We start from the raw sequence: 127,745 nt of genomic DNA, 5'->3' as shown, positions 1-127,745 counted from the left end.
GTGCGGCCGCACTCTTGACGCTGCTGGCGTCCTTGAACTTCCTCTTCTTGCTATGCTTGGAAGCGTCCATGTTTTCAATCAGTCAACGTGACGGCGGATTGCAGCAAAGAAGAACTGAACTCTTTCCGGAGGTGAGCTGGCTGAGTCGTTGGCTGGCTGGCTGGCTGATTGAATGGTTAATTTGTCCGTCGATTACCCTCAATCGAAAGAAATTTGGTATTTAGGTGTGGCTTATCGCTTATCTCACGCTTATCTCTTATCTCCCGCTTTATCGCTTACCCTGCTAAATGGGTTAGTCATCGCTCTACTGCTATGACCCCAGAGATTTCATTTTCGGTACGCCAGCCAACATCGTCGTGTTTGTTGCGCAAGTTCACCACCCATTGGGGAGCTCAAGTTCACAATCGACCACGTGCCAGCGTCCTCTGCCGTGCCTTTCATCCTCTAACGTTGAGGGCTACTCTCGTCGCTCGCATACCTGGGTAGTAGGCACCTAGGTACAATCTCGCTCAGAGCCCCTATCTCGACGATCTCTGTCTCCCATCACTGGACCAGCGCGGGTATACTGCTGCTGACGAGTAGGAGCGGCGCCCGGCCGAGGTGGTGAGCGGTTTCGGTCAGAAAGTTCGTGCTGCAGGCGAACGATGCAGATCGCTGCCCTGAGCGAGCTAAAAATACCCATGCCGAACGCCGGGGTAGATCTCGGGGGGTGAGGATCTGCATGCCACGGATATCCTCCCCAACTTGCGTCCGTGTCGTCTCAACCAGCACGTCGCGTATTCCCACGTTTGGATGACATTTCTAGTCGTATGACTCGGGGCATTGCTGTCTGGCTCGCCGCGGTTCCGGCTAGTCCTGCCATCAAGCTTGATGAGCCCACCCTTCGTGCGCCGCATTACGTATTTCCGCTACTCCAATCTAGCATCTTCCCACGGACTGCTTGATAGACGAATGCCCTCGGGGTGGGATTCTGTCAGGTAGGCACCAGAGGCAGTCGAACCGTCTGCCCTCTACCGCTACCCCGGAATATGCATGCCTATGATACTCGGGGGTATGCAGGTTTGAACTCGAGTTGTTTATAGATACCTGCCTACCGGGGTGCGTCCGAAGTTCCCATCGCGCCCACCGATGGCAACACCAACCCACCGACAAGGAGTCATCGAGCAGGGGGGGGTTCAGCATCTGGAGGTGACGGCGGGTGATCCCTCCACCGCCTTCCCCCCCTCCCCCTTTTTAGACGCGGAGTGAGACCGGCTGGTTCTGCTCGCAGCCAACTCGTCCGCCGCGAACGGCACGCGCAACATGCCCTATCTTCTTCCTTCCTTGCTCCCGCGCTCTCTTGCGCCCACGCGGTCCTTCTAACCCCCTCACGCGACAGCCCCAGCGTGCTGGACCCTGCTGCGCCGGCGGGCGGGAAACGGAGCGCCGCGCACGCGTGCGTGTCTATGCGTTAATATAATCCACTCTATCCTATATTGTGGCATGGGCGCAGCGATTGATTAACTACTTAATTCTTCCGGGTTGCCGGGTTTTGCAGCACCCTCCCCCCATCTAACTCCCCTCCTCTTCCCCTGGTAAATGAAGCATTACCGCCGCCGCCCCTCCCCCATTCTTCTCTCTCCCTTCCTTCTCGTCCCCTTCTTTCCCCGTGGGGGGGGGGGGGGGGGGGGACGCAGGCAGGCCGGTCGAGCTCCACGGTAAGCAGATCGGCCTGGCAGGCCCGGACGGCGGCGACGATGCTACGGTGCCTGGGGATGTAAGCGGACAGGTAGGTAGCTAGGGGCTGGTGGGCAGGTATGTGGGCAGGTCGGCGATATATGTTGCCAGCGTGCTAGCAGAAGCAGGCGAGGTCGGTAAGGAGGTAGGCAACTCATCCACATCCGTTACAGCTGAGCGAGCTCCAGTACTTCCTTACGTACGTGCATGCATGCGCGTTGCATGGCGCACCCCCGCGATACGACGATCTGGGCATGGGAGGGGAGGCGGAGGCGATGGGGGCAGGCCGTCCAACCCCCGTCCGTCGCACCGCGGATAAATCCGCGGCTAAAGTCGTCCCGCGTTCTAGGTCGCGTCCGCAACCCCCGAGCCCAAACCTGCTCACGCGCGCCGCCGCCGCCGTCGTGCCCCTTTCCTCCTCTGCGCCCATCTCAAGTAGGCATGTGTCGCGTTCGTACGACTAGATGGATGGGTGGATGGATGTAGGAGGTAGGTAGGTAGACATTCACTGTTACATACATACTCCTCCTCCTCCTCCTCTTCCTTACCCTCATCTCATCCCAGGTCATAGCCCGCCGCGCGGTGTCGCCGCTGCGCTGCCCGTGGTAGCAGCGGCTGTATTATTAACGGCGATAACAACCGTCCTTCTATTTAAGGGGGGAGGAGGAGGAGGGGGGCAACTAAGGAGGTTTCTAAGAGCAGATGATCCATTCTCGAAGCAGGTAGACATGCGCGCGCGCTCGGGGTCTGGGTCACAGTCGTCTAGGCGGTCTGTCCTGCCCTGCGTCCCTACGTAAGCCGTAACCACGCAATCGTGCGCCGCCGTCCTGGCGACCAACTGCCGGCTCGGGGAGATAGGCCATGCGCCTCCCCCCCTCTCCCCTTTTCCTCCTCGTTGCCTCCTGGCTGTGTTTCCGAGCCTCTGCCCCCCTTAACTCCTCTCCTCGCGGTAAGCAGACAGGCAGGTAGGTAGGCAAGCTGGTAGGGCAGCGAGAGTCTCTCCATCCGGATCGCGAGCCGTTTCCCTCCCCCCTCCCATCTCCTCGTTGTCCGACCCTCCAGATCCCATTGGGCTTTGGAACCATTGCCACGTTACAGCGCGATGTGACACCGTTGCGAGAAGACGCCCTCTCGATCCGGTAGCTGTGCGCCCTTCTCTCTCCGTCTGTCTGTCTCGAGGAGTAAGCCCGAGTTTCCAAGCCATCATCATATGGCGCCGTATGCGATGTATGTGTGTGAGCATCGTATCACTGCCGACATTCGGGCCTGTCCGGGGCGCTCGCTTCCTCCTCCTCCTCCCCCCCTTTTGGAAGCAGCTTCTAGAAAACAGGCCCTCGCAAGGATGCTTCTGCATGACGACGCTGCAACGGCGGCTGAGGTTGCAGCTCGGCGCCTTACGAGCTGCTGAGCAAGCGTGGGCCATTGGACGGTGCTGGGGTTGGGGCTTCGCGAGGCTTCGTTAATGGCAGGAGGGTCCAGGGGGTGAGGGCGGCACATCCCACGCTGGCTCTCTCTCGACCGAGAGACGGGAGGCGGATATCGGGCGAGCTTGGGGGGAGGGGAGGTGGGTGAGCAGCGCGGTGATGGCCCGCGGGCTGAGCGCCGCGGTCGGGGTCTCGACCGCAAACCATCCCCTGGCTATCGGGTCGAGAACGTCTAACGTCTCCTCATCGGGCAGGTCCCAGGGGGGAGGAGTGCCAGGCAAGGTTGCCACATCCGTCCGACGCTCACGCCGTCAGCCCACGCTCGGCTGGCGACGACATGTGGGAGGGAGGGAGCGCAATATAAAAACGGCGCCCTCTCTTCTCCTCGAAGATAGGTCGGATCTCCTGCCCACCAGCCTATCCTGTCCACCAGCGCAGTCGTATCAGTGCCCCCCTAGCTCCTGTCGATCGCCCACTCCTCGCTCCGCGCTCCCCGTCACGCAATCCACCCACCTTATCCCTTCTCTCTGTACCTCTCCACCACCATGAAGTCGGCAGTATTCTTCCTCTCCTGGATAGCAGGCGCCCTGGGCGCCGCCGCCGTAGCAGACAGCCTGCGGGTGCCCGAGAGCGCCGCCATCGCAGTTACCACCGCCGCCCCGACCCTAGAAATCGACCGCGCCGGCCTCAAGGCGCTGCCGCAGCAGCCCGTCGGCCTGGACGCGAAGAGCATCGCGGGGCGGCGCCGCGCGCTGCGGCAGCTCCGGGGGCTGGAGAGCCCGCCGAGCGTGAGCGACTTTTACGAGTGTCGATCCTCGGTACGCCTACCCTCGCCCCCCTCCCCCTCTTCCCTCGCGTGCCTAACCTCAAACCCTCTCAACCCAACAGACTCCAGCGCCCACGGCGGCCGACTGCGGCCGCGTCGTCGACGAGGTGTACGGGCTGGGGGGGCAGGCGCTCATCGTGGCGCCGAAGGCGTGCCTCGTGTTCCAGTACGGGACGTGCTGGGGCTTCTTCTGCGCGCTGTGCGACGGCCGCCCGCTCAACACCGACACCGACTTCGTCGCCGCCCAGCTCGGCGTCGCCCAGGCCCTCTGCGTCGCCGGCACCAGCAACCAGGTCGGCACCGTCGTCGGCGACGGCGCCCCCCAGTGGCAGGCCGGCTTCGTCTACCGCGGCAGCGGCCTCCCCGACTACTACGACGTCTGCTAAGGCCCGCTCCCGCTCCCGTCTAGCCCTCGGAGCGCGAGGGGGGGAGGGGGAAGGGGAAGGCGGCGAAGGGAGAAGGAGCAGAAGGAGGAGGAGGAGGAGGAGGAGGAGGAGGAGAGCAAACCGGAACCGAGGCGAGTAGGTATGTGATGCTAGGTAGTGGTAGGTAGTTAGATGAGGGCGGTGACAAGTAAACGGAACACCATCTACAAAGTAGGGCTGGCTATAGGAGTGGGGGGCCAAATTTATATATATCTTAATCTCGCACGCACGTCTTCTTCGTACCGTCTTACGTAGGTTGCAGTGACGCGGCTAAGTGTCGGCTTATGTATGTATGTATGTATGCGGGCGCGTATGTCTGGCAGTCCGTCGTGTCGATCTCGCCCGTTCGGCCTGTCGCGTACGCTGGAATAAATTAGATGCGTCGTCAAGAAAGGGCTCGGTTAAATACGTGATCTTATGTGGGCTTTCGAAAGCCTCTGTGCTTGCGTCCCTCTCACCTCGTTCGGCGTATAGTTGTCGGGACATCCTAGAATTGCACCAATATTTCGGCCAAGGGTGAAAACGCGCTTTACATCAGTCTTATTTCTTTTCTCGCTATGTCCGTAGAACTGTAATCATCAGTTACTAACTTTTCTTGCGCCGTCGCCTGGGATCCCGCCGGAACCATATACACTCAGACCGTTTACATGCGGGAGTAACCCCCCTTTACCCTTAACCCCTCTATCGATATTAATATGCAGACGCCTTTTTACCCACAAAGCCGACCTGCCAAACCAATATGCACGACTCCCTGGTTCATGCGCCCACGGAGCTAGCTTGTTGGATCTTCTACGTAGATGAATGAAGTCCGACGTGGTTGGTTATACCCTTCATTACCCCCCCTTGTCTTCTTATGCCATACGCTGCTGGGTGCGGCAAGGGGCTCCCGTGGATTTGGTAAAACGAGCCGAGTTCCAATCCCCAGTTAGAACGGCTTGGTACCGAGGCGGGCCAACGTCGCTGCGTCAGTGGGTCGGCGGCGGCGCATACCCGAGATTCGCCTCTGGCACGGGATCCTCGTGCTTCGCGGTGCTGCCCTTCCCACGCCAGGTACTAACGGCAGGTATGTCGGCTTGATACCGCTCCTCGTCCGTGCCATAGGCGCGTGGGGTGAGCTTGATGAGGCAGTGCAGCGGGACGTTCATCCACGGACTACGCGCCTGGTCCTTCTTCATGAAGTAGGCATAGATACAGCGGAGGATGGCTTGGTGGGTGACGATCAGGATGTCCTCGGAGCGCTCCAGTTCCATGATGATGGGTTCGAGACGGATAACGACATCCCGATACGACTCGCCCCCGCGGTAGCGATAGTTGTACTTGTCCTCGTCACGCGCCACGAAATCTTCCGGGTAAACATCCTTGATCTCCTGGTACGTCATGCCGTCGCAGACGCCAGCATCAAGCTCGTCCAGCGCCTTCCACTGCAGCTGGTTGTAGTTCTCCGGGAGAAATCGGGCCGTCTGGATGGTGCGCTTCAGGGTCGAAGTCCATACTGTGAGGGGTCGGTCGTCCTATCCATGCACAGGCTGGTCAGAAACGGGTCACGGAGTGCGGGAATAATGGTTCGGGTGGGGGTCGACTTACACCGACTGACTGTCGGACGAGCTCAGGGAGCTTCCTCGCGTACTGGTGGCCCCGTTGCGACAGCTCCGCATCACCGCCAATTCGCCCATACAGATTGAACAGTGACTCTCCGTGCCGCGAGAGCCAGACGGACCTAGGACGGATGTGCAGGTTCATCAAGTAGTACACTACCCGGCTCTGCAGGTAGTCCTGTATCCGATTGATGATGACTTGGCTGCCCACGTCCATGATCTTGAGGTAGGTGTAGTGGTTTTCGTCGCCGTCGCCGTCGATCGTCTTGTAGACCTTCTCGTAGTTCCGTATCCGATTGCGAAAGTCGAGGGCGGCCATCTCCGGGTCCTGTCCCTTGTAGTCGGGGCTCGTCGTCTTAACGTCACGAATGTTACCCATTATGAGCTTCTCATCGTCGCACTTGGACTCGACAAACAACACTTCAATGCCCTGGCTGACGCACACGTCGTACACCCACTTTCGCCGCTCCTTGGTCGAATTGGTCGCGTCGAGGATGCCGATGACGCCCCCCTCGCGAAACCAGCTCAGCATATCGGCAATGGCAGTCTCCGCGGCGTCGCGACGCCGTCGCTCCCCCTCAACATTGTTAATATCAAAGAAGTCGGCCGAGGGCTGAGGAGCTTTGTGACGCCGATAATTGCCGACGTTGAAGGTCTTGGCATCGATGGACAGCCATTGGAGATACCTCTGGGCTTCATGGGGGGAAGAATCAAATCAGCATCCCAGAACCTTGGGAGGAAAGAAGAAAGAGACAGGTGACGGGATGGGGATGGGTACCTTTCTGTGCTATGTAGCTCTTCCCGCGTGCGGGCAAACCAACCATTACCACGCAGATCTTGGTGTCCTCGACCTGGACAGCACGCCCGTTAGTTCCAGGAGCCATGATATCCGACTGTCTGGTGTGGTAAGAGCTCGGATGGGCGGCGAAACCATGTGAGGCGGCAAGGTGGTGCGCGTGCGTGCGTAGTAAGGGGAGGTAAGCGAGGGAGAGGCAGCGGTTGGACTAGAGTAGGCAGAATAAGGCAGAGCAGAGTCGAGTAAAGTAGACGAGGCCAAAACAGCAGTAGAACGAGACAGCAGTGGAGGGATGCCTCCTTGAGATGGGGGCTCGAGATACTCAGCCGGGAAAAAAAGGGATTGGTCACAAGGGACGGGTACGGTGGTCAGGTGGCCTCAAAAATTAAGATAAAACAGGCGATATTAAGCCAGAGAGATGGCCCCAATATTGGCGCACGGCAATACGGCGAGTCGACGACGGGCAGCGCAGGCGATGCGTTGTCGTCGTGCTGGTGCATGCAGAAGGGGGAAGGGAGAGAGGAGCCAGAGGTGAGGACGGGGAGAGAGCAAGTAGACGGGACAGGCAGAAGGCGAAGTTGCGGTGATGCACGGTATTCCGTCACCATTGAATGAGGTAGGATCGGCTTAGGCACGGGTGCGACCACCCACGGGATTCTCAGGAACGAGAGACAGGGGCTTGGAGGTACCTCTCCCCGTACCCAACCACAGAGGGGGAGGGGGTGTCTGGGCTGGCGGTACCTAACGGCCACTGGCCAGCAAAGTATCGCGGGCGTCCGAGCTACCTCACCGCACCATCTGCCGGCCGCGGATACCCGAGGTACCAGCCCGCCGCCGGGTACGCTGCTACGTTGGTACCCCTGGGCTGGGGCACCGGCGCGAGGAAGATCTAGAAAGCAGCCGGGCCAACCACGAGTTCAGACCAGACCCGGAAACACCCCGCAGCCGTAGGGGGAATACCTGCAACAGGCCCCCGAAGCCCCGCTGGCCTTCCAGGGCCTCCAGGGGGAGGGGTCTCCAGCAAATAGGGCCCCGAGCGCGGGGGGCAGATGTCGGCTCCCGTTCGAGCGCTTCGGGGCAGCGGGGCACCCAAGAGGGCAGACAGCTCAGGACAGACTGCCTAGGACAGGGACAGGCGAGGACGTGACCGAGCCCATCAGGCATGCCGGCGTGACTTGGGCAGGCAGTCATCCTTCCACCGGTCCCAATTGAATACAGGTGCCAGGTGTGACGGGCAGAGAAGCCGACCCATCTGACGGCGTTGAGATCCCACCCCTGCGCTGCTCAGCAGCAGCAGCACCCCGGTCGGCTATTGGTCAATGGCGTCCTCTCTTTGTAGTGTAGCTCAGAGACTCTTCGCCCTTCTCTCCCTCCCCTTCTTTGCTTGACACGTCTGTCTCGGCTTTGTCTTCTCGCAAACTTTTACCACCAAAAGAGAAGCTTTCCCCTCTCTCGTCCTAGTCTAGTCTTCTCCCTCCTCGACGCTGGCCGGAGAGGTGGGATTGCCCCAAAGCTGGGAGAGGGTGCCGAGTGGAGGAGGAGGGCGGTGGAGGATGAAGGAGAACAAAGGCGGTGACCAATAAATCCCCCCCTCGCTCAAGGGGGCGGGCGCACGTGGTACAAAGCCCACACCGAAAGGATTCCAAAGCGGGAAACAAAGGAGAAAGCAGAGAACGCCGCTGGCTTCGCTCCCCTCCTAGGTATCGGGATCGGGATCGGGATCTGTCGCGAGCGAGCAGGTGGACACGCTCGCGGTCGTGCGAGTTGCCGTGGCATATATGTATGGCTTCGCGATGGGATCCCAGCTCCCCGTCACCCTGCCCATCCAAGCCAACAACCGCAGCCGGATCCTCCCGAGGGGGACCCGAAGGGCGGGTCTCGTACTCGAGAAGGGTGCCCGGCATCGCCAGCGGGCAGCACTACAACCGGCCTAGACGACCCAGCACGCCTGCGGGCCAATTGGGGGGGCGGCGCGCGCCACGAAAAAAAAAAAAAACAATATAGCCGGCCAACAATTCAGCTAGCGACGCCTGCTGCTCGCGGACGTGCAGCCGACGATGGTGCGATGGGAGGAGGAGAAAAGGCCCGCGAAACCCATCATTAGGACGCGGGCTTGGAGAGGCCGGTCCCGCGCTGGGGAAAGGCTAGGCACGCTGTGCATGCCGGTGGGCTCGTAAGGCGCGGCGGGAAATGCAGAGCATGCACGTCGAGGAGAAGACGCAAAAAGAAGCAATCTCACCTTGGAAAAGCTCCACGTGTCACCTCGATTCCGATGCGATCGGCCGCCGGCGATGACGCCCCTCATCGTGACACTTCGGCAAGCCCGGGCTCTTCGTCGCTGTCAGGCCTCCCGCGCGCGATAGGCTGCGCCCTTCTCCTCGCCGTCCTGCTCTTCCTTTCCTTCTTCCTCCTCCGCGCGGATTGACCTGGTCGGCAGCGTCGGTTGCGTTGCACATTCGCGACAACCGCCTCTTGCGGGATTTAAACGCCGAGAGGGATTTTAGCAAAGGGCGATGGGAGGGGGAGCGGATAAAAACGTCGCAATTCCAGAAGCGGCCGGCCAAAAATGCGAAGCCCGGCACCTCGATGTTAGCGAGCCTGGCCCGCGCAAATTTGCAGACCGATGTGAGGGCTAGCCGGAGGTGAGGAGGGAAGGGAGGTGTGTAGCCAATTCTCGAGGGGAGGGGTGCGAAGTCGGCCGGCCACCCTTCTTCCCCTGGGGCTCAGGCTTTATCGCGCGGGATGCCTGACGTACGACCGCGCAACTGCAACAGTAACACGTGCAGCGCCGGAACAGTAACTCCAAGTAGGGCTAAAAGTGAGACGAGAGGCGACCAGGATGCCAAGCGAAACAGGAGAGACGCTGCAGCCGGACGGTGTTCCGGATCCTGCGTGGGTATGCTTATGTAATGGTCTCCGGAGCGCTGCGCCTTGCTGCTATCGAAGTCTCAACACTGAGTTGCTTCGGGAGAGTTTTGCTTGTGGACGGAGTGGCAGTATCTACGTGGTAGGTTGCCACGCAAGGTTGCATCGCGAACCTTGCCATAGAGTCACGTCTGGCCACTCCCCAAGTTTAACTTTCTCGCCACATCCATTACACTCTACCTTAGACATCTACGGACTTTGAAGGTCGGAGTCCGTTAGGCTCAGGAGACATGGGGGGGGCGACACGCGGGGGGGTGAAGGATAGTTGGGTTATAAAGTGACTATTAGTATGTTAGTTGTCCTCTACCAGTCCCACGAAACCCTCTTATACCTATTACACCAAGGCTTTTTCCTTTGAGCACGTCAAGCCAGTCTCTCTTCTCTTCTACCCCTAATCTCTCCAGCCAAACATCATGGAACCAGCACAGAGTGCCGTAGCGAAGCCGCACCTACGGCGGCTTTCCTCGACGGACGGCGAGTCTCCGTTCCCCCTGGTGTCACTATCAGCGGATCTGGCAGTTCTGATCGCCGATTCATTCCTCGAGCCTGCATCGGCCGTGGCGCTCTCCCTCACTTGCAAAGACCTAAAATCCCTCCTCTTCGCCAGCTCGCTGCAAAGACTCCGGTTATTAGACCTAGAAGAATTGCTGCTCTTACTCGAGCGGGACTCGGCGGCTCCGTATCCGAAGTACTACTGCTACGACTGCACACGACTACATTCCTTCGATCCTGCCGACCGCCGCCCAGGTATTGTTCTGAATCCTGGTGCGACCCTGCAAGACACATGTGGTGGGAGAAATACGCGCTTCCCCGGGAGCCGGCTTATGATCAGCTACCGCCACGCTCGCCTCGTCATGAACCAGCACTTTTACGGCCCGCAAGGGGGGCTTCCCTCGAGCGTGTTCGACGTCGAGTACCGCGCGGGGTGCTCCGACCCGTGGACACAGAAATGGTCGGCTATGGTGGTAGACGACGAGCTGTTCTTATCCGCCACACACACCCTAGCTTTCACTGGCCACGATTTGGAGTTTCGAACTTATCTCAACCAACACACGCACCAGATCTGCGTCCACGTGGGGACGAACAAAGTCATCGCAAATCACCACTGGATGGACGTTCTGCAGCGTATGGCGACCTACACCCCTCGCAAGGCAAAATGTTTCTCCCGGAAGACCAGGTGGCCTAACAGTTACATCATAAACATCACCAACGGCGATGAATGTGCGCCCACCGTGGCAATGGAACCACCAAACCAGCGTTTGAAGTGTAGTTGGTACATCCCTGGGTCTTGCGGCTTCTGCGCCACCGATTACACGACGACGCTTGAGAGATTTAACCCCGAAAACTGGCACTCCCAGGAACAATGGCGGCTCACCATCGTCACCTACCATCAGTTAGGCAGCTGCCGGTCGCCATCTGATCCCGTATGGAAGGCATTTAACGGGACATACCACTCCCATCTAGCCCGATCTCAGTTAGAACCTAGAAGCGTGGAGGATAAGTGGTTTAGTACGGAAGCCCATATCTACACTAGGGAAAACCCCATTTTTGGAGGCGAACGCCCCATTTAATACACGATAAGGAAGCCTATAACCTCTCTACTATTAGTTACCACAGTTGAATCTGCTTCCACCATGTATTGTTAGCAACAAACCGGTGGAAATAGCTAGCGCATAAAAAACATGTCAAGGGTACGCCGATAGCATTGGGTGCAACCCGAACTCAGAATGTCGATCCCCTTTCCTCGCAACACGCATTCTCCAGGCGAACCTGAGAATCTGCGCCTGCCAAGTCTCAGTGAGTATCGTGGCTCCATAGGTTGATGTTGCCGGATCCGATGTCCATCTGTACCACAACGTTGGTGAGAAATGCTATGCCTAATATGTAGGGGCCGCTTCCTCCTGAGCCGATGCTTGTTTGGCACAGGCCGGTTTCCGGATCCTTCTCCTCCTGGTTCAACAGGTCTTCAGGATTTACCCAGAAAGTGGTACCGTTAATCCGAACTCCAAAGCTTGGCGGTACGGCGTCGCAATTGGCAAAGTACGAGTCGTAGTACCTGAGATACGTCGCCGGTGGGTCAAAATGGGCGTTGACAGATTGAGCTAGGGCTAATTCTGTACATCAGTTGCGGTCCACGACAAATCGACGGACAGTTTCATACCCGGGGGCAAGTATATCAAGGATGTCGCCGAATCCAATATAAATGGATATTGGCCTTTGGTGCGTGTGCTTCCGTATTCGATGCCATCAGGTATAAGAGTATAGAACGACGGCTTGTACGCAGTGATGTCCCGGTGGATGATGTCCGCCTGAATAGCTGATGAATATAGGAGCTCCACAAGGGATGCCAGAAACCTACAATGATAATAGGAGTTGATGCGTGTTCGCTCCCACCAAGGTCAACTGGCGGCATACCACCAACGCTGACCGTCCCTAGCGAAGAGTTTCTGTACACTATTGTTGCATTAGTTAGGTCGTAAATGTCCTTGCTGATATGTCTACCAGCGGGCTTCGAATTTCTAAGTGAGCCCTAAGGCGGAGGGGAAGTATAGATGAGCTGCAGACATACAGGCGAGAGACCAGTACGGCTCAACCAATCCATTGACAATCATCGAAGTGAAGAGAGGTGAGTACGGCGCAACCAGGTATTGGTTGTCGTTGTCGAGGTCGTCGCCCCAATAAGCACTGGTTAGTGACGGGTAGGCGAGCCCAAGAATTCCCGAAGTGACGCTATTGCCTGCATATCCCAGTTAATAGTGTCTACTTTATCTGTGGTGGCGCTTCACATGGTGATCCGAAAAAGGGGCGGGGTTGTAGGGATGGGGATAAAAGGGGGGCAGGCTACGCTAAGAAACGAAATGACACCTACCACGCCATGCGGCCTGGTTTACGATCGCCACTTCTTGATCAGGGACAGATACGCCGGCGAATTCGACATTCTAGACAATTGAGTAAAGCAGGTTAGCTACAGGCACTCTCATTTAGACCAACCGACATCGATGGGCCATCTGAGCTAGGGTATGGCATTATATGCGTGAGAGCTGCCTTCTAAAGGTATTCTAGCGTGGTAGGTCAGGGTACTCAATGGTACGTACGAGATATCCCAAACCTGCGGGAAGCGTTAGAATTTCACATAGTAAACACGGATACCTATGGCGAGGTGGGTGTCACTCACGGCCCTTGACACTTTCACCGTCTCCATACTTGATTACAAAGTGTTGGTCAGGTATTTGCTGCACCGAAAGGTTACCGACGGGGGAAGGGCCGAGTCCGCAGGCGTCCGCGGGTAGGGTGCTGTTGGAAAGGGGGTTGGAAGGGCTGAGACAGGCAAAGTTGGGTCCTCGAATCCCTGCAGCACGGAGGTTAGAAGGCGGAGACGGGGAGTCGAACGAGCGAAGAATATCAGCATACAGGTGTCAGCAGAACCCGAGTCGACGACAACGGTGGTTGGGACTCCGTTGAAAACAACCTCGGCCGCGTACTGAACGGCGTAGCGATCGACAGCAGTGACATTCTGGTAGGCGGCCCCGCCATTATCGCGTTGCACTTGTCTAAGGAGGGACACGGTAGAATGCTGAGCGTACGGTGCCCTGTCACGAGAAAGTCGTTTTAGACCGACGTAGTTCTGGACCTTCCTCTGGACGGGCTGGGCTCGGAAGGGCTCCGCGCGGCGAAACTGGAAGCCTGGCAGGGAGAGGGATTCGATGATCCCGCCGCGGACGGGCAAGCATCCGCCTAGACGAGCAGGCGGCTGGCGAGCTGCCGGAGCTGTGGGAGTCGCGATGGGGAAGACTGCCAACGCAGCAAGGCCGAGAAACTTGAGCGAGATCATCTCGAACGAGGCCCTCGCGGTTGGGTAAGGCAGGGAAGCGGGGAAGAGAGAGACAGCTGCGGTCTGGAGGGGAAAGGCGGAAGAGGCGAGGGAGGTTGGATAACAGAGAGGTTCGGGGAGGAGGGCGAGCCTTCTCTATGCTGGAGGAACGGGGAGACAAGAAGAGGCGAGGAGACGAAAGAAGAAGAAGGGAGGACGGCGGGTTATAACTAGCTTGGGGAGACGGGGAGAAGAGGTAATAATGTCATCCACATTCCGCTACTAGAGAGGCGTACGCAGCTAATATTCTGTACGGCGGCAGGGTGTGGGAGAATTCTGGTCTTCCCTGCGCCGTGGGCTGCTCTGTGGGAACGTCCGTCCCCGTGCAGTTACTCAAGGCAGGTAGCCTACAATACGACATGGGCGGCATCAGTCAACAGGATGGTTCAAGTGTCGAAGCAAACACCTCCATGCTCCCTGCCCCGGGTGTCTGCTGATATGCCGCCGTCTACCTAGCGTAACTAATACCTGCCTCCTACCTCTCGCGTTCCCGTCTCCTCATGATGGCCTCTTTTATCAGCTTACCTACCCCCTTGAGGCGGGCACACCTCTCCGCAGGCACCCCTTCTACGCATACCTCTGCCTTCACCTGAAGACGTCGGCGCGACTCGACGACGAGCGAACGACGAACGATGGCGGATGATACTGCCACTGCAGTGGTTTCGCTCGTTTTATAGGCAAGTAGCCAAGGTCATGTTGCTGACTCTACCGGACTGTCGTCTTGCCTGCCAGCGTTTTCAGCTCATCTCGGAGGCCGCTACCCCGCTAGTATCAATTTCCCTTATAAGACATGTAGGTAGGTATACACGGGACGCAGAACTCCTCGAATAACAGTACGCAGTATCACGGTGCCGTGCCGTGGGAACACACGGGAATAGCGTGGCACCATACATCTCCTCGGCCCCTTGGCGAGACTTCCTGTCGCGACTCGCCCCAGTTTGCTTGATCGGGCTACCCTTGGGTTTCATAGCTGCCGCCGACCCGTCCCGTCCTCCAGATTTCCTTCCGGCACCCGCGTGCGGGCTTCGAGTGGACTCTCTCCGCCATTGATCTCACTGATTGCTGACGTACCTAATATATCCGACTACGTCGATGTCTAGTGCGATCCCGTTTCTCACCTCCTGGGCCGATAATCCTCGACGTCGGAACTAGCAATCCGCCGTTGACCGCGAGGTCCGTGGCTAGCGGGAGATCCATTACGCCGAAGCCGGCTTGGCCAATGATCTCATAGGTATCTGCGATCTACCTAATCTAAGATATCCCCGTTACCCATCCTATTTTTAGACCACTAGAACCTATATCCTGGAGGGGTGTTGAGCCCCTGACTTCTCAACAAGTAAGGCGACACCGATTTAATTAGCCCTTCCGAGCTGATACGTACATCGCAATACCACGTCCCCTACGCATTCTATCGGATGTTTTGGTAATACCATATCTGCGCCGAACCCGTGTCTGAGGGTCCCTCCAATAACCGCTAGGAGAATAGCGATTCCAAGAGGGGGGGCAGAGAGGCAGGGGGTTTGGGAAGAGTAAGAAAGCTAACAAGGATAAAAATCGATGAAGCATAGTAGATGGGGCGGGTGGGAACAGAAGGGCGGGGTGCAAACTAAGTAAACTAGGCATTGGAAATCAGCGGGCAAAGGAGCCAGCCTCCATGCCACAGGATTACCGGCTATTATGCCGGCGCAGAGAAACCATATAATATAAGCCGACACAGCCAAAAAGTGCAGTGCACGCGTCTACCTTTCCACACAACAACAGGCTACCATACGTCGGCAACCGTATCCAATATACCCCGCTTTAGATGACTCTTGTTACTTGAGACTTGGATCGTACCCGAGCCCTAGTTGTCCTCCTTTGCCGATATGGAGGCGAATCCAGCAGTCACGGCAGCGGTTGGGCCGCTGTCTACGATGAAGAAGCTATCGCCGCTCGCGTATTTCTACGAACCCGACGAAGTTCGTCCCCGGGAGCCTGCCGCATCGACCGCCCCGAAGCTCATCATCCTCGCGTCGTGGATGGACGCGAGGGACGTACACATTGCTAAATACATCGCCGAGTACCAGAGCATCTATCCCTCGTCCATCATTTTACTGGTGAAATTCTCTTCGAGAGAATCAGGCTTGGTGTCGTCGAAGAACGAAACCGTCCAGCCGGCCTTCGCGTATATCTGGTCGAAAATCGACGCAGGGATTCTGTCGACCACGCCCGCGCGGCCCGAAATTCTCGTGGTACGTACGAAGGCCTCGCATGCTTCGCCGTAGTTGCCGGCTTGTGCAGAGGGGAACCGGTGATGATACCCAGACGCCAGAGTGCCGGGGCAATATTTCTCTACCCACTGTTGACCAAATTCACAGCACATATTCTCGAACGGCGGCTGTTCTACCATGCGGGCACTTTATCTGCTATTCCAGTCGCAATCTAGCTACACGTTTCCGGTGCATACGGCGGTTTATGACTCATGTCCCGGCCTTTTCTCGTTTTCCTCGCTGTATAACGTGATCATGGTCAACTTTCCCAAAGGCCCAGCACAGATAGTGGCGGCTCCCTTGGTCGCCGCCGCCGTTGTCTCGATCTGGGTTTGGTTCGATCTCTTGGGATTCCTAGCCGGCGAAGACCCTCTGTCGCTGAATTCGAGAGTCCATAACGACCGAAGTGCGGTTTCCCAAACCAACCGTACGTATATCTACGGCACGGCGGATGCTATGGTCCACTCGGCGCACATCGAGGCTCACGCCAAGGAGGCAGTCTCAAAAGGCTTCTTGGTGCGGGGAGAGGTCTTCGAAGATAGTCCGCACGTATCACACATGAAATCCGACAGCCAACGATACTGGAACATCGTCGTTGAGACCTGGAAAGCCGCACTCGGGTAATACTAGCAGAGATCCCTGCCAACTGGATGTCTCTTTACGGCTTACACGGGCGTACCCGACCCTGGTGGCTCCCGCGTAATATGTTTCATCTTGCTTCACCCAAGCGGGCGATCATGCACCTGTACTAATGTGGCAGACTTGTTGAATGCGACTTGACTGGTTGGGATAAGGGAGCACGGCAGAACACGTTGGCCAACACGAAGAACAGAAATCCGGATCTCGATTTGGCCAACGGCCTAACCGTATAAGTGACATTAGGGACGCGTACATGTGCGAGCTTGATTCACCGCAACGAGACACGATGCCAAATTTTCTCGCCTACGTTTTTTCACCGTTACCTATAAACAGAGACATCTAGAAATCGACGGGTCGACACCGGTGGAGAAACAGCATTATACATGGGCTTACACGTAGAAGTTAATAAACAATTCCCGTACTGGGTCTTTTGAATTTTTAAAGGCGTCGATCGATCGACGCCTAATATACAAACCAGCGAGGGGTCGAGCCAAGCTCCTTGGATGCACATCGGGGCAACTTCTGTGTGTAATATAGGTGCTTATCCTCTTTCTCCCAGCGAGACCGTCGCAGCGTCCGTTCGCCTCGACGCACCGAGGCGTCGTTCCCTCCCTCGTTCTCGGCCTCCTCTAAGCAGCCTAACCCTAATATGTACACGCCCCGTCTCCTTCGCTCCGCAACCGAATTACCAGACTATTATAGCCTGCGCCTCGACGCGCCTCTCCGTCGCGGGGATTTCACTACCCTCTCTGGCCGTGAGTTGCTGCGTGATAGGGGAGCGCGAGGTAAATGTCTGACCGGATCTGGTGCCGAGATCCTCTCTCTCCGTGGTAAACGTGCACGCCCCCTCACGATAGCCACCCGCCCAGCGAGCGTGCCGCGTCCCGGGGCGTCCACTGCCGGGGGTGGTCCCGACCGCGGCCCAGCCGCGCCGCCGACGCGTGGTTCGCCGGGGTCTGCTCGGGGTCGGGGAGGCGGGCGCGCGCGGAGTTCTTATCCTGCGCCGCCTGCTGGCCCGACTGGCCGCCGTCCTGGACGCTGGGGTCCCGCCGGTTCTCCCGGGTGGCGTGCGCGTGCTCGGCCGCGGGGTACGCGTTGGCGCCGCCGGCGGGGGCAGGAGCAAGGGCAGGGCCGCCGCGGTCCTTAACGCTGGCGGCCAGCGCGTCGAGGAAGCCCGGGTTCGCCCAGACCTGGGACATGTCCCAGACCATGACGCCGCCGAAGCTGGGGAACTGGCGGCTGTAGGCGACGATGGGGGCGAGGGCCGCGGGGGCCGCGTAGGAGCCGCGCTGGGCGGGCGCGACGGCGGACTCGGCGCCGGGCACGCCGAGGAAGACCTTGACGGCGGGGTGGTCGGCGGCGGCGGCGGAGCGGGCCCAGGCGTCCCACTGGGCCATGTTGAAGCCTCCTCCTCCGCCTGCGCCTGCGCCTGCGCCTGCGCCGCCGGGGGCGAAGGCGCGCACGTCGCAGCCCTCGTTGTTGTAGAACTGCACCATGACGAAGTCGAAGCGCACGGCGCCGGGGCCGTGCAGCAGCTCGGCGTTGTTGCGGTCGGGGAAGGGGCACTGCGGCGCGGCGGAGAGGTAGAAGCGGCGGCCGCCGGCGGCGCCGTTGGCCGCGTCGAGGTGCGCGCGCAGCCGGGCGGCGAACGCGCCCACGTGCGCCAGCGGCGCCTCGATGTCGAGGTCGAAGCCGTCGACGACGGCCGCGCCGAACGGCCGCGCCGCCGACGCGTCCCCCGCGCCCACCGGCCCGAACATGCCCCACACCTGGTCCGCCGCCGCCGCCGCCGCCTCCGCCGTCGCGAACCCCGTGGCCAGCGTCGCGCCGCCCACCGACATCAGCACCGTCTTGCCCGAGAGCTGGCACGCCGTGATCTCCTCGCTGCGCGGGCGCCAACGGGTTCCCCGGGTGTTAGCTGGTGCTGCGTCGAGGTCGGCGGGACGAGAGAGGGGTCGGATGGAAATAATATGCGATGGAACGGAAAGCGGAGGGGGAGAGAGGACGTTAATACATGAAACAGCCACGACAAATTTGGGTAGTAGTGGAACCTTCCCGGGTAGGGTTGGGGGTGTAAGTCTGGCGGCTAGACACACCAAGGCAGGCAAACGTAGCGAGAGAACCAAGACGAGCAAGTGCAGGAGCGAGATGACAGCACTCACCCAATGTTGTTGTTGTCTTTCATGTTACTCAGGTCGATCGTGACCGGGTCGGTGCTGGAGAGGAAGCCGATGGGGATGATGTCGACGTTGGTGCTGGCGCAGTACTCGGACAGGGACCGCTGGGCCTTGCTAGCGTCGGAGACGCCCGCCGAGTTCTGGCCCCAGTAGATGGCGATGTGGTCCGAGGCGTCCGGGTCGAAGGTGGCGAGGACCCCCGAGGCCCAGAGCGTGAAGGTTACGACGGTGCTAAGTAGTCGAAGCATGGTGGTCTATTGGGCTTCTCTCGGCGGCTTATCTTGCCGTTCTGTGTCTCCACCCTAGATTTCTTCTTTCCCTCCGACACTAATCGGTGCCGTGGGAGAAGCGAATGAGAGAAACTGATATCGCTAATAAGTATTATTCGATACGTGCGGTCTCCTATGTCGCCGACGTGAGCGACGACAGCGATCTTAACGAATGCTCAGGCCGCTTAGGGGCGAGAAAATAGGTACACGGGATGTGTAAGGCGGGCGGGGGAAGGAAGAAGCGAATAGAGACCAGAGCCCGGGGGTTTCAGGAAATTCTGCCAGCGGAAAATACAACACGAAGGTATCCAAGAAGGGGGATGAGAAGAATACGGTGAGCACGAGCTGGCCTCGAAGCGCAGTGACACGGCGGACGAGGAGTGGGAGAGGGTCCGCAGACTCTTAAGTATGTGCCTGTTCTAAGAGTCGTTTAGGCGTGGGGACTTCGCTTCAGGAAAAGCCAAAGGCCTGAGAGGAAGCTGGAAGTGTTATTACGTGTAGAGCGTTCCTAGCCATTCCGCCATCGAGGTAACTCTACACCGCGACCCAGCCACCCAACTCTTGTCCATTCGAGTGGGCGACCGGCGGGAAAAGAGGAAAAGAAGAATGCAGATTCGAAATGGCGGCTGGAGGTCCGCCTTCTTCTCTTACACATGCGTGCAAGCCAGCCCAGCCTGGTTTCGCTGCGGCCTGGGTGAGACAGCGAGCATTCCTCCCGGCGGCGGCGGCGGCGGACGTGGTAACCGGCAGCGATCGGCCGGGCTTGGCGCACGGCTGGCCGTTCCTCACTCGCTCGACTCGAAACTCATCCGCGAACCCGTGACGAGTCTTCTCACCCGCGCCGAGTCCTGTCAGGTGTGCATTGACACGTCCACAACACATGGCACCCGGTTTCGACAGACGCTGCGGGAGGAGGTTCAGAGGCTGCACCTGCGCACTTATCCATGCGACTCAATGGACTAACTAACGCTCTAGCCCCCGGTGTCTTTACCACTCTCCCCATGTGCTTGTAATTATGCGTGAGCAAGTGCCTACTATATCTACACGCCGACTTTTTCTAGTTTCCTTAGTGACGGCGTCTCTCTTCGTTGCGGATAATGGCGTAGGCAACTAGCCGACGAAGCGAAGAGAACTAATAGCTGCTCGTGCGCCAAGACTAAGGCTGCCCTTCCTCCCTCCCTCCCTCTTCTTGGTTTCCCCTAGTGTTTGTGCCTTTTGCGGTTCTGTTCCGGACATCGTCGAAGCTAGGTCGTCCGTAGAAACAGAGTACGTATGTGAGCGAGTGAATGGGTGAGCCGGTAAACTAACCTCTAGGCGAGGCAGAAACGAATGGGTAAAGGCAGAGGCACCTACAAAAAGGAACGGGAGAGAACATCCGTGGCCGGCAAAAAGTTCGAGGCATGCCTAGACGCGCGCTAAAGATATTGCAGAGAGCGCCGCTCCGGGGCATGTGACTAGGAATGCCGGGTCTCTCGCCTCCGCGCCGCCTCTCGATCTCACGAATTCTTCGTCGCTATGGATGTCTTACTTATAGGTCACCTAGGGTCTTGGTTTTATAGGGTGTGAGCTACGCAACTCTGGCATGGGCGTACGTAGAACCAGCCGCGTGCATCGCTGCCAAGTGCCTCCCTGAACTAGGCGGGCTGGCGAGTCTAGCGATGGCGACGGCGAGGCGAGGCATCGCGTGCCCCGGCCTGCCCCAAATGACACCGCGTGCCGGAGTTACTTGGCTCGTAGCGGAGACGTGCGTGTACGGACTCACTACTCGCGTCCGACTATAAGTTACATGCACCTATATACATGGATATACTTTCATCCGCATCAGCATGATCCGAAGAGCCCTACCTCCCGACTACAGGGTCTATCATTACACCCATTTGACAGTTCGCAAATGTCGAAACGGAGCACGCATCTCGTTCTGTCCTTGAGCGCAGCCACGGGGACGCGACACCATCGTTTAACTGTGTAATACCCTGTACATACCTGTGTGATGTTGGCTCCGGTGTTACATACCTACCCGTCTACAACGAACCCAACATACCGAGACACCACCCACACGAGCACGACGACGCCGCATCGCGACCTCGGACCCGCTTTCCGGGCGAGGACGGCGGGAGGCCGCGGGCCTAGGCCGTCGTAGGAGGGGGAGAGGGGGGCAGTCTCGCCTCGCGGGGGAGACACGCGGTATTATGGCTGTCTCACTGTCGCCGTGGTGCAAGTGCGCATGTAACGTGCGACTTCGTCTCGCCCACCCTTTGGGTGTTCTACCGTTGCATTCGTGCCCCTGCTTGATATGTATGCGACGCTGCGAACGTAGGCACACACACTCTACCAACCTACCTAACCCGCCGCTGCTACGGTCCTCGGCTCTGCCTCATATCAGGCTATTACGAGGTACCCAAGGTAGTTCCAATCGAGTCCCCGCAGGGTAGCGCGACTCCGAGCAGAGGCCAAGAGGGCCGAGGGCAGTAGAAATCCCCTCTCTTCCTCGGGCGGTGTGCTTTTGCCTCTCTGCCTCCACCTCTCCCACGTCCTCACCTGCTGGGAACTGGCTCTCGCGATATTACCGCAGAGCGCCAGGAGGTAGGTGCCCTCGTATAGGTATGGAAGATACACACACACCTTACCCAGCGCGACAACTCAACCCATTCCGACTTCGCTCCGGATACGGCACGGATCACCGCTCCAGGCTCGCAGAGAACCGTGCTAAAAATACTGCCTGAAACAACCAGAACATATCGCTAGAAATGAAAGCGAGAGTAGAGGGGAGGGACGGGAGGAAATTAGAGGAAATGGTGAGAATGATGAGAACGACCAGGCCTTGAATACGTTGCGCACTCCCCTCGCACACATAATTTAGTGACGATGGATGATGAGGGGGGCGCCAGCAGTGCCATCGCTTCCAACCCCGACCGTCTGTTCTTCTATCGCCATCTTTCGCGCCCCCGCCGTTAGGTAAAAACCAGCGACGATTCCGTCCGCGTAGAATGAATTAGCACAATGGATGTTATGTATTCATTACGTGTGCGTCTGCAATACTAAGTGTGTGCATTCAGGCCTGTGCTAATGTATATACGCGCGCGCACTTCGCCTTCACCTGTTTTTTTCCTCTCCCCTCGAATCCCGATGCTGCCTGCTCGTCCTTGACCTCCCACTATGCTTCGATCCGTCCCATTCGCCGCTCCACCTTCTCCCAATCATCCTTAAGATAGACGGAACCATATATAGACGATGTTGATGCACATAAGGAAAACAAAAGAAAGAAAGAAAAAATCACTGTCCGCCATTACCCATTCCTCAAAACGAGCTCAAACGCCGAGGCGATGCTGAGAGAGAGGAGGAGGATAAATATAGGTTATGCCTGTCCTTTAGTGCGGCCCGGCTTCCACAGGCTTCGCCATAATACATCCGATATCAAGGCTGGATGCTCTGCCTCCATCGTTCCACCCTGTCCATCTGACCGGGTGTCGGCATAGGCATCGCCATGTTGTACGGCCCGCCCATCATCCCGTTCGCGGGATAAGCCATCGCCATGCTCGCCCGTGGTTGGCCGAGCCCGCCGCCGGTCCCGTCGTTGAAGCGGCCGGCCAGGAATCCTCCGGAATGCGTAAGATTCGGCTTGGTGAGGTTCGACGGCATCTGGCTGCGGAGCGCTGCCAGCTTCATATCCTGGTCCTGTCTGTAGCGGGCCGCTTCTTCTCTCTTCGCCCTCTCGGCCTCGGCCTTCGGATTGTGTAGGATATTCCTGGGCCCGTGTACGCCTAGCACATCTGCGAGTGAACGTCGCTTCGTGAGCTTTGCCGTACTGCCACTGGCACCGCCAGTTAGCATTGCACTGGCCATCTCACGCTCGCGAGCCTCACGTTCTGCTTGTAATCGTCGGCGCCGCTGGCCCAATGTTTCCTCTTCCTCTTTCGGGTGTTCGTCGCTCTTCTCCTTGTTCTCGCCTTCCCCGAACGCGTCGCCGATCTGAGTCAAGAGTTCGGTCGTAAATGCGGAGCTGACCGGCCGGGCCCGCGGAAGAGGGTTATCACCTTGCTCGCGAGCCCGAAGGCGGCGCATGCGCTCCCCGAGGGTTTCGCCTTCGACCTCGTCTGCTTCGGGCGTGTGGGCGCGGGGTTGCTGCGGAATCGGCAGCCTTAGGGCACTGCCTGTATTGTGAAGGCCTTGGCCGAGAGGCATAATGCTTTGTCGATTAACAGGACCTAGTTCCTTCCCTTGGAGCCTATCGCGGCGACGGCTGAGGGGTTCATTTTCTTCCATCTCGCGCTGCTCCATGAGGCCAAGCGGTCGGTTCATCTCGGCGAGAGCAGCCACCAGACCGTTACCGTTGCCCTGCCCCTTCGTGGCCATCAGCAGTCCTAGGGGTGTGTCATCGTCCTCGGGATCGTCGGCTGGGTCCACACTCGGCTCCTCCCAAGCAAGATTCACCTTCCTGCCTTTTCGGGCCTCGCGCTCAATCTGGGCGACGGTATCCATTTCGAGAAGGGTGGAGTGCATACCATTAGGATAGGCCGTAGTAAGTGGCCTGGTGCGAAGCTTCTGCTGCTGCTTTCGCATTTGGAGTTCCGCCAACAGCGTCGTCGGCGGTCCGCTGTAGACCTGCTCTTCGTCGTCCCCGGCGTCGTCTTCGCCGTTTTGAGATACTGGCCGCCCATCGATAGACCCGGATAGTCTCTGCTTCTCCTCGTCCCGTTCGTTTCCGCCCTTCAAAACATCGTCTGCCCCGGCGCCTCCCGCTATGGTATTCCGCCGGTCCTCTGCAGGTTCCGAATTGTGGCTAAGGGCGCTATGTTTCCGAAGGTGGAGGAAAGAACTACGTTTTTTGGGTTCTACTGGTTTAGTGGGCGCAAGGTGAGACTTGCGTTTCTTCTCGGTTCCGTAGATTTCCGACCCCGACGATCCGGTAATGGCGTGTTCTGTGAAGGCAGAAACCGGCGCCTTGGCTGAGGCGTCCAAAATGCTGTCCAAGGTAGCCATCGGGGAGCCGTCTTTGAGCTCGACGGCAGGCATCTGGGATGGTGGCAACTCGAAGAAGGCGCTGGCCCGAAGCTGCGGTGGTAGGTTATTACCGACGGGTAATCTCGACTTACGCTTGTCCGGCCCCAGAACGGAGACGCGGGGGTCGTTGCGCGGTGCGTCGGCTACGGGTTCACGGCTAGGCGGTGATTCGTTCGGGCCACCTGAGGCCGGCCCTGCCGGAGACTCAGCATCGGATCCTAGAGAGATAGGTTCGAGCGGAGGCTCCAGGAGAACCTCCGGCAGGAAACTGGCCTCAGACTTGCGATTTGTTTCGGCCATCTTGCCCAGGACCTGCGATCTCCGCGCGTTCCGCACCTCGGCCTTGGGTTTCTTTGACAGCTTCTGTGGGATATTCAGCATCATTGGAACACGTGCCGGGTAGTATAGCATGGTCTGGCCTGTCTCCGGGTTCATGTAGGACGTTGGTCGAGCAGCGGGTGCCTCGACTGGCGGTGCTATGAGAGGCCGTGACTGGTCGGCGGCCACTTGCTCGTGGGTCAAACCACGATCGAAGGGCTGCAGGAAGGAAACATCCGCCGAAGGTGCGTTAGAGTACGGGGGCATGAACAGGGCATCTTCTAAATCGGCGTCGGGGGGGCAGTGGGCACCGTCAAAGTTCGCGAAGGCCATCTGGGCCTGTTCGAAGGTACCTGTCGAGCTGGAACTACGTGGTCGATCGTGGCCACGCTGCTCGTGGCTCGGCTGCGTATCTGCAACGGCCTGGTCCCAATAGTCGTACACGTTCGACGCTCCGTACTGTCCCAAATTGGGTGTGGGGTCGACGCCCTTGGTCGGGGGCGCTCGCAGAGCGTCGTCTTCCTCTGGCTCCTCGGCCAATCTATCAGCGGCGTCCATGGCCGCTGGTGTGAGCGTGGTAGGTTCCATCTCGGCAATATCCGTCAGCGTTGGCTTAGATGCAGACCTCACACTCCGCACGGAGCTCTTCCCCGGGCCGTGTCTCGACAATACGCTTCCCGCTTCGACCTCGGATCTCGTGAGCCCTCCCGAGCCGGACCTCAGGCGCGTCGGATTGGAGAGCAGTGAATGATTTGGCGATATGAAATAGCTGCCTGGAGAGTAGCCACCGTGACGCACGGCGCCGTTAGCCTCGAGTATCGAGCTGGTGGATGACAAAGGTTTGGTACTAGTGAAGGACGGCGGTTGGGTATATTCGGGGATGGAACCTATGCTCGCGGCTAGGATCGACGACCTGCGGCTATCGTTGCGTTTTTGCTCTTCATTCAAATCTCGAATAGCGTCCTCGATAGACGATGTCAAGGAAAGCTTTTCAGCAGTCGCCTCCAACTGGGCAATGTTGCTCGCATACGATGCGGATCGAGGATTGACGTCGGGGGTGGGGTGGCGCAGCGAGACGCTCTTCGTAGACGCGGTTCGGACGATGGGTATAGGCTTAACGATGGCCGGCTGGTGCGTGTCGCGCTGGTATGGGTGAGCGGGCGGATCTTTTGGCCGCAGCCCTTTCACTCGCAGTTCTACGGCCGGCACGGGGTGGGTAGCGTGGGAAGTGTTAGGTGCATTGTGAGCGTTGCCGCCCGTCGTATTTCGTTCGCGAAGAAAATTGCGCTCAGGAGTCGAACCACGGTTCCTCGGGTGCGGGCTTGACGAAGTGGAGGATGGAGAGGAATCGGGCGATAGGGGTCCGTATTCGCTAGGATGGTTGCGTGTGGCTCGTGCAGACGTCAGGGATTGGACCATGGCACTGATGCTCATGCTGACGCTGGCCCTGGCTGTGGCCGTGCCGGCGGCTGTTTTGTAGCCATCGCGAGAACCGGTATAGGCTATCTCGCCTTTGCCTGCACTGCTTCCCATCGACGAGTAAAAATCGCCGTCCATCGAGAGGCGCGTGAAAGTCGATTCTACAGTTGGCAGGAAAGGCATCGGCGACGAAGAGGGTGCTGGCGAGAGAGACACCGAAGGAGACAGTCCGTCGTTTCGATCGTCATCGTCATTATCGTGCTGCGGGACCTCTCCATACGTCACAGCCATATCTCGAAGCGGACGGCTGCGACCTTTTTACCCGTTTTCCTCTCGCGCGCTCCAGTCGCAGGCCCAAAACAGAGGGGTCGCACCGTATTACTTGCGCAGTTGTCCGCCCGTCAGCCGGTCCAGAGATCGATTAGGTGCTATTCAAATACGTACAGCTGCCGTTACAGGCGAATCATTCAAGGCGGATCGCGAGCTCCGGTGGAACGTCGTGCATGTGTGCCGATCAAATCTAAAACCGATCAAGCAGAGGGAGACGGAAAGAGAGGAAGAGACGCGGTATACGAGTGTCACGACCGCTTTGCGATAGTAACAGCCTGGGAGGGGGGGGTTTTTTTGGTTGGTGTCCTTCCCGTGTTTGAGAGGGGGGCACGGAACGGGCCAGACTTATGAGAAGCCAGAGGAGTTGTACACGAGAATAGTGAAGGGGTTAGGGCAAGAAGGAGGAGGAGGAGGAGGGATAAGACCCTGGCCTGAAAAAGAAAAATAAGGCCTGGCAAGACGAGGCGAGGCGAGAGACGTCAATCTGACGAAATCGGGTTACAGCCGGGGCAGCAAAAGCAACCGGGAGACGAAGGAGTTCCCACGAAAGGCGAAAGGGAGGAGGAGGAAGAGGAGGAGGAGGGGAGAGGAGGTGTATAAACAGGCGAGCAAAAAGTGAGCAGCGAAGGGGCGACCCTCGCTGGGCGACGAGAGGCTCCTTTTTTTAATATATATACATAAAATATATATATAGGTATATATATGTAGGTAATGTATGTATGTGCGTGCGTGTGAGAAAAAAAAGCAAAAAAGAAAATTTCAATAATAATATAAGAGCGAATAAAACAAAAGACAGAGAGAGGAGAGGGTGACGAGAGAACGATAGAGAAGATGCCCTCGGCCCGTCGCAAGAGCAAATCTTTCGGTCGGTCAATCAATCGATTAATTTTCCTCGATAGACCGGGATCAGGACCGGGTCGCGATCCTTGCCATGTGCTCTGGTTGGGCGGTTACTCGACTGGCGGTGGTGGTGGGCGAGGGGAGGTCTGACGGGTTTCTCGAGGTACGGCAGATAGGCGGACGACGGATTGGGCGATGAGAATAGACGGGTAGATTGGGCGAGGTGTGGCAGACGCGGACGGGCGCGCGGAACACACTGGCGACGAGCCACGAACAGGCCGACACGAAACGAAAGCACAAGGAGGAGCGCCTAGCATGGAGAGGCATCCCCTAGTGCCGTGAGGACGGGGGGGATGGATGGGATGGGATGGGATGGGATGGATGGATGGATGGATGTGTAGGCGTGTACCTACTTAGAAACGGCGCTCTCTCCGTCGGTCTGTAAGTGGAAGTGGAATGGACGAATCAATAGACAGGGAGATCAGACGAAATTGGTAGTATGGCCTCTTATAGCGCCCGAATAACACGGAAAGACAATTGATTTCCCGCGCTCCTCTCTCTCTCTCTCTCTCTCTCTCTCTTTTTCTCTCCCTCTGCCCGTCTCTTTCTTCCTCCCATCCAGTCCTCGCCTCTTGCGGCCAGGCAATGGGAGCGAGGATATAATGCCGGCATCACGATCGTCCCAGATTCAGTGAAAAATCAAATCAGAAATCCAACCCACTCTTACTCTCGACGGCAACGTTCGTCTCGCTCACCCGTTTCATGCCCCCAAAGGATGCCTTAGGCTAGCTTCCCCCTCCCCCTCAGATAGGGGCGCGATCTAGGTATGCATGCATTGTACCTACGCGGAGGCTGTAACTACCGCCTTGGGTTAGGCACCTAAGCCCGCCTAACGTGCACCGAGGGAGAGCTTAGGCTCGCCTCAGGGTTGCGAGAGGAGAGGACGAGTGCGAGTCTCAGACATTGTCTGTCCGCGTGCTTCGCCCGTTCGCTTCTTGGGTTGTTTTCTGGCTAGCGACGAGAACCCGTATTCCCCTCGGGTCCCGACGTAAAAGGTCTAGGGCCCGGTTGCTGTTCTTGTCCATAAACAGGGTCCATCGTGGGCTACAGACAGCCCGGTCGGCCGGGGTGAGGTCCCAGGGCCACAGGTTCCAGAGCGGCGTGGTGGATTCTCTCTCTCTCTTTTCCTCCTTCATCTTCTCGCGCACACACACGCACACACATTATACATAAACCCATGTACGCGTATTGGGTTACACTTAACTCACATTACCCCCTTTGCTTACCCTCACGCTTCTCTCCTTCGGAGCCGGTCTCAGGGGTTGAGTTCGCCCCCAGCTTCCCTCTCCGCTACGGCGTCAGAGAGGTACGGTCGGTAGCTAAGCACCTAGGGCTCTCTGCCCTCTAGGTACCTATATATAGGCTGACGTGCATGGGTGTATAGGTGTGTTCCTCTGACCAGCTCTAGCAGCAATAGATGCTTTAAAAAAACAATAAAAAACAGCAATATTGGTGTCTTTACATTCGGGTGAACACCATCATCCTCATTATCGCCGTTATCATCGTTATGTGTACGCATGTCTACACATATAGACACCGTTCCCACAGCACGTGTCTCGTGAATATTTATTACCTTGGGTACCTTACCACCCACCCACCCAACCGCACCACACCCTCCCGCGCGTACATGCATACCATACATACGCATGATGCCCGCCGAAGGCTCAGGTGTCCCCCTTGAAAGGTCGCCTTTTCTTATCATAGCGTCCGTGCCGACACGGCATAGGCGCAGTGTACCTACGGTCATGTCTGCGGACCTCAGATACCCGGCCACCTGCTGACGCGAAACACAACCCCCAAGCGCCTTTGGGGCTCGCCAGCTCCTGTCTCCCCCCCAATAAGCCCCCATCGCTGCATGTCGTAAAACACGCTGCTGCTAGGAGCAGGAAAAAAAAAAAACTCTTACCTCGCTACGCAGGTAGCAGTAGGAGCGTGAGGTGAGGCGTGGAGGCAAATTAAAAAGGGGGCGAGATGGGCGGATGGGTGGATGGATGACGGAACCTGCGCGCATTCACCGACATTCGTGTGCGAGACCAAGGTGACTCCCGTCCTCGCGAGAAGCTTCACCACGACCCCACCGTCTAAGTTGGCGGGTTGGCGGTGGTGCGTAGTAGACACCCAAGACGATAAGCCCATCTCACTTATCTCTGCGGTTAGCAATAATAATCGGGGGAGGAGAGCTAGCATGCGCACTCGCACGCACGTCAGTAGCAGTCAGCTTATCAACAGGTATCCTCCTGAGATGCTGCTCCTGGAGGAAGAGGGGCGAGGTACCCCCGGTACGCGGGCATCGCGATCATCATATCATGTCATCCGTGTTGTCCACCGTCCGGTGCCGGGTTCCAAGTGATAGAAAACAGTTGAAGATGGATGCATATGCAGACCTGCAGACAGGCCATGCCGCACAGAGATGCCTCGAACCTGGAGATCCTATATATGTACATACATAGATATACGTGCATATATGTATACGTCATTACACCTCGCCGCCTCCAATATCTGCTGCAAAGCGGAATTGGACGGATTTACGTCGATCTGCCCTCGTTCTAGCCGGGCGGGATAATATCGTAATTCTCTATCTCCAGCTACGTACGTGTACGCTATGTACGCTATGTATGACTGTCTTGCGCTGTCCAGGAACGGAAATATACATATGAGTAGGTATGTAAACAAAAGCTAGACTCTCCTAAAGAGCAATAGGCACTGCTCCTGGTGTTGTCGCTGTGTGAATTCGGAACCGGGGCCTCACATTTCAACAGTCATATATGGCAGACTCCTGCAACGTTTAGGCGGGGAGTCCATACATCTTACAGATACGTACCGGACCTTATCTGCGCTTGGGAACGACGTCTACCTATATGATGACGGGAAAAGAAATCATGAAAATCACAGTTACATCGAGCAGTGCAAGCCCCCCCTGTCCGCCCCCGAGGACTCTCCTTCGACCGTATCACGCTTTGTAGATAAGCCGTCGCGTCGCATCCATTGGCCGTCCACGTCTTCCTCTCCCTGTCCCACCGACGATCTCCCGCCATAGGTCTCCCCGTTTTCCATGGAGAAGTGCGAAAAGACTGTCGACGAGTGAGCCGTTACATATGTACTACTTCCGGCGTCGAAGCCCGACGAGATATAGACCATGCCCGTGCCCTTCCCGCCGCCTACAGCAGGGCGCATAGTTGAATATACCTCTATCTATATATATACGGATGTAGCCACGTTGTGGTTGCAGCCCAACCAGCGCGAGGCCTGCATGTGACATGCGACGACGGGAAGGGACCCATGGGCCATAGGGCACCAATGTGCAATCCCGTGCAGTTGAACCCGGGTTGCAGCTAACAATGCGTCTAAGATTGCGATCATGTCAATACCCGCCCGCGAGAAGCCGGAGCATAGTCTCCCACCGGAATAGGAGGCCTTCTTGCCGACTCTACGCTTTGCGGGTGCAGCGAGAGGCGATAACGCGATTTCCGCGGCGCGGGGTCGTATCCGAGTCGGGCAGGCCAGGACGGCGACGACGAGAGACTTCGGTTTCCGTTCACGCCCGTCCCCTTCTTGTTCTCGTTGTCGTCCTCGGTCTCTCCACGCTACTCTTCGGCCCTGGAGATAGCCCCCTGAGGGAATTGTTGTCACAATTTCCTTGCCGGTCCCTATTGGTGACCGCCTGTGCGTCGGGTATCTGCGTAATATCGCGTTCCCGCCCGAATGGTGCATGCGGTAAAGAGGACAAGAACACCCGCGAACAAAACTGACGTCCAATGGTTGAGATCGCCCGGATCGCCGAATGTGACATGGACAAAAGGGCTCTTCAGCGGCCGCTTATCAACTTCGGCACCGCTTGGCGCTGCCAGCTGGACGGATTGGTTGCCGTCGAGTGCTTGATCTAGAATCTTGTTATCAGCACAGGGCGCCTCGGTGAGGCACGCCAAGTTGCCACAAACCACCAGTCGGGTTGGGAAGACGACGGCGCGTCTGCTATTATCTATCTGCGCGGTAGCGAGTCACCACGGAATATGGTTGAACCCGCATTTGGACTAGGCCTGCCCTGCCTTCAGCGGAATCAACCCGATCTTGTGGCGAGCACGGTCTCAAAACTAGGACGGTCGGTTTAAGAAAGATAAGGCCAACTTCGGACGTGGCACTCGTCTGCCCCACGCGCGGAGAGGAGTACGCAGCATGCAGACAACCCTCTCCTCCACGGGTTGGCGATTGATGCGACGACCACCTCTGCAGCCCGTCGCGAGTCTTCATCCAGCCTCGCATACGTCGTGTCCGTAGTAATCTCTCTAGCACCAATTCTTCTAGACTAGGTGAGCTATCGTGTCGGACATCGTATTGGACATGACTGCATTCCGTTAGCACGGAGACTGCACCGATCCGCGTGTCTCTCTATCCAACGCCGGAGCATGCACCAGCGCACAACGGATGCCCGAACATCTGAGGATGCAAATAGTTTGGCGGCAGGCAGCGAGGCGCGTGGTCTTTTCGCGAGGTGCTGTCATGCCGGGTGCGGTTTTTGCGGATTCTGTCTGATGTCCGTGGCGCATCAGTTCATTCCACGTGGAGTCGTGTCGTCTGCACACACAAGAGGAGAGGTTGATGCTTCGCCGTAACCACTTTGGCCGGGTGCTCCCAATGATACGCTGTCTTGGCCTGCAAGGCTTGCCTAGCATGGAAATTCGTGGATTTAGGATGAGGTTACGCATTTAGCTCTCTCTCTTTTTCTCTCTCTCTCCTCTCCCCTCCACAGATTTCCCTTGCGCAACGATTTCACGGAGTGCAGTTACTTGTCGTAGAGTGTGTTGCTGAATTGGCTCGAGTGCTGATTAGCGCGCCGACTGAGCTACCCCCGGGGCAGCTTGAGGACAGGTTCCGAACAGTCGGTGAAGAGCTTCTAGAGACGAATCCGCTGTAGCAAGGGCGACTTGTTGTGGGGATGCTGCTCTCGGTACCCCTGCTTGCATATTATTAGCAGCGGGAGACTCACATGAAGCTCCATCGGCCCCCGGAGCACGCAAAGCTGGGCCTGCAATCACACGAAATTGCTGGCCATCCCATCGTGAACCGTGTCTTCCCAGGCTTCGAATCTCGAGTTGCTGTGGCAAAAAGAGGGGGGTTGACCAGCTCCGCTCTCACTAAATCGCTACCCAGCCCATAATAACCCGGATATGGCGTTTTTCTGGAAGGATGCGCTGTATATCGTCAGGGCGTACGTATTCGGTATTCAATAGCACACCCAGGTACGCTGGCCTAACGATAGGGTGGGGGAAGCGGTCAACTCGACCGACCCCCTAGGCATCTCGGAATATTTGCCGCATGCGATCAACGGTGAAGAAACTTATGGACGCACAGGAAATGGAATGGCTGAGAGCATTCAGCCAAAGTAATCCGATCCCTTCGCAAAGGAAGCTGGCTTGGTCTAACGGGGTAAACGTATCCGATCGACAGCCAGCCCCTCGTAGCCTGTAGGTACCTATATATACGCCTACCTCGGATGTATGCCGCTAATGGAGAATGAGTATGGTATCAAAAGCTTACGGGAGAGGTATTCGGTACGGAATCGACAGGCAATTGTTGGGGATTCTGGTCGGCAAAGGGGCCTAGAGACTAGGTGGATCCGCGTCAGCTAGCATCTACGGCTTGGGCGTTGATAAGACCCGGGCAGAGCACATCCTCACCCCCGAGCCGGCTCAGTAAGCATGTGTCGAGCTCGATACCAACGCGGATCTTGCTTTGGGCTGGGCGATGCGTGGGCGTAGTGTGCCTAGGCTGCGGCCGCTGCTTGGTCTACTGGATTCTAGAATCGGGCACCGGGTGGGCGTCTCCCGCGTGTAGGTGCTAGAAAGAGAGGGCGGGATGTCTGGCCGCCGACATTGATTGTATGGTGGCCTGTGTACATTGTTAGGATGAGTCTGGAGAGCGTCCCGATGGAAGCGAGCGGGTATTCGACGACCCAAGTCCAACGGACTCGGGTATCTATCTATCCAATGCAGGGCGCGAATCCCATCGACGACGGAATAAACAACAAGAGCCGGGGGGGTCGGTCTATGCGCGCATATCGCAAGGTATAATACGGCACATGCTCGCAAGGTTGTATGCCTGTAAGATGGATATTCATGTTTGAAGCTTGATTGATTGATGTTGCCCTGAAAAGTGTGCGAGACCCCGGGCGGTGTCACGGGACATGATGGCAGTGTGTAGTACGAGGATGCCGATGCCACCGTAGTAGGGCATTCGGTATATGTGGTAAGACGTAATACATGTTATGTAGTAATACAGGTAGGGACCGTGAACGTATGCGTGTAAGGGATGGCCCAAGGGGGTAGTTGATAATCTCCATCTCCCCATAGATCTCACTCTCAAACTTGCCAATATCTCCGCATCTCATTTTGTTGGCTGTGAAACCAGCTCGCACGCGACGATGCCCATCCGCCGTTCCCCCCACGTCACGGAGGTCTGATTGGCGTGGGAAACACCTGCCTACGTGCCAGCAAGGAGCCGTCTTAAAAGCTGATGAGAATACATCCAAGAATCTGAGACGCCACGTCTGGGTTTGTTGAGCGCGATAGGGATTCCGCCGGCATGGTCATGTATGCACTCACTGGGTATTATTGCCTCGCACAACCTCGATACATACACACATACACAGCTAGTGCGGAAATCCGGGGAAGCGAGATGTACCCAACCCTGCCCGACGCTCGGCGGGACGTAGGGGGAGGTATGTAGGTACATATCACGACCTGGCATATTATATGCCTGCCTGCTACCTACGTCGAATGCTACCTAGAGGCACCCGTTATCCATGTACCTACGCTCGGGGATTTAAATACGAACAATACCTGCCTCTCCCTCTTACACGCCATGTGCCCGCGTCAGGTACCTGTTCTCGGGGCATGGAGATATCTCGGGCAACTCGACTTCACCCCTTTTTTCCTGCTCATCCCCCCCCTGAGTCTGCTGGGCGATAGCGTACGTAATGGCATGTAACGAGTCGACCCTGGGGAGTAGTATTGAGTTATTAGTCGAGTGAATGACACCTTTTCCGAGTCGACCGGATGTGCACGCACCTGCATGCTACATACAGACGTACCTAGTCATATGGTACCTTGCCTGACGTGTGTTTCTATAGCTCGTTTCATGTTAGGCATGTCGGCGTTATGCAGACTGACCTCAACCCACGACTCCACGGGGGGACGGGTGTATTGTACATCGGAGCCAGCGTCAGGCACAGGCCGGACCAGACACACCCTCGGCAACGACAGGCACCCTCGGGTAGCGGAGGCAACCTCCCAATGCTGTTCTTTGTCTGCGGATATACACCAGACGGATTGCGCCGGCGTTCGCAACTGGACGGGCGGTGATGTGTGCATGTACCGAGTGTATGCAGGTATCGAGGCGATTACCCTCGGCCTAGAAGCCCCGCGCTACCGGGTTCTGCAGACGTGCGGATGGAGTTTTTATTACGCCGACATGGAAAATCAGAACGCATTCTGGAGATGGATGGATGGGATGAATGTATGTATACCTTCCCTCCCCCTTCGCCTCGTAAGGCGATTAATTAATTCGCATGTGGTTGATTGGGATTGATTGGGGTTGGCACCGACGAAATCGCCGTTGGGTAGCTAAGTGATTCCCTATCTGGGCTAGTGGGTGGGCAGAGCACGGAAGAGAAAAAAAAAAAACCCTGTTGCTAGGGAGGCGAGCGGCGAGGCAGGCTCTCAAGAGCGCGAGGAGAGCGAGAGCGAGAGGGGAACGAAGAAAGAGAGAGAGAGAGAGAGAAACCGAAAGAGAGAGAACGTCGGCAGCCCAGGACAAAGGGCGCGCCGAGATGAGAGCGGAGGAGAGCAGAGGAGAGCGAAGGTGAGCGAGAGACCTCGAGGCCGGAACCGTGGGTACGTAGGGCATAGCTTCGTACCTGAGAAGGAGGTCGATTGACCTCCTCCTCACCTTAGATACGTCGCCGTCTCTCCCCTTTTCTTCCCCCGTCTCCCGCTCCACCTCCGTCGCTCTGCGATCCGACCAGCGACGGGCCTCTGCCAACTTCGCTTCGACATCGTTCCCAGTTGCGAAGCCGGAACTAGCACGTTGTCGGTATGGTCCATGTACTGTACATCGCTCCCTAGCTGCTGGGTCGCCGTCAGCCCCAATGGCCGTTCAGACCGTTCTGGGTCGATGCCAACAACCCTCACTTACCACCCCCTCCCCCCATCTTCCAATCCGTCTTCGACGCCCACGGGCTGCGGGCGACCAACTGCTACACGACCTCGTCCCCCTGCCATTCGCTGCCCGTCTCGACAGCCAGAGTGCTGCGACTCCACCCCACGATCCACATCCCCCCACCGCCCGGAGGAGACCGCAGGACGCTCGCTGCAAACTAGCGGTGCGTCGTTCGTGGCTCTGCCATTCCAGCGTCGCTCGTCACGGGGGCTCGTAAGTACCTACCAAGCTAGGACTTCACTAATGCCGGATCGTGGACCTGTTGCTTCTCCTGTTCCTGTTCTGGCCATTCCCTCATCGATACCTGGGCTCGCTTTTCGTGTTCAGTCAATAAATAAGACCTTGCGGATTCCGCTTTATTTGGGCAGCGGGTGTGTTGCCATCCATGTCGCAGCGTTCTATTGATTCGTAATTTGTTCTCGTCCGTTCCTGTTTGCCGTCCTTGATTGTTTCCAGCTCTGCGTTTGCGTCTCGTGCCTCAGCCAGCGATCCCGGAACGACGCCCTACATTATGGCACTCGGAGACGAGGAACCGATGGGCGATGCCCCACCGTTGATTCCCGTACCAACTTCACCACCCGCTGCCTCTATAGCGCCGATGTCCTCGCCCGGAGCGAAGCCTCGCCGCCGGTTTGCCCCGCAGCTCGTCGAGCAGAGCGCGAAGACGTCGTCGGGCAATAGGACGCAGCAACTCGCCCAGAGCAATAAGCTCTCGGCATTGACGCCGCCCATTTCCACTACCAATTCGACTAGGAGACCCACGAGAGATGTGTCAGTCCAGGTGGACGTAGATATGACAGATGCTCCCCCTCCGCCCCTCTCCAAGCCCGCCCGACGCTTCGCACCTGTCCCGATCGAGACAACCTTCGACTCGTACAGAGTGAGCAACAACAGAAAATATCCCATCGGCCCAGCCGCCGAGCTGACTCCGGATCCCTCGCCGACATCCCCCCAAGCACCCCCACTATTTGAGAATGAGAAGCAGAATGAAGAACCGCAGAAGCCGCGAAGGAAGTTCGCGCCGCAGTTAATCGAGACAACCCGACGATCCAAGAAGGCCAACCAGCCCGGGCCCGCCACGAGGCCCGTAGATAAGACGGACATAACGCCGGGCACTAACCACATATATGCCCCGAAACCGAAGCGGAAACCTGGTCCTCGCACTTCTGCTGCCGGCCCCGCACAGGCCACCAGCGATAACGACGGGTTCCTGACTCCGCGTCGGCAGCAGTCTATGAAGCCGCACCCGAACACTCGGCGGAGCACGCGGCATTCCTACGCCCCCGAGCTCGACACCATACTCTCGTCCGAATCGGAAAAATCGGTTGATGATGAGGGAGAAGAGGAAGAGGCACCGGGCCTCTGTATCGGGACTCCGGCCCTGTCCATCGGGACTCCGACCCTCTCTATCGGGGCTCCCGACCCGGACGACAACGACGACGAAGGCAATTCGTGGAATAGTAGGAAATACCACTCACGTGATAGACGAGAATCTTGCGACGAGGAATTCTCGGGCTACCTGCTTGCCGTAGCCGCTAGGGAAGCGCACAGGCAGCGTGAGCTGGAGGCGGCCATGGCAGCGTTCCCCAACGGCGTACGACCTCAGGGGGTGGAACATTTCGTTGTTAGAGACAACTCAGAAGATGACGACCCGTACGACGAGCGGTTGAGGCACGGAACGTCACGGCTTCTCCGCCGCAAGGAGTCCGAGCCAGGCTGGGCAGTCAAGGAAATGCGAGCACACGCTGAAAAGCTAGCTCGGGTGAGGCAGGACGAGGTGATTGTCGACGACGAGCTAGATCACATGGACATAGCGCCTCCGCCGGAAGATCCGTTATGGACGACAACTACGTTCCGGACGTCCCTCGACGAAACTATGAGGGACGCCCCAAGTCCAAACCTGTCCGCTTCCTCGCCGGCCTTACTAGCTCGGATGGATTCACATCCTAGGGGGCAGGACAGGCCCTTTACGCCTTCTCCGCGGCTCGGGCCCGAGACCGGACTACGCGCAAGTCCTTTCGGGATTCCGTTCGGCATCCGCAGCGGGGAGCCGGAGGACCCTCAGATGCGCAAGATGCGCATGGCGGCCGCGCCACCCATGCTCGGAGGTGATCTTGAATTCCGGCTGTGCCCCAGTCCAAAGCATACACGTATGGAGCCGAGCCAGCGGTACTGCGCCGCCGATAAACCTGAGGAGCCGCGACGGGACGTTACCGGAGGGTCCGGTCTCTGGCGTGGATACTGCTCTGCTAAGACGAACTGCACCGTAGAAAACGCCCAACCAGGACCAAATCTTCTCATGACGCCGAAGGAGCCGAATTTCCCGGCCGACCCATTCTCTGCTGCATTTACGGCGTCTATGAGCATTAGCGGCGTCATGACCGCCACGCAGTCGTCGGGGACGACGTCCCCAACGAACCGCCACAGCCTGTCCAAGGGCCTCTACATACTCTCGGGACTTGACGAGCGGTTGAAGAAGGAGAAGGCACGAAAGGAACTCGAAGAGCGCATCGCGGCCGAGTTCGACGACAGCTTCGTCACGCAGGTGTACAACTACATCAGCCTGGGCTATCCCACAACGGCGCGTGCCTTCGACGAGGAACTCAGCAAGATCAGCGGCATCGACATCGAGGAGCTGCGTAAGGACGACAACCTCAAAGTTGAGAAGGGGTTCATGCTGCACATGGAGATGAGCATCCACAGGGACCGTTCGTCGTCGGATTCGGACTTTAGCGAGGACACACAGCTACGCACGCCCGAGGAGGACGAGAGAAGGGCCCGCCGCCGGAGGCAGCCGAAGCCGCCGCGGTGGATCGCGCTAAAGCTGTACATCCGCGAGTGGGCTCGTCAACATCCCGACCTGAACGACAGCGGGACCGCAGAGATGGCCTGGGGCGTCCGGGCCCGGAGAGGAAGCTGGGCCATTTAGAGGTGGTGCGGGTGTATTAAAATTTCCAGCTACACAGCCCTGGGGGGATCTCTGTCTCCCACGGCTGAGGACGAGGGGGTACTAGACAAAAAAGAAAAACACGTAGATGTCACGAAAAATATAGCTGGGGGGGTGAGAGAGGCTTGCACTTGGTAAGGACATACAACACCCGTCCGGGACGACGGTTTCCGGTGTTCCTGTTATTTATTACGCCGCTCGTAGTGCGGTAGCCGCGAGCGGGCATGAGGATGCTTTGCGTTTCTGTTCATTGGGCCGGCGTTCTTGCGTTCTACTCACGAACACACACACACACACACGGACACACACACATATAGGTGCACGGAGAGCGGTAAAGAAAGACCCGGCCGCCAACTAGAGTAAATTTGATAGAGGCGTGCGGTAATGCGAAGCGAAGCGGGGCTCGGCCAAGCCGATGCGAAGATGGCTATTATTCTAGTTTCTCTTGCACCCTGTTCGTTCTCTGCTCCCATGCGTAGGCTAAGTGGTCTCGATCTCCGAGATCCGGAACGTCTCTCCCCTCGCGGTGTTGAAAACTCAACCTCATAACAGCGTGGCGTTGAACTGCCTCCTCTGCCCCTGGAAGTGGGTGCGTATAGGCGAAATACCCTGTGTATCTAGGTACGTCGAGAGGCCACTACGAACGGGAGACTCGAGGAGGGGATCTCCTCTCACTGGCTGCGACGGGGTTATGGTTGGGAAAATGGTCGCGTGAGGGGGGCCCGACGCATCAGGCCACACTCGCGCACGCCTACATACATATTACCTGCATCCGTACCGCCCGCGGCTTGCTTTCCCGCGCACAGCGGCCACAGGCGCCGAGACAACCCCTCTCTCCTCCCTTCTAGAGCTATCGATGGCCCCCGTCTGCCTGTGTAAGCTGTGCAGGTAAGGGTATCCTCACCTCTAGAGCTTGTCCCACGCGAAATCTGACAACCCGCAGGGGAGGATGGGGGTAGGGCGGAAAAAGAGCGCGGGGGCTGCCGCTCGCGATCCGCTGGCTGGCTGGCTGGCTGGCTGGCCGCAATCCTCCCGATCCCCCCCTCCGTCTCTCTATCCATCTGTCTGTCTGTCTGTCTGCGGGCGGCGAGGAGCGAGGGACGAACGAAGCCCGGACCAGCTAGGCTGCGGTGTGCGGCGTGGGGGGTAGGTAGTCACAACAAGCGCAGGAAAAAATCCTTCTTTTTCTACTTCTGCTTCTTCCTCGGCTTCTCCCCGGTTCTCGTTGAGACGGGGCCCCGGGGCGCTGGCTAACCGGGGGGGAGAAGGTCTCTGCGACCTTCCCGAAAGGTACCCCCGTCGACGTCGAGGGTGGGGAGCGGGGCGTGCGCAGAGAGAGAGAGAGGGTGGGTGAGTAGAGCAGGCGGCAGGCCATAGGTAATACCAAAACTACGGGCGTGGGTTGGTGGGCGCCGGGTTGGGATGTGCCGATGGCGGGAGTGGGAACATACGCGCGCATACACCTGTATATATATATATATACGCACGTCTGCATACATATTTCGAGGCGTGTCCCTATCCCGTCCTCTTGCTTTGCTGTGTTCCTTCTCGCCTAGGAGAGTGTAGGGATACGGCTCCCGCGGGAGCAGGCCAATCGAACGGGGGGCAACGGCCGGGGTGGAGGAGAGGGGATTTCGCCTGGGTATATATGAGTACATACACACACACGTCCCCGGCTTATCGTCCCTGGGCTAGGTATATCGAATTGGGATCTCGGATGGCCTCCTCTGAGCTTGCCTACCTCGATGTAGCTACCGCGTGCGGGCCGACTAGAGCCGTACCTGCGCGCGCGGGCGCGGCCCAGATAATGGGTGCCGGGATGTCGACACGTTAATCCTTGTGCCAAGCTTGTTCTACCTGCCTGTTTACTTACCTCCTTGTCTGCTCCCTACGTAGCATTCTGCGCGAATCCCTACAGGCGACCAGAGTGCGGGGAGAGAGGAGGAAGGCAGGCAGGTGGACGGCGAGAAAGAGGAGAATAGCGACGGGCCAAGGGAATCGATTGCATGAAAGGTAATGTAACTTTTCCCTGGTTGTAATATACCCATGGCCTGCCAGAAAACGCTAAAATATATATAAACCGCGTTGTCCCCCCCCGGGTCCCCCTCCGACCCGAGACGTGTCCTAGGTAGAATTGGTTGCGCGAAGCTCAGCCAGCCAGCCAGGATTCTCGCTCACGCTCTTGCCGGCGCCTCGATCGTCCTAACGCGTCGCCCTACGCAACCCCTCTCTCGTGGAAATAGGCCCGGGGACCATGCCGCCGTCGATCAGCCTTCGTGCGGCCTTCGGCCTCGCCGTCATGGCGGTGGCGCCGCTGGCGTGGGCCCAGTTCCCGCCGACACCCGAGGGCGTCACCGTCATAGAATCGAGGTTCGGCGACGGCGTCAAGATCAGCTACAAGGAGGTGTGCCCGTCTCTTTCCCCACAGATGCCCCCCCTTAGACGGATAGCACGGCGGTTTTCGAGAGGCGAGCGAGTTCATCTAACCCAGGGGTTGTGAAAACCGAGGTAGCCGGGTATATGCGAGACGACCCCGGGCGTCAAGTCGTACGCGGGCTACGTCCACCTACCGCCGGGCACGCTCCAGGACCTCGGCGAGGCCCAGGAGTACCCGATCAACACCTTCTTCTGGTTCTTCGAAGCCCGCAACAACCCGCAGAACGCGCCCCTCTCCATCTGGCTCAACGGCGGTCCCGGCAGCAGCTCCATGTACGGCCTCTTCACCGAGAATGGCCCCTGCTTCGTCAACTCCGACTCCAACTCGACCACACTTAACGAGTGGGCCTGGAACAATGAAGGTGAGGTCTAGGATCGATCCCGCGCCCGTTGCCGAGTCCAGCTCGTCGAAACGCGAGCATCTCATCGGCGAGGGAAGTAGAGGTAGCTGGACTAATTGCCTGATTTCCCGCTCTAGTTAACATGCTGTTCCTCGACCAGCCGACCCAAGTCGGCTTCTCGTACGACACGTTGCAGAACGTGACGCGGAACCTCTTCACGGGCCAAGTCACCGTTCTGGAGCCGTCGGACCCGATACCAGAGCAGAGCGTGGCGTTGCTAGTGGGTACGTTCCCGAGCCAGATTCAGCAGCAGACGGCGCGGGGGTCGCGCAACGCCGCTATCGCCCTGTGGCACTTCGCCCAAGCCTGGTTCCAGGAATTCCCGGGCTACCACCCTGCCGACTCGCGCGTTAGCATTTCCACTGAGTCGTACGGCGGCCGCTATGGCCCCGCCATCGCCGCTTTCTTCCAGGAGCAGAACCAGCGCATCGCCAACGGTACCTGGAACGACTCGGATGGCGACAACTACGTCATCAACCTCGACACCCTGATCCTCATCAACTCCTGCATCGACCGCCAGATCCAGTGGCCCTCCTACCCCCACATCGCCTTCAACAACACCTACGGCATCCAGGCCGTCAACGAGTCCGTCTACCTCCAGATGGTCGACGCGCTCGAGCGCCCCGGGGGCTGCCGCGACCAGATCGACGAGTGTCGGGCGCTCGCTCGCGCGCGCGACCCGGAGAACCGCGGGGTCAGCAGCGAAGTTAACGAGGCCTGCTCGGCGGCCGAGACCTTCTGCTCGAACGAGGTGCGCGGCCCGTACCTGGACTACTCGGGGCGCAGCTACTACGACCTGGCGTCGGTCGACCCGAACCCGTTCCCAGCGCCCTTCTACCAAAAGTACCTGAATCAGCCACATGTGCAGCGCGCGCTCGGCGTGCCCGTCAACTTCACGCAGTCGTCGCGCACCGTCTCGGCCGCCTTCCGCGGCATCGGCGACTACCCGCGCCCCGGCTGGGTCGAGGACCTCGCCGAGCTGCTCGACGGCGGCGTCAAGGTGCACCTCGCGTACGGCGACCGCGACTACGCGTGTAACTGGATCGGCGGCGAGGCCGTCAGCCTCGCTGTCAACTATTCTGGCGCGGCCGCCTTCCGCGCCGCGGGCTACACCGACATCGTCATCAACGAGACGTACGTCGGGGGCCAGGTCCGGCAGCACGGCAACCTGTCGTTCGCGCGCGTCTACCAGGCCGGCCACGAGATCCCGTCCTACCAGCCGGAGACCGCGTACCGCATGTTCCTGCGCGCACTCGGAAACCGCGACATCGCAACGGGGGAGGTCGACCTGGTCGGCGCCGCTGATGAGTACTCGACGGTGGGGCCCGCCGACACCTGGGCCATCCGCAACGAGGACCTGCCGGATGTGCCGCACTTCTGCTACGTGTACGACGCGTCGACGTGCACGGATAGCCAGATCGAGGCCGTGGTCAACGGCAGCGCAGTCATCGTCGACGGCATCGTCAGGGACGAAATCTCGGAGAGGCTGTTCCCCGAAATCTTTGGTGGTGGCAGTGAGGGCGGCGAGGGCGGCGGGGGCGGCGAGGAGGGAGCTACTAATACGCCCGGGAGTGCTGCTACCCGATTCGACGCCCGCAGCGTCGCGGTCTGGGCGGCGGTTATTGCTATTATGCACCTCGTCCTGTAATCGTGACTTGTTCGGGGGGTATGCCAGACCAGGTCTTATTTTATGTGGAAGGGAAGACATAGCTCTCTGAAGATAATGAGAATCGAACTTCCGGATGAAAAGGAATTCACACGCCAATGTCCTTCCATTGAACGTGAACCCCTATTTTAAAAAAAACATTTTGCCTCGGAATAGGACCGGAGAAGAAAGGGGTCTCGTAGGACAGTCACCTTCCAGCATATCCTTCTTAAGCAATGGTGCCGGGCTATTAGCGGAAGTGATGAGCATGTAGATGATCGACTGTCCATGGCCCGTTGGTAAAATACAGAGGTCGTCGCAACTTCTCTCAACTTCCACACAGTGTCCAAGTCTGGTCTTGGGGATGCCGGGTCTAGACCGGCCGGGTGATACGCAGTATCTTGATAGGCACTGCAGCAGCGTAAAAGAGCGCTTTTTGCTGGCGCATCGGCTTGGGCTCGAAATCGACGTCCGCCACTAGGAAGCAATGGCAGGCTGCGGGAGTCAGACTACTAGTAGCCTATGATCCTGAAAAGATGCAGGACGTCTCGAGCACGTACCACACTCGTCTCTGAAGGTCTGGAAGGTCTCGGCATTTCTGACGACTCCTGCGATGATAACTACTAGCTCTGCTCTTAGGTCAAAGAGGCTCCGAAGCGTCGACACGAGTGCTACTATGGCGACTTTGTCGTAAGTCTTCTCCCACGGAGTCAGCGCTCTGGCTTCGCTTTAAAGGTTGCGTAGAAGCGGAGGGAAAGGGACAGCTGACGATATCGGCACCAATTACAACATCGTACGGCCGGGCCTTACAATCCCCCTCGACCCAGGTCCCCTCGAGTCCGTCACCCCATCTCAGGGTCTCGGCCCTCGCCTTCCGCGCGTCGTCGAGGCCGTTGAGAGCGAGATTCTGCCTCAGGGCCGCGACGACAGCCTCGTCGCCGTCGGTGGCGGCGACGTAGCTCGCGCACAGGCGGCCAGCCAGCAGGGCGCTGAGGAACCCAGTGCCAGCACCGAGTTCGAGCACGTTCTTGGCGCGGATGAGGCGCGCGCCCGCCGCCGAAAGCAGGTACGCGCCGAGGTGCAGCGAGCCCTCCCAGGTCCGGAACCCGGTCGTACGCGACCCCGACACCATGTGCCGCCGCTCCAGCAGCGTCACCGTCGGTTCTACGTCCCCGTCTTCCCCGTCGTTCCGCGCCTCCGGGATGCAGGTGAACGTTACGTAGGCCGGCCCAGGGGTCGGCTCAAACTCCACGTGTTTGACCCTCCCTGCGAGCGACGCGAAGGCTGCGACAAGCCCTTGCGAGATCTTCTAGACCGCGGGAACGTTAGGAGGCGGTGGTGAGCTCCCCCAGGGGTCGGGGGGCATCATCATGGAAGGACCTGCTAGAAACTTACGGCTTCGGGGGGGTCCTCGGTCGTCTTCTCGATTTTGGCGACGAGCCGCGTCAGCACGCGCAGCTGGTACTGCTCGGGCGGCAGCCTTGGGTTGCGGCCGGCGTCGAACAGATGCTTATGCAACCACGTCTGGGCGTCGGCGCTCTTGAGCAACCGGGGCGGCGGCCAAGCGAGGAAGTCGGGCTCGAAGAGCTGCAGGTACTGGCGGCGTAGGAGGAGCAGCTCGGGGTCTACATCTTGGTATGCCATCACGAGCCGCTCGGTAGAAATTGCCGCGTTTTTGCTTGTGGGGAGAGGAGAGAACGAATAATGGTTACGGCCACGGAGGTGGTGACAAGGTGGTGATGGTGTAATCAAGCCCCGTCAAGGAGGAATGCCGGGTATATGCAATAAACTGATTTCACCTGCTGTGGATCCTCAGGCATCAAGAATGGAGGCCTGTGATTGGTGGAATTGAAGAAAAACACGCAACAGCTAACTTGTTCGTAAAACGCTGTATTTAAGTTTAGCAGTTCACCTTCAATTGATCAACTAGGTTCAGCTTTCAACACGTCTTGCATGCCTTACAATTAAGGCAGCGAGGCCACGAGAGTGAACCGTCAAAACGCACACTGCCATCTAACAGATGCATATGCATATCATCCTTAGTTGGCTCGTCGGAATGCCTAGGAATGCCCAGGATTGAGGCTTCAAATCGGACCCTGCTCCGAATTCCCTGTTTCTCGATTACTTCTCGGTATTTTCTCGTCATGACGACGCAGCGGAATGGGTGATCCATCCCACACCAAGCACAGTAATTTACGCGCTTTGAGTGGCAAGTCGTCGGTGTTATCCTGCTGCGGGACTCTATTACATTTGGACGTTGTCTCCGTTATCTAGATTGCCTAGCTGGGCATGTCTGCGCGCTTCCCGTCTTCACAGCATAAATTCGCAAAACCAGCATGGCAATGCTCCAAATCCTTCGTTGCCAAACCGCGGGCGGCATCTTGGGCTGGCTAGCATCCCTTGGCCTAGATGCCTCACATATCGGCATTACTAGAGCCATCCCTGCAGGGAGAGCAGCCTAGCTTACCTAAACAGGCCGCGTATAGTATAACTATATACAGACAGCTTAGGTAGTGGCTGTCTAGCGAGGATCTATAATACATAGATATAGGTATATATGATATATATGATATAGGGAGGAAGGTGAAAATACATGTACGATACCCATATACATCCTGAACCCTGCAAGGGCTAGTCCTACTACTACACTAAGGAATTGTGATAAGGTTAGGTAGGCCGAGTCTATAGATCAGCCTAACTAGTCCCCTGAACCTTACCCCAAAGCGGGTCACGGCTTCCTGAAGATTCTATTAGCTCTTTCCTACGACCGTACTCCACTAGTTAGTTGGGGTGAGATCCTTTTGATTACTTAAGCCTCTACTACCGCTACTACCGCCACCACTACTACCACCGCTACCACTGCTACCACTACTACCACTACCAAGTCAACTGTACTACCAAGTTAACTGCACCACCAAGTTAACTGCACTACTACCGCCGCTACTACTACTACTACCGTTAACCTGATTATTTATTAGATGCTCCTAGGGCAACTTTTGATTACGAAAAAGAATAAATTAAGTGTACGTTCGTACGGTGGTTAGAAAGGAGAATTTAGTGACCCTTGTACGAAAAGTTTGGGTGACAGGGATAAAGTTTGGTTGACAGGGAAAAAGCTCGGTAAAATCGCCTAATCCGGTTAGAGGTTGGGGTGAGGTATAGGGGACTAGTTGGGCTGATCTGAGACCTCGGTAGGCCTGGATCCTTAACTAAGTCTTCGGCGTTGCCTTCGTTGGATATGAGATGAAGACTCTGTGATTGCCTTAAGTACCTAGGTAAGGTTGGGTTTGGGATTTCGCTCAACCCAGTGGTAAACATCTCTCGCCTCTACGTATATGGGCAGGCACTGCTAAGCTGCAGCCCAGCGGCGGAACATAGTTGTGCAAGACAGGTGCGAAACCGACCGAGCTGGGAGTTAGGGCGGAGCCGCGCCCGAGACCCGGCGGCCGGGTCTCTTGCGTACCACGAATCCACTCGTCCATGGTTATTGTGGCCGTCGTCGTAAGCTTGTCCAGCCGGGCAACCGGCTACGGCCTATAGCTAGGTGGCAAATGCTTATATATATATTCATCACCTGGGCCGTGGCGGCACAAGAACACAAGCAGCGTCTGTTCTCCACCATATTTGCTTACCTGGAACGACGACTTCAAACGTACACGCCACCGCAGCTCTCGAGTCTTAGAGCGCCGGGGGTCAATCTCATTAGCACCTATGTGGATTCTAGCAACAGTGACCAAATATGTGCAGCGTCCCTCCCTCTTCCGCGAATCCCGACTCTCCGGCGACGCCGTCTCGCCTCGCCATCCGGGGAGAAGCCAGCCGGCGAACGCTGCGGAAACCGCACGCGTGTGGGTGTATGGGACTTCTAAGCTCCGTAACGCCGCCCAATGCAGATGAATGGTATCTTGGTTCGTTGCCGCCTCGTCTGCTTCTATCGTCTTCACACCATAAACGACTCGCCGCAGCCGCATTCCTCCTCTGCGCCGCGCAGGTTAGCATGGGTCTGACTTGCCCTTTTTTTTTCATCTATGGGTCGAGGGGGTTCGGTTCCTAGGGTGAAGGCGGGAGGAAGGGGGTCGCTCACTGATGTTGGGATTTCGGAAGATGAATTGCTGCCGCAACCTATCCTCGATCCAGTCCATCTCGCTCCCGATAATGCTGAAAAGCGCCTTGCTGTCGATGACAACCTTGACGCCGTCCTGCTCCACCTCTTCGTCGAACATCCCGGGCTTGTCCACGTACTCCAGGTGATACGAGAGGCCACTGCATCCCCTGTTGCGCACCCCCACCTTGATCAACTTCGGTTGTGGCTGGTCGAGAAGACTGCGTAGGTGTTCCACGGCCGACGGGGTCAGTTTGAGCGCCGCCTTGCGCGGCTTGAACTTGCGCTTGGGGGGCGCCGGCTTCAGCTGCTGGGCTTCGGTCTCTAGGATCGTGGGGTTCGCGTTGGCACTGGGTTGCGCCGCCGCCTCAGGCTGAGCTGGCTGGGGGGGCGGGCGTGTCTCATGGACCTCTGGAATGGGGCTTGTAGCAGGGATTTCTCGAGCGGGTTCGTTTCGAGGTTGAGTTCGGGTCGGGGTGAGAGGGTATGGGTGGTAGGTAGGTATCGGCTGCATCTTCTCTGACGACGACGTGTACCATGGCTGATAGTTGGAGAACTGGCGCAGAAGGCTCTCGCAGGGCCTTGCCCGCGGCGCAGACGTAGTGAGCCGGCGACCCAGCAGACCGGCGGAAGCTCGTGAGAGAACTACGCGCGTCGAACCCATGGTGGCGGAGAGCAGATAAAAAGCCGCAAAAGGTAGCCGGGGGAAGACGAGGTCAGTGCATCAGAGTCTCTTCGGGGAGGGTGTGAGGTCTATAATAATTAGGTATTTAGGATACGGGTGCTCTGAGGCAGCGTCCAACATGCATATGTGTCGGTAAGTAGATAGGCGGGTGGAAAATTGGAAATCCAGTCAGGTTCGCCCGGAACTGCTTTGAAAACAACCAGGAGATCTGATGACATCGGTCGATGGCTACCCGGCCTTAGCCCGGTCCAATCACACGTCTGTTATTGGTCACCATTAGCCGGGTGAAGGGGGTGCGATGGGGGAATAATGATATTCCGAATATGTGTATACACGTACTCTCAGACTTGGATATGCAGATGTACCGTGTAGGTACCATACCGGGAGGGGGGGGTCTATGGACAGTATGTTAGCAATAGAGTCGGGGTACGGACACGGTAACTAAATCTGGTAAGGGTTACCTATTCTTTCGAAAGAGCTAAAAGAATTATAGCAAGGGTCGCGGTACCGACCTTATTACCTTCCCTTCTTATAATTTCAGGATGGTTTTTATGACTACGTAGGAACCAATGTCCAGACGGATATGACAATGTCCAGACGGATATAATGTCTATATATTCCATAGGTACCTACCTACCTACCTACCTACTTACCTACCTACCTACCTACCTACTTAGACCTACCTACCTAGACCTGTTGTCTTCATCTTTTTTCTACATACCATGATCTACTACCCATCTTCGAACCTATCTTCGAACCTATCTGCGAACCTATCTTCGAACCTATCTGCGAACCTATCTGCGAACCTATCTGCGAACCTATCTGCGAACCTGTGGGAGCCAGTTCGCGCGTAGAATCTATCTATCTTCGAACCTATCTACGAACCTATCTGCGAACCTGTGGGAGCCAGTTCGCGCGCGTGGAATCTATCTATCTATCTTTGAACCTGTAGGAGCTAGTTCAGGCGTATGGAATCTATCTATCTGCGAACCTATCTGCGAACCTATCTATGAACCTATCTACGAACCTGTGGAAGCTAGTTTGGGTGCGTGGAATCTATCTATCTTCGAACCTATCTGCGAACCTATCTGCGAACCTATCTGCGAACCTATCTGCGAACCTATCTACGAACCTATCTGCGAACCTGTGGAAGCTAGTTCGGGCGCGTGGAATCTATCTATCTTCGAACCTATCTTCGAACCTATCTGCGAACCTATCTGCGAACCTGTGAGAGCCAGTTCGCGCGTAGAATCTATCTATCTTCGAACCTATCTACGAACCTATCTGCGAACCTGTGGGAGCTAGTTCGCGCGTGGAATCTATCTATCTATCTTCGAACTTATCTTCGAACCTATGGGAGCTAGTTCAGGCGTGTGGAATCTATCTATCTTCGAACCTATAGGAGCTAGTTCGCGCGTGGAATCTATCTATCTATCTTCGAACCTATCTTCGAACCTGTGAGAGCTAGTTCAGGCATATGGAATCTATCTATCTTCGAACCTGTAGGAGCTAGTTCGCGTGTAGAATCTATCTATCTTTGAATCTATCTGCGAACCTATCTGCGAACCTATCTACGAACCTATCTGCGAACCTATCTACGAACCTATCTGCGAACCTATAGAAGCTAGTTCGGGCGCGTAGAATCTATCTATCTATCTACGAACCTATCTACGAACCTATCTACGAACCTATGGGAGCCAGTTCGCGCGCGTGGAATCTATCTATCTTCGAACCTATGGAAGAGAGGTAGGAGGTAGGTAACAGACGTAAAAGATACAAAGGTACAAAGGTACGTACCTAGTAACCTAGAGGTAACCGGGTAATCCTATAGAATGTACCTTTTTTAAAAATAAAGACATTATGTCCGGATGGTAACTATGTCGAGAAATGGTAATAATATCAGCCTAGAGTTTAACTTACTCTTATTACGAGGCAGACATTATGTCCAGTCATAGAAAGGGTTGCTAACATAGTGTCAATAGACCCCCCCCTCCCTGTATGGTACCTAATATATAGGTACGTACCTGCCTAGGTATATATAGCACTGCCATCCACCCATCATAGGTCCAAGTGGCAACGACCCGGTAGCCCGGTATCGGGCATGGAGGACCAAGGTACCAAGGTACCAAGGTACTTTGCAGGCCGGGCACTTACATAAGCAATGCAAAGTGGCTGTTGTCAGGAGGACAGTGCTTGCCTCCAAGTCACACGTGTTTCCGCACGATGCATTACGAAAGCTGTCAGAAAGCAGCCATTGATTGGTGTCGCATGTCTCGCAGTCCCATCCCATCCCATCCCATCCTATCCTATCCCATCCCATCCCATCCTATCCTATCCTATCCCATCCCATCCCATCTACCATGTGCAGATATCTGGCTGGATCGACATATAATTCGGTACCGAAACCACCAATGAGGCTAACCTCAGGGCTGCTCTCCCAAGGCTGTTAACAATCCGTCGCGCCACGACAATGGTAGCGTGAGCGTTGTGTCCATCACGCATCGTTCCCCCCCCTTGCGCATCAACGCCGACCATGGAAGCCTCTCCTTTAACGCAACAGGCTCGACCTGACCACTTCCAGCCTAAGATTGTCCAGCTGTATGAGGTGCTATTCAAGGTTCGGGAGCATTGGAAACACCCCCATCATTTTCGGACTGGGCCACAGCTGACTTCGGGAAACCCAAGGTACGTCTGACTACGGAAGGGCTACCTCTATGCCTGCCAGGCCGCTGACCCTCGCTCCGATAGGACGACGTCGACGGGGATGGAGACAAGCCCGAGGGCTTCTGGCGCGAGTTCTTCCTCCTGAAACCAGACCGAATCTCCCTGCAGCGAATCCTAGCCGATCTAGGACCCGAAGACCTGCTGGGCCTACAATCACAAACCAGATACCTCTTCTCGAGAGCGGTGGAATGCCTGAAGAAGGATAACGTCGTCGCCGATTCCCACGCGCTCGAGGTAGGATCAGGCTCGGCCCCATAGCTGAATCAAGAAGGGACCTCCCTAACCGGTAGCGTACAGACCTTGACCACCTTCTTCTCCGCGATCCTCTCGAAGAGGTACACGAACCCGAGCTCTGATATCATTGCCGTGCTGGCCGGACTGGACCACGTCGATGCGGTCTTCACCGACTTTGTAGGAGCCCTGGATGGGATAATTCGCAATGGGAAGACAAGTAGGTTGGTGTTCGTCGTTGTCAGGCGCCCGGGCATGCTGACGGTGCGATAGTGGAGGTTCGGCAGAGGGCGGTGGAAGTGGTGCTGTCCATCACCTCAGGCGCATACCAGACAAGCCTTCTCACATATTTCATACAACGGGATCTCTTCCCCGCCATCATGAAGGTGGGCCTATTCTCATTCCCTTTTTCCTCGGGTCCATACTTGCAACCGTCGGGGCAGAGCTAATACGGTATCTTAGTTCATCCAAGAATCCGACTCGCCTTCCCGCGCCCTCGAACCGTTCACCTTGCTAGGGCTGTTAGCGAACTACAACAAGTTCGAGTTCCAAAACCCGTATCAGTTGCGGCTTAACGACTTCGTCAACGAGGCGGCTATACAGAAGATCGTCAGATGCGTCGGCTACACCTGCCGAAATCTAAGGGGTCAATATATCGATATACTACAGGATTTGCCTGAAGGGTGGTCTATCACCAGTACTCTGAACATGATCGGGCTTGGCGCTATCGCGCCCGGTGCGAAGGCAAACCACAAACCAACATACGATCCGGAGATAGCGAAACAGATGTTCTCAAAGCTGTAGGCTGCCGCCCCCAGCCACCGCTTACGACTATGGCTAATCATTTGCCCAGGCCCGGGGAGGAGGCGGCCCTACTACTAGGGACGTACGACTTTAGCCACGCGAATAAACTCTTCTGCTTTAACCTCGTCACCCTAGCGGCCGACAAGGGCGAGGAGCAACCCATCTCGAGCTTCCTGTCGCTGACGTCTTACCTACTGCAGCACGCATTCTTGTCCGCCCGAGCGACTAACTACGCTCATCTCAGCCTGATGGTGTTCCGGTTAGTGGTCGAGGACCAGCTGCTGTGTAAGAGGATCTGCAGCGAGGAGAGCAAGGTTGCGGTCCGGCTGTGCCGTCAACGGCAGCCGTTCCTGCCGGCGGCGCGGGGCGAGCGAATCCTAGCGACGAGCGTGCTAGACACGATGATCGACGGCATCAACCACAATCTGCGGCGCAGGCTGGACGTAAGCCTGTACACGCTCTGCGTCGGCATCATGCTGCGCATCATCTCGTACCTTTCCCGGTCGAGAACGCGGTTGCAGTACCACTGGTCCGAGCTGTTCCGGTCGCTGCTGTCCCTCATCCGCTTCCTGACCGCCTACGCGTCAGACCTCAGGAGCTTGTCGCACTTCGACTCGCTCCTGGACCTGGTGGTGAATCTGCTGGCCCTCTCGCTGTCGGCCGGGGAGGCGTATCTCCCGACGCCTGCGGCCTATGACGACCTATTCTATAAGGTGGTGGAGAGCGGTGAGGTACTGACTAAATTCCGCGACACATACAACTTGTCGAGCCGGCCGTCGAGCTCGATCGGTACGCTGATCAGCGTCAGCACGCACTACAAGACGATGCTGGACTCGGGCGGCTCTAAGAGAAGCCTGACGAGCACAGAGGTAGCAGAGGTAATCAAGCAGGGTTACGAGACGCTGAGCATCCAGGCCAAGGAAGGCTTGGACGGCTGGGAACGGTATCGCGAAGCGGACGAGAAAACGCTGCTGAAGAAGATGGCGCGGGCGACGGTGACGGACGTGCAGGTGGTTGTGCAAACGTAGTAATCGGCGGAATTGCCAGTGGCAGGCCGCCGGGCCCGTGCAGAAAAACGTGGTCGGGGGGTTGCTGCGATTCGCCTATTACGGCAATGGAGACGCGCCGCCGTGCCTCGGGCAGGAGACGACGGTGCTTAATAAAGGATTAGTGAGGGTATCTACGTGCTTGTCGGGCGAGTCGAAAAATTGAAACCGGAGTGGCAGACGAGCTATGGGCAGCGTGCTAGTGTCGTAGTTGTGTTCTTCCTCTCGCATTCCATGCCGGTTTAAGGACAAGACGACCAGAAAAGAAGAAGAAAAGGAACCGAAAGAGAGAAGGAAAAAAAGGACCTTTAGATACTCGGCCCGTCCGAATGTTGTAGACGCGGCTGATTGGTGGGCGACCAAACGGCCGGCGCCCGCCAAGGCCACACGCCGGTTTCCCCGTAACGCAGGCGTGCAGCGCCCAGTCCCTTTCTCGCGTGGTTCGCAGCCAGGTTGCGACCCGGAGCCGAGAAGCGGTGACTGCGCGTGCCAGTACGTGGCTCAGTGTGACCCAAGTCACGCACCTCCGGCAGCCACGCGGCCACAGGTGGCATTGCAGGCCGAGGGGCGGGCGGTGATTGGCCGAGAAATCTGGCTGCCCGATGGGGATCCGTCGGTTGCCGTATGGGGCAGGTGGGGCCAGCTGGCTACCACCGATAGGGTTAGCGCACATGTCGGCGGTTCCCAGTACAGCGAACGACCGCCGACCGACACCAATGCGTGCTGGTAGAGGCGTGTACACGTCCTGTATATGGACATGGACCGCCGAGGTACGTCTAGGGATGTACACCCGACGCCAGGACAACTAATTTTCAAATAGCCTGCCCGCGGCCGCACACCTTCACGAGCCCCTCGCACCCCGAGCTCTTCGCACTCCGGTCTCGTCTCCCGGGCCCCACGTCTATCCTTCCATCCCGGCGCCCGGTAGGTAGAATAGTTTGTCGACGCGGTCTCGACGATCCCGTAACGCACCCAGTCCCCTAGGAACATCCCTGGACGCCCAAGTCCATCGGCACTCTCGGACCGAAGACGCGTCCAGCGCCTCTCACGCTCTCAACCGCCGGAGACGAGCCGCTCCCCCCCCCCCCCCCCCCTCTCCCCCTCTCGCCGTTGGCCGCTCTCGATGCTGGCATAGACCACCTCCTGGGCAGCACCACCCGATAGGAATCTGTCGACGAGGGGTCTTGGTGTCGCAGGCAAGGTCGCTTCGAGAGTAGATCGGCGCTTGACGCCTGCCGCCGTGGATGGCTGCCAGCTAGCAACTTCTACTATTCCCGGGCGCCGAGACCTCAGCGTGATAGAGTAGGGTAGCACTACCGGAGGGTTCCACCGCCCTCACGCGTATGGAGCCAGTCTACGTCCGCAGTAGACGAGGCCCCCTGCGAGAGCAGCTGGCTTCTCGCCTGCTTCTCCTGCCAGAGGGGAAATACAGGAGAGACATCCCCAGGGTATCCCAGTCTAGGGAATATTATCGAATGGCGTAGAGAACGCTTCTATTTCCGTAAGTTGATCTGGCAGAATCTATCCATGTTCGAAGCGTCACCGTCTTCATGTGGTCGGCATTCCCACCTGCCACCCTGCACGACGTTGTATAGAACAGAATACGATGCAGTGATTCTAGGCATCAATGCGACCTGGGAGAGGCTACCGCCCAGGCAGACTTTTAGAGGAGAGACTCTGCTCTGAGGAAACGTACCACCAACCGACCTCGTCGTAACCGGGCGTGGCCATCTCCCATACACGCACATACACACATGCACATACACACACGCACACTCACTCGCACGCACTCACTCACGCTCACTCACATACGCCTCGAACCGGAGTGCAGAGGCCAGCGACGCTCTCTTCGAACAGCCTGCATGAAGGTAGGATAGTGACCGCGCATACCCGAGCCGACTTCCCTCCGACCATCGTCTTATAAATCTGCCGGTGGACTGTACGGCTAATCATGAAGGCCGATGGCATGATCTGACGGCGACGCCTGCATGAGGGATCGCATGGCGCAACTCGCTCCCTCTGAACGCTTTTGTCATTCGCGGATCCAATTTCCTGTTCGACTGGGCGCCGTATGCCGTTGATTCCCGCACCAACTACTAATGGGGCCCGGGTGGGCTGTCATGGGGGCAGGACGAGTCCATCGTCATATCAGGGCCCGCATTCCACTCCGACGCCTCCCCTCCCGCAGCATGGAATAACACAAGCAGGAATCGGTATGCAGCATGCTCAAATGCCCATATCACACACCCGGAAGCCTCCACGATGCCCAAAATACGCCCTTCATCGTACAGGCGGAGCACTCCTCGCGCCCAGCCAAAGGGCCATGCAGATGTGGTAACCGCCCGTACGATAACCGGGGTAGATAACGAAATTCCACGTCGTGGCCCAGCGAAAAGACGGCCCGTCTAGGACCGATCTGTCCAGGACCGAGCCGTCTCCTCCCCTCGTCCCCCCCTTCGACCACGTGCTTTGTCAAGCGCCAGGATGAGAAAATGCCTCCCCAGCATCCAGAACGATTCCAATGTAACCCATCACACTTAGGATTTTAGCGAGATAGGCGGCCATTCTGTCCTACTACACCATCCACGACTCGCCAGTAGGGCTTGGGTCGGCGCAGCGTAGGTGTGACCTATTATAAAGCTGAGAGGCGGAGGGCAGTATTATAGATTCCGATAACGAGAGCTCCGAAAAAGAGGAGTAAAGGTCACGTCCCAGAATAACCATAATAGATAAGAATTAACTGCCTCGACCGCTCAGTATTAGATCCTTCTCGGGGGTGAAGAAACCTGAGAGAGAAAGAAGACAGAACGAGAAAGATCCCTTCCGACCCAGGTATGTAAGAAGAGACCGAACATGCGGGCGAACGCTCCCTAAGCCACCACTTCTCCGGCAGACAATCATGTGCGACTGGGAGCGAACACTTTGCTCCACGTGCAACCGCGTAGTTCAGGACAAGTGCGTCGGCCCTTGCACGGATACATACCACGAGATCTACACGAATGGGGCCAGCGTGAGGATTGTCCACGGGACGTGCGGGCCCTGCAGCCATCCGACGCCGCCGTGAGACAAAGGGTGACCTGGCCTCACCCTACATACCTACGCGCATGCGTCTACGAACAGAGCCGGACCCGCACACGGCGACGACGGTTTAGAGGGGATAGGAGAATTTTGATCGCGAGAGAGGGTGGAGGGGGGTGTGAGACTCAGGGGTTAAGCGGGGCTGAATTACAACGGCAATATATTGCGATGTCACTCTCATCCGGGATCCTGGGAGCAATGCTGTGCAATGTCTTAGGAGGCAAGCGCCGTGCATCGCCACGCTCTAGGGGGGAGAGAATACTTACCGAGGACAGGAGCGGGTAAGCGGCTGCACTATACTGTACTATGGACATGTTCCTATCGACACTAGTAATATATATGCAGATCTCCAACCCTCCCATCATCGTCAGCCTCGCTCTCCAACCAGCACGGTGGCCAAATTCCCGGCCCCTCTGCATACAAAATACAATACCTACTACCACTACTTGGGCGAACTAGGACCCGGATATAGTGGGAGGAGAAGGGAGCCATAATATGTGCCTAGTGATTCGAATTCACGACCATTTGTATACCTACGTTATATACATCGTAGGGGGGGCAATGTGCCTGTGGGCGTGATATTGGGGTTTCTCATGCACCAAGCCAGTGGAAAGGTCTATTATATTAAGGGGGGGGAGGTGATTTTCGTAGGACACTCCAAATCACAGACCGCTACGTAAAATACCCCGATACTCCCCCAATCAGAAAATGGCCGTCCTAGGGCTACGGCACCAACGAGAAGAGAATATGCTGCCAAATCTCATGGGCAGTGTTCTAAATCGTGTTCTCTTCGGGGACCTAGCAGCATATGGCCCTATCCGTGGAGAGGGCAGGAAGCTCTTCTCTACCTACCCCCTTACCCCTTTATCCGCCCTGGGCGAGGGAACTGCCTCGAACTCCTTCAACCCTCGCACAACACCCCCCCCCCCCCCTCCCTAGCTGTGGGCATTCACTGCGTGTTTAAACTACAGCTTTCGTGTCAAAATATCAAGAAGTCGTTGTCGATACCGATTCTATAGGCGACTGGACCCCGAAGAGTCGGGTGCGATACGTACTAGCGCCCAAAGACGAGCAGCGGCCACCGCCAGCAAGACACGAAGCACGTAAACAAACCACGCACAGGAACCGCCAGACATATGTACTAATTAGCAACGAGGAACTTCTTGCCGGAGCCGAAAGCACACGCAACACGTTCACATTCGCCGTGCCTACCCTCGCGAACCGACTCGACCCGACGACACCCGCACCGCCGCTCTGCCACCTCTCCCTCCCCTTCCCCTCTCTCCTCGACAACCCCTTTCTTCCGCCCGCACGCTACCGGCGCTCCCGGCCCTTCAGTCGTAGTACCTCCGCGGCCAGATATTCATGGCGGTCTTGACGCCGGCCTCGACGGGGAGCCCCGCGTGGACGGTGCGGTCGTCGCCGGTGCCGTTGGCGAACAAGTTGACCCAGAAGAGGGCGTTGCCGGCGACGGGGCGGAAGGCGAGGCCGCCGTCCTCGTGGGCGCGCCAGAGGGGCCTCTCTCGGTGCCCTCCCACCTCCTCCTCCTCCTCCTCCTCCTTCTCCTTCTCCTCTGGCCCGGCCGAGAGCGGCGCCGGCGCCGCGAGGCGCGGGAACCAGGTCTCGCCGCCGGCGCAGGCGTCCTCGAGGACGGCGAAGAAGCTGGCGACGCGGTTCCAGGGGCGGGCGGCGGCGGGGCGCGGCCGCTGCGGCCGCGGGAACCAGTCGCGGTGGGGCCCGAAGTGCTGGCCGGCGGCGTAGCGCACGAGCTGGGGCGCGGGCGCGTCGCCGGGCGCGCGCAGCGCCGGGCCGAGCAGCCGCGCCGCGCGCGCGAGCACGCAGCGCACGGCCGGGTGGCCCGGCGGCAGCGCCGCCGACGCCGACGTGCGGCCGGCCGTGCCGCTGCGGTCGCGGCCCCCTCCCCCCCCCGCCCCCGGCTGCTGCACGCGCGACGGCGCGAACCCCGCCGCCGCCCCGGCCCCCAGCAGCGCCGCGATCTCCGCCCCCGACACGAACCCCCGCAGGTAGAGCACCACCGGGTCCACCGAGATGATCTCCGCCGTGTACGCGTGCGGCCGGCAGACGAAGGGGGCCGTGCGGCCGTCCCCGGGGCGCGCCGGCGGCGCGGGCGCGGCGGCGTCGAGGGACGGCGATAGTAGCGCGGCGAGGGGATGCGGGGGCGCGGCCCGCCATACGAGCGCGCCGAGCGCGCCGAGCGCGGCGACGAGCAGCGCGAGGACCAGCGCGTGGCGGCTGGTCGGCCGCGGCAGTATCGCGGGTGTCATGGTCCGTGGTGCGATGCGGGCGACGGAGCCCGAGCGTCGATATCAGGGGCGAGCGTCGCACAGGTGCGGGCTGGGTTGTTCGGTTTGCACCATAGGTAGGTGAGAATCATAAAGAGAGAGAGAGAGAGAGAGAGAGAGAGAGAGAAGCGAGGCAGGCAGGCCGGGAGGATGGCAGATAAATCTCACAAGCGATAGCTTCTAGCTGCCTCCCCGGGCGATCCACGTACGGCTCGACGGTGCGCGGAGAGCCTCGTTCCGAGGGGGAGCGAGCTGGTTGGCGGCTGCGCGCCCACGCACCTAGCCGTCGATGCGACTCGCCCTCCCCCGCCCCTTTTCGCACACTGCCGGGACCGTCACATTCTGGCCGCGCGCGCGCGGTGACACCCGCAATGCCGGCTGAAAAGAACAAGCAACTCTGGCTGGCCACTGCTACTACTGCCGCTGGGACGGCGAGGGGGAGGCACGATGCGCCGTCGGAAGCATCAATGTGGCAGTACTGCTACTATCCAGACACGTCATCTCGTAACTACCCCCCCCCCCCCCGAGGGAGCAGGATAGGGGTCGGCGTATAGCTAGCGATCGTCCAGGGGAGGTGTTTCTATGCTGGTATACTGGCCCCGAGCGTTAGGGAACGGTTGGCCGCATCTGGACAGCTAGCCTCGCACACGTCGGATTCGGTGCAGTCCCTCGAGAACACACTAGAAGGGGAGCCAGGTATTGGTGGCGTTCGTTGGGGCAAGGGCAGGGACAAGGGAAGGGGGGGGGGATTTATAGGAGCGGAGGGTGACAGCGTATAATCGCCTGCACACGATGTTGTATTGCCACCTCCCCCTCTCCTCCCTGGTTAACACAGTTCTCACGCAGTTAGTTCCAAGAATCGTGCTGACTTGGTATAGACGTCAAGTAGCAGTCGCGTAAACGTGGAGAACCTAAATCGTGCCACTCTTCAACTACGAGCACTACAGCGCGGATCCCGAAAGCCAACCATTCTATCGTGGACTCGCGGAACGCCTAGGTAATATGGGATGTATTTAGTGATTAGGCCGCAGACAGCCGTAGTGATACTTCTTAGGTCTCAGAGCTAGCAGGCTATTAGCCCAGTGCCTATCGTGCGAAGGGACGCCTCCAACGGATCCGCATAAGCGCTCATGTGTTAGACATCGCTATTATCCTCCACGAGAAAGACGCCGGCGGCTACAGAATATTCTGGCCAAGACCAACTCTTCGCTGGCTGCCAGATAGAGCATGTTATAGGGCCTTCCGATGACGTATTAAGGAGATATAGCTACCACGCATAAGGTCCCGGGGTCGTCCATACTCGTACTGTAGGCTTGAGAGGGGGTATGGGTAGCTATAGAACCGAGCTATTTATTGCGGCTTGTGATGGCGCGGCTCCTTAACATCGAGAAAAGCATACAACCACCGAGAAAAAACCATACTCTCGCGCAAAAGGTAGACGCCTACATTCTACGACTCGTAGTTTGTTGGCATATAAGGGCTGGTTCAATTGCTACGTGACACACACCAGATTACAGCCTCCTGGCCACATCATACCAGGCCGCTGCCGTGACATGAGCTGGCCGAATGGAGTAGATCCATCTGCCCGTACTCCGCCTTCGTCCAAATCACCGTATGCTTTATCAATATACTCCCTCACTCCTGACATGGGGAGGGTCCGTGCGATGTCTCCGGTAACGCATCTATCCGAGCCGAAAGGCCGTTTCGTTAGGGGCTGGATCAGCGATAGCTGCGGCGCTAGGCACCACCAGCAGACGCATTTATTCAGCTTAAGAGAAGCCCCTCGACAGAAACTGCGCCCTCCCTGCGGCGAGGCCGCTTTCTAGGTCGCAGGTAGATGTCGTCTCCGTTAACGCACCTATCTGAACCGAAGGACCGTTTCGTTAGGGGCTGGATTAGCGATGGCTGCGGCGCTGGGCCATGCCCCACTACGCGAGCTTGGTCAAAGTCTATCTTGATGACTCTCCGTACATTTTCGTCCCAAGCTAAGTTGGATTCGTTGTCATCGTCATCCTCAAGCCCATGGCCCTCAAGTTCTCGTAACGTGCGATCAGCCTCCCGATCCCAGTCTATGTCCCACCCCAGGCGTTTAGAGCGCTTGTGGAGTTTGGTGGAGTAGAGCGGCAGGCCGGCGTACGACATCAGCATCATGTGGGTAACAAGACAGAAGTTAACCATCGGATATGGCACGATGAGCTCTATGAGGCCTAGATGTACCGGTATCAGCGAGCCCTGGACATCGGCTAGTCTCTCGTAGATGGCCGTCTCCCGAGCTAGCTTGTGGCTGTGGAACGACTGCACGCCTTTGGCCACGAATGTGTATCCGTAACAAGTCAAGGTGATCTTGAATAGATACCCGATGGCCCCAGAGAGACCGCAGTCGACGTAGCATTCGCAGTCCAGCTCCGGATCTCGTTCCAATTGCAACCTGACGAGTTCTGAGAGCACCTCCCGGGTTATCGGGTGTAAGTTTGACGGCTGATTGTGCAGCTGGCAAGCCGCGTGCTCATGCAGTAGGATGTTGGGGCAATTGTAGTCGAGCTCTTCCCCGAAGGCCAGCCCGTGAAGACAGGCCTGCGTGCAGTATGGGCGTATTGGTAGAAGGGACTTGGTATCGTAGGGTCGAAAATCAGGCTGCATGGATTTCTTCGACCCGCCGCCCGTCTCACGTGGCTCATGCGGAGTAGAGACCTCGGAGTGTTTCAACGGGGATGACATTCGCGATGCGTGGGCCAGGGGAGGCAAGCGGGACCGCGTATTGCGTCCGCGGTCGTCACCTTCATCGTCATCGTCCCTACGCCGTCTGCCTAAGGAACTGCCGGGATCCTGGTGAGACGATCGCGATGAGGTGGAGGTCGACCGCTGCCGCGAAGTCTCAGACGGCGTCGCGTTACCCGAAGCCCGAGGCCTTGGAAATATCGGCAGGGTTGCGACCGCCGTCGTCCTCCAGCGCACGGAGCGTGGGGTATCCTGATCGCTGAGCGCGAGAACACACAAGCTGCAGAGCTTGGATACAGCAAGCCCGCGGAGCGCGTCCTCGTTTGCCGTGTTGGCATCCATGCTCCCTTGCGACTCGCCCTGGGCATATTCGGGGAGAAGGGTAGCGTGGTAGAGCAGGGTTGAACAATCCTCCTGAGGGATGCGGAGCAAGATGAGAATTTCGCCCGAAGCTAGATAGCCAAACTCCAAGCCTGACACTATCATGTAGTGGTACGTTTGGGCTAACGCGTAAGCTAAGTAGACTTGGTTTCGGATTGACTTGGCTGAGCTAGTGGTAGGTGGGGTAGAAGATCCTATGGAGAGATCCTCTACGCTGACCGGCGCCTCGATGGAGGGATCTGGAGCCGCATTTTGTCGCCGTTGCGCGAGCTGGTGGATGTAATCTTCTGGTAGAGATGAGAGAATCTTAGAAACGTCGGCCTGCCGTAGCTTATGGGTTGGCTTGTGCTCTCCTATGGTGACGCGAGACACAAGCATACCGGGGAGTGCATCATTGTCCTCTCCTTGGCCCTGTCCATCTAAGGCGTTCTCCGGTGATTGTTGGGCAGCGGCTGCTAGGACAACACAATCCGGTTGCGTCATGCGGTTTACGGCAGACTGAGAGTTGTTTTCAGAAGAATCGGACGCGTTGTACCCAGCAGCACGATCGTCGAAAAAGATTGTTCGAGGGTCGCTCGTGGTGTTGAGATACGCGTTGACAATCTTGCCAGCGGGGATTTGTAGGGTCTCGTCCAGGAATAAAGACGTTCTCTTCTCGTTGAAAAAGGCATTCGACTCGCGGAATTGTTGGGACAACTTCTCGCGAGTGCGGGTTTCAAAGAGGGATACTTCTCTGAGCGACGGAAGTAACCGCTGCTGCGAGAGAACATCTCGTAGACGAGAGAAGTTTTGCTGGTGGAGCTCCAGAAAGTCAGACCAATGGCAGAGTCGGAGAGGATAGTATTTTCCGTGGATGTTCGTCCGTCCGGTAGTAGCCCGTTTCGTCTTCGAGTCGAGCGATTGCGAAGGTTTTGAAGGGAGGAGGCGGGGGAGGTTCAGGGCCGAGTTGGACGTCTGGGCGAGGTATTCCTCGAGGGTTTGCTCTGGCGGGTTTAACAGTTAGCCCTGGAGGGACACGGGGACGGACATGAATACGTGCAAACAGGCGTGAACATACTCCGGTCCTCTTGTTCCCGCTCCTGATCCTTCTGCTCGAATTCTCGTTGTCTCGCGAGAAACGCTTGCTTGACGGCGAGCACATCTTGGCGGAGCTGTTCCTGTTCTAAAGCGTGAAGTGCACGCTCCCTTTCCACCTGCTTGCGCTCCTCGGCACGCTCCCTTTCCACCCGCTTACGCTCCTCGGCACGTTCCCTTTCCACCCGTTCGCGCTCCTCAGCACGCTCCCTCCTGAGTTGGGAGAGGAGAGAAAGTGCTTCCTCAAGAGATGCTGGTTCGTCAGCCTGCATTTCTACATATACTGCTCGAGGCGGGAGCGACAGGTCCCGAGGGACACGAAAATGGGTATGTCGGATCAACGAAGTGCGTGTGAAGAAGTTGTATGCATATTAAATTGTTGATGTCCAAAACCGTCAAGCTGCGAGTGCCAAAATTGTAGGTATAGTAGACTTAAGGTTGAACGCGATGAGAGAGCCCGATGGAAGCCTGGCCCAGAATTTTATTCCTCGGCAGCGACGAAGCGGGTCGCTTAGGTAAGCAGAAAGGGGTGTGGCGGTTGGCAGGGCAGGTACCATCCATGACGTAACCACCGAGCCCTGAAAATGAAGGCGCGTTGAGAACGCCTTCCTCGCCTGACGTCTGTAAGGCCTCGCCTGATACTTTTCGGCTTCTGAGCAGCCGTCGCGACTGCTTCCGGAAGATATACAACGTCTGAACCTTCTTGCCACGGTTTCAACCCAGATCCCGAGGGATTTCAAATCAGATCCCGAGAGAGGACTCGCGGAAGTCGTCTGTTCCGCCTCCAAAGGCGGTAGGCTCTCTCGACCCGAAATGATGCTGAAGTAATGTTGCAAAGCCTGCCCGCCTGTCGTCGGCTTGTACTCGTAGAGGCAGAGAGGATGCTCTGCTACTCTTCTCTCCTCGGTCCCTTTCCAGGCTCTTTGTGGCCCCGCACGCGGCCGCTTCTCTTTACACCTACCTACCTAGGTAGGTGCTCGTTACGCCGTCCACCATCCGATAGGGAGGTGATGGGAAGTACGAAAGGGGTGCCAGCCATTTAGTAGTCTCGACGGGATCCCACTTTGTAAAACTGCGGTTCCAGCGAAACTTGCTCCCTCTTCCTGTTGATCGCGTCTGCAAGCCACAGATAGGTATACCTACTACGAAGGAGGACGAGATTAGTCGTAGCTCTCCGTAGCTCCTCCTACCTAGGTACATAAAACGCACCACCGGCAACAGCGGCATCACTGGTTAGTAGTCGAAAGCGGCCACCGAATGCCAGACAGGTAAGTAGTAGCCGACGCCGCCGAAGCTCTCCCCGTCTCGCCTCGGCCCAGGCGCTAACCACTCCGAATTCCCTCGCAGCTCGTGCTCGTCGTGTCCGGCATCTTCACGAGTTTGTGTGCGGCAACCGTGTTCATCAACCACAACCAGGATCGCGAGATGGAATCTCACGACGTCGGGATGCTTTCTCTCACCGTATGTTCCCACATACCCGTACCTGCCTATACCTACCCATAGACCTACTTCTTGCACCTACGTCTTCCCCCTATCTCGCATACCCTGCCCGCCCTACACGCGAACAAACCCGCTGACACACATCGCTAACGTTGGGTTGTAGGCAGGCACCTTATTCTTCGTAGCCGCGGCATTGAGCAAGACGTCCTTCGCGATCACGCTCACGCGGCTCGCGGGGCCGAAGCTGAAGGCGACGCTGTGGGTGATCATCGGGTCGATGAACGTCACCACGATTCTTAGCGTGATCCTGCGTTGGGTGTAGTGCTGGCTGGTGAACGCTTGCTGTGGAACGCCGAGGTCAGCGGCACTTGCTGGAACCGCACGGCCATCCTCTGTGTCACCATCTTCGCGGCGGGTACGAGACAACCCTCCCCCTTTCCGCCTTGCTGTTGCACCCTACACACCCACCACGTCAGGCTAACGTGCCGGCCCGACAGCCTACTCGGCCATTATGGACTTCGTCCTCGCCGCCCTGCCCTGGGCCATCCTCGTAAAACTTCGGATCCACACGAGCGAGAAGGTCGGCATCTCCATCGCCATGAGCATGGGCACCTGGTGAGTGCGCACCCAATTAGCGTCGCGACGTATCCTAGGTATAGATTGATGATTTGGGTACGCGACCAGACATACACCTAAAGTATTGATATTACCGGCTGGACTGGGACATGCCTCTTACTACCTACGAGATACGCACATAGACACGAAGATGAATTGGTTGATATAGCTCTAATTGACGTCCCTAATACCTGCACCTTGAACGCTATTCTCCTAGCAGAAAAGTCCGCATTCGTCTCGATCGAGCTGTAGCCTCTCCTTGCACGCGAAATATTTAGTGGGCATAATAGGAAAACCCTGCTTGCAACGACGAGACAAAGGCACGACTGAACGAATCAAAAGGCTTGGAAGAGCGGCCGCGTTCATGATTACCTGCGTCAAGATTGGCCTGGCTTCTAGCAATAATATTACCTATATGGTATATGCCTGTATACAGTAGCTGACAGGGGGGAGTATTAAACCTGCGTGCCCACGCCAAGACGACCAAGTTCGTCAAGCCCCCCGCTTCGCCTCAGAATTCCCCCAGCTTTCTTCTCTGCGGGGAAACTCTGGGTAGGGGGATCCCGTAGTAAGATCCAGGGGGCTAGGTACCTTGGCGATCGCGGCCCGGCCCGGCCCGTCGTAGTATGTACGTCGTCCTGTCATCGGCGCGGTCGATCATCTGATGCCTACTACGGCGCTACCGCGTGCGTGCCTACGAGTCGTCTATTGTTAACCTCCCAGCTTCCGGGTGGAGGGCGCGTGGAGCGAATGCGCCGTGGTTGTAATAAGGAATAAGGTAGGTACGTATTACCTAGTGTGTGTGTTTGTGGGCCGATTGATACGGGCAAGCGAGAGACATCACGCAGAAGAAAGAATGCGAGCTCTGGAGCGAGCGATGTGCTGGTTGCATTTAGGGGGAGGGGAGGGGGGGGGGGGGGGGACGGTGGTGGTGGTTTTATTATTGGTGGTCGGTTGTCTGAGTAAGTAAGAGCAGAGCTTGGACATGATGAGGCCCTGGCTCTGGTATAATATATTATGTATGTGTGTGTGCATATAGGTAGCTGGACTGCGTAGACAAAAGCAGGCAGATGTAGATCGCTTCACATCGTGGTGCGTGCGTGCGTGCGTGTGTGTGTGGGGGGGAGTGTGTGGGAAAGGGGAGGGAATCAATTCATAGTGCAAAGTCGTTCCGACGCCGTAACGCCCCTAGCCGCCTATCGTTAATATCCCTGGATTCGTTCCTCCAAATACCCTCTCCCAAGCATCTCGCTTTCCTCCCTCCCCCTAGTTCTAGACCAAACCTTCGATTTCTTCTTTGCCCTCCTCCTTACCCTCCTGGTCCTCTTCGTTTTCGTCCTCCCTCTACTTTCCTCGTCGTCACCATCCATATCGAGGCTACTATCAGATTCCTCGATCGCGGCGGCGACGAGAGCGGCCCTTGTCTCCTCTACTCTCTTCCCCCATTCACCCGCCAGCATGTACAGCTTCTCGGGCGTTCCCCGGTGCGTGGACAGGCCCTTTATTGTCACCTTGAGGGCGGCGGCGGCGGCGACGACGACGGCTTGTTCCTCTTTTAGTTTCTTCCACAAGTTGGCCAGCCGCGTGGGCCGTCTCGGGGGCGTGATCAGGCCCCCCCTCTCGCGTCTGAATGGCGCCGGCGCCGGGGGCGGTGGCTTCTTTTTCCTCCGCTGCTTTCTTCCACTTATCGGCTAGCATGTACAGCCGTACGGTCCGTCCCCGGTGCCAGGGCAGGCCCCATGCTGCCTGAAGAATGGCTATCGAGGACTTTGGTTGTGGGTACGTAGGCGAGCTTTCGTAAATCCAGCCGCGCTTCTCTGGCTGGTCTTTCTTGGCCCGGGGATGGGCAGTGGCTGGTGTAGACATGGTGGTGGTGGTGGTAGTGAAACTGTGGCGATGATGATGCCGTGGTATTAATGAAATTGTGGCAGTGGTGAAGTTGTAATGGTATTAGTAGTAGTAGTAGTAGTAGGAGAAAGAGCGTAATATCTAACGATAGATGGAATATGGCCTTAGAGATGGGCAGGTGTTATGGAGGTTATAGGGCAAGATAGCCGGTGTTTTGTGGTTGTTTTCTGGTTGCTGAGAACAGTAGCGTAACGAGAGAGAGGGTTGTCTGTTAAATACGCATTTATCCTGGGGAAAGAAAGGGGAGGATGATAGGAGACGGCAGGCCACTGTTTTATAGAGTAGACACGGAGGAGGGTGATTCGTAGCTAAACTCTGATGTCTCTGGCTATCGGATATCCGATCCCCCTCTGGCTTTTAGAGCAACTCTAAACTTTCAGTCTAAGCTCTAGGGTGAGAGAGTTGGCACTGGCACTGCCGCTGTCAAATTCGTTAATACGTTTCGGTGGCTCGTGACAATCTTGGTGCGCCGAGGTGGTAGTTTCGCAGTATCTCTATAGGCGGGACGTCTTCCTGCGTTTTCTTTTCCTTCGCCCCCCCTCCCCCGACTCCCTCTATTCCTCCTGCTTTGTGATTCGTTTCCCGAATCATGAGCGGATTGTATTTTCTTATTCGTACTTCCAGGGATGGCTCTCTTTGCCGCCGGTAATTACCCGTAACAACTACAAGGGTTCCATGTTTTCGCACTCCCGTTCAGTCGTCTTCGTTTTCCTCTCGCTGATGTGGCTGACGCGTCCCCTCTCCGGTGTTTTGCATTATCGTTGTTTTATTTTCCATTAGTGAAGGAGGAGCTACGCAGGTCCGCAAAGGGGGTGACCGACTACGTCAGTAGCGACCGGGGAAGAGGACAGTGCCCAGATTCGTAACGCGTAAAACAACTTAAGTAACTACATGGAGCCTCTTCGTGGCAAGTAGGTAGCGCTGTTATATCACCCCCTTCCCTCCGCTTCCCACCCCCCAAGCACTGGGCCGGGAGACATTAGTTCATAGCCTCTAGTGACTTCACGTATTGTAAATATCCGACCAAAGAAAGCTATGTCCAGGCCTAGAAGCTTAGAAGATCCCACGAAAGCTCGGATACAAAACGGTCTGTCTGAGGATGCCAAGAAGAAAGCTATAGGTATGGCCCTGCATCATCCACGATAAAAGTGACCGCGATTTCACGTGATGGCTTCATTTAGATACCATCTATCACGTGACCACGGGCGACAGCCACCCTCTCCCCGTGCTCCAAGACCGCCTTTATGCCATGGAACGGACGCGAATGGGGGGGGAGGGCTTGGCGGTGTCCCTAAATTCCAAGAGAGCTTAAAGGGGGAGAGGACGCGTGTTATTCGAGAGGGGGAGGGGGGGGGGATGACAAGAAGGGTGGGCGAAAGAGGTCAGGAGGAGGGAGTTGGCTAGGTTAGGCTGGGTTAGGGCACATATGAGTCCTCTATGGGCCTCTAGAGAGATGGATGCTTATGTGTAGGGGACTCGACGCGATATGCCACCATCGGCGACGCGCCATCTAGACGCCCGGGTCCGGGGGCTATGCGAGGTCCCGAACGAGCGTCGCTTACCAAAAAAAGCTTGTGCGGGCGGGGTGCATACGCGTAAGCCCCGACCGACAGGATCCCCCTACTCTACCTGGTGCGAGAGCACTCTCCCCAGCCTGTCTCTCGATTGTTTATCGCGGTGGCGATGGTAGTAAGACGGGGATCGCGATGCCCGACGTGGAATTATTGTCTAGCTGTATTACTCCGGCGCTGCCTTCTAGATAAGCCCCGCTTGCTAACACCCTCGAACACTAATATCTGCTGCCCGTCCCCGCCTCCCAGCCCATCGCCGGCACACCCCAAGTCGGCCGGGGTCCCTCAATATAACTTGCAGCTTGGCTTATCACCCAAGCTGTATGACCAACCCGTTCTTAATCGCGTCCATCTCCCGTTTACCTAGCGGGTCTTTCTTATCGAAGTTGGCCGCTTTGCGCTTTGCGCTGGTCCATGTTGTGATATCTAGGGCGTCGCCGCCAATGCGGACACCGTTCTTCTTGGACACGTACACTGTTACCTTGGCGTATTTCGTCTCGTATCTCTTTAGCCCCGCCTTCCAGCCCCATAGATCTCCCGCGCCCGCTGACGGCAGCTCGATGTCCCCGTTGAGACCCGCCGTGAGCTCGTCGACGTCTCGAGGGCCCTGCAGCGTGACACCGCGTTGGTTGGCATAAGTCAGGATAGCGTCGTCCGAGCGGCCGGGGTTGAACTTTGTGCTGGTATTCTTCTTGACCTCTTCGAGGGCACCGCTTGCGCGCGCGTTTGCCATGATCTCGAGGTACATCGCCATGGTCGTACCGATGCTCTTGACGTCGGTAGCGTCACCCAATAGACTTTTCTTATCCAGCTCGGCCAACATGTTGAGAAACATGCGGCCGATGAGGCGGAACGTTTCGTTGACATATTCGCTATCGCCAACACTGGGGACGGGACGAGGGTTAGCAACTGTCTAGTATCCAGAACAAATAACGGACGCATTGAGAAGGCTCTCTCTATCAATCTCTCGCACGCAGGTGCATACAGGAAAGGAACTAACTTACGTCGTGAGAAAGTTGCTGCCGGAACAGATCAGCCAAAGCGCGAGGCCCTCGCAAACGGCCCATTGCTCTCTCCATCCTCGACCGGCGGCTTCGACGTAGTCGAGCAACACGTTTTGCACCACCTCGAGAGCGCCATAGCCGCAATGGTCGTTGAAGGTGTACATGTCAAAGTTGTCAGGGTTGCGCAGTGACATCAAGATGGACAGGGTGCTGTGTTTGCGGTACCCGGCCTGGCTGATGATCCAAGGGTGATCGGGGTTCTCCGCTACGGGCTTTAAGCAGAAGCAGTTCCCTTCACCGCACTTTGTCCGTCCCGGATCCTTGCGATCTCCGTTGTCGGTGTCACTCTCGTCGTCGTCGTCGTCATCTAGGGGGCAGATGGTTACAAAGGAGTACCACCTGTCGGGATTCTTCCAGGTCGTCTTGTAGTCGGCGTCAGCGTTGGCCGAGCCTGAGACGGCGGCCCATCGCTCGCTCCTGGGCGGTTCGTCCTCGGGGGTCTTTGCCTTCTTCTGCTCAGAAGAGCCAGAGCCAGACGAGCGACGTTTGGGAGGCATTTTTTCGGAGGAGAGAAATGCGATCGCGCGGTGGCTAGTAGGAGATGGGAACGAACGAATATCGACCGAGTTGGAACTGCGAGACAGCACCGACTTTTATCTCGTTCGAGTTTTCCAGATTATCGGTGAAGGAAAAGCAGGAGATCACCTGTAGGCATACATCCTCCCTATATATTATGCACTGCATAAAACATTAGGCTACCAAGGTGCCCGTTATTTATGCTGCCTGTAGATACGAAATACATACATGCACACGCCTTAGCCCCAGATGAGCCAAATAGCGAAGACTACCAAGTAGCGCTGTTAGGAATCGAACCTATCCTCCATTAAGTAACCTACTGATCTGCCCCCTACGCGTCGAAGAGGCGCGCCGACGTCTCGTTCGTCTTCGTACGAATACGTCATGCCTGGCGCTTTGGCCCTGGGCAGGTACCTGTAATATCCGTGTCGATGTTTGGGGTCCCGATTTCTGATTAGCTACCAACCTATCCGCTCAGTCTTCAACCCTCTCCCAGACGTTCCGTGCATAAGTCGCCAGCTCTGGGACACTGATAATAAAATCGCCCTCTTGCGGACCAGGACCTCGCAGAAAGAGAAGCCGAAACGAAAGTACCAGTGCACCGCTAGTAACATGGTACGAATTGGTGGTTATATCCCGTATAATGGCGATACTCTGCCGTAATACCGGTTGGAAAGTATTACCATTAGTCGACCGTCGTGTATTCGTAGCTCCTTGGCGAATCTGTAACTCTTCTTCCCATCTCTCGATGATGATCCTTTGGTTCCCGTGATCAAACTTGGCGAGAAGTACAATCTTAACGTCATGGTCTGACGCTAAAAACCACCATCTCATATCATCTCGGAGGGCAGATAGAGACTCAGAGTCTCCAGCCTCAATGACCAGCGTTGGCCAGGAGCCTGGAGAACTACGTACTGGCCTTGGGCAACCACTTGAGTCGCCTTCTCCAACATCACCTTCAGGGTGACCTCGCGGTCGAAAGGTAGTACTACCAATTGGTCTCCAACCTCTGTCTTGATTTTTCCTGACAAGCTTGTCGCGATATAGATTCCAGAGCTCAAGGTGAAGTGTTTCGTGTAGGCAGGTAGGGATTGTAAGAATTAGAAGACCCTGGTTTGCATGGTACCGGCGGATGCGACAAGGGCGTTTTTCTCGGGAACATAGCCTCTCGAAATCAGCAGGAGGGACTTCTACCTACTAATTAGTAGATAATTCTTAAAAACTTGGGGTCAAGGAAATATACTCTTAACAATGAGAAAGTCACCCTGGACCTGTCTGACCACCTTGAGGAGGTCTTGAACATTTGTGAATCGAATCGTAGGCATGTCATCTCTTTGATCCACATCTGAGTCTACCGTAGTGGCAAACAAGAGCAGCGTGGGCACGCTGTGATGGAGACCCGTTTAAGGACTACCCAACTGGCAACAACTGGCTCAGTGCCGATCGAACTAGATCACAACTGTAAACAGCTGTAATCAGTTGATCGGCCAGCTAAAAACGACAGCTGGGAAGGACTAGAAAAGATAGGGACTAGGACGACGAAGAAGGCGTAGTAAGAAACGAGTGAATGACTGTAGGTCCTGATATCTCCAGGTCCAAGTCTAATCGATGAAAATATGAGTGCGAGACTCATATAAATACTCATCTGAAAGGCTACGTAGCCTAGTCCCACCGCACCACTACAGTGGGTAAAGTTGAGACTGAGAAGGACGGGGATGCTGATGCCATCGTGAAGAGATAACTAGTGGCGGGAAGAAAGTTGGTTGCGTGAGGAAAGTTGGTCCCGTGAGGAAAGTTGGTTCCGTAAGGAAGTACGGAACCAGGGAAGTTGATCCCGTGAGGAAAGTGGTTGCGTGAGGAAAAGTGGTTGCGTGAGGAAAAGTAGTTATAGCTCTCGCTAGGCGGTGGGATGGGGCAGAATTGTGGCAAACTTTTTCCGCGGGGCTAAGGCTGCCATTTTCGGAAGGCCCAACATTAACACCGTGTTATAGGCTGTGCCCATTGTAGGGCCATAGCTAGGGCATGGCACGTGATCAGCTCCTCAGCATAAGGCCAGCTGTTGCAAGTGCGGCCCACAGGGCGCACTTTTCCTCCTTTTCTCCTCGTCTAGCTTTAAATCGTCAATATACGGCTTTCACCCAGCGAACAGCTCTTGAAACCGTGACACTAGGTTCAGCTTTCACCACGTCTTGCATGCCTTACAATTAAGGCAGCGAGGCTCCGAAAGTGAACCGCCCATACGCACACAGACATGTGCGAGCATATATGCGTATATAGGTATACATCAAGAGGCTAGGCCATTTAAGAGGTCTGTTAAAAGGGGGATCGTCGACAAGGCCCGGGGATATAGGCGGTCTGTTCGTATTTCTTTGCTCTTCCTCCATGTCTTTGTCGTCTTCATCTTTGCCAGTACGGTAGCCCGACTCCCCGATAGAATCACAGTAAAAATAATATATTTAAAAAAAAAAAAAACACCAGAGTATTACAGAGGGGAATACCCCAGGGAAATCCCACGAGGAGGACACGGGGGAGCGGCTACGAGTACGTTTATGTATAAAAGAAGCGCTCCTAATACCATGTGAAATCTCGAGAGTTCCTGAAGCGAAGAGGAGGAGAAAAATTAAACACGCCGACGCGTGCGCAGCCTCATAACATCCCGCTACACCTCCATTCTCGATGTCTGTGCCCTGCGCAGCCAAGACTTTCCCGATCCCCGGCCGTGGCCGCCGCAGCACGTCCTTATTTGCTCGGTCGGCGGGAACGACGACCAAGGGGTACCTAAGTAATACCGCACTGTCCCGGTCGCACCGATGCCGGCGACGTCGTCGCACGGATATCCCTCGAGCTTGCGGTGAAATGCGTACCCCAGATAAGCGCGCAAGATGGCGTGGCTGAGGCGGGCTTCGCAAAACAGGTAGGTAAGGCGCTGTGATTACCTATAGTGAGCGATAAGGTTACCGGCTACGTCGCTCTCGGTTATGTGTGGTCGAGTAAGGCGGGTAACAACAACTGAGTTGGTTAAATCCGATATCGAAGCACTCGAGGCCTCTGGAGGCGTCGGTCGGGTTCGATTGCCCGGTAGGTAGTATAATCGGCGACGTAATTCCTCTGTGTAGGGATTTGGGAGAGCTATAACACCTCTGGGCTGACCGTCTTCGCATCATACAAGACGGCCGAGTCACAAAGCCTGCTTCGTCAGCCCCTCTTACGCGCGAAGTAGAAGGCTAGAGCATGAGTCCGGGAGATTTTACGAGTGCGTCGCTGATACTTCCTTCGCTTTGGAATAGGAGGGGCTGGCCGTTCTGAGAGAGGCTCCTAATATCCAAGCGACGGCTCTTCATAGCGGAAGGCCATGTCTTATACGAATGTTTCCCAGGACTGAGCCATCGAGCCTCTTACCTGGGCTCTTCCATCCACGAGGCTAGGAACAATACCCTATCTTTTTGGGGTAGCTTCGACGAGATGTGGCTCCTCACGTCATGCTTGTCGAGGGACTGCGTTGCGGGACGCCGTTTGTCGCTAGGAGAGTCGCGGCCGGGGCCGTGGGGCTGTGCGCGTGGAAGGACTGCTAGCCGTGGTGAGAGACCGTTGTCCTCTGCTAGGCACACGAACACGGGAGGCTCCAGTCTACATCTAGACATATTTTGCATAGGTAGTATGTAGTTCTTAACGATGTTTTGATTTGCGCAGGCCTGTGCGGTCTGCGTCATGTCATTAAAAGAATACTCATTACCATGCCGAATACATTAGGTATAATGCCCACGTGTCTACGTTCGCTCGACCACCCGTTCTGTTTTGACTACCATGATGTGCCCCGGTTCCGATCCTCTACCAGCGTACGTACGCACATCCCGCAGTCCTCGCGCGGGTTATATCCACCCGGTCTCGGTCCTCGAATCTCATTATTCATTACGGCGATTATTCTCACTCCCGCGCCTCTCATCTTGTCACCGGTCTCGAACGGGATAGGCGCGAGGAATTCACCACAGGACGCGTAGGTCCCGGACTAGGCCGGCGACCTGGCAGGCTCGAGGGTCTGGACGCGCAGGTCGACGGGGACGCAGGAGGGGTTGCGGGGCGGGGGCACGGCGACCCAGGCGATGGAGCGGTAGTAGTAGCCGCCGGTGTACTGGTAGCAGAGGTAGAAGCGGGTGAGGTCGCCGAGGTAGGGCGGGGGCGCGGGGCGGGTGTCGTTGAAGGCGGAGTCGTCGTAGCCGCCGGGCAGGTAGACGGTGCCGTTGTCGGCGCTGTAGTAGAAGTTGGTGCCGCCCTGCAGGCCCGGGTACACCATCGCCGGCACCACGTTGGTGCCCCAGCCGCCGCCCGACAGCTGCACGGCCGACGGCACCCCCGTGCCGGCCTGGTCGCCGCCGAGCGGCAGGATCCACGTCAGGTACCCCGGCTGCCCCGATGACGACGACGACGTCGTGTTGAAGTACCACTCGAACGAGTTCCCGTCCACCGGCCCGTCTGCGTAGCACAGCGCCTCGATGCCGGCCCCGGCGTGGCAAGCGCCAGCGTATCCTGTCCGAGTGGTTAGCACGCGATGCCTTTTGCCTCGGTTTTTTTTTTAATCTGTTTCGCCCTTCTTCCTCAAGACGATGCATGGCGGCGGCGGAGAGCAGCTGAAGCACATGAAGACTAGAGAGGGAACGCAAGAGAGAGGTGAGGGGAGCCAAGACTTACCATCAATCGAGGCGTCCTCCTTGCCGATGATCTGCAGCGCGAAGGGGCCGGTGACGTCCGCGGCCACGGTGGCGACCGTGGCGGCTAGGATAGTAGCGGGGAGTCGAGACAGCATTTTAACCTCTGAACTGTCAATGAAAGGAGATATAGATGAGAGTTGATAGGCAGAAGGATAAATTAAAGGTTGATGAACGGAGGGATAGAAGAGGGTTGGTGGACGGAGAAGTGATGGACGGGAGGTCATCTTTAGATCCGTGACGGAGAAAGAGCACGCAGATAAATAGAGCCAGGGCAGGCGGAAGGGACGGGATCGACCGCGGGCCGGTTATCGTATCCGGCAATCTAGCCAGGTGCAATCTAGCCAGGTACGTCGCGGGCAAGGCGAGTCAGACAACACGAGGATGTGGTGGTGAGAGAGGCGGAGCTGCGATGCGGTCTAAGATGGGATATATGGATACGAGGTATTGGTGCTAGACCGCAAGCGGGTGGAAGGAGAACGGGCGCGCCGGAAAAGAAAGAAAGCCCAACGCCCCAGAAAGGGCGACGAGGGCGACGATGATGTAGGTGCCGGCCCTTGTTGTCCCGGGTGCCTGGGAGAAGGGGGAAACGAATGCCCATCATTCCGGCTTTGGGACAGCCACGGGGCGAGAGGGGATCGTGGGCCGACCGACTTGGGTTGTGCCTATCCACAGCTCCCCCCTTTCCCCCTGCCGCCCATGCCCGTCCGCGATTCGCCGAGCAAGCGACCCCGTATATACAGAGCTCGTATATTACGGAGTCGACGACAGCAGTTCTATTCTTACCCCTCGCTTCCGCTGGCATATGGCTCGGTGCGCGTATACCCACGGGATGGCCGGCTGTTTACTTGCGCACCTCTCATCCACGGGCAGGCCGTCGACCAGCGATCAATCGCCTGGCCGGGCCCGGCAACCAGACCCTTTCCTCTTCCTGTCGTCGCCCGGCGGCCGGCGCAGACCATTCCACCGGCATTCTAGTTATCCACCGACATGGCTGTTCACGCGCCACAGATAGTGTAAATGTGCACAGTAACTCTCCGTACGCTCCTCCGCCGCCTGCGAAGCGACACCGCAGATCTTCACTCTTTGCGGGATCGCGCCAGACGCCGCAGTGCGCGCGTACTCACACTAAGCAGGCCCGTCCGGCAAGCGGTCAGCCAGCAGGGGCAAGTTGGCTAAATACTCCGGCAAAGAGGGGAGAACCTCCTCTCTCCTGTCTCCTCTTCCACAGCTACTCCGACTCCATTAGGTTCGTGGCGACCAGGTGGCTGCTGGCTGGCTTGGCCTACCTACCTGCATATGCATGTAAGGTTACTTGCCATCCTGCCGCCCTGCCTCCCCCCTCCCTCGTGTATGCAATGGTAGGCTGGGTGTAGATCGCGAGTGCGTCGGCGCGGAGGATTTGGGCGGTATATTTGTATGCATGCAGCAGCGCGCGTAGCCGAGAGATGGGGGATGGGAGGTTGACGGGGGGGGGTGTTTGTTGACATGTGTGATGTAGATCAAGCCTTGGGATGGGTGCTTGCATCTGTTGCATGTGTCGGGAGCCCACGAGGTAGGCGGGTGGCGAGGGAAAGAGGAGAGACACGGCGAGGGAAATAAGGAAAAAAAAAAAAGGTAATAAGCAAAACGAATAGAAGACGGAAATAGCAGCGGAAAACAAGGTAGAGAAAAAAATAAGAAGAAGAAAAGAGGATGCCCAAGACAGCACGACTATCTTTGTTCCCAAAGTACCTCCCTCGTCCGTCCATCACGAAGGCGGCGGCCCGTTGTGCGATGTGAGATGAGACACCCAGCAACCGCCGACTCTGCGCCGAGCTGAGAGGGTCCGAAGCCACAAGCCGCCGCCTTACTCTGCCTACCTTTGCCTACCCCTCTAGGCATACGATAGGTGCTCCATCCCGGCAGCCCAACGTTCGCGAAGCATGTCTGCACTTACGCAACACCTCCTCACCTCTCCTCCTCGCATATCCATCCGGTAGGTCATGCCCCTCCCTCGTTCCGCCGCCCGCTAGCTAGAGGAGGACCGCTTCGCCAGCATCCCCGGTCCATCGCACACCCTGCGCCCTCAGACGCAGGGACTCTCGCGCTAATATAGCGGCCGCCGGCGCGCGATCGATCGCCTAGCCTGAGGCCGCCGAAAACTCTCGCCTCCCTCGGCGTCTCTCTGACTCATGCGTGAGCAAGGCCGCGGGGGGATTAGGCGTAGACCTACTACACCCTCCTTACTCGCACACGACGTGGCGAGCAAGCACCGTGCGGTTCTCTTCTCTCCCCGATTCACGACGGCCAGATGCACCAAGTAACACATATAGCCCGGGACACACGCTTACGTACATGCACACAGCCACACGGTGACGCGAGAGATGTGGGATGAACAATGCGTCTTCATCTAGGGATTAATATGTACTCAGAACAGATCGGTAGGTGCGGAGAGACTATGTACATGGATATATAAGGATACGGGTTCCCCCCACCCCATCCCCGCCCTTCTCTCTGTGAGTGTATATATCTCGTTTTCAACACAAATGAGGTTATAGACAATCCGACCATGACGGCATGTGTTCACACCTTCACGTCCGCCGGGATAGATCATGGGAGGTGCAGCGACGTCATGTCGTAGATGCGTGAGAAGAAGGCTGCCGAAGTCTGCGACGTAAGGGGGGAAGGGTGCGTAAGGGTAAGCAAAGGAGAAAGGAATGCCCGCGGAAAAGCTTCTCCGTCGGGATGCATGTCAAATTGTGGTCTATCAGCCCGTCCGAATAGAACAAATCGCCGCCCGCCCCTTCTCGAGCCCCATCCTCTTCTGCCTAGGGAAAAGAAAAACAGTATCGTCCCGCCGTTCCGACCTGAAACCTCTTTTATGATCGCTCCATTGCTAGCGAAAGAAAAACGACTGCCCTTGGGTTTCACCTTCCAGCCTAGGAAACACCAGCCCCGTCAAGACCGTCGCCGCGTCCACGACGAGGGGGGTTGACGGAGCGAGAGACCATATGACATGTCGACCGACAGGAAAGGCCGGATTCATGGTTAGAGAACAATAGAGAAAGATAGGTCCATCTCCACGCATTGCGGCAACGAGCCAGACAATTGGATTTGATATTTGAAATCTCTTCGCGCTGGCAAACCTGTGCCTCGCGATGCAGGGTGTGCTTTTTCGTACGTGTAACTAAGAGAAGCCAAGCGTAGATAGACATGCATCTGTCTCAGGTCTCTCATATCTCGTCCCGTCATGCTCGTTCCATCGTGCTTCAGCGCATCGAGGCCGTCTTCGATGCACTGTCGTCCCAAACTAACGTTGCTTTCGTATTATACATTTCGAGAGTCGTGAGTGATCTTTTAGGGCTCAACATATCGGTGGGTATTATAACCCGACGTCGATAGTAACAACGACGGTTCGCCTCGACAGGCCCTCGCCCATACATAAGCTAGGAAGTTCAATCAGGTGCTTAACATATCCCGATTGAGCCACGTGTGCTGCGGTCGACTTTGCGGATCGCATACTGCACCCGGCAGCGGTCTTATAACTGTTTTGTGCGTGGAAGGGAGCCGACGACGAATATATTGGTGGTATATCTCTGGTCAGCGAACAATCGCCTATCCCAGTATAAATCGTAGATAACGACAAGTTGAAGATCGCATTCGCACGGATCCCTCCTGCTGCAGCTTCATATCGCAATCTTCTTGGCCGTCTCTGTGCTGCCGATACTCGTTTGAGTATCACGCCTCTTAGCGGGCGATAACGTTCTGCCCAGTGGCGAGCCGTTATTATCCCTAGTTGTCGGCCCCCGTTTCTTGGGCTTCATGACGAGGCCCTCGTCCGAATCGCTCCCTTCGTCATCATCGATTGCCTTCGTGGTGTGAGACGATGGAGTCAGGGAGTGGTGTGGCCGAGGGAACAGCAGTGTCTGAAATCGCCCGTCGCCGTCGATGGGGAAACGCGACCTCGATTCTTTGGTAAGAGCTGGTGGGGTGAGGGAATCCGTCGTGTCTATGAGGGAAGGGCGCTCAAAAGAGCCGGGTTTGAGGAGAAAGTCACCCTCGGCGTCGGCGGATACTGAGCTGGCGCCACTGAGCAACGCTGGCAGAGATGGATCAGAGCAGAACATCTGCATGTCACCATGGCGATCCCCTATATTCGTTAGGCTTATAGGACTCGTTGACTCGCAAGGGCTAGTTAGCGGTGTCATGATTGTACCTGTCGAGGCCGAAGCTGAGGTGGTCGCAGTGCTGACGGTATCCTCCCTCGACCGTCGCTGGGGGTGTTCCAGCATTAGGCTATCCGGAGAAGGAGGGCAGGGCTCCGAAGTAGTAACATCTCTCCCGCGGTCAACTCGTGGGTCTCTGTGCCCCGCTTGCTCCTCAGCCTCTCGATGATGTTGGCGAACCACTTGCTCGTGATCCCGTGTAAAAGACTCTGAAACGGACGACTTGTGAGCTCTTCTCGATGGGATGATGTTGTCTTCCATCTGCGAAGCTCGATGTGCCGTCATAGGTCGCTCGGCAAGGTCTACCGTGCTCATGTGGGTCTCGTGCATATTGGGGTCCGAGTTCGGTTGGCCATGTTGATAAGCATGAACTGCTCGGGAAGAGAACAAGATGGGAGACGGTAGGGTGGGTCTCCGGTAGGAAGAGTAGGGTTTGGATTCCGGTGGGTTAACCGAGAGTGGGCGTTTGGGAAGCTCTAAGCTCCCAGGGGCTACAGCCATGCTCAAAGCAACCTTAGCTTCAGCTCGCTTATCGCTGTTGCCAAATAGCCCGCGGTCTACCGATCGGGAACGAGAGGCTTCGTCGACAATCCCTATATCTCGGGCTTTCCTCAGAGAAGCGATCGGATCGTCCCTGACGCAGGTTTCGAGGGCGGGAGAAGCCGGTGTCGTGTATGATTCCTTCCCATGACTGAGTGCCAGGATGGCGTTGGTAATCGACCTGGGTCGGATGTGGCGGCTGGTTATGTGGCCCTTGCCCGAGGATAAGGAAGTCGACGGCGGCGACGGCCCGGCCGGACCTGGATGCGCGTTAAAATCGTGGATCGAGCCGCTCGTACTACGTCTGAAATCTCCGCCTACCGATGTCGTAGCATACTGAGCAGGACCGGGCCCGTCATGGACCGGGGACTCCTGAGGCGTTGCAGTGACGCTTTGTGAAAGAGGGTGGTCAAACTCTTTAACGGTAGCGAAAAAATCCTCAGGCCGTATGCTCCTTCGTCGGGCATCCCGTATATGCATTGCCGATGTTACGATTGGAGAGCTGTCTTCCGCAGAGCTAGCAGCGCTGCTGGTCGCTCTCTTCCTCGAGGGGGCATCTACTCTTTCCGCCCGCGGGTGCATCACCTTCCCAACCGCCTTCTTCACGACAGAGCGAGCTCTCTCGAGAAACGTAAGCGGGACGACAGCACGCGTGATCTCCCGTTCGTCAACCTCAATCTTGCGGCCGGAGGTGCGGCGCGATGGGTCCGTCTCGTCGATCCAGGCGAGAAGGTTGGGAATGCCCTGTACAACCCACGGATGGCGCTTCACTTCTCTGAGCCTGATCCTCTTCTCGGGATTCTTAGTCAGCATGCGACGGAGGAGGTCATATAATAGATCGTCAACCTCTTCGTAAGCAAGAGTATTGTCATCGCGGTATGGCGCACTGCTAACGCGCTTGTACAAGGACGTCGAAGACGGGGAATGCTGCGGGTCGACGGGCCGAAGTCGGCGACGTGGGATGTATACATCCTCCTTGGCAATCTTCTTGAACATTTGGTACTCGTCCTCGCCCATGAACGGGATGCGAGCAAATATCAAGCAGTAAAGAGTTACTCCTAGCGACCACACGTCGATTTGCTCCGAGATCTTAGGATGCTCCTCAATTGAGTCCGTGTAACACAACTCGGGCGCGAAGAAAGCGGGCGTGCCAACAGTCTTGGCTAGTTCGAGATCGTCATCGAAGTCGCGGGCCTCGGACTCGGATACGACCTCGTCGGTTTCGCCCTCGCGGATGGGCCGACCAAAGTAGGAAACACCGAAATCGGATATCTTCACCCTATGGTCCCTGGTCCATAAGAGATTGGCGGGCTTTATATCACGATGGACCACGCCTTCGTAGTGCAGGTACTCCAAGCCCAGCACGGTATCACGGAACGTAGCACGGGCGCTATCGATCGTGAAGCAAGGGACGTAGGAGAAGTCGTCCGCAAAGGGATCATGCGGTTGGGGATTATAATCGATGGATGACATGTGGGAGATGATCGAGTCCGCCATGCTCGGAGACCGGCCGCGTAGCATGGCCTCCTCGGGACACATGCTGGTAAACGTCTTGTCCAGGGCGATCGAGGATCCAGGCAGGGAACGCACGGGCCCAGGGGTTTCTATCTCGCTCTCGCCGTCGTTATTGAACCCGATTGATGAGACGTCGTATTCCGAGGGGAGGGGGGTACTCGCACGCGAACCCGTCAGCGTAGATTGGGCGCGCGAAAGGCTTGGCGACGGCGCGCCCGATCCGAACCTCGAAGACGACGAGGTCACTCTGGGCAATCGCATGAACCCGTCGGTTACGCCTAAAGAATGCGGCTGATACTCGGGCTCGTCGTCGTTGGCCGCGCCGAACTCGATGCTCCAGTAGTCCTCCGGGCCTCTGTGGGCCTGCTGCATCTTCGCTCGCTTCATATCGTTCAGGACCTGTCGTCGCCCGAGGAGCTGGAGATAGCGCTCTTCTTCCTCGGTGTTCAGCTCCCCGCGCATCTCCTTCTCGACCCTTCTCCTCTCGATATTGCAGATATTCGGGAGGCCCTTCTTCCGCCAGACGATCTCTCCGAGCTCGACATGCTCCAGAACCATGTAGATCTTCTTGAACTCCGGGTCGTCGATGATCTCGAGGAGGGCGACGACGTTGGGGTGTCGGATCTTCTTGAGGATGGCAATTTCTCTCTTCGTCTTGTCTTGGGGAGACGCGGTAACCTTGCCCAAGCGACGTTTCTTGGAGAATCGGGGGATGATCTTGATTGCAACATTTTCACCGGTCTCTAGGTTTCGGGCCAGCTTCACCTTGCCGTGCACGCCGCGGCCGAGTTCTTCGATCACCGCATACTGGTTGATGATCTTACGTCCCGTCTCCGAATCTAGGTCGACTAGAGCTTTGTGGGTCCTACAATTGCGCGTGGCCGTTAGCAAGAAGCGAGTTTCTAGTATACCTTGGGGGGGTTAAGAACCGAAGACTAAATTCGGCCGCAGCTCAAGGTCTGACTTGTGACGGCCACATTCTACGAGAACATGCCCAGCTACTTGGCCACAGAAAGAGGAACGCGATGCGAGACTCACTCTCGGACTCTATGGTTCTGCAAAGGATGCAGGTAGGGACTGGCGAGGGCCGCGGGCGTGGACGCATCGGAGGCGGAATGAGTAAGGGAATGGGAGCGAGGGTTAGCCGGACTGAAGAGACCGGGAGAAGATATCGGTGTGCTACTCGCGGTTCGCGAGGGAAAGGAAGCGAAGCTAGGACTGTTATCGGTATGGAGAGGCGAGGGCTGGCGATGCTGATGAGGATCCATAACGGCAGGAAAATCTCGGTGGTGCAAGAGGGGTTGTGGTCGTCACCATCAGTCTGGGGTGGTATCGAAGCATGTCGTCGCGGTCTCCTTCACAGGGACAGAAGGAGAGCAAGAACGGAGGCAGGACGCAAGGTTAGGAGGCCATTGTTATGGTAACAGATCTGCAGACGGGACGGTGATGATCGTTGCTGGAGAAGAGAAAACAAGCAAGCCGTCCAAGGGGGGGATTCGAGTCAGAAGAGGAGGGGGGCAGCGAAGAAGATATGTTTGAGCGTCTCACGGCCTGGCGGTTAACCGAAGGCGAGATTCAGCGATGCTCGAGTCAGAGCAGGCTTCGGGATTGAGGGATGGATTGACGTGTTGGCGTCGTCGTCAACCAAGGAAGAGAAGAAGATAGCGAAAATAAATTAATAAGTAACCAAGAAAAGAGGACTGGGAGAGAAGGGGAATGATTCGTTCTGGCAGAATGGAACGATGATGAATGAACCGGATGGCAGCGGTGGGACGGGCTGGATGGGAGGGTGGTGGGCAAGGGCAATAAAAATAAAATAAAGCGAGATAAAGTGAAATAAAATAAAACCTGAAAAGAAAAAAAAAACCCCCCCGGTAGGGAAAGTGGTGACGGCCGCAGTTGACTTCGGGTCAGATTGGCTTCTCCTTCCCTGCCGCCGTCCGTCTCGATCGTTCTCTCTCTCTCGCTCTTTCTCTCTTCCTCTGTTCTTTCTCTCCGCCTCTCCCTCTCTAGCGTCTTCTGTCTAGCGGGGCAGGGGTTGTGGGAAGGCGACCGCCACTGAAGATAGCAGGGCAGGTACCGGGCCAATTATTACGTAGGTACCTCGGTTCTGAGTACCAGATACATGCCGCTAGGGTCAGAGACAGCGTAGTCGAGCTGGGCAGAGAGAACCCTAAAGAACACCCAACACAAGTACACGCCTATCGCTCTGCAAAGCCCTGGAAAGAGCCAATGGGTTGTCATCGGCCAAGGCAAGGACCCCACTTATACGTAGGAGGGTACCCAGTTCTGCAGCTACCGCAAGTAACGAACCTGGCCGGGAGGTGGGAACCTTCCACGGAGGAGCTCCCTACGGGACCTGGTGTGGACGGAAAGACGTACGTGTAGCAGGCCAGGTACCAAGAGTGGTGGTGGGCGCTGTACATGGATACATGCGCCAACAGGTCCTCGTCCCGCTTGTGTGTCTGTGCGCCTTTGTGCAGGCCGTTTAACATGCGATGCCGAGGGTACAGAATGTACACGGCACGAACGTATCTTTCACGGCTGAGACACGCTACACGCCCGCCAGGTGCGAGCGCGCAGGTACAGGCTCGGGAGGTCGATGGAGGGGGAAGAGGAGGTATCTCTCCCTAGAAAAGACCCTTGTTCTGCCAAGGCGCGCTAGACGAGGACGGCCCAGAGTCGACAATTCGCGTATGTACGTATGTATATCGTACCCTTTCCTTTCAGTGTCTCGCCTCGTTGGGCACAGGCCAGCCGAAGACAGGAGGAGAGAGGGGCAAGAAAGCACACGCTGGTAGGAACAGGCCCAGGTCCGCTGCGCTCTTCTTATATGTGTATGTACAACTGCGGCGCCTGATGCAATGCAAACATACCGGAGCTGGCCTCTGGAGTCGTTTATGAGTAGAGGTTCCGTGATAAACCTACCCGGACACCTTAAGGTGGGTGCAAGTATGTCGAGCAGCAAGGAGAGGCGGCACGTATATACGCACCTCGTACACTTGGGCGCCGAACCTAATGCACACGGTCCCTAACACACCTCGTACATGCGTACGAGTGCTCATACATGCTGCCTTCTACACCACACTACTACCCAGTGTGGTCCTAGCTCTCTCTCTCCCGTTCTCTGCCACGATCCTGGCTGGGTGGGTTGGATAAGACCGGATCTGTATAGCCGCTCTCCGCCCCTCTCCTTCGGTCCCCTGGCAGATTTATGTGGTGCCTATATGCAAGTACATAACCTACATAGGCAGGCATATGTACTCGGAGCGACACCAGGGAATTCGTCCCCGGAACCTTGCCAGCTCGTAGATACATACCTCCTCCTCATTACTTGTGTGCATACTTACAGACCTACCTCATACATCCGCCTACCCAGTAGGAGGCAAAAATACTAGAATGCAGCGCACACGAACACACTCGCCACCAGGTATCTATCTATCTACCTACCTACCTGTGGTGGGTGCACATGTTGACCTCGTACACTTTCCCATGTGCGACATTAGGGGCAAACCAAAAAAAAAAAAAAAAAAACACCCCCTTCTCACCAAAAAAGAGAGACACCCATTTTCAACATATACCTACCAGCCCATCCGACTCCAGCGCCTACACACCTACTCCATACTCTCGCCTACTTCTCACATAACATCCCTAGGCTCAGTAGGTATGCGTCTACCCTACTGCCTCTAAACCTTTGTGTATCAATCCGGAAAAGGGGGCGTGGCTTCGAAAGGATGGATTACTCTAACTTCATTGTCGCGGTGCCGAGCGTGTTTTTGTCCTCCTCCTTTCTTTCTTCCGCCCACCAACCCGTTCTGCGTACATCAGTATACGTTTCCCCCTATTCCTCTCCTGATCATGATACGACCGTCGCTGAACCTGCTCTCATCGCCCATTACCAGCAGCGGTAGACGTAACATGCATGCTGTTCCCGTTGCTCGAGATCGCGGGATCGCAGAGCAATACTATAGTAGTAGCCGTAGCAGTAGTAGTAGTGCGTCTGCCATTGGTAAGCTAGGCCACCTGCTGCTCTGCTTGAGCCGCCGTCTTCCGCCTGCCTACGTATCCGCCCGCCGTCGCCGCCGTCCCGCACCAGAGAAGAAGAAGTCTCTTCTTCGCGACGTGACGCCCTGACGTCCCCCTTTCGCTTCTCCCGCTTCTACCGCCACCGTGGTGCGTTGCTGCTGCCATCGTCGGTTGCAGTCTGAGATGGGATACCTACCGTACGATCCCGAGCCGTGGTGGGTTGAGGCTATGCGGGTGTACATATGTATGCGTGCGCGCGCATGTACGCATGCAGACATCATGCGCTGCGATAGCAGGCCAGTAGATTGATTAATTGGATAGGGGGTGACGCGCGTGTGCGTACGGATCAACGTGTGTATCTACTCTACCTACGTATTGTAATGTAGCAACAGGCCTTCTCTCCTCTCTCTCTCTCTCTTCCTCTGGAGGTTAGGTCGTTGACAAAATACGTGTAGACGAGAGCGCACGAACACACAGACGAGACCAGGGGAGCCCGACTTGCGGGCATGGATCGAGGGTAGAGGAACCAAGGGTGTGGCAGCTTATCGCTCGCGCCGCCGGGGTCGTGATTGGCCCATCTCGTAGGAGGAGGGGATGCCCCCGGTCGAGAGAGCTCTCTTGTCTCCGGCCCAGCCAGTGGGTCGATTCGATGGATGGGACAACGTCCGTCACGGACGGGAGACCACAACACATAGCACAGCATCCCAAGTCGATTCTAACACTGCCGGAGGGGCGTAGGCGCTACTTGCTTACCTTACGCGTGTGTACCCTACCCAGCCTAGCCTGCGTTGTAGGATCTCTGAGAGACCGGTAAGAGAGATTTAGAGAGAGAGAGAGTTGAAGGAAGCTCGAGGTTCGATCCAGGGATCGATCGCGTTGCTTGCGCCTGTTCATGTAAGTACAGGCTAGCCGGGGGCAACCTCGAAGAAGGTATTAATAGAACCAACCGCCCGATACGTATGTGCAGATGTCTGTGTGTGCGTGAGGTAATATGTAGGTAGGTAGGCCTAGGTAGGAGGTAGGCATGTAAGTAAGGATTGATGGAGGGGTGGAGGGATGTTCATCCATACATTTGATGTCCGTGAAGTAGCTCATGTACGTATCTACATACCTCACAGCCAACAACGACAGGACGTTGCTTCGACTTACACGGATTGGCAGGTCGTCTCTGCACGAGGCAACGAGAAAGTGCTGTTGTGCATGTAGGTATATGTGTAGGCATCTGTATCTATCTAGGTGCACATGCGTGTCGCGCGCGCGCGCGTGTGTGTGCCCACTCTGAGTGGAAGGTATTCACCCATTTGTAGGGTGTAGGTGTGTAAAGTCGGCGTCGGCGTGAAGACCCCGGAAAAGGGGGCTCCTAACGGCCTACGCGGTGCAAGTACATAGGGATGTGTGGATTGTCCGTCTACCTGCGCACATATTCCAAATCCCATCAGCATATCTGTCCATGCTAACTGCAAGTCAACTGTCCACGACGGACGACGTCTTGCTTGCCTGCCCGGCATGCCTAGTAACTAACTCGCTGATTGCGATCTTCGCACTGCTTCCTCGCCTGCGCTTGCGGTGCTGTCCGCCTGTCATCTCGCTCGGCTTCGTTGTGGCAGCATCCTACTCTTCCCTCTCTCTTCTCTGTCTCTCTCCCGCCCCGGCTCGGAAACGTGCGTTTCAGTGTGACCGACCTTGCCATCCGGGAAAAAAGAGCGGTCGTGTCGCACTGTTATGAGAGGACGGCAAGTCATCTATAGGCATATGCCTACAGTGTATGCGTAGGCAGACGAGTTACACGCGTGTAGCCGTCGAGGACCGCCACGGCGATGCCAACAACGAAGAGGCAAGACAAATCTCGAATCCATGCGTGTGCCTGTCACCCTCCCCGCGCACGTATTCGGCCCAGTGGTTCGACATCATCCCAGGCAGGACGACGGGTAGTGTACGATCACCGACTACCTATGGTGCGGATGTGAGGAATGGCTTGGTCTTGGCTGATATATCAGGATGGCGAGTCGGCCACACGTTTCCTATATATGGACGCGTGTGTGTGCACATAGGGCATGGACGTGTGTCGACATGCATTCTGTGATTGGATCCCCAGAGATGTGTCTCCTTCGCGCAGCATGGGAAATTTGGGTGAGGGCGGATAAGTCGCGGTATCGGCCTGCCTAGGTATGTCGTCCTCGTCCTCGTCCTCGCCCTCGTCGTTGTCTCTAATTTTACCCTTTTTCGAGCCGGCTCGACGAGAGCGACATCCCGCGCATGGCATCCATCATCCATGTATACACAGGCATCTATTTACAGGTATAGACATGCACATATACAGACACGCCTACGACAAGCCAGCCTACCCGCCTGCCGATACCGTAAACCCATCTCTGCCTGTTGCCTATCTGAGGTGGTGGTGCTTTGGCGTTTTGCGGCTTGCCGATCCGACCTCGTCCCGGGCTCGCTTCGCGTAGCAAAAAAGCAGGACTGGATCGACGATGCCCACATTTCGGATGGGATGGGTTCAACACGCACACATGTGTATGTAGGTATATTCGTACATCCATCCATGCATACGTGCACCCATCCACGGCGTGCGTATAACCTACCTGTGTAGGCACGTAGGCATTCGCCTACATACATACTACATCGTCAATCTGATCGACGGACCGTTACGGCAACACTCGCTGCCAATCCCTTCCCAGTCAACGATTGATAATCCCTAGCGTGTGCGGGATGTCATCTCGAAAGGACGGGATTGGACGAGACGCATCCGCTCCCCTCCGTTTTGTTCTCTCCGCCAAGCCCGCGGATGGGTAGGGCAACCGACGACGATGCCGTCGTCGCCTTGTCGTCGACGCACGTACGTGGAGCTTGACGCATCATCATGATAGTGGTGGTTATTGTCGTTATTGTTGGATATTATTCTTATTACTCCATGCGCGACGTAGCATAACACGTAGATATCTGATGCAAATACAGGCATGAGAGGTAGATACCTGCCTACCTAGGTAAGTAGGTAGGTAATACAGGGAGGTATATAGGTAGGTGAAAAAAAAGGTCGGGGAATATACCCAACAACCATCCGGGGAAGGACGGGGAGGGATGGGGACGGCTCGTCAATCCCATCCCCCTCCTCATCTCCCCCCACCTTCCCTCCTCCTCAACCTTCTCAAGAATATGCTGTTAATATGCGGAGTCCGCAACCTCCATCTCTTGGTTTCTGATTCATCACGGCGGCCATATAAACGAGTTGGAGAGGTGCATGGTTTCGACTAACGCGTAGCGGTTCGATCCCTCTCCGAGACCTTTGCCCCCTCAGGGCCGGGACATGTACAGATCCTACTGCGGAGTTGGGTACTAATAAATGGATCAAGAGTGGCTGGGCTTCTTGGTCGCATGCAGAGCTATTGGTTGGTCTTCGTTTCGGTACGCGTGCATACCTTCCGAATGGCCTCAACCGCCTCCTCGACGGCTCTCCGCGAATGGTCTCAGCCGCGATCCCCCCCGGCTCAATAAGAACCGGTAGGGGTGGAGGAATGGTAGTAGCGGCTCTCGCAGCCCAGCAGAGACGTCTCGAAGCGTGCAACGGCCCCGTCGTGGTGAACTGTGTATTGGGGGCATCGCCGTGCCATTTGCTGTCTCTTCCTCCCCCAGCTCCTTCGCTCTACATACGGCTGACTACACACAGATCCCTGACATGGATGTAAACATCGTCATCATAGAGTAGTATTCTCTCCAAGACCGCCTACGCCGACTGCAGTCTAGACCACGAGCCTGTCATGCTGAAAGGAGTTCCTTGGAGGTAGGAAGGAAACGCTTGCGGTGGTATATTATCATTCTGTAGCAAGACTCGAGGCTCGGGCGCCCACGCGTGCTCCTGTCGGCGAGGTCGACTCACGAAAAAGCAATTCATCATCAAGACCCCCCTTTCTCCACACGCACGTTCTCTTCCCCGGGTTGTCCTTTGTCACATATCAAGATGCGGAGGCATAGCCGAGGACCTTCTTTTACCCTACCACCAGTGTACGCGCCCCTACACACACTTCTGCCAGTCCTCCCCCTCCCTTCCTTGGGCTGGAACTCTCATCACCACAAAGCCGACGTCGATGTTCGATGTTCGGCGCTCCAATCTTCATCTGCGGGCATGAATTGGTACATCGCTTCGCGGCTTCGCGGCCTTCGTAAACAATGCGACATGCTGTTGCACCGCAGAACGCCGTCTTTCTCTCTCCCGGTCTTGAAATTTCAAAAGGCATGCCACGAATCGACTTTTTGCACTTGGATCTCACATGCTGGCTACCTAATTCTCTCCTACGGGTCCACGTCGGGCTGGTAGTTGCCACTCGTCGGCAGGTGGCAGTGCGAGGTAGACAATGCGACGATGAGGAGATTCGGTACGTGAGCGCAAAGCAGGGAGGGGAGACCGGGTTGGTAGGCAATACATGCCCATGAAAAATACCTGCGATGGCTACCCAAGCCCATCCTTTTCCCCTCCTCCCCAAACAAATCCGCCCATGGATGGGCTTTGGGGATCATCGCTGCTACTTACCGTTCCAGGGCCTTGTTGCACCATCGCCGGCTTTGGGCTCCTAAAGCGGGTCGGGGTGCCGGGATTCAGCGATCGGTGATGCTGCGATAAAGATCTGTCTGTCTATGGCTGTCGCTCTTCTGAGCGCTTGATTTCCCGCCATATGCGACAGACACGTTAATCCCCATGGTTGCATGTCTGTGTTTATTTTTATCGTTTCGAGGCGGGCCACCGCGTATCTACGCCTACTTTCTCCGGAGAGAGAGAGAGAGAGAGAGAGAGAGAGCCTAAGTTGGGACTTGGATATTGTCGGCATTTTGCCCAGAAGTTGAGATAGGTAGAGAAAGGGAGTGGTGGATAGCGGAACGGCACCGCCGGATGTGTGAAATCGTCTAGATTACTTATCTGATTTGTTTATCTGTGCGCTAAAACAAGAGAAGAAGAAAGGAGAAGAGAAAAAGACGAAGACAAAGACGACGAAGCGCCGGCGCATAGATTGTTACGTAGTAGGCGTTGTGGTCCTGTCTCGTCGACTCGGCCGATTGGAGTGGAAAGCCGGAATTCAGGCTGCTGGCGTGGCTTGGAGGAGTACCTTGCAGAAACCTGGGGTAACGAGGAGGATCCTCTCTCTCGCGATCCCTCTCTCTGCTTCCCCCTCTCCTCTCCCATATCCTACCTATAATACGAGAGAACCTATCCGCCTATTGCGGCAGCTTCTAGCCCGCTTCCGGTGCTTCACAAGCCGTCGCCGCCTCGCCCCATCCCTTTGTATGGAGTCGGGATGAAAGGCCTGTAGCTGAGGAGGCCCTCTCTAGAAATGGGCATACGCGGCATCACACAGCGCCTTCATCCTCTCCAGTCCCGCCTCTGGGCCCACCAAACGGCGGCTCCCCGCGAGCGACAGAGAGAGAGAGAGCAAGGCCTGTTTCCGGATCGGTGAGCTTGCTGCCAGGATGCAACACAATATTGACGTTGCCTCCCCATCGCCGTCGTCTGTCAGAGCTCTCGATCCATGCTCGGTGGGTGTAGGATCCAGCGCCGTCGGTCCCGCATGACGATATTACTTTGCTTGCACTGAGCCCCTTGCGTAGTTACATTTGGAGTGGGTGTTAACTATAGCACCTGGCTCTCAACCCTGTCCCACCTTACGCTGCGAGCCTGAATCCTCGCAAATTGGGCCTCCCCCGTTCCCCCTCACCTCCCGTCTGGAGGTTGTCGCCGATGGGAAATGACCTATCATTTCTCGTCTGTCGCTCTCGTGCGGGAGAGCACGCGCAGCTTCAGCTACGTGCACAGCTAGTTTACGACCATGAACCCGTCCTTCGCGCTTTTTCGGTTGCTAGGTTTAGGGACCACGTCAAGGGAGAGAGAGCTCTGTCTCTCGGCAGCTTGATCTTCATCAATAATTGCCACACTAAGAAATCCGAAATCGCGTATCCCATCTCGGGCCGAGTCGTTAAACGTGCGACGGCAACAGAGAGGTAGGGTAGGATGTCTGTACTCAGCGCGAGACCATATTCAGTCTGCCCTCTCTCTCTCCTCCCATCCCATCGTCGGCTAGCCTCAAATGTCCAGCATCCCCGCAGACCAGCGCTACCATGACCAGGCATTCCCGCCTTGTCTCGGCATCTCAACCATCATCAAACCGCCTACCACATCTCACAGGGAATGCCTATTTAGATCCATTAGTTGCACAGGCAGTTTCTTGCGACTATCGGCAAGGTCGGCTAGGAACCGGTTCTGGAAATCCCTTCTGCTGACCTAGCTTGCTCTATACCCCGAACGAGGGAGAAAGCGTACGAGGCGAGCTTCTCGACGTTCGTTGCTACCGTCAATCGGCGAATACACTAGTGTTACCTACGTAGTGGGCGAAAAAAAAAAAAAAGATCGACATCCTAACCTCGATCAAACCGTCGCCGGCTTGTAGATGGTGGGATTCCCCTCTACGTCTATGAGTAGAAGAGGCTTACGCCCCCCGCTTCCTCTCCTCTTCCCTGGCACTGTAGCTTTTGGAGACGAGGAACTTTCCCATAAACACGACTCAGGATGCTTACAATCGTGTCGGATGATCGCTATAAGTGATACCATGGTGCATCCGCGGCCCAATTGTCGCCTTGACCTAGCTCCCCCTCATCAGGATGCTATCGCACAAACGAATGCGCGTGCATACGCGATCTGTTGGGCCTCGCCTGGGCACCATGACCCGGAACCTTCGGGTGGCCGAGCAACCACAAGGTAGGATACGACCAACCATTCAGTTGTCGGCGAACCCATTATGATTACCAATACTAAGGTGTTGATCATTAAATCATTTGACTCGCCATGTGCGCCACTGCGCTACCAGGTAGGTGGGCATATAGCCCGTTGACTCGGGCAAACACTGCTTTACGACCTAGCTCGAGACGGGCATTCACGGCGTGCTGAACGCCTCCTCGTCGCGCTCTGAATCGTGATAGGCAGTGTTAAGTGGCCGATCTCTTCGCTACCATGTGAGGAGGGTGTCTGAGTGCCCGCGAAGACGTCGATGCCGCCGCGTTCATTGGCTGCTCTCGAGTCGCCGCGTCTTTCCCTCTTGTCTTCCTCTCTCTATCGTCTCCCATCACTCACTACCTCCGTCGTCCATATTGTCTCACCTACCTAGTCAGAGTCACCGCCACAGTCCCCGAGGACTACGGGGACTCCCAGCAGCACCCTCTTCTCTGGCGTGGTAGTATTGTCGCTCCCTTCGCCTTGTAGCGAGTGTGGTCGTGGCGCCGGTTTATCCTCCTCATCGTCCGGATGTGCCGCGAACGCCACCTCGACGCACCAATGCCGAAAAGTAGTAACTTGCACTCTATCTATGACAGCTCCCGAGCCACCTTCTCTCCAATCTTAGGGCAGGGGCCTCTTCTGTTTCTGCAGTCTCAGCCCCTTGTCGTGGTGGCTGATCTTGGCGTGATAAGGGGGCGTCAGTTCCAGCAGGACGGCGCAACTCCTCTTCATCTGCACGTCATGATTCCTTCACACGCACATGCGCACACACACACGCACACACGCTCGGCTCGGACATGGATGCATGTGTATCGTCTCTCTACCCCAACAGCGACGGCAATGGCGAGTGCAGCGTTATCGCGTTATCGAGTTTGCACACGGCTTAACGCCGTCTAGCGCCAGGACGGCGTCTTCGGGTCGCTCGCAGATCGCATTCTAGCTCACCAGACCCCCTATGCTCAATTTACCCCATCATATATCCTGACATGCCTGTGCGCGTAGCACGTATTCAGCACTATGATGATCACCAGGGTAGCTCCCCTTCGAGACTAGCTGGGCACATGTGATATGCCAAGTCTCTAATCTCAGATCCTGACAGGCCGAACGGACCATCTTCAGCATGTATACGAGCCACACGGTTTGCGCCTAGACACCACTTTCTAGCTTCTCGACCTCGTCATCTCATTCGACGTGTCTCAGACGCGGCATGGCTTGGACGGCAAGACTGGCTGGCGCTCTCTGTCTCTCTGTCTCTCCCTCCCGCCACCAGCCACCACCGCCTCCCCCGTCCCACCCCTACCACCATCACCACCACCAGCTTCACCAACCGGTCTATCCATATGGCTTATCTTTCTCCGTCCAGGCAGTCCTGACAATGGACACCTCCCCTTTAGCCCAGACGGGCTGATGCATGCAACGAAACTTTATCTATGGGAGGGGAGGCGCAGTTTCTGCTACTACCTGCTTGCCGAAGTATCGCGCACTACCTACATCAGTGTTGGCTTCTCGGCTGCCTGGGGGATTGCCGTCACGATCGTCTCAAAGCGTTGCTAGCAACCACCAGGACCTCTCTAGCGCGCCTCGCTCGGAATTTTGCTGCTCCCTTTCTTGTTGGTCTTATCCTTCTTCTCTCCGCCCCCTCCCCTCTTCTCCCCTCTCTTCTCCAAAGAGGGGGACGAGCCTGACCAAGTTTGAGCGTGGCGTAGGATAGCGTATGGTATCCCACCCATCCACATACATGTTTACCCATCAGTGGCTCGGGCACCTGCCTGAAAACCAACTGGAGCGAGAGATAAGCCCGCGTAATGCGTCCCGCCGTCTCGTGAGTGTCTCAATATTCGAGATGTCTGGACACCCTACTCGGATGCAGGCTTGGAGGCCAAAAAGAAAAAACCGAAGGGCAAAGAGGCCGGGACATCGCCTATATGGGCTCTTTGCGGCGCCCAGAATACGACGACGCGGCGGCCGACAGCAACATGCGCGTCCCCGAGCCGAGCCACGGATGCTTACGTTCCCTCTTATCTCTGACCATGTCATTACGTTCAGGCGTTGGAGACGGGTCAGCTAGCGAATCGCCTCTTGGTGCTTCTTTTCCTCCGTCCTCTCGTCCTTCCTCTTCTTCCCCTCGCCTGCGTCGTATCGAGAACCCCAAGGAGGAGGCGGTCAAACAAGCATCGCTTCCGTTGCTAGCTACCAGGCTTTAATTGCGCTGGTTATCGACACGCCCGAGAGTGAACAACCCCCCCTCGAGGCAACAACGACGCTACGCTCTACGTGTCAGTCGATGTCACGACGCGGCCAACACGCTCTCGTCGCCGCCCACGTAGGTACTACGCACGCCTCCCCCACCGAGTCGCTCTCTTCAGCGCACGACGGAGCTACTCCGGGATGTACGGTAGCACTGCGCATCTGCCCGCAGGCGAGCCACCCCCCTCCTCTTCTTCCCCCAACACCGCATCGCAGGCAGGCAGCTACCTCTCTCGTGCTGCCTGAGTGGCGTGACAGGCCCGTCCATTATTACCTCACTCCCCCTCCTCCTCCCCCTCTCCCTTCTGCACGCACACACACACACACACACACACACTCCCTCCTCCTCCTCTGCCCTCGTCCCCGAGACTGAGGCAGTGTCAGTAGTACGGATCCCTGCGGACGTAGTAGTAGTCGCCGACGGGCTCCTCGGCGTGGTGGCGGCCGGCCGGCGGCCGCGGTCTGGGACTGGACGCGGGCAGCAGGCAGTGCCGCGGCAGGGCGCCGCGCTCGCGCCAGACGCCGCAGCGCTGGGTCGGGCCGGCTCACGCGCTATCTACTGCCAGCATCGCCGCGAACCCGGCCCCCGCCATCAGCGGCATCCCGCCGTGCGGCCGCCCCGGCCGCCCCCCGCGCCGCCACCCGGTGCTCAAACGCCCACGCCTCGCATGCCGCCTTCAGCTCGAAGTCTGCGAGGTCTTCCGCCGCGAAGGGCGGGCTCGGCTTCAGGTTGGATTTCCCTGTTTTTAGGGGGGTCGTGGTTAACAGTGCTGCGTTTCCGGACGACTTGGCGGGCGTCGTAGGTAGATGGGTCTGTAGGGGGGCCGGGGGTAGCTAGAGCACAGGTAGATCGTACGTCCAGACGTTTTCCTCGGCGGGCAGCCCGCTCGCGCCCAGGAAGGACGAGAGCACCTCCGGCGTGATGGCGCGCGCGCCCTGCGGGTCGAGGCGCGCAAAGAAGGCTGCCGAGAGCGCCTCGTGCAGCGGCGTGGGCGGGCCGTCAGCGTAGGATAAGGGACCCCACGGCGGCGACTGTGGGCACGGCTGCTGCCGCGGGCGTTGCTCCGCCGTGGCTTGAGAGCCAGGACGCGGGGGCAAGGGGGGGGGGGCTTGCCTAGGCTCGCAGCTCGTAGCCCGGCGGGCGCGGCGGGACCGGCGGCGGGGCGTCCATGGCAAGCTGATCGACTGATTCCCTAGTCTGGGCCTCGGCTACGTCTACGTAGGGTCGCTTCGCTCGCCTCGGGTTTCGTCGCACGTCGTACGATGAGTCTACCTAGAAGTGCTTTTTTCTTTCTTTCTCGATGGGACCCGGCTAGGCGCCCAGGTAGGTATGCCTATACACTCCATCCTAGTCCGCCCACTGTGCTAATCGCCCTACTTCGCGCCCGCTCTCCGCCTCCCGCCCGCCGCGCAAGTGACAAGTCGTAGAGCGGAACTGACTCGCTCTCATACATGCAAGTGTACATTGTCAGCCGCATTGGGTTCGGCGGAGTCTTCTCGAGGCCGCTTACTTCTATCCTTATCGATCTACGATCTGACTGGATGCTTAACTACCTACCTAATACTCTCTACTCACGCTGCTCTGTGCCAAAGTCGCGCAGCTCATGGCCTGTTCATATATGTACCTCTGCATGCGTGTGTATAGGCGATGAAGGTACTTGCTGCGTATACCTACCTCCATATGCTTACATGGCCATAATTGGCCAACCGAGCCGGAAGCGATGGGAGGGAATTGCGAGGGAATTGCGAGGGATGCGATGTTCCGCCTGCTTGGAGAACGACCGGCCCAGACCGTCGATAGGAGCTTAGCGGTAAGACCGGGGGAGGGACCAGGTGCGGCAGGGATGAGAGGGAGAGAGGGAGAGAGGTGAGAAAAGAGAACCATAGGGAGGAGAGTTCGAGGCATGTTGTTTATTCCCAATTATTTACCCTACGTACATCCACGTCCACATACACACATGCGCATGCTGCCACGCGGTGGTCTAGACCGTTCCGAAGGCGTGGACAAGACAGCTTCGCGAGATGCATTGGCGCCCAGCGGCGCGAGAATGGGATTGGCGCGAGGCGAGGCGAATGAACGTGGGCCCGGGTAACCAGCCATGCGCATCTCTGGCCGGCCGCCCGGATGGGCGAATCGGGGAAGGGAATTGGGTCGGGCTGGGGAGGCGGGGGGGGTGCGCAATGCGTGATATTAACGTCCAGAACGGGACGAGCTCGGTACGTGGCTCGTCAGGCATGTCGGCGGCCATAACAAGAGCGGCTGGACGGACGGACTCGATACGTGCATAGACATGATCGATGCCCCCCCCCCCCCCCCCCGGAACCAGACCTGGTGCTAGAGCGGTCCCGGTGAATGTAGGAAGATGATCCATACCTATCTATATGAGTGCATACACGCGCATGCATGCCTCGCCCGGTAGATTTGGTTGCCGCCTTTTCCACTTACCCATGTCAGATGTCCTATGTAAGACTCGAAATGTGAGACGGGATTGCCCATGCCTCATACCTGCATTCCGCATCGCGTAGGCCTTGCGTAGATAGCGTAGCGACGTCGCATGCTCGGGGGGAGGAGGATCTAGTTGGATTGCCGTGGCCCGACCCAAGTGACCGCACGCCACCCAAGGCTCTGGTCTTCAGGGTCGCACCTTAGGAGGAGCAGCGGGATATGTGACGATCCGATATCTGTCTGCCGGGGGGGACTGGACTTACACGGTTGGCTGCCACGGCCTGCCACGGCATTAGCAGCGCGATAATAGGGGTTTCCACGTCGCCGCCGTTGAGACACAGCAGGTGACGCCACCGAGTCGGCCAAATATTATTACCTGTGTTTTGTCTTGTCTCGTCTTCGGGTCGACAGGCAGCGAGACACGTCCGAGTGAGCCGTCTTACACGCTCTTGTATTACTGACTCCCCGGACCAGGTGAGACTGTCTCGACTACACGTGTTTCCTGCGTGATGGTGGTTCTAGATCTCGCTCAGTCCCCCGTTCCGCCTCGCCTATCCCTTCGTTCGGAGATTTTCATGTCGTATAATATTGGCTCGGAAGATAAATACGAACGCAAAAAAAAAAAAAACACGCTCCGGAATCCGCCCCGCCAGTCTCATTCATGGGTGGGAGTTACCAAGCCACGTTGTCTATATTACACTTTGGTTATCACGCGAAGCTCGATAATTGCTAGGCTATCGTCAACCAGGGTTTGTACAGCTAGGTAGGCAGAATGTGGCGGCCTCCGCTGAGTCGTTGGTCAGACATTAACGGACCTAAAAACACTTGGGACGTGATCGGTACCGAGATTAAGTTTCATGGGGTTCGGCGTAGTGTTAGCGAGTAAGCCTCACTGCTAGTCTGCAATATTGGAAGGACGCTTCTCGCCACGAAGGATTTGCCTAACTGGATGGGGTGAGGCTAGATGCTCCCCATCCTCTACCAACGAAGCTAGATCTTCCGATCCATCCGCCATAACATGATAAGGCTGACGATCATATACTATTAGCGTCTAGTCTCTGGGGGTGATCGGTAGGGAGAATAGCTACATACGTTTCTCCTCGTGTTGCCTTAGGCAATTTTCGTAAGTCGGTGTGTTCCTGGGCTCCTATTCCCCGTTGACCTTAGTTGTGGTGGCTATTACTGGTGTCACAACAGGGAAGCGCCCGAGTTTCTGACGCCTTGTTAGCGTCTTCCTGGCTGCTTTCTCGCCACACGGTAGAGCGGCTATTTGGCATCGGCGGTCGTGTTCTCGATGGGTGTTACGCGCGCAGGGATACATGTGCCCTCGCCTCGAGTCAGGCGGACGACTGCTCGCACGTCAATGGTCTGCCCTCGCTGTCCGGAAAACGGTGCCAAGGGAGCGTCCCGCTACGGAGGGAGTCCGGTGAGGTTGCTCCCCCTCACCGTCGCGGCTAGGCTCGGCGGGATGACGGGCGGGATCTGGATGACTCCGGCCTTTAAGATGGAATCTATCCTGTCGACGGTGTGAAATATTACAAGCCGTTGCTGGTAAGCTATCCTGCCTACCGGCGAAGCTAACGTCTTTATAGCACAGCGGTCGGATGACCACCTGTTAGAATGGGTATGGGTTCCTGGGTATTATGTTATGCTAGATAAGTAAATAGTAGCCATAAAAGATCCCCTATTTGACAAACCAATCATAACGGAAAGACTTCAAAAGCCTTTTTAACCTCCTCTTAAGCTCAAGCTGCTAAGGCTCCTTATGCTCCTCCAAGTGAACGTGAATATTCGGGCGGTAACCCTGGTGGCACTGATCCGGTCTCTGAGTACTGGCATAATGGTAAGCTCGACATAGCTTCAATAATGGAAACAACTGTAATTCGCTGGTTAGGTTGCACGTCTAAGCGGGTATCGTTGCCTAACAGTTTTGGAACGGTATCCTTGCTATGTTAGTATTGCTACTACTTAGGTTGGGCCGGATAGAAACCTACGAATCGTAGCTTGCGACGGATGCTGAACTCGCTAAGTCAAGTCATTCCCTAGGTGATTAGGTTGGAGCCAGGGCTTCTCTTAGAAACCTTAAACGATGATCTCAACGTACTTTAGCTTTCAAAACTATCGCCAGCGCTTTGGAGCCCGCCCGCCGCATGCGCAGGAGACGATATTCCTCTATGTTAGCGGTTATGACGCGGATCCAGCCCCCGCCCTTCGTAGCAGTCGGGGAGTCAAGCCGTTTAATAACTGTCGAGCCACTGACGAGCGGGGCTGTCGAGGGGACTTGCACTTGCTCGTCCGAGCGACGCCTCTTAGGGCGTATGGCGAGTGAATAGGTACGGGGAAAATAATGATCTGGAACGCGAGCAGCCCATAGTGCGAGTAGAATGCCCAGGCCGGGGCCCGGGATATGCTTGGAAGCGTGCAAAAGGCAGGATTTCCACTGTGTCCGATACTAGATCATCTCCCTCTGGGTTACTGAACTTTTCAAGAGAGAAGGGTTCTATAGACCTGCTCACTAGGGCAATAGAATCTCCGCGGTGGCCTTCTGAGAAAGGGTTAGTTAGTTCTGATACTTCATTATGCTGATGGCTAACGTTATCCATGACTTAGGCTGGGAGGATATCAGTGTTTATACATTCGGGTTATGAATGAGGTTTCCACTCCTATATTCATGTCGAAATTTCAGAATCATTGCTCCTTCGGCTCGAGGCCCTTCGTCTAAAAATTATCCTCGGCGATGTGAAGGGAGCATGGTAGGTGCCATTGGTAGGTGGCTGGGACTGTGTGTCCAGAGGCTGGCACCCACCTGCTCCCCGACGGCCGTGTACGCAACCTACTCGCTGGACCCGCTCGTCGGCGACAGGCTGCCGTCGATGGTAATGAACGAAGGTGGGCACGAGATGGCGAGCAGGCTCAACGATGACTGGACGACTTCGTGAAGCATTTTCAATCATGGAGAAAGTGTGCTTGGACCAGAGGGTTCTCAATTGGACGTGTAGGTGGATTGGTCTAGAACATATGAGATAATACCTCTGACCAGGTCCGCTTCAAAATCTCAGCTTTGGAGACCGCATGTTCGTGAGGCCATCGTAGCTCGAACCATTAGTAAATCTGACCTTGTATGACAAAGAGTCATCCCATTGTTCCGGGTCGACGTGTGTTCCCGAGTCCTGTCCTGCCTCAAGTAAGTCTTGCCGCTTGTTCGCCAAACCACGCCCTTAGCTGCTTCATCCTGCTTTCCGACATCAAGACCTCTTCAGATGGTGACCCATCGGCGTTACGCCGGAATGCTAACCGGAGAATTGCGCCAATCTGGCCTGCAGCTTCAGCCAGACCCTGTGTTCTGCCCCGAAGTTCCTCCCCTTCGATCCCAGGGACAGCCCAGAACTCCTCCCAGAAAGTGTCTTGCAGCAGCGGCTTACATGCATAGTCATGCCAGCCGTCTCGGGTCATAAACCCTGTGGTTAAGAAGAGGATGTCCAAATCCATTCCGAAGGGCATAACCGCTGCCAGAGACCAATCAATGATTCCTGTTATTTCGAACTTATTCTCATCGACTAGAATGTTTGTTACCGAGAAGTCGCCATGCGTGAGGACTTGTGGGTAATCTTGACTGAAGAGCGAGGGAAGGTTCTCAATGAGCTTAGAGAGCATTGAGTCCGGCAGGATGGACGACGGTAATTCTTCCGCCAGCCGGGCTAGCCTTTTACGGATTCCTTCTTGCTTCTCTGCTCGGGTTTGACCGTCAACCGACCGAGAGCTGGACCAACATCGTGCAAAGTACCTTGGAGATATGAGCAAGATGGCCTCTGAATGGTTCTCGGCTTAGGTATATGAGGCTTACCGGGCTAGGTGCTTGACAAAGACTCCGTGCTTGGCTTCTTCGTCGGGATCCATTTCCACCTGAAAAGCCAGGACTTCAATGCAGGATGAGCCTCGCAGATAGGGCATGGAGTAGATGGATAGCGGCGGATCGGCTCCCGCCACATTACCGTGACAAGTCGACTCCGGCACAAGGTCGCCGTGGATCTCCTTAGCCAACCTCACCGTCTCCTCGTCGAGCATGGCTGCCGGTTCTCTGAAGGATACGATGAGGTCTTCTTGTGGCCCAGGGCGCCCACTGCAGATGACGGTGTAGCTCATTGAGCCTGGGCTTCCCACAGGTCTAACCGTCGACGCGCCAGAAATGGATTGTGCAATTTCGTCACATTGCATCTGCGATGGCGATTTGCGGCAGCTGAAGAAGCGGTCGGTTGCCTGTTGGGCCCAAGAAGACTGAGCCATTATCAAGAGTGTAGGTTTCTTAGATCGTGCTAATAGTGGATGTCGAAGTATGAAAAGACGTTGCTGGCTGCGGTGGAAAGTCGTAGTTTTGGCGAGCAGGGTATTCACGATTACCCTTCAGCCGCTTGCCTAGTGCTGCGGACCAACAACAAATGCGATAACCAACATGCATTGAATCAAGCAGCAACCCCTCATTTCAGCCATCTACACCTTCATCTAGTGTATACAATTAGGTGCCCATGCGTAGGCACCCTGACATTTCTAGAGTGCAAATATGGGTTACTCAGTTGGTAATAACTTACCCATGGGTGCCCATTGGGGGCCAATTCTATCACCGAGGTAACGAGAATGGAATAGAGACGTTGATCTGGTGATTTTGGCTGAGGACAGCAACCAACTTTCGGTAGCTTCCAGGTCCCTGAAAGCAATGTCCTGTATGGGATCCAAGTCCAGGTTTCGGGCAATTCCGAATCCTGTTGGACCGACCCCGTTCCGGGACAGGAGCTGGCCACAAAGCCCATTCGTGGCCATGTCTTTCGCCTACAACTCAACCGAGCCTTCGTCCCGTATGAGTTCCAGGAAGATGAAGCTCCGTCTAAGGCAGCCAGGGTCCCCGAGGTATTTTTCTAAGAGCTTCCCGAGTTCCTGCATCTCAACAACCTTGTAGGCTTGGTTGCGCTGCTTTGAACCAATACTTTGTCCAGATGTCCTTCTTCCTCTTCCATCTAAACCAAGGTCCCATGCTCCAGTACATGAAGCTATCGAATAATGCCGTTACTACATACTATGCGGCACAGATAGGTGAATCTCCGCTTTGGTCCTCAATTCTCACTGCATCGTCATATAGACACAGCGTTTTTTTTGCCACGGAATTCGACCCTCACTATCCAGCCATGCAAAACTGCTGGTTGCCAACTTCGAAATGCACAGCACAGCTATTCAATCCCTGAATGTTGGGTTATCTAGCCACTTACGAAGCTTGGTGAGAGCTGAAGTGTCGTGTCGCGTCTCTGACGTCGTATAATCCTTCATCTCGCAGTCGATCCAACCTTTCGTACCACGGCTAGTCGACAACTTCTCCCCAATCCTACGAGCCGAGCCAAAGTCAATCAGAATCGGTCTCCTATCCTCTGCCACGAGGACGTTTTTGGGGTTGAGGTCGTTATGGGCCCAGCCAAGCGAGTGTAAATGATGAATTGCTGACTCTAGTGATTCTATGAAGAGCTCTTTATCCTGGATGGTGTGGCCGCTCTTTAGGTAGTTGTTCAAGTCATGGGGGTGTCGGTCGAGCACGAGCCCAGTGATATAGCCCCGTCGCACATGGCAGCCATAGTATCCAACGATGTTTGGGTGAGGTTGGCTCCCCAGCACTTCCATTGCTTCTGCCTCTTCCATCAACCCCTTAGGGAGGAGATGCACGACTTTATGCTTTAAGAAGATATCATACAGCGCTAGCCTAGGCCGCTTGACGAAAACACCTGGTGGGAGCTCCTCAGGGGCCTTAGTGAGAGGGAGGCCTTGGGGCCACCGGGGAAAGATTTCCTCATCAGGAATTCGAGCGAGGGAGTCGGTAGCATGCTGAAATGAGATGTCCGCCTTTGGCCTGTTCAACTGGCCGTAGTATATCATGTCGTCTTCCACCGTTGCGAACATGGTATATTGGAAGTCCCCCGTGTCCTCGTCGACTTCTTCAGACACCCAAAGCAATTCCTCCCAACTGGCAACCTGTGGCGCCATGGCTGGGGGATTTTCAGGGAGGTAAGCAGCCGAACGAGTGAATGATGGGATTATTTGGTCTGGTGAGCTCTCGGGTGATTCGAGTCGGGCACCTCCCAGTAGTCGGGGGTCAACGAAGGCTGCCAACGCGCGGTCTGACAGGTGATTATCTGTCACCGAGAACAACTATCCTCCTCCCTGTATGGTAAGTATGTGGCTGGGCATTGTGGGCCAATTTCATGATCACGTGAGAAGAGGCTCCTAACATGCCCGTGGATTTTGGGCCTAGGTCTCCTTCTACCTTCTCTACCTGAGTAATTAATCCCTCCTCGGTCCTGAGGATGAGAAAGTTTACCTTGTGACCATTCACACAGAACAGAACCTATCCGTATTGTCCCACGAAGATTTCATGTCCATTGTATGATGTGATGTCATAGGCTGGAAGCGTATCTTTCTCAAAGGTTTCAGGAGAGACGACGAGGCATTCGACTTAGTTTCCGCTTTGCAATCGGCATTCGCCCCCGAAGGAATTGTCATCGTCTGCTTCCATGGGCAGGGTGATTCTCGGACGCTGTCATTATTGGGCCGCTCACTATAAAACTGTCAACGAATTTGCTCAGAGAGAAGCCAAATTTAGACCCGACGTAGCTCTTGTACAGTGAGTAGGTAGGTAATTTACCCACCTATTTTATGGTCGTGTGGGCGCGCAAGCGTGGTCACGTGTGGCCGTAGGAATGAGCCCCCCTGCCACAACGCACAGGAAAGCCTGAATAGCTATTGAGCCACGTTTACCTACCGTAACCGCTTTTTCCACAGATCCCTGTGATCTGTCATGCGAGCCTCAGGTGGTGCCTCAGGAGAGCCACAGTGACGTAGGTAGGTACCCCTCTTGCTTACCTAATCAACCCATCTTATCGATAGGTACATTCTATGAATTAGGTACCTAGGTAAGTGATATCACTTCTTCGCCTTTCCCTCTAGTTACCTACAACAAAGTGCCTTGCCGGTATGGCCGCCGCTCGCTCGACGTATGATCAGCCTGTCCATCCCTCCGAAGTCTGTAACCTTCTACGCGATATACCTAGCCCTTACTAAGGGCCGTCCATTTCCTGAAGCACCAACTTTTCCTGACCTCTCATACCTAGTCGGGCGAAAACCTGGGGACGGTCAATTAGGGCTCGCTGGCAACCAACTCGTCCCAGGAGCGAGCGGAGTTCATGAAGCACCGTCACAACGAGAGACCTATGTTCCAGCTGCGTCTACGCCGCGCCTGTCCGACTTCTCCCCCATCGCTCCTCCTGTGCCCAGCTGAGCCTGGCCACTTTCTGGGCCGTTCCAAGCACGCGTCTGGAGATCTGTAAAAGCTGAATCCGCAACAACCGAGCGTCTTTTATTCGCTACATTGGTTCTTTGTATTCGTCGAATGTCCCGCGCCATAAGAAGGCAGTTGTCCTCCTATGTATTCCCGGTTTAATCTGCGATATCCTATTAGTCATGAGGTGCGTAGGTCTAGGTGTATGACGTATACATGCTGTTGCAGTAGGGAGACGAAATCTGTCCAGTGTCCGGAGCGCCGGGGGACCAACGTTAAATGTAGTCGGTTTGGGAGAGAGAATGGGATAGGGAGAGTCGATCAACTAATACTGTTCAAGGCACTTGGTCAAACCAGAGGCGGGAGTGACGTACACCAGCTAGAACGGAGGGTCTGCGTAATAATCAAGTGCGGCCTGTGAGCTGCCGAACTGAATCCAGACGGCGAACCGTTCCTCGGGAAGTTTGGGGAGCTTGTCTGCTTTCCGGGCTAGGTCTCTACTGGGATACTTTGCAGAGAGCCTGGCCGCAGTGCATTAGCGAGGAGATTCCCTATGCTTGGTATCTGCTCGTGAAGAAGCCTCCTGTCCAAGCAGCGAACGGCATCTCCATCGGGCGCTGGTTGCCTTCGCCGCTCAACTTCCATAGGACCTGTGCCTGTTCACACCATCGAAAGTGGTTTAAAAAGCCGTCCTGCGCGTATACCTTATCTCGAGCCTCGAACCCCCACTCGCTGCTCGTAGAGCCGATAATTTTCCTTTCGCGAGCGAGTTGACACCCGGCACACGACACTCCATGCTCGACCTTGCCGGTTCGTTTATCGTAATACGGAAGTGCACACGACCCCGCAAACTTAAATCGTTCATTTCGTCGCCAGCTCGCCGGCCGTGCTGGAGCGATGTCATGCGGTCGTTGTCCGAAGGCCAGCATGGCCTGACGAGCGGAGACGATGGAGATGCGGGATTTGTATGAGGTTTCTTCCATCGAATATGTCCCAGGTAACGTCCTGAATGACCTCAGCTGGCGTGACTCGGCCCTGGTTAGGTGGAATTGCCTCCGGACAGCGGCAAGAGTTTGCACTTGGGTTTCCGGTGCCCGTCGGAGGCAGTTAAAACAGCATCGCTGCCAGGTTAGGAGAGATATGAACCCGCCGAATTCGCCGCAAAGAGGACAATCTTTGGTGCACAGCGCGTGGTAAAAGTCGGACAGAGAAACGTGGGTAGCGACTCGTGTTCGTAGTAAGGCGCAGAGAAGGTTCAGTCCGTGCGAGGTTACCATCCGATACTCGTGGAGAGAGTCTACTATCTCTCTCGATCGGATACTTGTTTGTCGAAAGCGGAATAGAGAATGCATGTCCAGACGTAGCAACACATCGTGCCAGAGCTCGAGGGGTAGCCGATCGAGGGAGCCGAGCACCGTCGTATTCGAAGTCGGCTGCTGGAAGGGCGTTGCTATCGACGAGCGGATAGGGACGTGCTCGCGAGGGAAGAATGATATGACGGAGAGAGGGAAGTCTTTGCGGTGGTAGGCGGTGGTCCGTACGATAGCGTCAGCCTGTTCCTCACGGAACAGGTATTTGGTGGCGGAGCGATATTTACGAGACCTAAGGGTAGCCATTCCCGCCGTTTTGTCGGTACGCTCAAGCGAAAGGTCGCTGACGGGCGGCCGCCTCCAGGACGGGATGCTCGGGAACGCGGACGTCAAGTACTACACTAGGGCAGAAAAGGTCGGCTGAGTTGAGGATATAGGAAAGGGTTAGGGAGGGCTTCTTGGTAGGGCTTATCAATGTGGCGTTGTCGTCATTCTACGGCGGGATGGAAGGGGGAAGCTGACGTTTTTCACGTGACAATCAACGTCTACGTCTCCCTGGCCGGCCAGCATAGGCTTACATTAGGTACGTACGGGGGATTCGCACCAGGACGTAGACGAAAAACGAAGCATCGTAAACTTCCACCTGAAGCTGGTCTGAGAGTAATGAAATCGCAGGTTAATCTTATTGTCCAAAGACCTCCCCCTCCGTATGCTTTTCAACTTCCCAGCTTAGAAGGGGCAACCTGACGGGGCTCTAACCCTCTTTTTCCTCATTAGCAGGCGGCCTTCTCCAAGCTTGACGCTGTTTGGGCTTCCCACCTTGCTATGCCTATAGCCGCCGCAAGGCCCGGCCATTCGCACACAAACAGGCCGAGGGTTTTACAAGTTTCCGATGCAGCTTGGGAAATATAATATTGGCTACCCATTTTACCTGCCTGTTAACGCTCTCTTCGTGTCCGCGAACGGCGGTTCATCTTCGGAGAGAGTGCTCTAGGTTACGAGGAAGATGCTCCTAAAGTCGTGCCTTAGGTTGGTACTGGTATTATACCTTCGCTGGAGAACTCGCCGTGGCCTCTAATAGAGTGGGCTATCGAACCAAATCCTAATATTGGTTCCCCCTGTGCTTTATCTAAAGGATGAACTGAACCACAAGCTAGCTCTGGCTAGCTTATGCTGCTGCTATGGCCTTGTCGAGCTAGTCCTAGCATTCTCCTTTGGGGAGCGAAAGAGAACTCGACCTGACATAGTATGGAGGAAGGCTTTCGACTACACCTAGGATCGCACGCACCGAGAGAGAATGCGAAGAGCAACGAATGGCCGAATGAGGGGCCTAGCATTACCAGGCCGGTACTAAAGGGTCCTAGGTTACCTATCTATATAATAACACATTAGCCCGTGATCGGCACGGGCAGCTCCTCATCAGTCGCGGCTTGCGCTCATCCCAAGCATTCGTGGACGTCTTCACTAGTTCTCGCGGGGGGGGCCTCTTTTGTGACAGACGGCCAGACCGCATGGTTTCCTTGAAGGCGCGCGTGCCGATGCGAAAGTAGGCTTGGTGATATTAGGATACGTTGATGATCGGTGCTAGTAGGAGCATTGCAACCCACGCTAAGGTGTGTCGAAGCGAAAGTGCACATTCGTGGGAGTCCGTTCCGCGGTGCAATATCTATCTATGATACCTAACCATCTCCTCTGGGAGGTTCCAGTTCTGGACTGGAATGATACCTCCGTCTACCCTGCTATTGTTGCCTTGACCTGTCCTCGACACCTCCCCTATATGGTTGCCCCACACCCCAGTCTCGCGAGTTCCCTCCATCTAGTTGCGTGTTGATCGATGGCATTCCGACTTGGCGCCCTAGCTCCTGGCAAGCGGGCGACGCAGCCCGCGCGGGGCTGAGGACCCTTGGGTCTGATGTGCGTCCCCGTACGTTGGCGGAGGGACCTCATGCCCTAGGCGGTGCACCTCAGGGCTGCGGCCCGCGATTAGGTGGCTACGCGGCATTCTCAAGCCTCTTTCTTAGTGGTGTTTAGCCGATGGGGGGTGATTACTTTGCGTAGGGGTGGATGAGTTTGCTGTGAGAAGGGACCGGGATTCGGCCTCAAAACCGCAAATATCTAGGCTTACGATGGTGCCATAGCCCGAACGGAGCCTATTTCCCCCCTTGCTGCCTGTGCCGCTTACTCTGATCCTTCTCGCGACCCTCCAAGGAGACCCGATAAGCCATCGGCGTGTTTGGGCGATCGGCAGACCTGCCGTCTGTCGGCGCAACTATGGAGGATCTCGTCCCCGAACGATCTCGTGCGACTTGGGGGCGCCTGGCGCATATGGATATTTATGCGGACAAATCACAGACGGGATGGATACGAAATGGTGGTTGGGTCCTGCGATTACGCCAGGAACCGACATGTGCATACGTAACACTCAGAGGGTCAATCACACCGCGGGGGCTGCGGTTTGGATAGCGGACGTATTGATCAGGTTTTGGGCTTCGGGATGCGATAGAGGACGATGCGTGGTGGGTAGCAACGAGAGGAACGGATGCCACGTAACAACGAAACTGCGACGACTGGCGACATTGCGCCGCTGGGCTGTCGCATCGGGTTCGACCTCTCCGCGATGTAGGTATTACTATTGCCCTCCTCCGTCTTCGCGTCTTCCTGGGAATCGTCGCGGGCTGGGCGGGTGGAAGCAAAGGCGCCGGTGCGCATCTACCTACCTATCTACGGTGGCTGCTAAGCGAACCCGCGCCGCATATGTACACCCCTTTATATTCCAGAAGGAAGCGCTAAATATGGGAGTCGTAGGATTCGTAAACGCGGCACTTACACGCCGGCAGTCGACCCATGTTCGGTACCTCCATCCCTACAGTAGGCAATAGGCGGCAGAGGTTCCTAAGCTGAGGTGAGGTACGCAGGTTTGAGCCGTCCACCAGGCTCCCATCCCATGTGAGAGCTAAGACCACTAGAAGTCGCATGTCGCGAGCTTCACGTTTAGAAAGTGGGCAGGGGATGGCTGCATTCAGCTCAGGCTTTGTTGTGTCGCGCCCCTGGGGCCAGATCAAGAATACAATCTAGGAGCATAAGCCGGGCGGGATCGAGTAGGAGGGGCAGGCAGGGAGGCTCGAAATGCCCCTTAAAGACCATGCCGAAGACCACGCCGTCGTGAGATGCGCCCCGGTGTGGTGCGGGCAAGACGCCTCAGATTCAGATGTGAAGTCAAAATGGACGATCGCCTGTTGAGGATACGAATGTTGCAGCCGCTCTTCGTACTCCTGTTGGCCCTTCTGGCCTCGTCCTCGTCACACGCGGCGCCCCAGGTGAGAGACACTGCGTCGATCAAGGCGTGTAAGCGCATTCCCGGAGATGCAGGCTGGCCGGGAGCAGGGGAATGGACCCGACTCAACAGAACGGTGGAGGGCCGGTTGATTCGGACGGAACCTATCGCTACCCTCTGCCACAATCCCCATTTCGACCTCCCAGCTTGCCAGAAGCTTCGGGAGACCTGGATGTTTGCCGACGCCCAGTAAGTCCACCATAAATCTCCCTCTATATCCCTCCCATCTCTAGTTCGGCATGGGGACTATTAGGTATGCTAACGGTACGATCACCGTAACCAACGACACAGCATCCACTCGCCGGCGGAATTCGTCGCGCCATATTTCCAGAACCGCTCGTGCGATCCTTACACATCGCGAGCAGACCCCTGTAGCATTGGCAATTATGCCCAGTATTCCATCAACGTATCCGAAGTCGAGCATATCCAAGCGGGCATACGCTTCGCCCGCCAAAACAACATCCGCCTGACTATCAAGAATACAGGCCACGAGTAAGTGAGCGCAACGTAGATTTCGCTGGCACGACCTTTCGGGCTGACGTTGGTATCCGGCAGCCTCCTCGGAAAATCGACCGGGAGAGGGGCATTGTCGCTATGGACACACCACATGAACACCATTGATTTTATCGACCATTACCGCGGTGGTGCTAATTACACCGGGCCTGCTGTGCGGCTCGGCGCCGGCGTGTTGACCGAAGAGGCTTTCACCGCCGCGAATGCTAGAGGAGTGCGGATTGTTACGGGCACCTGTCCCACGGTCGGTGTTGCCGGCGGTTATACCGCAGGAGGCGGCCACGGCGTCTTCACCTCCTTATACGGACTAGCAGCAGATAATGTCCTCGAGTGGGAGGTCGTCACGGCCGACGGAAGACACGTCGTAGCGACGCCCACGTCTCACACCGACCTGTACTGGGCCCTCAGCGGTGGTGGCTCTGGCACCTTCGCTGTCATCGTGTCCATGGTGACACGCGTGTACCGTGATGGGCCCATGGGAGGTGCTAGCCTTGCGTTCGACGTCGAGTCGGCGGGAGGCGTAGAGGAATTCTGGCACGCCGTGTCGGTATTCCAATCCGCGCTGGGCCCTGTGGTGGACGCAGGCACGGTGGTCTCGTATGCGTTGACCCCGACGGCACTGAATCTGTACGGCATATCCGTAGCCGACGGGAACGCCTCCGTGGCGGGTACAATATTGCGGCCAGTCGCGAGCGCTATGGCTAGAATCGGGATTTCTCTACAGATAACTAAAACTAGCCACCCGGGCTTTCTCGATTTCTTCGACCATTACTTCTCGGAGGCCGTGACGAAGACCCCTCACGCGCAAATTACGGGAGGGCGCCTGGTGCCGCGATCGCTAGCGGAGGACAGGCGGCAAGCCGAGGCCATCAGCCAGGCCTTTCGTGCTGCTGCCGCTTCCGGATTCACAACCATCTGCAACGCCGTCAATGCGAATCGGCCACTGCTACACCCCAACGCGGTATCCCCTGCCTGGAGATCCGCCCTACTGCACTGCATATTCGTAAAGACATGGGATTTTCACCGACCCTGGGCTGAGATGGTGTCATACCAAAAGAGGCTAACCGAGGATCTCATGCCTCAGATCGAAGCAGCGACGCCGGGCGGGGGGGCCTATATTAATGAGGCGAACTTCCAGCAGGCCGGCTGGCAGGAGGCCTTCTACGGGGCCAACTACCCCCGGCTCAAGAACATAAAAAGCCGGGTTGACCCCCAAGGCGTGTTCTACGCCCAAACGGCTGTGGGTAGCGACGAGTGGGCAGAGGATGGGGATGGGAGACTCTGTCGGACGTGAGATGGCCAAGCCGAGATCTCTGCCATTTCCGGCTATGAGAAAGTGTACGATAACCTTGTCACCATCTTTAGGTCGCTGCATTAACGTTTCTGTATATGGAAGAAGACCTTTATTTCTCGCGTTACCGCTACCTGTCTTACCCCTGAGACTTAGCTGTATGGTGCCCGGGATAAGAACAGTAACAATACTGCGTTAGCTTAGGCCCACACAGATGGTCCGATATTAAGGCTGTGGAATAATATAAGATTGCATGTGTCCAATATTTTGACTGCCACGTCTTCTATATTACACAATCAACAGTTACCATGGCAGTTCCTTGCCCTCGATTGCATCCCAAAACCGGCCCGAGTTCTCACGACTGGCGGCGTCGATCTGGCCTGGTCAGACACGAGGTGGAATATACACGAGCAGGGGGTATTAATACGCAGGTCTACTCACAATACTTATAACTCTCTCAGCACTGTACTCTTTGGTGTAGGGCGCCTTCTCCAAGCCTAGGAATTTGGCACTCCAATTCCCCATGTCGGTGGCAACGAGTCTTTCATACAAATTCAGCTTCATGTTCAGGAGGATCGGCTTGCCCTCGGAAAACCTACCCGGGGTTGATGGCGATGGTGGTGAGCCATTTGTTACTGCAGTGCGCCGACCTATGCATTCTCTATCAGCTATTCTCCGTGTTTTTATAGAAAAAATCTAGAGCAAATTCTAGATATTAACTTACAAGGTAATCCAGTTCATCGCCGATTTAGAAATGGCATAAGCCGGTGCTACGTAGGCGCCATTGCTTTCCATGGCGCCGATGGAACCGGCGGCACTGCTGATAGATGCGAACTTGGCGTTCTTTGACTTTTCCAGCAGCGAATGGCAGGCTTGGTACAAAGACAGAGTGCCGAGGGCGTTGATATCGAACACGTTGGCTACCTCTTCCCGGGTAACCGTCTCGAGGGGCTTGATCGGCGGGCTTACCCCTGCGTTGGCTATCAGGACATCGATATGGTCAACGCCTGCAGCAGTCATCTTCTCGACTGCGCTTTTGGCATCGGTAGGTGATGTGCTTTCTAGTTTGACGAGAAGCAGCTCCGAGCCAGCCCCCGGCGGGGATGCCTTCAACTCGGCAACCCCGGGAGAATTCTCGTCACGGATGCCCCCAACCACGGTGCAATTTGGGCGCGACAGATACGCCTGGGCCAAGGCATTCCCGATACCTAAACGTGAATAAGTATATAAAGGTCGCGAGAGCCGTGCGTGGGCTCACCTCTCCCCGCCCCGCTGATAACTACCACGAGACGCTGGTCTGCCATTGGGGGTGGCTGATCCTGGCTTGCAATGAGGGGGAGGGGGTAGGGGAATCAGTGCAGAGAGACACTACAAAGCCGTAAAACGTTGGCAGAGATAGAAACGGAAGAGGAGAGAAAAGGGAAGGACAGAGAAAGCCACAAGACGCCAAGCTTTTCAAGAGGGGTGGGCAAATATGGGAGACACAACGTTGGAGGGAAAGCCCTTGTCAGAACGAAGTCCCATACACCCATATCCATATTCGTATCAGTCGGCAAGGTCTAGATATATCGGATCAAGGAGCTCGTTTAATCCTCCCCCTTCGTTTGTACCACATTGCAGGCATCCCTGGCGGCCCAAGGCCAACGATATCTCGCCCCCTAACCGCCAACCGGCCCCCACCAGTCGCGCCGAGACATCTAACACATTAATATCGGACAGCATGACAAGGGCGGCGGCTCTTGATGACACGTACCGCATCATATCACCGTTACATTCTACCTGTGCCTCATTGTCCACTAGGCGAGTTACTCGATCGCATCCACCATGCAGGCCACGGCCACGCCCCGTCACGTAATACACCAGGCATCCTATGGTCGTATCGCAAGACGCCCGCTTTTTGCCTTGCCTGCACCCCTCGGACTCCACTCAGTCCTGATCGGCACCTGGGGCTGCGAGTAGCCGGGCCAGATCGTTTCGTTTCACCTGCCGGTAAGGCGGATAATGAATCCTTCTTGACAAGGTGCCCCTCTATCCCCCCCTCCTTCTTTCTTTGCCTAGCGGAATATCTACATCCAGCGTCGATCCCGAGAGGCTCGGATTGTTTCGTGAGCTTTACATGGTAATAGGTAGGTGGTGCCAATGCTGTTATAGGGACCCTGTGGACACGGTGGAGATGGTAGAAGGCCACCAAAGCCACCGAATTACGTGATAAGAGGATAATATGATAGATACGTGAGTAGGTAGGGCCATCATCCCTCTTGTTCCGTTGGTTGCTCTTATCACCTACCTCCGGTCTCTTCCCAAGATCACCGAATGCCAAACAGCATAATTCGTGTTTCCATCTAACTCAGAACACCATGGGCTACGACTCCTTGGTGTTTTATGATCCCCGCCCATGGTTGTCTCTCGCCGTCTCCTGCCTCCTGGGGCTGTCCATCCTTCGAGCAGTGGGCCTGGTCGTTTACAGATTACGTTTTAGCCCTGTAGCCAAGTTCCCAGGTCCCAGGCTTGCGGCTGCGACGCATTGGTACGAGGCATACTTCGACCTCGTTAGTCGGGGCGGCGGGCAGTGGACGTTCCAGATCAAGCGGCTACACGAAGAGTACGGGCCCGTCGTACGTATCAATCCCGACGAGCTGCACATCGACGACCCAGAATATTACGATGTCATATACGGCAATAGCTCTCCTAACCGACCGATTGATAAGATCGAGAAGTTCCGCTATCGTTTCGGCGTCCCAGAAGCGACCGTACAGTCGGCAAAGGCCGAAGTCCATCGGAGGCGGCGAGCGGCCATAGCGCCGTGTTTTTCCCGAGGTCGTATTCGAAACCGGAATGACGATCTTCAGAGGATTCTTGATCGTATCTCGCACCGTCTTGAAACCGAATTTTCGGGAACTGACAAGGTACTCAACGTGAACGACATGTGGGCGGCCATGGCATCCGACATCATCACCGAGATCGCTTTTGCGCGTCCAACCGACTATTCAGGCGCGCCAGATTTCCAATCCCCCTTCGCGCAGGCAACGGCAAAGATGGTGCGCTTCGGGCACCTTAACACGCATTTCGGTGTTCTCGCCTCAGCTATGAATTGGCTCCCAGATGCCGTGCTAGGCATGTTGGTCCCTCCCATCCGGCCCATCCTAGCGTTTCGAAAGGTCAGTATGTCTGTTCCAGGCCCAGCTGCCTCTGTCGTGATCCGCTCGAAATAACACGAATGGCAATAGGAAATGGGTGATCAAATCCAAGAAATACTAAGCGGCAAAAATATGGACGTCAAAGAAACTTCACATTTAACCATCTTTCACGATGCCCTCTCTGCCGATCTCCCTGCCGAGGATCTGACTTACACCAGACTACAGCAGGAAGCTATGGGTGTAAACGGCGGCGCAGTTGAAACCACCTCCTGGGCGTTGACAGTAACGTTGTTTCACGTATTGCACAGCCCATCGATTAAATCACAACTGCGGGCAGAGCTGGAAACTTTTATGCCTGATCCAACCCAGATCCTCACCTGGGACGAGCTGGAGGAGCTACCTTACCTGTCTGCTGTTATCATGGAAGGTAAGGGCTATTCGAGTGTATTGTTACAGAGCAAAGGAAGGAAAAGACGCGCACATAAACACACATCTCAGTTCATCAAAACAAGAGCTTTTAACGGATCATGGTTTTATAACACGTTCTCTATAGGCCTACGCCTCAGTTTCGGCTCTGTCCAGCGATTACCGCGCGTTAATCGACTGGGGGCCCTAGAGTACGAGCAGTGGAAGATACCGCCGAATACCCCGGTAAGTATGGACGCATACCATATCCATACCAACGAGGCGATATTTCCTAACCCATCGGCCTTCCGGCCCGAGAGATGGCTCGGTGACCCGACCGGCCCCGGTGGCGCGCACCCGCTATCGCATTATATGGTGTCGTTCGGTCGAGGAGCGCGAAACTGCCTCGGCGTCAACCTGGCGTGGATGGAGTTATACGTGGCGCTGGCGACGATACTTCGCAGACACGATCTGGAGCTGTTTGAGACGGGTCGAGATGACGTGGATTTCGCCGTCGATCTAGTGAGGCCGATGCCCAAGTGGAACAGCAAAGGTGTCAGAGTGGTCGTGAAGTAGTAAGTCTAATGCCAGGTGTTAATATATGGGCTACACCCCGTCGTTCCGGATATTCAGTCTAGGAAAGGTCAATTCTAAGAGCTAGCCCCTTTTCATTACTGAAATGGGATCTACTGAGTGCGGGTTTTGAGCGCAGACGGGCACAGACGTGATACTGAGGGAAGACCTCTTCCCGTCACTCTAACGGCTAGTAATATTGTCCGCGACGCGCCGAGTCGGCCTAGGACAAGATGTCTCATTTGTAGGTATGGCGAAGTATAAGATAACGGAACACGAGTCTCGTAGCATCGATTGCCCTACCGCCCTGATACTCTTCTCAGACAAGGCTCAGTCGCTCTCCATGCTCGGCGGCCATCCTAATAAACAAGCAAATTTAATATGAGCCCTCGCCCCCGCCACACATATTAAATAGCACTATTATAATATGACTTCGGAGCCGACAAGGTGAGACTCAAAAGGGCCTGTCTCTTCCATAGTATTTTAACGCTTGAGTCTCTCAGTCGTACAACTCTTACCTCACGTAATCACCACTTTTACCCAGTCCCTTCTCGCTATTACCTTTCTACGCACAGGGGAAATGAGCAAAGGTGAATATTATTCTGTGCTATTCTACATCGACCTGGCGGATTGGTTATGGACACCAACGAGACGGTAGCCTGAATATACTGAAAACCACCATCCATCGCCGACCCCTATCCCTTCTGTCAGAACGAGGGGATCAAGACGCAGAGATTTCCTGGCTTGCCAGCGTGCCGCCAAAGGGCGTCCCAATCTCAACTCTATCATTGGGCGGGTGGGAGAATATCAACGTTACACTGCGGGCGTCGATCCTTCAGCGTAACCACACAACGCAGATCGCAGACGGTATAGAGATATGGAAGGATTACCCATTTTCGCCAGCCGACTTATCATTATGCGTATTCAACCAACCACCTACAGTGAAACAAATGGTAGTAACGGCAGAGAACCTGCTCGTGCCATCTTCCGTGCCAAGAATCCTTCCGGCGCCTTCATTACGCCACCGTCTCCATCCCTACGCCGCAGTTTTGCAGTGGGGACGGCTTCTATGACCGCAGGACGGCGAGGCAGGCTGTGTCGCCCGCAGGGGGCGTGGGGTTGTATTATTCTCGCAGCATGCAGCCTGTACGAATAAACTACAGGTGGTATTATTCCATATCACCTTCCCTCCTCTCCGGTGCTTTCACGATGTGACGAGTTGCAAAACGCTTGTTGTTTACCATTGTAGGATTCGAGCATCCGGACCCTTCAACAAATAGGGAAATCCTACCAGAAGTACGTACGCATTGCGGCAGGCTGAGTTCACTGGTGCCTATGGCATCTAGAGGTGGGAATCATTCAGTATTATACTAATGTCACCCCTCGCCGAGATTCTCGACCTCTACTAGCTGGTGATCAGGACAGGTTCACAGGACAGCCCACCCCAACCCCCATCCCGAACGTGCAAGGAGGTCGACTATTCATCATGCCCAGCCCCGGGGACCAACCAGCGCCGGAAAACGAGGGGCTCCGACCGTTGAACTTGGGGCTCACTTGGGCTTTGACTGCGTTGGCCGCCATCGCTGTCGCTGCTCGGTTCGCCGTGCGTAAACGGGTTTCGAGAGCCTGGGGCCTCGATGACTGGATCATGCTCCTCGCGATGGTCCTCCAGCTCTTCTACCAGTCCATATTCACCTTGATGTGCGCCTGGGGCCTGGGAATCCCGTTCCAGGACCAGTCGCCGCTGCAGCAAATGATGCTTGAGAAATGGGGCTACATCTCCGCTTTCCCCAGCATCTCGATCTCCTTCACGGCCAGGATTTCCATCACGATACTCCTCATCCGCATCTTCGGATCCCGAAAGTGGTTCAGGTGGTACTTCATCAGCTTCACCGCCACCCTGACCTTGGTCGGAGTCCTTAGCATCATCTTCCTCGCAGCCTCCTCTGATCCGTGGGAGGGCCTTTGGGATCACGATCTTCCGGCGAGGCGGTTGGACCCCTGGGTTTACCAAGGCACCGCTATCGCCGCACAATGTAGGTACACATTCTTTTCGGGTGGTATCGTCTTGCGCTTGCTGAGGTCAGTTGATCATATGGCTAACACTGCACGCCTTTAGTCCTTAACGCCATATCCGACTTCACTTACGTCCTCTTCCCGGTTCTTATCATTTGGACGCTTAACATGCCCCTTCGCCGCAAGGTCGCCTTATTGTTTCTTATGGCGGCATCACTCATTACTATGGGAGTTGTGCTTTTAAAGATAGTTCTCATCTTCATCCGCTTGGGCGATTTCGCCGCCCAGTCGCAGGACCTACAGCGCTACTTTCAAAGCTTGGTACATCTGGTCGCCTGCTGCGAACAATGCCTCGTTATCATTATGGGCTGCGTGCCGACGCTGAAGCTTGTCGCGACGCTCAAGCTCCCTACCGTCAACGACATAAGCTACTTCTTATCCAGTCTTCTCTCCAGGGGCTCGGGAAGAAGTCGAGGAACCTCGGCATACAATACTGGCTCGGACTGGGAACTCGCTCCGAGAGTTTCGACACCGGCCGACGAGGCCACGATGACCGCCCCCAAGATAATACAGAGAAAGGAGTTCACGATAGCCTACAGTTAAGCAGCAGGAGTAGAAATAATTTAGATGGGTGCGACACCGTGACGCAAGGGACAATGAAGGTATCGTGGGCATCGTAGTGGGTGAGGCGTGATAGCTAATATCAGGCAATGGCAACGAAAGTTAGTTGTCAAAAACACATACCCAGGTGCCGTGAATAAACAAACAAGGTAACCACCGGCCGGTGCTATATCTTTATATAGTAAGATCGGTTCGAAAACCATGAGCCCTGGGGACTCAGTAACCCGCTCCAGGAATCCGAAAAGGGGTATCGAAAGGAAACAAAACGAGCGCTATTGCTGTGCAGAAGAAAACAGTAGAGCGCCTCTTGCTCCGGCGTAGTGCATAGTAGGTATTCATTCACTTGATAGAGTAATATGCTAGGGATGAGGCGCAATGTATTCTCGCCGATTACCCCAGTAGGACTCTCCTTTTGACAAGCCATGCACAGATGTGAGTCATGACACTCAGGTTTTAACGTCGACGAAACATCCTCCTAAGCAGTTTTATTCCACACAGCTATTAGCTGACAATTATCCTATGCGCTGTGTATAGACTCGACTAATAATAAGCCTTAATTGCTTGTCTCTAAGTGTCTCTGGGCTCTACGCAGCCTAGAAACCCGCTCTCTAACTGTCTATCACAGACACCGTAAAAGCACCCGCCTCTATCCCCCCCCTCTCCTAGCTTAGAAAAACCGATGGGCCAGAGCTTCCAGCCCGGCCCTCCTCAGCCTCCGCGGCGTCGGCTCCAGGTCGCGCGGGAACCAGTCGGCGAGGGCGCCGCCGGGGCGCCCGGGCTCCGGCGGCGCGTCGTCGTCCTCGGCGCCCGCCAGCATGACGCCGAGCGCGGTGCCCGAGAGCCAGGCCCAGACCATGCCGTCGCCGCAGTACCCGGCCGCGATCCACTCACCGGGCCGGACGCCGGTGGCGGCGGCGGCGTCGTCGCGGTTGCTTCCCCGCGGCGGCGACCGCCCCGTCAGCTCCGCGTCGAGCCGCCCCACGAACGGCCGCCGGTCCCCCGTCACGCCCAGGACGCCCGTCCAGGCGCGCCGCGCGCGGCGGCTCCCCGGCGCCGGCGCGCCCCACCGCGGCGCGAACAGCGTCGGGAAGATGCCGCTGATCTGCGCGACGGGCGGCGCGTCGACGCGCCCGTCGTCCCACACGCCGACCATGGCGGCGCACTCCTCGCGCGCGCGCGCGAACCCGCCGCCGATCATGATGTCGCCCTGCGGCGGCGACCCGGCTCCCGCGGGCGCGGCGGCGGGCGGGGCCGGCCGCTGCGTGACGTAGTCGAAGGCGCCGTCGTAGACGACGGTCCACGACCGCGCGCCGCCCAGCGCCGGGAAGTCGGCGCCCGGCCGCTGCGCCGACATGGTGTCGAGGACCCCGGTCAGCTTGCCGCGCAGGCCGGCCACGAGCTGCGGCGCGAACGCGTTCGTCGCGTGCACCACGTGGTCGCACCGGACCACGCCGCGGCCCGTCACCACCTCGTACGCGAACGCCGCGTCGCGGCCCGCCGTCCGCACCGCGAGCGCCGGCGTGTGCGTCTCGATCGACAGGTGCTTCTCAAACCGCGCCAGCAGCTCCTCCCACACGCAGCTGACGAACCGCGAGGCCCACAGCGCCCCCGCCACGTAGGATATCGCGCCCTTGACGTGCCGGTTGACCTTGAAGTACTGCAGAGCGCCCCCCCCCCCCCAGTCGGTCGGTTAGTTAGGAGGTCCACGGAGCCGCGACGGCGGCACCAGGCGCATGCGCGCTGAGCCGCAACCCGAAGACGGGGGGAGAACTCACCTCCTGCGCGCCGGCGCCGTCCCACGTCTTGATCTCGATCTCGGGGACCCACTTGCGGAGCTCCTCGACGCTCGCGAACGCGGCGTCGCGGTCTTCGTCGGAGAGGTACAGGTCGACGGTCTCGACCTCGCGGCACTCGGCCGGGGCCCAGCCGCGGGCGCGGCACAGGTCGGTCAGCAGGGGGAGGTGGGCGAGCTGGAAGCGCGTCAGGGCGGCGGCGCGCGCGGGGCCCAGCGTCGCGCGGAAGGCGGCGAAGGCCTCGTGCGGCGCGCTCTTGATCTGGCCGCCGTTGCGGCCCGTCGCGCCGGAGCACAGCGCCCGCGCCTCGAGCACGACGACGCGCGGTATTGGAGAGGCCGCCGCCCTGCCGCGCCGCCGCGCCGACTCGCGCAGCACCGTCCGCGCCACGGCGGCGCCGGTGATCCCCGACCCGATGATCACGATGTCCGCCGCCTCGGGCAGCGCCGGCGACAGCGTATCCACGAGGTCCGGGAACGGCGGGTCCTCGAGCCAGTACGACGGCGATGGGTTGGGGACCGGCAGGCCCGGCGCCTGGCTCGCGCGCCGCAGAAGCGCCCGGAACTCCGCGTTTAGCTCGCCGAAGGCCTTGACGGCCAGCCAGAAGGTCTTGGTTGAAGATTGAACGGCACCCATCTCGACAACTGCTTGTCTATGTGAACGGGTTATTCTGTGTGTATGAGCCTGGGTTATGGAGAAGAAGGTACGGGCACTACGTACCTTTATATACGCAGGGCTGGCAGACGAGTTACCTACGTACCCAGGAGTTCGAGGACGACGGCGGCCAACAATCACGAAAACCGAGGCTTCCAATCCCGACCAAGCACGTACGTATAGGTACACAACGCTGAGAAAGTTAGGCCATCATGGGAGGCGCCAGCCCTGTCCCTGGGGCTATCCTTGTGGAAGACCCGATGGAAACATCCGCCCGGAGTCTCCTCGTTAATACCTCATCGGTATACTCAGACACTCGGTATTTTCGAATAGCATGTGCGCCTAGGAAGCAAGCCACATACTGCCACTTCCTACCTTGGCGTTGAAACCAGAAAGAATATAGCCAAACAGTCGTCGTGGTACACTGTGATCACCTCTGCCTTCCTACTCCGAACATGCTCAGCATAGTGGCATACTAGGGCTTATGTGTAGCTAGCCTCTGCGGCAAGTAGCAGTATACTTCTCCGCGGGTCACGTAATGGATAAATAATTTGTCAGGGAAAATATCATCTCGCGATCATCAACCGAGCCTCAGCCAGCCTCGAGCTGTTGACAGTGCAGCGTCGTCATGTGCCGGCAATGTCTTGTTTCGATCTACTTCCACAGGCAGTTGCACGAGACGCCATTTACTTATGCCAGACCTAGGCTCACCTGGCAGTTAGTTGTGTAGGTGTGCGATAAAGAAGTGGCCGAGCATCTACGTTGTCTATTGACCTGTTTCCTCACTTACACATTCGCCTGCTCACTCACATAACTCGTTGTGAAACTGTAGTAATGGAGCCAAGTGTCCTGCTCAGACTGCCCGTCCACCGTCGCACTGCTCTACTAGGTTATATCTTGTTTTGTTCCCAACAAGTTATGTTTAAGATTTGAGACATTCCGGGATGTAATGTGGGCTTTCACTCATCATTATTGCCCATTCCCTCCCCTTACGACATACCCATAGTTAGATATCCAAGCGGGAGCACAAAACCCACCGCGAAACCACCGACCACTGTTGTCACCGCCAAACGCGGACACCGGTCCCCTTCCATCCCCTTCTCTTCGCTATCCAGCAATATAGGGCTGCACAGCTTCCCACCCGCCGTCGGAGCAGGCCGTGCACCGGGCAGCGCGACGGTGGCGGGCCGAGAGAAGCAACGCCAGGTAAGAGGCTCGAACAGCTGTCTCATACCTCAGGTGCCACTAACAAGAAAAGACGAAGAGAAAAATCGGCGTTATTAGTAAGATACGCAGTGCCGGAGATACCTACTTGCTACCTGGCTGGCGCGTAGAGACGTAATACGATGAAGCGCTATAACGACAACGCGGATGCGCCGAAGCGCGGGCAGCAACACATGTCCCAAAGCGGAAAGTAATGTGCGGGACCCGGAAGCCACGCGGAGAAGGGCGAGTCGATCCGGGACTGTCGGACGTGGGTAGAGAGTCAGAGGTCTCGGAATAAGTTGCACATCGTGGTGTCGCGCTTACATGAGCCCTGGAATTGTACCCCGACGTCTGGGCGTGGGGAAAAGGAGGGGGGGCAGATCAACAATCGGCAGGGAATAATAACAAATAGGAGAAAAAAGAAGGAAAAGGGGACCCCTCCTGATGCGACGACGGGGGTAGGCGACTCGCCTATATAATATTCGACATCGAATCTTGTATATTTCCATCTAAGAATAGCTACGGCTGCATCCATCTCCCTTCTCACCCGGGGTATGTAATTAAAGGTGGAGGTACTTCAATTCAGGCAGTTATTATCACAGTATAGTAGACATCACCGCAAGGGGGAGGAAGGGGTTTGCGCGCGGGGCGGGTGATACGGATGATACGGATGCCTACATGCATGTCGGCTACGCCCATACCTACCTACCTACATCGAAGGGCGTGGTGGACTGCCCTGTCGACGCTCTCCAGCACACCGACAGCGCCGGAGCCATAGCGCCTTGGCTAAGTCGGCCGAAACATTAAGACATCTACCCATCTGTCGGAAACCCACCTACCCATCACATCAGATACGATGCAATCTAGGCCCGGACCGAAAGCCTCTCGCCCCATACGTGTAGATAGACACGTATACCGGCTAGCTGCATAGCCCCCGTAGGGCCCTTGTATGGATCCCGGATCATCGTGGGTCCAAGCCGTAAAGCGCAACACACCTAAATAAGCTGGTTAATTGCGTTATTCTAACTAGCTTCTACGTGTAGTACAGCTCTCCTAATTGATCAACGGGTTTTCAGGTCCAGCCTCCTAAAGAGTCGCATACCTACTAGTTGATTACTAGGGAACCGGTATCGTGGGATTATAGGAAGCGGACCAGCTCAGAAGCACGAGGAGGCCCCCGTTCGTTCGCTCACTTGCTACGTGCATAGCCTGCCTAGCTAGATACGTTACCTAGGTACCTACGCACAACGAATGCATAAGACCATAGTTGCTCACATATTCTTCTCTTCGACATGGTTGCAGGAATGGTACCGATTAGCATGTTATCGCAACCTGGAGTTCCACATCGCCAACTGTCTATGTGGACCAACCTAGCCGTTTATAAGCTACAGGTAGGTATAAGCTTAGACGTGAGCCGGGCCAGCATAGGGTCCCGCTTCTCCTCGTCTCTCTCTCTCTCTCTTCATGTCTATTTATAAGCAATCGAATACCCCCGAATCTCACATGCCACGGAGAGCTGCCAGCATCTAGGAACCGGGAGGCTCCGCACGGTAACGGGGTTCTTCTGCCAGCGCAGTGCTTACCTTACCTAGGTACAAAATCGCTATCCCTCAACAGCAGGGGGCAGGGGGGGGGGGGGGGGGGGGGACCTCCTCGCAGCGCAGACCGAAACCGAAAACCCCCCAAATTCAAACACAGAGAGGGAGCAGAGCTAGTCGTCGCGACTCCGACTAGAGTGCAGCGGCGGAGCCAGGGCCAGGTAGGAACAGGCAGACAACAATCAACCCGCCACGATTCTGGCGCGGCTACTCGCGGATTCCTCCCCTCAACCCCGGCCAGCCGCCGCGCCCGGCTGCCTAGGTAGGCATCGTACCTAACCTACCTGTTACCTACCCGATACCACCTCGCCCTCGCGCCCCCCCCCCCCCCCCCACCCCTTGCCTAGGTACCTAACCTACCTACTCATAACCTCCACCGCGCACACATCGGAAGCCAGAGAGAGAAGAAAGCAGACGCGCCGCTCGCCTGCGTCGTCTGGCTTACTTACTTACTTGCCTGCTGCGTAGCAGTCATTACGCTGCCAGCCAGACCCGACTGCCCTCTACCCTAGGTACATAAGCTTAGGGGAGAGGTCCCCCCGTGTAGAAACCCGCTGCAGGCTGTAGTTCCTCACCTACCTAACCTACCTGCCTACCCGCCTATCTGCCTATACCCAGGTACCTCCACGCCACACCAGCACCAGCACCACACCACACCACACCACCAAACCGCAGCCCGTTCCCCCTTCCCCCCCCCCCCCCAATCCCACGCGCCCCCCCCGGCTGCCCGCGGGATTAGGCGCAGCGCCCTGGCGCTCCCACCCCCTCCCTGCCTCCCTCACCTCCTTTCTCCCCCCCTACGCCCCCGAACACCCGCCCGCGAGCAAACAAACCACCGCCGTCACCCGCGCGCGCCGCGAGCAAAGCCAGGCCGACGACGACGGCCCCGGCACGCTGCCTCTCTGCCGCGCCTGGCCCAGCCTAGGCCATCGACGTGGTTTTTCCTTCCTTCCCCGTATCTATCACATATGCCAGGTGCGTGTTATAGGTAGGTAGGTAGGTATAGGTCGCCTTAGCATCGTGTTATGTGAGCAGGGAGGCAAGTAGTGGATGTGTGCCGGGACGTGCGCCAGGCGGCGTTGTCTGCGTACAGGGCGCGCGTGACGTGTCCGACCGGCGTGGCATGCACCGCGTAGAGTGCAGGGCGCCACAAGATAACGGATAGAGAGAGCACCCGCGGTTTCACACGCACCAAGAGAAAAAAAAGCAAAGAGCTACAAATCTAGTCTCACGGCCGGAGCGGGGAGCGGGACGTCATAGCAAGATGGTATCGATCGTGTGTATCGTGTATGTGCTGAGTAGATAGGTTATAGTTTGGTCCCCCTCTCCCTCGCCCCCTTTTTCCCAAATATCATTACCTATGCCGTTACATCTCTTCCGTGGCGGGACGAAGCCCGCAGCCTAAAAACAATGACGAAAAAAAACAAAACAAGCAACCGGTATGCATTTGACCAGAAATCAAACGTGATATATCCTCCCTTGTGCCACATCCTTTACCGCCTTCCGTCCACTCCGGCGTATGACCCGTATGAGTTAAGCCCCCCCCCCCCGATTAACGCCGTCATCAATGTTGCAACCAATGGGAACGTCCGTCGTTGCGCCGCGCGGGGCGGGTTATGGGCTGTCCTCGGTCGTCGCCTTCGAGCTGCTATCCGACTCCTTGCCGGCAGGTATCTTCTTGTCGTTCTGCTTCTCCAGCAGCGTCGAGATGAGTGTCTCGTTTCCGCCCGTCTTCTCCATGACCAGCTCTCTCAGCCACTTGTTCTCGGTCTCGAGCGTCTGGATGCGGCCCTCGAGGCTGCCGACCTTCTCGCTGAGCTCCTTCTCGCGCTTCTCGAGAGCCTGCTCGCGGGCCTTCTTCTTGATGCGGAACCGCGCGCTCGCGGCCGTGTTCCGCCGCCGCTTGTCCTCCTCGGCCGCTAACCGCGACTGCTCCTCGAAGGACAGCTGCCGCCGCGGCGGAGGGGCGGCGGCGTCGGCCTTGCGCTTCTCTCCCGTCTGCGGCATCGAGGGGCCGTAGGGGCTCGGGGGGGAGCCATTCTGGGGATATGAAGACGAGGGCTGGATGGGTTGCAGATTGGCCAGATTGTCCGAGAATGGCGAGACGTTAGGCGTGGAATACGGGTGGAAGTCAAACCCGTTGTAGTCGCCTGAAGACATGACGTTAGATTAGAAGAATACGAGGCCAATGGGCGAATACAAAACAATAACGTGACGGATGCTTTCTGAGGTGCTACACATCATCGATGACGACTTAGTGTCGGGAGGAGGATATAAATTCAGGCCATGTTGCGGACTTCTCGACAACAAGGGCGGCGTGGTGGATGGGGATTGTGGCCCGTCTTGATCCCGAGGGAGGTCCCCCAGATCACCTCAAGATCACGGGTTATTGCGCCATAGCTCGATTGCGCCATCGCAGGGGCGTCTTTCGTGTGCATGAAAAGGACTTGCACGGGGCACCTCGACCAGCCAAACCACCGATCGCTGCATTCGAAATACGACATGGGGGGGGGAGGCCGGCGCCAATCACGCACAGGACGAGGGAGTCAAAGGGGAATAGGCCGACATGGGGGTGGGGCGCCGGAGAGAAGAGGCCAGGGACCGAGGGACAGCAGCGGGAAGAAGCCTACACCACAGAGGCGGTGATAAGACAAAGCCCTCTGCTTGGTGGAGACACCCCCTCCCCTCGCGTCTTTGCGCCTAACCCAATATCCAGTGCCAATTGCTTCCGAAAAGAGGCGGGCGTCGCTTGGTCCGTCCCCATTCGCCTGGCCGGCTGCTGCTGCTGCTGCAACCTGGCCGCCGCGTCCATCGCACAACCCACACCGCACACGCCAGACACCAGACACGTACCAGACCGGCCGGCCTGAGCAGCAACAAACCCGTATGCCAAACTGACGGCTCGAGCTGGCCGGACGCGCGCAACTTGTTGCTGGGCGTTCTGTTCCCTTTTTGTCCCTCTCTCTCTTTCTCTGTCTCTCTCACCGGCTTTTTTTTTTTTTTCCGTTTTCGAGGGGCGGGCGGGTTTGGTGGCGGCCCTCGAAAAGAAAGAAGAAAAGAAGGTGACTAAGAAAAAAAAAAGTACTGCATACGCCATCGCGCAACGCCACGGCGCAATGCGGGGAACGAGGAACATAGAAGGAACAAACCGACTCGGTCAATTGACAGCGTGCAACTCGCACACCCGTCGGATTTGGGCGCTGGGAATTGCCAGAGGAATGCGACGACTAAAAAGAGCAATGGTACTAACCGGGAATATTGAAGTCGAAGGCCGACAGATCCCCTCCGATGGGCCCCTCTTCCGTGGGCGATGTCGTCGACTGCGTGTCCAAGTTGACGCTGACCGACCGCGGCGGCTGCTGCTGCTGCTGGCTCTCGTTGGCGTCCCAGTCGATGAAGTTGGTGTTGGTGAACATGGCGAGCTCGTCGTCCAAGCTCCGCAGGTTCTCCTCGGACATGGGCGCCGGGGGCTCGGGGCCCCGGTTGAGATCCTGCAACAGCTGCGACACGTTCACGGCCTGGCCGCGACGGCCCGCGTAGCTGGGGGGCATGGCTATCGTGGGACTTTATAGTTTCGCCGTTCTGCAGGCTGGCGCAGGCGTTGGCTGCGCAAGTGGTCTCGACGGCGCGCCGGGGGGGCGTGTAGCAGGTTGGACTATGGACAGACTGCCCAGCCGACAATTGGCACACGAATTGTACGTGTGTAGAAATGATATAGAGGATCGACCGTTCTGCTGTGCTCCGATGTGTGCTGTAGTAACGTCGGGATTGGCGAGGATTTGGGAGGTATATGTTGTGTGGGTGGAAGGAGAAGAGAGGTTCTTGGATCACAAGATCCGGCGGAGGGTTGATAAAAAGGTAGGGTAGTTTGGTGGTGCTTTTAGGTCCCAGCAGCGGTCGTACGTTGCTGCTTGTAGTGGGTTAGTAGCGGCAAGTATCGTCCGAACAGCAGTCCGAAGAGTACCCGACCTGGGCGAGGTGGCAGGTACAAAGTACTTGCTGAGGTGGGCCGAGATCCAAAGACAGGATAAAAGGGTGGAAAGAAGGAAAAAAAACCAAGAGAAAAAAAAAGTTTGCTTGCAGGCGCCCTGTCGATGCGGCCGATTTCGACCGACGGGACCCTCTTTTCTGAGGTAGGAGGCGCCAGAGGACGGGAGGAGAAAAAAAAAAATTCTATGACGGAAGGGGGGGGGAGGGAGACAGATCGGTACGGTAACTAACCTCAGGTTATAATCCCAATAACGGCTGACGCTCGGTTGGCTCCTGAGGGAAAATATACATAGACGGGCCCCTCCAGCCCCTCTTTCGCCGGGTCACCTCGTGCGCACCGCAGGCAACGTGTGGATGGGATGGATTTCGCAGTAAACTGAACCGGGTCTTAGTCGCCTCACCTAGTTAGCACCAGATGGGCACCAGATGGGTTCGTTTCATGCAACCAATTTCCCATGGGCTCTTCCGCCCGGTCTGCGTACGCGGCAGTACGTACCTACTGATCCCGTCCACGTCCACGGCTTGGAACCGCACGGCACCTCAGACAACGACTTGCCGGCTTCTGGGCTGCGTCCGCTCGTAGGGAGCAGCACGATGCTCGTCCGTCAGCAGGCAGCACGACGGAGCGGGGGACGGAGTTTGGTCGTGGCGACGAGAGGCGTGGCGCGAGGAGGGTCGGAGAGGCGGAGAGATCTGGCGGGAGGGCGCTGGCGTTATGTAGATGCTTTCGCATCTTATCATCGGATTCGGTGGTGGTGGTGATTCCAGCACGTACCTACTACCTACATGCCCACACGCAGGCCACGCACATGCATACCTCACATCGTCTGGACGTAATGGGGCTAATCTGTCGGAAATAGGATGGGCGAGCGCCAGGGCTGGCCGGCTAGGCAGGGTGCGTATGCGGGCAGCTTCAGGGTTGTCGGGTTCCTGGTACTGGTGCGCCTCGTGGGTGGTGATCGTGTTGCGATGGAGTAGAGCCATTCGCGGTGCTCTCGCCCGCGCCGCCACGGGATAGTCACCTGTTGGCATTTAGGCCCGGCTAAGGTCAGCTTAGCGCTGCTAGCCAGGCAGGTGTTGGGCGTTGAGATGTACCGCGTGGCCCAACGCAGCGCGCGCGGGTACTTGTCCGCCCCTCGCTCTCCCTCTCTCCCTGCTGTACCCAAAGCGGGATTCGGTGGCGGCTGTGAGTGGATGGCCGGCCCATTAGTCACGCAAACTGCTCTGGGCCAATCACCACGACCGCATTCCCGACGAACCTCCCACACTTTCCCACCTCTGTCCCGCACTACCCACGCTTTGCCCCACGCTTGCCCCGTGTGTGCAGGTCCGCAGGCTCTCATACGGGAATGTACATATATAATGCACGCCTTGGTATTATTCTATACCTACATTAATACCCAGGGTCCGGCGGGACCTGGCCAGAAAACCCCCACTATGCGCTGCACAACTCGCCGGGGATATGCTGGACCCTGACAATCCGCTATGCAAACTGCAACGCATGCGCAGGTGTTGATACCACCCATCCCCCTTGGCTGGATCCTCTAGTGCTGGTTCGCAACCGACTTCACCCGTCTCGTCGACCTGCCTTGCCCACCCTAGAGTATTTTCCTGCACAGGGCACCTAAGGTATTGCTGTGTGTGGGAGGGGAAGAGGGGGGGGGGGGAGGTTGTGTGTTTGGATGTACCTAACGTAGTAGGTAGTAGCAGCGGAGGTATCGATGACGAGTATATCCCAAGGTCGGCCACCTACCTGTTCCAAAGCGTAATATGTACCTAAGGTGAGGAGGTACGTGAGGTACTTATATGTGTTGGGAGGAGGTTCCAATGGTATGGACCATTATGAGCATGGGCATGGGTATGCACAGGATAAGGCGTGAATCGTGGACACACGTCTGTACCTCTTTCGCGCGTCGTCGTACCCAAGGCAAAGGCTACCTACCTACCTCCTATGTCCTCTGCATTACGCGTACGTTTACCTTCTCCGCGTTAGCTGGAAGGCGATGGACGATAAGAATGTCGTAGGTTGTTCGTCCTCTCCCTCCTCCCCCTCTGTGCACAGCACCCCAACTTCAACCATCTACGGCTGCCAATCCAGATCGTATACCTGCCTTATAGTAACTAATCTATATTAGCATACCGCCAATACTACCCTCTCTCTAGGACTGCCGCGCACACACGCCCAAGTTCTATAGGACGAGGACGAGGTCCCTTTCTTTAGTGCATACCACTACCACTACTACACCGTGTTGTGTTGCCCAGTATCACTCTCCTGCTTAGCAATCAACTACCTACCAGACCAGTGAGAGCGGGCCGCCGGGGCTGCTGGGGCGCCAAGATAGCTGACTGCTTCGTCTGGGTGGTCTCTTCTATTTCGTTTCACGATGCTATCAAGTAATGGCTGCCAGTGTCGAACTAATAGTGCTGAGATGGCTCCTGGGCAGGCCGGGATGCGTGCATCGGTGGGAACTCGGGATCTGCGAGCGGAACTCGAGATGGTTTACTTGCATCTCTTAAGGCGAAGGGCGAGAAGGCAGAATTGGATACTCGTTTGGCAGTAGTGGTTCGCCCGACGCCGATGTTAGCATTCGTACTCTCTCCCTCCCTTTGATTTCTCCCCTCCCCGGTTTTCTCTCTGCCCTCTCTCTTTAGGCGTAATCCCTCTGAAGACACCAGCCTCAGTGCCTGGCCACCCACTCCCTTAATTCTAGGGTCGACTTGAATCCGTCGAATTCGAGCAGACGTCTATCCTCCTCCACAT

The 127,745-nt window shown here is 56.7% G+C and overlaps 33 protein-coding genes across 33 annotated transcripts in view; 12 read left to right on the top strand and 21 right to left on the bottom strand.

Moving 5' to 3' along the window:
* The window catches only part of GGS23DRAFT_562978 (ATP-dependent RNA helicase HAS1), a 2,564-nt gene extending 2,272 nt beyond the window's left edge, over positions 1 to 292 (bottom strand). Inside the window, exon 1 of the mRNA XM_051516058.1 lies at positions 1 to 292. This exon is cut by the window's left edge and continues 1,147 nt beyond it. Coding sequence (XP_051372816.1) covers positions 1 to 70 — 70 coding nt within the window. The 5' untranslated portion in view covers positions 71 to 292.
* Positions 293 to 3,685: 3,393 nt separating this feature from the next.
* Positions 3,686 to 4,352, top strand: GGS23DRAFT_595754 (uncharacterized protein; the record flags this gene model as incomplete). Its single annotated transcript, XM_051518365.1, has 2 exons — positions 3,686 to 3,958; positions 4,029 to 4,352. 2 exons carry the CDS (start codon positions 3,686 to 3,688, stop codon positions 4,350 to 4,352), a joined length of 597 nt encoding a protein of 198 aa, XP_051372815.1.
* A 781-nt stretch (positions 4,353 to 5,133) lies between these two features.
* Positions 5,134 to 7,010, bottom strand: GGS23DRAFT_482706 (bifunctional 6-phosphofructo-2-kinase/fructose-2,6-bisphosphate 2-phosphatase). The gene is made up of 3 exons (XM_051514318.1): positions 6,765 to 7,010; positions 5,976 to 6,679; positions 5,134 to 5,902 (listed from the first exon to the last, which is right to left on the bottom strand). The coding sequence occupies exons 1-3, from the start codon at positions 6,868 to 6,870 to the stop codon at positions 5,357 to 5,359; spliced, it is 1,356 nt and encodes a 451-aa protein (XP_051372814.1). The 5' UTR covers positions 6,871 to 7,010; the 3' UTR covers positions 5,134 to 5,356.
* A 2,949-nt stretch (positions 7,011 to 9,959) lies between these two features.
* GGS23DRAFT_562968 (uncharacterized protein) lies at positions 9,960 to 11,536 on the top strand. The gene has a single exon (XM_051516057.1). The coding sequence runs from the start codon at positions 10,121 to 10,123 to the stop codon at positions 11,276 to 11,278; it is 1,158 nt and encodes a 385-aa protein (XP_051372813.1). The 5' UTR covers positions 9,960 to 10,120; the 3' UTR covers positions 11,279 to 11,536.
* GGS23DRAFT_619914 (acid protease) lies at positions 11,326 to 13,539 on the bottom strand (the record flags this gene model as incomplete). Its single annotated transcript, XM_051521052.1, has 8 exons — positions 11,326 to 11,815; positions 11,869 to 12,016; positions 12,067 to 12,161; positions 12,277 to 12,444; positions 12,577 to 12,646; positions 12,803 to 12,816; positions 12,883 to 13,056; positions 13,119 to 13,539. 8 exons carry the CDS (start codon positions 13,537 to 13,539, stop codon positions 11,502 to 11,504), a joined length of 1,404 nt encoding a protein of 467 aa, XP_051372812.1. The 3' UTR covers positions 11,326 to 11,501.
* Positions 13,540 to 15,362: 1,823 nt separating this feature from the next.
* GGS23DRAFT_482632 (uncharacterized protein) lies at positions 15,363 to 16,507 on the top strand. The gene is made up of 2 exons (XM_051514317.1): positions 15,363 to 15,809; positions 15,936 to 16,507. Exons 1-2 carry the CDS (start codon positions 15,444 to 15,446, stop codon positions 16,449 to 16,451), a joined length of 882 nt encoding a protein of 293 aa, XP_051372811.1. The 5' UTR covers positions 15,363 to 15,443; the 3' UTR covers positions 16,452 to 16,507.
* A 414-nt stretch (positions 16,508 to 16,921) lies between these two features.
* GGS23DRAFT_619911 (glycoside hydrolase family 18 protein) lies at positions 16,922 to 19,035 on the bottom strand. The gene is made up of 3 exons (XM_051521051.1): positions 18,629 to 19,035; positions 17,615 to 18,350; positions 16,922 to 17,497 (listed from the first exon to the last, which is right to left on the bottom strand). Exons 1-3 carry the CDS (start codon positions 18,889 to 18,891, stop codon positions 17,315 to 17,317), a joined length of 1,182 nt encoding a protein of 393 aa, XP_051372810.1. The 5' UTR covers positions 18,892 to 19,035; the 3' UTR covers positions 16,922 to 17,314.
* A 2,977-nt stretch (positions 19,036 to 22,012) lies between these two features.
* On the bottom strand, positions 22,013 to 26,562 carry GGS23DRAFT_562954 (uncharacterized protein). The gene has a single exon (XM_051516056.1). The coding sequence runs from the start codon at positions 25,939 to 25,941 to the stop codon at positions 22,327 to 22,329; it is 3,615 nt and encodes a 1,204-aa protein (XP_051372809.1). The 5' UTR covers positions 25,942 to 26,562; the 3' UTR covers positions 22,013 to 22,326.
* Positions 26,540 to 27,411, bottom strand: GGS23DRAFT_562950 (uncharacterized protein). The gene has a single exon (XM_051516055.1). The coding sequence runs from the start codon at positions 27,145 to 27,147 to the stop codon at positions 26,887 to 26,889; it is 261 nt and encodes an 86-aa protein (XP_051372808.1). The 5' UTR covers positions 27,148 to 27,411; the 3' UTR covers positions 26,540 to 26,886.
* A 438-nt stretch (positions 27,412 to 27,849) lies between these two features.
* Positions 27,850 to 29,295, bottom strand: GGS23DRAFT_482534 (uncharacterized protein). The gene is made up of 2 exons (XM_051514316.1): positions 28,787 to 29,295; positions 27,850 to 28,703 (listed from the first exon to the last, which is right to left on the bottom strand). The coding sequence occupies exons 1-2, from the start codon at positions 29,065 to 29,067 to the stop codon at positions 28,208 to 28,210; spliced, it is 777 nt and encodes a 258-aa protein (XP_051372807.1). The 5' UTR covers positions 29,068 to 29,295; the 3' UTR covers positions 27,850 to 28,207.
* Positions 29,296 to 35,458: 6,163 nt separating this feature from the next.
* Positions 35,459 to 38,247, top strand: GGS23DRAFT_482364 (uncharacterized protein). Its single transcript, XM_051514314.1, has one exon. It carries the CDS (start codon positions 35,606 to 35,608, stop codon positions 38,021 to 38,023), a length of 2,418 nt encoding a protein of 805 aa, XP_051372806.1. The 5' UTR covers positions 35,459 to 35,605; the 3' UTR covers positions 38,024 to 38,247.
* A 2,706-nt stretch (positions 38,248 to 40,953) lies between these two features.
* Positions 40,954 to 43,019, top strand: GGS23DRAFT_562912 (serine carboxypeptidase). Its single transcript, XM_051516054.1, has one exon. The coding sequence runs from the start codon at positions 40,961 to 40,963 to the stop codon at positions 42,524 to 42,526; it is 1,566 nt and encodes a 521-aa protein (XP_051372805.1). The 5' UTR covers positions 40,954 to 40,960; the 3' UTR covers positions 42,527 to 43,019.
* Positions 42,742 to 44,457, bottom strand: GGS23DRAFT_482223 (putative methyltransferase-domain-containing protein). Its single transcript, XM_051514313.1, has 4 exons — positions 43,919 to 44,457; positions 43,293 to 43,832; positions 43,084 to 43,219; positions 42,742 to 43,018 (listed from the first exon to the last, which is right to left on the bottom strand). Exons 1-4 carry the CDS (start codon positions 44,165 to 44,167, stop codon positions 42,897 to 42,899), a joined length of 1,047 nt encoding a protein of 348 aa, XP_051372804.1. The 5' UTR covers positions 44,168 to 44,457; the 3' UTR covers positions 42,742 to 42,896.
* A 1,358-nt stretch (positions 44,458 to 45,815) lies between these two features.
* Positions 45,816 to 47,830, bottom strand: GGS23DRAFT_562871 (iron-binding protein iscA). The gene is made up of 4 exons (XM_051516053.1): positions 47,772 to 47,830; positions 47,650 to 47,705; positions 46,608 to 47,570; positions 45,816 to 46,501 (listed from the first exon to the last, which is right to left on the bottom strand). The coding sequence occupies exons 3-4, from the start codon at positions 47,287 to 47,289 to the stop codon at positions 46,464 to 46,466; spliced, it is 720 nt and encodes a 239-aa protein (XP_051372803.1). The 5' UTR covers positions 47,290 to 47,570; positions 47,650 to 47,705; positions 47,772 to 47,830; the 3' UTR covers positions 45,816 to 46,463.
* A 1,550-nt stretch (positions 47,831 to 49,380) lies between these two features.
* GGS23DRAFT_562869 (DUF1741-domain-containing protein) lies at positions 49,381 to 52,436 on the top strand. The gene is made up of 6 exons (XM_051516052.1): positions 49,381 to 49,927; positions 50,059 to 50,268; positions 50,332 to 50,485; positions 50,539 to 50,651; positions 50,728 to 51,065; positions 51,119 to 52,436. The coding sequence occupies exons 1-6, from the start codon at positions 49,844 to 49,846 to the stop codon at positions 52,095 to 52,097; spliced, it is 1,878 nt and encodes a 625-aa protein (XP_051372802.1). The 5' UTR covers positions 49,381 to 49,843; the 3' UTR covers positions 52,098 to 52,436.
* Positions 52,437 to 56,137: 3,701 nt separating this feature from the next.
* GGS23DRAFT_619889 (uncharacterized protein) lies at positions 56,138 to 57,724 on the bottom strand. Its single transcript, XM_051521050.1, has one exon. The coding sequence runs from the start codon at positions 57,476 to 57,478 to the stop codon at positions 56,528 to 56,530; it is 951 nt and encodes a 316-aa protein (XP_051372801.1). The 5' UTR covers positions 57,479 to 57,724; the 3' UTR covers positions 56,138 to 56,527.
* Positions 57,725 to 59,260: 1,536 nt separating this feature from the next.
* GGS23DRAFT_604454 (uncharacterized protein) lies at positions 59,261 to 61,941 on the bottom strand (the record flags this gene model as incomplete). Its single annotated transcript, XM_051519601.1, has 3 exons — positions 59,261 to 59,386; positions 59,426 to 61,578; positions 61,653 to 61,941. 3 exons carry the CDS (start codon positions 61,939 to 61,941, stop codon positions 59,261 to 59,263), a joined length of 2,568 nt encoding a protein of 855 aa, XP_051372800.1.
* Positions 61,942 to 62,679: 738 nt separating this feature from the next.
* GGS23DRAFT_619885 (uncharacterized protein) lies at positions 62,680 to 64,051 on the top strand (the record flags this gene model as incomplete). Its single annotated transcript, XM_051521049.1, has 6 exons — positions 62,680 to 62,686; positions 62,891 to 62,937; positions 63,017 to 63,130; positions 63,273 to 63,410; positions 63,467 to 63,524; positions 63,607 to 64,051. 6 exons carry the CDS (start codon positions 62,680 to 62,682, stop codon positions 63,726 to 63,728), a joined length of 486 nt encoding a protein of 161 aa, XP_051372799.1. The 3' UTR covers positions 63,729 to 64,051.
* A 3,268-nt stretch (positions 64,052 to 67,319) lies between these two features.
* On the bottom strand, positions 67,320 to 69,148 carry GGS23DRAFT_562854 (uncharacterized protein). The gene is made up of 2 exons (XM_051516051.1): positions 68,208 to 69,148; positions 67,320 to 68,087 (listed from the first exon to the last, which is right to left on the bottom strand). The coding sequence occupies exons 1-2, from the start codon at positions 68,762 to 68,764 to the stop codon at positions 67,514 to 67,516; spliced, it is 1,131 nt and encodes a 376-aa protein (XP_051372798.1). The 5' UTR covers positions 68,765 to 69,148; the 3' UTR covers positions 67,320 to 67,513.
* GGS23DRAFT_562851 (uncharacterized protein) lies at positions 68,991 to 70,146 on the bottom strand. Its single transcript, XM_051516050.1, has 2 exons — positions 70,027 to 70,146; positions 68,991 to 69,973 (listed from the first exon to the last, which is right to left on the bottom strand). Exons 1-2 carry the CDS (start codon positions 70,106 to 70,108, stop codon positions 69,258 to 69,260), a joined length of 798 nt encoding a protein of 265 aa, XP_051372797.1. The 5' UTR covers positions 70,109 to 70,146; the 3' UTR covers positions 68,991 to 69,257.
* A 2,643-nt stretch (positions 70,147 to 72,789) lies between these two features.
* Positions 72,790 to 73,584, bottom strand: GGS23DRAFT_595737 (uncharacterized protein; the record flags this gene model as incomplete). The annotated part of the gene is made up of 2 exons (XM_051518364.1): positions 72,790 to 73,307; positions 73,470 to 73,584. 2 exons carry the CDS (start codon positions 73,582 to 73,584, stop codon positions 72,790 to 72,792), a joined length of 633 nt encoding a protein of 210 aa, XP_051372796.1.
* A 258-nt stretch (positions 73,585 to 73,842) lies between these two features.
* Positions 73,843 to 74,932, top strand: GGS23DRAFT_481679 (uncharacterized protein). The gene has a single exon (XM_051514310.1). The coding sequence runs from the start codon at positions 74,080 to 74,082 to the stop codon at positions 74,860 to 74,862; it is 783 nt and encodes a 260-aa protein (XP_051372795.1). The 5' UTR covers positions 73,843 to 74,079; the 3' UTR covers positions 74,863 to 74,932.
* Positions 74,933 to 76,937: 2,005 nt separating this feature from the next.
* Positions 76,938 to 81,428, bottom strand: GGS23DRAFT_481633 (kinase-like protein). Its single transcript, XM_051514309.1, has 2 exons — positions 80,788 to 81,428; positions 76,938 to 80,614 (listed from the first exon to the last, which is right to left on the bottom strand). Exons 1-2 carry the CDS (start codon positions 81,015 to 81,017, stop codon positions 77,155 to 77,157), a joined length of 3,690 nt encoding a protein of 1,229 aa, XP_051372794.1. The 5' UTR covers positions 81,018 to 81,428; the 3' UTR covers positions 76,938 to 77,154.
* A 3,713-nt stretch (positions 81,429 to 85,141) lies between these two features.
* Positions 85,142 to 85,613, top strand: GGS23DRAFT_481609 (uncharacterized protein). The gene has a single exon (XM_051514307.1). The coding sequence runs from the start codon at positions 85,226 to 85,228 to the stop codon at positions 85,499 to 85,501; it is 276 nt and encodes a 91-aa protein (XP_051372793.1). The 5' UTR covers positions 85,142 to 85,225; the 3' UTR covers positions 85,502 to 85,613.
* Positions 85,614 to 98,228: 12,615 nt separating this feature from the next.
* Positions 98,229 to 99,691, bottom strand: GGS23DRAFT_481425 (kinase-like domain-containing protein). Its single transcript, XM_051514304.1, has 2 exons — positions 99,076 to 99,691; positions 98,229 to 99,015 (listed from the first exon to the last, which is right to left on the bottom strand). The coding sequence occupies exons 1-2, from the start codon at positions 99,513 to 99,515 to the stop codon at positions 98,412 to 98,414; spliced, it is 1,044 nt and encodes a 347-aa protein (XP_051372792.1). The 5' UTR covers positions 99,516 to 99,691; the 3' UTR covers positions 98,229 to 98,411.
* A 554-nt stretch (positions 99,692 to 100,245) lies between these two features.
* Positions 100,246 to 101,425, bottom strand: GGS23DRAFT_481460 (kinase-like domain-containing protein). The gene has a single exon (XM_051514306.1). The coding sequence runs from the start codon at positions 101,250 to 101,252 to the stop codon at positions 100,455 to 100,457; it is 798 nt and encodes a 265-aa protein (XP_051372791.1). The 5' UTR covers positions 101,253 to 101,425; the 3' UTR covers positions 100,246 to 100,454.
* A 1,393-nt stretch (positions 101,426 to 102,818) lies between these two features.
* GGS23DRAFT_481440 (uncharacterized protein) lies at positions 102,819 to 104,724 on the bottom strand. The gene has a single exon (XM_051514305.1). It carries the CDS (start codon positions 104,157 to 104,159, stop codon positions 103,095 to 103,097), a length of 1,065 nt encoding a protein of 354 aa, XP_051372790.1. The 5' UTR covers positions 104,160 to 104,724; the 3' UTR covers positions 102,819 to 103,094.
* A 2,350-nt stretch (positions 104,725 to 107,074) lies between these two features.
* Positions 107,075 to 108,994, top strand: GGS23DRAFT_595730 (FAD-binding domain-containing protein; the record flags this gene model as incomplete). Its single annotated transcript, XM_051518363.1, has 3 exons — positions 107,075 to 107,376; positions 107,479 to 107,679; positions 107,743 to 108,994. 3 exons carry the CDS (start codon positions 107,075 to 107,077, stop codon positions 108,992 to 108,994), a joined length of 1,755 nt encoding a protein of 584 aa, XP_051372789.1.
* Positions 108,995 to 109,144: 150 nt separating this feature from the next.
* Positions 109,145 to 110,415, bottom strand: GGS23DRAFT_481305 (NAD(P)-binding protein). The gene is made up of 5 exons (XM_051514303.1): positions 110,250 to 110,415; positions 109,716 to 110,199; positions 109,591 to 109,641; positions 109,433 to 109,532; positions 109,145 to 109,366 (listed from the first exon to the last, which is right to left on the bottom strand). The coding sequence occupies exons 1-5, from the start codon at positions 110,293 to 110,295 to the stop codon at positions 109,295 to 109,297; spliced, it is 753 nt and encodes a 250-aa protein (XP_051372788.1). The 5' UTR covers positions 110,296 to 110,415; the 3' UTR covers positions 109,145 to 109,294.
* A 576-nt stretch (positions 110,416 to 110,991) lies between these two features.
* Positions 110,992 to 113,546, top strand: GGS23DRAFT_481199 (cytochrome P450). The gene is made up of 3 exons (XM_051514301.1): positions 110,992 to 112,149; positions 112,219 to 112,555; positions 112,682 to 113,546. Exons 1-3 carry the CDS (start codon positions 111,349 to 111,351, stop codon positions 113,107 to 113,109), a joined length of 1,566 nt encoding a protein of 521 aa, XP_051372787.1. The 5' UTR covers positions 110,992 to 111,348; the 3' UTR covers positions 113,110 to 113,546.
* Positions 113,547 to 114,427: 881 nt separating this feature from the next.
* Positions 114,428 to 115,817, top strand: GGS23DRAFT_481206 (uncharacterized protein). The gene is made up of 2 exons (XM_051514302.1): positions 114,428 to 115,142; positions 115,226 to 115,817. The coding sequence occupies exons 1-2, from the start codon at positions 114,593 to 114,595 to the stop codon at positions 115,723 to 115,725; spliced, it is 1,050 nt and encodes a 349-aa protein (XP_051372786.1). The 5' UTR covers positions 114,428 to 114,592; the 3' UTR covers positions 115,726 to 115,817.
* Positions 115,818 to 116,410: 593 nt separating this feature from the next.
* Positions 116,411 to 118,595, bottom strand: GGS23DRAFT_619871 (FAD dependent oxidoreductase-domain-containing protein; the record flags this gene model as incomplete). The annotated part of the gene is made up of 2 exons (XM_051521048.1): positions 117,519 to 118,595; positions 116,411 to 117,391 (listed from the first exon to the last, which is right to left on the bottom strand). Exons 1-2 carry the CDS (start codon positions 118,170 to 118,172, stop codon positions 116,411 to 116,413), a joined length of 1,635 nt encoding a protein of 544 aa, XP_051372785.1. The 5' UTR covers positions 118,173 to 118,595.
* A 3,592-nt stretch (positions 118,596 to 122,187) lies between these two features.
* On the bottom strand, positions 122,188 to 125,225 carry GGS23DRAFT_481151 (uncharacterized protein). Its single transcript, XM_051514300.1, has 3 exons — positions 125,216 to 125,225; positions 124,245 to 124,725; positions 122,188 to 123,144 (listed from the first exon to the last, which is right to left on the bottom strand). Exons 2-3 carry the CDS (start codon positions 124,543 to 124,545, stop codon positions 122,609 to 122,611), a joined length of 837 nt encoding a protein of 278 aa, XP_051372784.1. The 5' UTR covers positions 124,546 to 124,725; positions 125,216 to 125,225; the 3' UTR covers positions 122,188 to 122,608.
* Positions 125,226 to 127,745: the final 2,520 nt, after the last annotated feature.

Source organism: Durotheca rogersii (genome assembly GCF_024521655.1).
Source record: "Durotheca rogersii strain YMJ 92031201 chromosome Unknown GGS23scaffold_7, whole genome shotgun sequence".
NCBI lineage: Eukaryota > Fungi > Ascomycota > Sordariomycetes > Xylariales > Xylariaceae > Durotheca > Durotheca rogersii.
Note: the sequence above shows the minus strand (reverse complement) of the source record. Positions and strands in the feature narration are given on the sequence as shown.

Bases quoted from the DNA above. Each gene is read 5' to 3' on its own strand.
- GGS23DRAFT_482706 (XM_051514318.1), bottom strand. From the start codon at position 6,870: ATGGCTCCTGGAACTAACGGGCGTGCTGTCCAGGTCGAGGACACCAAG. The intron at 6,680-6,764 runs GTACCCATCCCC...CCCCCCATGAAG, and splicing joins GAGCTACATAGCACAGAAAG to CCCAGAGGTATCTCCAATGG. The intron at 5,903-5,975 runs GTAAGTCGACCC...GTGCATGGATAG, and splicing joins TCGTCCGACAGTCAGTCGGT to GACGACCGACCCCTCACAGT.
- GGS23DRAFT_562968 (XM_051516057.1), top strand. From the start codon at position 10,121: ATGGAACCAGCACAGAGTGCCGTAGCGAAGCCGCACCTACGGCGGCTT.
- GGS23DRAFT_482632 (XM_051514317.1), top strand. From the start codon at position 15,444: ATGGAGGCGAATCCAGCAGTCACGGCAGCGGTTGGGCCGCTGTCTACG. The intron at 15,810-15,935 runs GTACGTACGAAG...CCAAATTCACAG, and splicing joins CGCGGCCCGAAATTCTCGTG to CACATATTCTCGAACGGCGG.
- GGS23DRAFT_619911 (XM_051521051.1), bottom strand. From the start codon at position 18,891: ATGCTTCGACTACTTAGCACCGTCGTAACCTTCACGCTCTGGGCCTCG. The intron at 18,351-18,628 runs GTGAGTGCTGTC...GCGCCCGCGCAG, and splicing joins AAAGACAACAACAACATTGG to CGAGGAGATCACGGCGTGCC. The intron at 17,498-17,614 runs GTTAAGGACCGC...CCCAGCGTCCAG, and splicing joins TCGACGCGCTGGCCGCCAGC to GACGGCGGCCAGTCGGGCCA.
- GGS23DRAFT_562954 (XM_051516056.1), bottom strand. From the start codon at position 25,941: ATGGCTGTGACGTATGGAGAGGTCCCGCAGCACGATAATGACGATGAC.
- GGS23DRAFT_562950 (XM_051516055.1), bottom strand. From the start codon at position 27,147: ATGCCTCTCCATGCTAGGCGCTCCTCCTTGTGCTTTCGTTTCGTGTCG.
- GGS23DRAFT_482534 (XM_051514316.1), bottom strand. From the start codon at position 29,067: ATGCTAGCTCTCCTCCCCCGATTATTATTGCTAACCGCAGAGATAAGT. The intron at 28,704-28,786 runs GTAAGAGTTTTT...GGGGGGAGACAG, and splicing joins ACTGCTACCTGCGTAGCGAG to GAGCTGGCGAGCCCCAAAGG.
- GGS23DRAFT_482364 (XM_051514314.1), top strand. From the start codon at position 35,606: ATGGCACTCGGAGACGAGGAACCGATGGGCGATGCCCCACCGTTGATT.
- GGS23DRAFT_562912 (XM_051516054.1), top strand. From the start codon at position 40,961: ATGCTGTTCCTCGACCAGCCGACCCAAGTCGGCTTCTCGTACGACACG.
- GGS23DRAFT_482223 (XM_051514313.1), bottom strand. From the start codon at position 44,167: ATGGCATACCAAGATGTAGACCCCGAGCTGCTCCTCCTACGCCGCCAG. The intron at 43,220-43,292 runs GTCAGCTGTCCC...CCGTGGGAGAAG, and splicing joins TTGTAATTGGTGCCGATATC to ACTTACGACAAAGTCGCCAT. The intron at 43,019-43,083 runs GTACGTGCTCGA...TGACTCCCGCAG, and splicing joins GACCTTCAGAGACGAGTGTG to CCTGCCATTGCTTCCTAGTG.
- GGS23DRAFT_562871 (XM_051516053.1), bottom strand. From the start codon at position 47,289: ATGGGTTCGACGCGCGTAGTTCTCTCACGAGCTTCCGCCGGTCTGCTG. The intron at 46,502-46,607 runs GTGAGCGACCCC...TGCGCGGCGCAG, and splicing joins CTTCCGAAATCCCAACATCA to AGGAGGAATGCGGCTGCGGC.
- GGS23DRAFT_562869 (XM_051516052.1), top strand. From the start codon at position 49,844: ATGGAAGCCTCTCCTTTAACGCAACAGGCTCGACCTGACCACTTCCAG. The intron at 49,928-50,058 runs GTTCGGGAGCAT...TCGCTCCGATAG, and splicing joins TGTATGAGGTGCTATTCAAG to GACGACGTCGACGGGGATGG. The intron at 51,066-51,118 runs GTAGGCTGCCGC...TCATTTGCCCAG, and splicing joins AAACAGATGTTCTCAAAGCT to GCCCGGGGAGGAGGCGGCCC.
- GGS23DRAFT_619889 (XM_051521050.1), bottom strand. From the start codon at position 57,478: ATGACACCCGCGATACTGCCGCGGCCGACCAGCCGCCACGCGCTGGTC.
- GGS23DRAFT_562854 (XM_051516051.1), bottom strand. From the start codon at position 68,764: ATGCCTCCCAAACGTCGCTCGTCTGGCTCTGGCTCTTCTGAGCAGAAG. The intron at 68,088-68,207 runs GTAAGTTAGTTC...TCCCGTCCCCAG, and splicing joins GGCAGCAACTTTCTCACGAC to TGTTGGCGATAGCGAATATG.
- GGS23DRAFT_562851 (XM_051516050.1), bottom strand. From the start codon at position 70,108: ATGCCTACGATTCGATTCACAAATGTTCAAGACCTCCTCAAGGTGGTC. The intron at 69,974-70,026 runs GTATATTTCCTT...ATTAGTAGGTAG, and splicing joins TGACTTTCTCATTGTTAAGA to AAGTCCCTCCTGCTGATTTC.
- GGS23DRAFT_481679 (XM_051514310.1), top strand. From the start codon at position 74,080: ATGCCCATCATTCCGGCTTTGGGACAGCCACGGGGCGAGAGGGGATCG.
- GGS23DRAFT_481633 (XM_051514309.1), bottom strand. From the start codon at position 81,017: ATGGATCCTCATCAGCATCGCCAGCCCTCGCCTCTCCATACCGATAAC. The intron at 80,615-80,787 runs GTGAGTCTCGCA...GCGCAATTGTAG, and splicing joins CAGAACCATAGAGTCCGAGA to GACCCACAAAGCTCTAGTCG.
- GGS23DRAFT_481609 (XM_051514307.1), top strand. From the start codon at position 85,226: ATGCTAACTGCAAGTCAACTGTCCACGACGGACGACGTCTTGCTTGCC.
- GGS23DRAFT_481425 (XM_051514304.1), bottom strand. From the start codon at position 99,515: ATGGCTCAGTCTTCTTGGGCCCAACAGGCAACCGACCGCTTCTTCAGC. The intron at 99,016-99,075 runs GTAAGCCTCATA...CATATCTCCAAG, and splicing joins TTTGTCAAGCACCTAGCCCG to GTACTTTGCACGATGTTGGT.
- GGS23DRAFT_481460 (XM_051514306.1), bottom strand. From the start codon at position 101,252: ATGGCGCCACAGGTTGCCAGTTGGGAGGAATTGCTTTGGGTGTCTGAA.
- GGS23DRAFT_481440 (XM_051514305.1), bottom strand. From the start codon at position 104,159: ATGGCTACCCTTAGGTCTCGTAAATATCGCTCCGCCACCAAATACCTG.
- GGS23DRAFT_481305 (XM_051514303.1), bottom strand. From the start codon at position 110,295: ATGGCAGACCAGCGTCTCGTGGTAGTTATCAGCGGGGCGGGGAGAG. The intron at 109,642-109,715 runs GTAAGTTAATAT...GAGAATGCATAG, and splicing joins GCGATGAACTGGATTACCTT to GTCGGCGCACTGCAGTAACA. The intron at 109,533-109,590 runs GTAGGTTTTCCG...TTTGTATGAAAG, and splicing joins ACCATCGCCATCAACCCCGG to ACTCGTTGCCACCGACATGG.
- GGS23DRAFT_481199 (XM_051514301.1), top strand. From the start codon at position 111,349: ATGGGCTACGACTCCTTGGTGTTTTATGATCCCCGCCCATGGTTGTCT. The intron at 112,150-112,218 runs GTCAGTATGTCT...GAATGGCAATAG, and splicing joins CCATCCTAGCGTTTCGAAAG to GAAATGGGTGATCAAATCCA. The intron at 112,556-112,681 runs GTAAGGGCTATT...CGTTCTCTATAG, and splicing joins GTCTGCTGTTATCATGGAAG to GCCTACGCCTCAGTTTCGGC.
- GGS23DRAFT_481206 (XM_051514302.1), top strand. From the start codon at position 114,593: ATGCCCAGCCCCGGGGACCAACCAGCGCCGGAAAACGAGGGGCTCCGA. The intron at 115,143-115,225 runs GTAGGTACACAT...GCACGCCTTTAG, and splicing joins CACCGCTATCGCCGCACAAT to TCCTTAACGCCATATCCGAC.
- GGS23DRAFT_481151 (XM_051514300.1), bottom strand. From the start codon at position 124,545: ATGCCCCCCAGCTACGCGGGCCGTCGCGGCCAGGCCGTGAACGTGTCG. The intron at 123,145-124,244 runs GTTAGTACCATT...TCATGTCTTCAG, and splicing joins CTTCGACTTCAATATTCCCG to GCGACTACAACGGGTTTGAC.